We start from the raw sequence: 144,179 nt of genomic DNA, 5'->3' as shown, positions 1-144,179 counted from the left end.
ACCGACCCGTAGCACTGACGTCTGTAGCCATGAAGTGCTTTGAAAGGCTGGTCATGGCTCACATCAACAGCATTATCCCAGAAACCCTAGACCCACTCCAATTTGCATACCGCCCCAACAGATCCACAGATGATGCAATCTCTGTTGCACTCCACACTGCCCTTTCCCACCTGGACAAGAGGAACACCTACGTGAAAATGATATTCATTGACTACAGCTCAGCATTTAACACCATAGTGCCCTCAAAGCTCATCACTAAGCTAAGGATCCTGGGACTAAACACCTCCCTCTGCAACTGGATCCTGGACTTCCTGATGGGCCGCCCCCAGTTGGTAAGGGTAGGTAACAACACATCTGCCACACTGATCCTCAACACGGGGGCCCCTCAGGGGTGCGTGCTCAGTCCCCTCCTGTACTCCCTGTTCACCCATGACTGCATGGCCAGGCACGACTCCAACACCATCATTAAGTTTGCCGACGACACAAGAGTGGTAGGCCTGATCACAGACAACGATGAGACAGCCTATAGGGAGGAGGTCAGAGACCTGGCCGTGTGGTGCCAGGATAACAACCTCTCCCTCAACGTGACCAAGACAAAGGAGATGACTGTGGACTACAGGAAAAAAAAAAGATGACTGAGCACGCCCCCATTCTCATCGACGGGGCTGTAGTGGAACAGGTTGAGAGCTTCAAGTTCCTTGGTGTCCACATCACCAACAAACTATCATGGTCCAAAAACACCAAGACAGTCGTGAAGAGGGCACGACAAAGCCTATTCCCCCTCAGGAGACTGAAAAGATTTGGCATGGGTCCTCAGATCCTCAAAAAATTCTACAGCTGCACCATCGAGAGCATCCTGACTGGTTGCATCACCGCCTGGTATGGCAACTGCTTGGCCTCCGACCGCAAGGCACTACAGAGGGTAGTGCGTACGGCTCAGTACATCACTGGGGCCAAGCTTCCTGCCATCCAGGACCTCTATACCAGGCGGTGTCAGAGGAAGGCCCTCAAAATTGTCAAAGACTCCAGCCACCCTAGTCATAGACTGTTCTCTCTGCTACCGCACGGCAAGCGGTACCGGATTGCCAAGTCTAGGTCCAAAAGACTTCTCAACAGCTTCTACCCCCAAGCCATAAGACTTCTGAACAGCCAATCATGGCTACCCGGACTATTTGCACTGCCCCCCCACCCCATCCTTTTACGCTGCTGCTACTCTGTTAATTATTTATGCATAGTCACTTTGCCCCCGCACATTGACTCTGCACCGGTACCCCCCTGTATATATAGCCTCCCTACTGTTATTTTATTTTACTTCTGCTCTTTTTTTCTCAACAATTTTTTTGTTGTTGTTTTATTTTTACTTTTTTGTTAAAAATAAATGCACTGTTGGTTAAGGGCTGTAAGTAAGCATTTCACTATAATGTCTGCACCTGTTGTATTCGGCGCATGTGGCCAATAAAATTTGATTTTATTTGATTTTATTTGACTAAATACTTTTTTTCCCCACTGTATGTTGAAGGCTATAGGAGGGCCTGTTGCTCTATGTCAGGGTTGTCAAATTAATTTTGCCCCGGGGCCCGCACTCAGTCTTCAATAAGGTCCGGAGGGCCGCACTCGGTCTTCAACGAGGTCTGGAGGGATGCACTCGGTCTTTAACGAGGTCTGGAGGGCCGCACTGAAAATGTGTTACATTTCCTCGCCGTTGAAATGTTCAAAAGATAGTCCTCAATACATTATTTTGGGAATGTTTTATACTCCCTGACTGTCTAGCTTTAACACTGAGTGTACAAAACATTAAGAACAAGACATAGACTGACCAGGTAATTCCAGGTGAAAGCTATGATCCCTTATTGATATCACCCGTTAAATCCACTTCAGTCAGTGTAGATGTAAAGAAGGATTTTTAAGCCTTGAGACAATTGAGACATGGATTGTGTATGTGTGTCATTCAGAGGGTGAATGGGCAAGACAAAAGATTTAAGTGCCTTTGAACGGGGTGTGGTAGTAGGTGCCAGGCGCACCGGTTTGTATCAAGTACTGCAACGCTGCTGGGTATTTCACACTCAACAGTTTCCAGTGTGTATCAAGAATGGTCCACCACCCAAAGGACATCCAGCCAACTTGACAAAACTGTGGGAAGCATTGGAGTCAATGTGGGCCAGCATCCCTGTGGAATGCTTTTGACACCTTGTATAGGCCATGCCCCAACGAATTGAAGCTGTTCTAAGGGCAAAGGGGGTGGTGTAACTCAATATTATGAAGGTGTTCCTAATGTTTGGTATACTCAGTGTATATCTCCATACAATCTATTTTTATTTTGTCTTGAGACCCGAATCAAAATGTACATTCTCTGGTCATGAAGTCTTCAGTATTTCTGCATCATTAGAAAACAACATCTTGGAATCAATTATAGTCCAATCAGAGTCTGACTCAACAACTGTAAATCTGACCAGACTAATCACAACATTACCTATTGCCCCATGCTGCTCCTATTGCTCCATGCATAAAGAGTAATGGAGCTTCAGTCTTATTCTGTAGATGGCCATAAAAACCAGGAGCGAGAGCTGGAGATTCCTGAGCCATGACTGGATGGAAAGATCTATAAGATCTGAGCTGATATTGTCTAGGGTCTCCCCACACACACTGCCAGATGAAGGTGAGACAAGAGTGATGTCATGAGCAGTGGTAGGTCTACTACAGTACTAGAGTATCATTTAAAGTTGAATTATTTTAAATCCAGTCCTCTATTTTGATGAAAAATGTGTGTGTGTTTGTGTATGTTTGCGTGCATTTGTCTGTAGAATTCAAACAACGTTGTCCGGAGGTGCTCAACTATAGCTGTATGTCATGTTTGAGGTTCCCAAATCGTATTTCTGATGGACAAAGGCGTCAGGGCAGTAACGTTATGGGACTGTAGCGGTTTTGTGGGGGATTTGGACTGGAGGCTGTGAAAACGAAATATCAAGTGCAACAGGACTCAGGAGATACACTGTATGTGTGTGGTCTGGACTCCTAGCAACATTTTTGACGAGAGAGAGAGTAGTTCACCTGCATAGTATTCAGTTTCTGTTAACTTTTCCTCACCTCTCACTCACTGTCTTTCTGTGTGTGCACTGTGTGTATATGTGTTTGTCTGACCAACAGACATTTGGACCCCTGTATCGTTTTGCAAACATCATCTTAGCAGCGAGGTGTTGAGACAGTTTTTACAAGGTTGTCAACGTGAAGTTTCTGACCATAATGGAACACTGTTCAACTTTGAACCCAATATCCTCAATGAGACCTATATTCACTCAGAGGCCGATTCCAACCCGAGTTAAGCGTGTAAATGGAATGTAATTCCCTTTTTATGCACTGTTCTCTCTATGCGTATTCAGACCTGAACTTAATAGCATGCTATTCACCCGCTATTCGTTTGTGGTGGAGATCAAAGAAATGAAGGTGTGGTGGAGATGTGTCTGCAGCTGTATTCTGACCTTGACTTCCTTCATAATTCCACCACCTTTACGAGCGATGAAATGATGAATAAGGTCGAGCAACCTGTCGATTCCAAGTGGAACAACTTCTGCTTTCTTTTTCCTGATAGAAATAACACCATTCTCCATGCACTGTAATTTACTAATTGAAAAGAGCTATTGATAAGAGCTAAGTAAATGAGTAAGCCGTTTGGATAAGGGGATTGTAAATATAAATGACAATTGTTTTAGATCTATTTTAGGCCTTATGATCGCTGGAGACAAATGTGAAACCAGTCATATGGCAACTGAAGCATATCAACATAACACCTTTTCCACAGTGAAGTTTATTAAATGCTGGCCCATGCAGTGATGACATTTGGAGACCCAAGCTATAGGCTTCTGTAGCCATGCGCAAATGACAGTATAGTGCCAAACTAACCAAGTTGATTTATGATTTTTAGAAGGTTTTAATTATATGCCTGGATTTTTCACTATATTTAAATTTGTTTGTATTGGACCGTTGTCATCACAGTTCCATGATTAGTGAGGAATATTAGGGTAGATTTATAGAACTACTGTTCAACCCCTATTGTACACTTTTCTCACCTTCCAATATTTCATGGATTGAACAATTGAATATGGCAACTTTCAGGTTGAATCAAACCACTGTATTTTTGATTGACCAATATATTTTGTGTGTAAAGGCTATCCAAACCGTAAAAAAAAAAAGACATTCGTAAATACCTTCCTAACTTTAATTAATATCAGAGTATTTTCTTATCTACCAATTGGTGATTGAGGTGTCATTTAGCAGACGCTCTTATCCAGAGCGACTTACATGAGCAATTAGGGTTAAGTGCCTTGCTTAAGGGCACATCGACAGATTATTCACCTAGTCGGCTCGGGGATTAGAACCAGCGACCTTTCGGTTACTGGCACAACGCTCTTACCCACTAAGCTACCTGCCGCCCCGAAAAGGAGACGAATATGTGTGTGTTTACATAGCTTTCTTTCATTGATCCCGACCCTAATATTCTGTACCTTTAACTTGAGCAAATTAAAAGTACACCAAATTTAAAGGAATGGCTTTAGATAAATGTACTGAATACACTATTGAATGAAACTCCACGAGAAAATCCGTTGGCCAGCAAGTGGGAGGGTTTTCAGTGGTTGAATTAAATGTATTCAGCGCACGCAAGGGAACCACGCCTGCAAAGCCCATTATGCACCTGCATAAGGTAAGTCTGAATACCAACTACTGAGACGTGCGTAGAAAATACGTACATTTCCTAAGTCTGTGATACAACGACTTTTGATACAGGATTTCTTAATGTTTGTAAACAAATAAGCTGTATGTGAGTGACAGAGGACAAGGACACGCCATGTGTTATTGATGTCACGGGTGAGTGACAGAAGGTCTGCGTGCCAAGATAGATTGGGGGCCACTTGTGCTAATCTTAAAAGGGTACGTGATGGAATAGCCTGGCTAGGGTGCCACACGATACCAAGTATGTGGATCCTATTGTAGGAGATGAGTGACACTCAATAATGGTTGGCAACTGTTGGACAGAAGTAGCTCAGAGAGCATTATATAAACCGAGAGATTTTCTATGGAAGTCATTCAGATGACAAGGGGCTACGGCCGTACCACTTGTCATTGAATCTAGTACTGTAACCATTAAATAATGACTGAATCAACTCCCCATATAAGTGGTCGACTACTCTCTTGCATCCTGAACTTCTCGATACCAGAAACTCATCATAATATTATAAAATATATATAAAATAGATCAGAGGTTCGAGTCCTCAAAATGTCTAGATTATAAGGTGTGATACATAGGTTTAAGTCCTATGATGACAGAATAAACATTGTTCAGAGGTTCGAGTCCTCAAGGAATCATAATAAAGTCTTAGATGTGAAGAAGTTCAAGGCCTCAACCGTGTTATAAAAGCCCTATGAGAAAAGTAGTATTTTGTTGAAGGTTAGAGTCCTTGGTTAAAGGTTGAAGTCCTTGGTTAAAGGTTAAAGTCCTTGGTTAAAGGTTAGAGTACTTTGTAAAAGCCCTATAAGTTACATATAAGCCATAATTGATTAAGGGGGTGACAACACTATTTAGGAGAAATACAAATTAAGGAGGTTCAGTCCTCTGAGAGGTACATTGGTGAAGAGAGAATTAGTGCTATGTGAGTTACTCAAAATGGTCAGGAGAGAGAGAAAACAATAACTCATACTGCGTAAAGAATCAGAGCAGATACATTTGAGGATTTTGAATTATAGCACCAATGACAAAATAGGCAAACAAAATTTTAATTTTGATTTGATTCAAGTATTTGATTACTAATATTGCATGAACTAATAGAAGTAATGGATAGCCAGCTTAGTAGACCGGTATCTGGAAAAACAGTCACCATTAAGAGTAAATCAGAGCTTCATTTACTTAGAAGAGAGAGAAAGGGAATTACAAAATTATTACAGACAAATCCGCATTTAAAACAAGTATCTTTTAAAAGTAGTGAAAATCAGACAATGTGCGAATGGATGTAAAGTAAATTAAGATGTTTCTATGTGGAACCATATCTTAGTGGTTTATCAGCATGGACAGATAATGACTATACTCAAGAAGGTATTTTAAAAAGGGATAGGTTAAAGATAGAGTGAAAAGTCAGCTAATGAAGTTAAGTAATTGAAGGGCACAACAGGCTATTTAATGAACAAAGAGCATAAAGTAATTTCAATCTGAAAGGGTACATAATAAGTTATATGAATGTGTATGATAATTTGATATAAGTTTGGATAATAAGATTTTATATATCATTATATTGTGGTTCCATACATCAATGCCCATCATATAATATCAAGGAGTGGTATGGAGAACGTGGGTTATTTTAGAGTGCAGGGGAAAAGTAGATGTTTTAATGAGGATCCAATGACAGGAAGGTCAGTGTCCTTGAAACTACAGTCTGTTTTTTTTTGGGTTACGCTGGGAGTATGTTTGAAGAAGTTGATTTGTGTTGAGTGAGAATCGTTAAAAAAACACAATAAAAAATAAAAAAGGCGAAAGGATTGTTTGATGTGAGTACCTAGGAGTTTCTAACGTTCTATATGGATTACGTGAAGATGTGAAAATAGGATACATTTTATTTGTGTGTAATCGATTAATAGAGAGGTGATAAGGTAATAATTAGAATAATATGTATGTAGTAACTTGCTCACCCAAACGAAGACGTACGTCAGGGGTGGGAAATAATAAATAAAGGATTTAGTTTGTGTCACGCGCTGACTCAGGGGGCGCTTATTTGTTGAGTCAGGGTGTGTATATTCTATGTTTTCTATCTAGTATGTGTTTTCTATGTTGGCCGGTGTGGTTCCCAATCAGAGGCAGCTGTCGCTCGTTGTCTCTGATTGGGGATCATACTTAGGCAGCCTATTGGCACTGTGTAGTTGTGGGATCTTGTTCCGGTTAAGGTTTGTTGTATTTTTACCTTAGGACTTCACTTCACGTTTCGTTTCGTTTATTGTTTTGCCGTGTGTTTGTTAAGTTTAATAAACATGTACGCATATCACGCTGCGCCTTGGTCTGTCCCGTCTGTAAACGAACGTGACAGAAGATCCCACCAAACACGGACCAAGCAGCGTGCCCAGGAGCAGCAGACACGCTGGACACAGGTAGTGGAGCAGAGATCATGGACTTGGGGGGAGATAAGAGAGGATCTGGCCAAGCATATGGAAGCCCTGAAAGGGATGAGGGAGAAGGAGGAGAGATTAGCCGATAGCGGACCCTGGGCGAAGGAGGAAGCCCAGGTAGGAGAGGTCTGCAGGTTAGGAGAGGAGGCCACCATGTTACGGGGGCTATTGGTTCAGAGGGAGCAGGAGTTATTCGGTCAGAGGGAGGCGCTACAGGAGGCTAAAAGGGAGAAGGAAAGTGTAGAGGCACGGCGAGAGGAGCTGGTTAGGCAGCAGAAGGAGCGGGGGTTAATAAAGGAACCCAGTCCTGCTCCTCGCACCAAGCAAGTGGTGCGTGTCGCCAGTCCGGTCCGGCCCGTTCCTGCTCCCCGCACTAAGTCAGTGGTGCGTGTTTCCAGTACGGCCCAGGCCTGCTCCTCGCACCAAGCCAGTGGTGCGCGTCGCCAGCCCGGCCCGGCCTGTGCCTTCTCCTCGCACCAAGCTAGTGGTGCACGTCGCCAGTGCGGCCAGGCCTGTTCCTGCTCCTCGCACCAAGCCTGTGGTGCGCGTCGCCAGCCCGGCCCGGCCTGTTCCTGCTCCTCGCACCAAGCCAGTGGTGCGCGTCGCCAGTCCGGCCCGGCCTGTTCCTGCTCCTCGCACCAAGCCAGTGGTGCGTTTGTCCAGTCCGGCACGGCCTGTGCCCGTTCCACCGGTGCCTGGTCCGGCACCAGTCAGCTGCTCCACTCCGGAGCCAGAGCAGTCCGCTCCACCGGTGCCTGATCCAGTTCCGGTCAGCCGTTCCACTCCGAAGCCAGAACAGTCCGCTCCACCGGTGCCTGATCCAGCTCCGGTCAGCTGCTCCACTCCGGAGCCAGAGCAGTCCGCTCCACCGGTGCCTGATCCAGTTCCGGTCAGCCGTTCCACTCCGGAGCCAGAGCAGTCCGCTCCACCGGTGCCTGATCCAGTTCCGGTCAGCCGTTCCACTCCGGAAGCCAGAGCAGTCCGCTCCACCGGTGCCTGATCCAGTTCCGGTCAGCCGTTCCACTCCGGAGCCAGAGCAGTCCGCTCCACCGGTGCCTGATCCAGCTCCGGTCAGCGGCTCCACTCCGGAGCCAGAGCAGTCCGCTCCACCGGTGCCTAGTCCAGCTCCGGTCAGCGGCTCCAGTCCAGACCATGACGTCAGCCCCTCTCCAGGTTCGGGGTCTCCCCACCAGGGTCCAGACTGAGCCTGGCGTATCGTGGGAGGAAGGAGAGGGGAAGCAACGCGCCGAGGTCTAGACCAGACCAGGGGCACAACAGGGAGGCAGAGAGTGAGAGGTCGTCACGCCCCGAGCCGGATCCGCCTCCGAGGCGGAATGCCCACCCGGCCCCTACCCTGTTATGTTTATGTTGTGCGGTCGGAGTCCGCACCTTTGGGTGGGGGGTACTGTCACGCCCTGACTCAGGGGACGCTTATTTGTTGAGTCAGGGTGTGTATATTCTATGTTTTCTATCTAGTATGTGTTTTCTATGTTGGCCGGTGTGGTTCCCAATCAGAGGCAGCAGTCGCTCGTTGTCTCTGATTGGGGATCATACTTAGGCAGCCTATTGGCACTGTATAGTTGTGGGATCTTGTTCCGGTTAAGGTTTGTTGTATTTTTACCTTAGGACTTCACTTCACATTTCGTTTCGTTTATTGTTTTGCTGTGTGTTTGTTAAGTTTAATAAACATGTACGCATATCACACTGCACCTTGGTCTTGTCACGATCGTCGTAGTAATGAGTAGACCAAGGCGCAGCGTGAGAAACAAACATGACTTGAATTAGTTAAAGTTTCTAAACAAAACAAAACACGACTCGTGAAGTCCACGGTGACAATGACCGAACACGGAACAAAAACCCACAAACACAAAGTGAAACACAGACAGTGAAATATGGCTCCCAATCAGAGACAACCAGCACACAGCTGACACTCGTTGCCTCTGATTGGGAGTCACTCAGTCAAACATAGAAATAAACAACCTAGAACACCCAACATAGAAACAGAACACATAGAATGAACACACCCTGGCTCAACATAATGAGTCCCAGAACCAGGGTGTGACAGTACCCCCCCCCTAAAGGCGCGGACTGCGACCGCGCCTCAACTAAAGCAAAACAGGGGAGGGCTGGGCGGGCATACCTCCTCGGCGGCGGTTCTGCCTCCAGCCTTGACCACCACCCTCCAATAAACCCCCCATAGCGCCCCTGGTCCAGTCTGGCTCCGCTGGCTGGAGCTGACCTGGACGTAGCAGGAGCGGCTAGCTTCAGCTCCGTTGGGGAGCAATAAAGCGGTACCTGATCTGGCACCGATGACCCAGGCACGGGTTGTGCCGGACTGACGACGCGCACCCCAGGCTTGGTGCGTGAGGCAGGAAAGGACCGGACCTGGCTGTCGATGCGCACCCCTAGCTTGGTGCGTGGAGCAGCAACGGGCCGGACCGGGCTGACGAGGCGCACCCCTGGCTTGGTGCGTGGAGCAGCGACGGGCCTTGCCAGGCTGACGACTCGCACCCCTGGCTTGGTGCAAGTAGCAGGAACGGGCTGGACCAGGCTGACGACTCGCACCCCTGGCTTGGTGCGAGTAGCAGGAACGGGCTGGACCAGGCTGACGACTCGCACCCCTGGCTTGGTGCGAGTGGCAGGAACAGGCCGGGCCGGGCTGGCGACGCGCACCGTAGGCTTGGTGCGTGGAGCAGGGACAGGCCGGACTGGGCTGGCGACGCACACCGTAGGTTTGGTGCGTGGAGCAGGGACAGGCCGGGCTGGGCTGTCGACGCACACCGTAGGCTTGGTGCGTGGAGCAGGGACAGGCCGGACTGGGCTGGCGACGCACACCGTAGGCTTGGTGCGTGGAGCAGGAACAGGCCGGACTGGGCTGGCGACGCACACCGTAGGCTTGGTGCGTGGAGCAGGAACAGGCCGGGCTGGGCTGTCGACGCACACCGTAGGCTTGGTGCGTGGAGCAGGGACAGGCCGGGCTGGGCTGGCGACGCACACAGTAGGCTTGGTGCGTGGAGCAGGGACAGGCCGGACTGGGCTGGCGACGCACACCGTAGGCTTGGTGCGTGGAGCAGGAACAGGCCGGGCTGGGCTGTCGACGCACACCGTAGGCTTGGTGCGTGGAGCAGGGACAGGCCGGACTGGGCTGGCGACGCACACCGTAGGCTTGGTGCGTGGAGCAGGAACAGGCCGGACCGTACTGGGAACACACACCACTGGCCTTAAACGGGGATCAGGAACGGGCCGGACCGGACTGGCAATACACCTCAGTACCTCTCGCCGTGCCTCTACAACTTCCTTCCCTCCTCTCGCCAATGGCTCCCGTAACCCGGTGGCCTTCTCTCCTCGTCTCCCATTTCGCCCTGTGGCAGCCTCCTGCTGCCCAGTCGCCCATGCCGTGTGCCCCCCTAAAAAATTATTGGGGGGTGCCTCTCGTCCGTCCGACGATGGCACTGCTGACGCCGCTGCTCCTCTCTCGCCAGGGCCTTAATCCTACCCCAAGGTCCCTTGCCCCCGAGCATGTCCTCCCAGGACCACGATTTGCCCACCTGGGCCATCGCCAGCCTCTCCATCTCCTTTCCTGGCGCTTCCTCCCATGTCCAGTCTGCCTGCTCCTGGACACGCTGCTTGGTCCTTTTATGGTGGGTTTTTCTGTCACGATCGTCGTAGTAATGAGTAGACCAAGGCGCAGCGTGAGAAACAAACATGACTTTAATTAGTTAAAGTTTCTAAACAAAACAAAACACGACTCGTGAAGTCCACGGTGACAATGACCGAACACGGAACAAAAACCCACAAACACAAAGTGAAACACAGACAGTGAAATATGGCTCCCAATCAGAGACAACCAGCACACAGCTGACACTCGTTGCCTCTGATTGGGAGTCACTCAGTCAAACATAGAAATAAACAACCTAGAACACCCAACATAGAAACAGAACACATAGAATGAACACACCCTGGCTCAACATAATGAGTCCCAGAACCAGGGTGTGACAGGTCTGTCCCGTCTGTAAACGAACGTGACAGTTTGTGCCGTTGATGGATCATTTGATAGAGATAAGGTTTAAGAAATTAACTGCCCATAAGGAGTGGGATTTATAGAAGTAACTTATAACATAGTACAAAGCCAATTTAGGGTTTCCATTAAACTAATTATCATTGCGGAGCTAAGGTGATGAAGTGAAGGAATTTTATTTTGTATAAGATGGTAAGACGATTAAACCAGTGTAATTGGGCTATTTGTGGGATTTCTTTGTCATTTCAATGGCATAGAGTAAAATCTGGGTTTCTGGTGTAATTCAACTGTTGGTATGAATTGCTTAGACAGATACTACAAAGTATTTGGTTTGGTGATGTAGAATGGAAGATTTGGCAGCGTGATTGGCTCAAATTGAAAGACACCATTATTTAACAGGAATAGCGAGACGATTTCGTGGTAGTCATTTTTTTTGCATTGCCTAATGCTTTGCTACATTAAACGGTTGAGAATGGTGACGTAATGTCAATCAATAAATTGGATATTAATACTATGGATACAAATTTAATATATGCTTGTCAACTACAGCAAGTGTTTGGTTTGTTACTTGTAGCCTACTTAGAAAGGACAGTTACCCAGATCTGCTGTTTCTAGTAATGGCGGATTGGTATTATCTTAGTTGATAAAGGGGATAATAACAGTATTGGGACGACGCACAGGGAAGAGAAGGTCTTATCTTTATGGGAAGTGAAGCAAGGGAACTAAGAGAATCAAAAGAGTATTTAAAAAAAACACCAGGGATAATGAAGCAGTGTTGGAAGGAAGCAGAGTTTGAAATACAACATTTACGGAGGAATATATAAACTTTTAGCTGAGGTAACTACAGAAATATTACTGACACAATATTGTAACAGATAAACTGAACCAATCATGAAGCTACAACAGCAATCTAGGATTGTGAAAGTTGTCAAGGTAGTTTTTAAACCCTACGATAGAGGTAAAGGCAGAACGCTGTTTGAGAATGGTTTTTATGTGTTATTTGGAGCGTTTCTAGGTGTTGATCTGTGGGTGTTAGCAACTGGGGTTCGCTGAACGTGAGAGAGCTGTAAGTGTCATAATGGGTTAAGTTTGGTGTACCCGGTTCACTAGTTGCTGCGGAAAAGGAGGAGGTCAAAAGGTGGTGAGTGTTAACGGCGTAAAATGGGTAGCGTTTCGATTGGTGACGTTACTTGCTCTGAGCCCTTGAAGGAGTTGTTTGCCTTGCTCTGCAAGGTCGCGCCTTTTGTTGAATGACGAGTAATGGTGCTTCGAGGGTGACTGTTGTTAGTGTGTGCAGAGGGTCCCTGGTTCAAGCCCATGTAGGGAAGGAAGCAAAATAGTTACATTGATGTTGTTGACCTGAATCACTGGTTGAATTGATAAGATTATACGAAAGAGATGGCATACCAACCAATGGCGGATAGGATAACATAATAATTAAAGTGGCATCCCTGTGAATAGATGTTTTATTTGTTTTGACTTCACAATAATTTGTCACCTGCTAAAGTACGGTTAGATGGAAAGACAGCGGTAGAGGATAATAGAGATTGTAGAGGGTTTTCTGTGTTAAAAGGAAAGTAGGTTAATTGGGAGATGAGAAATGTCGAATTGGATTGTTTGAAAAGGAAAGTAGGTTAAATGGGAGATGAGAAATGTTGCATTGGATTGTTTGAGTAGACTGGTATTAAAATAATTATTTCTAGTATGGTCAATGAAAATATGTTAGTAAGTAGTAGTGGTTTGTGGATAGAATTTACTAATGCCATGATTTAGTAAGCGGGTGAAAGAGAGTCGTGCTTGATGTGCTATATCGGGATGTAAAGGACGCAGAGGGTAATGTGGAGCACATATCTGAATAGTTGAATATGGAACGTTCTTTGACAATTTTTAATTATTATTATTAAATTCTATAGTTTGTTTAACCACTAGTGAGTTATGCAGACAGTTAATTAATTCTAAAAACGATAATCTGTTTCTGGTACGTTGCATAATGGGAGGTAGTTTTACTATTATGCTGAGGGAGAAGTACACAATTTTTATAAGTTCTAAATTTATTAAACAATAGGTTTATATTTTAAAACATCTATACAACCAGTGGAGATGATTACATTAACGGAAAGGGGTTAGAGGTTTATATTAGAAGGTGGAGTCAAATTAGTGAAACGTGGTATTATCTGATGTGTTTGAGTATAATTATTTTTATAGGAATGGTGGAAGTACCCTACAGTAGGTATGTTAAAGAAGACGTAGGAGATCACATCTCAAACAACTTTTTAATAGACGCTTAGAATCAAATATCATTGATTATTTACGCGTAATAATTGATTATATTTGTGAATGTCTCAAATATTACATTCAGAGGGGTGACAGGAACAATCTAAGGGGAAAGTCATCCAGTAACTATACCATGATGATTTGATATGGAATAAAATGAAGCCGATTTTGGGGTTTGATAATCATTGTGAGAATTAAAAAGAATGAGGTATAAAGAGTAATCATTTAAAAAGAATCATTGTAAACTCTGAGAACCTTGAGAACCTTGAGTGGTTTTCATCTTTTGAGAGATTTTATGTAATCTTCTTCTGGAGTAGATATGAGGAATTAGATTGAAACAAACGATTATTGATGTGAGGCAGGACAGTGTATATCTGCATCATGTTTTGTGTGTATTTAATATTTTTGGATTGCTGATTATAATTGAATGTTAACGAAATGTATACTTTCTCTTCCAGGAAAATTGGGATTTCCTTATCTCATTGGGATGTTGCCAAAGTCTGTGAGCTAGGTGGAGCAGTTAGTAAAATTCGGCAGTCTTATAATTAGGTCATAATTGGGAGCTAACGGGTCAAAGATGATAAGTCTTAAAGTAACATACACATGGAACTTTCTGAAGTTTTTGTTTTATGAGTGGGTTTTGGGTAAACACATGATTTCTTTTGAGAAGATATGTAATGAGGACTTACTGTACACTGGGGATACAAAACATTTATGAAATGTTTTGACTGTTGTTAATGATTAGTTTATACTATAGAATGGAACACTTCTTTGAAGGGTTTGAATGACCTCTGAACTCTGTCCTGATTTTCTAGTGTGAATTGATCACCCACACTGGAAAGCCAAGAGGCATGGGATGAGGAATTTAAGGTAATTTATTATACCGAGTTGAGGGTAATTTATAATACTGATAATTATGAAGAAGTTTATAATTTGGCAATAGTTATATATATGATTTGGACCATAATAAGGTCAGAGTGAGAGAGCTAGTCTTGAATGAGGAACACCTCATTCAATGTTGATATTACTTGAATTACTTAATGGGATACAATTAAGTTAAGGTATTATCAAATGTTGTCATTTTAATTTCATGTATTATTTTGGTTTAACAGGCAATGTTGTTGTTTTGGTTTTTTGAACGCATGAATCACAATGTGAGTCATGTGTCCAAAGGGGGGAAGTACTGCTCGCATGAGGATTTTTGGTAAATATGCAAATTGTATTAAGAATATGAGCAGTAGTAATTAATCTGTTATTGGTTAGATTAAATGTTTTAGGTGAAAGTGTATTTGTGATAGGAGGCAGGGTGTAGAGGCGGCCTGTCTATGAAACTAGTGACCTATAACAAGCTGCAATAATGGGCACTTCTCAAGGCTTCTCCTGATTGATAAGAAGACAGGGTATAGCAGTATACGGTGTCGCACCTTACAATGTTGTTAAGACTTTCTTCCCATGGGTGAAGGCTTCTCTGCCAAACCTAACAGGAGAATCTGGGCATTGTAGGCGCCTTGGAGACTGGCAGTAAAGGATTAAAGAAGTCAGATATGGACAAAACCCAGGTGGGGGCGGGGTAAGTACTAGGTGTTGCTGGCTACCTCGATGGAGAGGAAAGTAGCAGAGAGAGATACCTGCATCTATGTGTCCCACTGTAGGAGTGTTCCAACCCAGAGGAGGAAGATGGAAACACCACTGCGGAGCATTGTTTTGTGTCTGTGTCTGTGTGTCTTTGCAGCAGGGACTCTCAACTTCCCTATTAGTAAGCTGCCAGAAGGACACAATGTTGATAAATGGAGAAGGACTCTGCATGATCCTAGACCCTAATGACGGAAGAAGCGTCAGAGCTAAAAGGAACATATATCGTCACCCAGTCTACACCAACGGATGTATGGATACAGGGGAGATCGACCTGGTATCATCTAAACCACTGCAACAGAGTACTACGAGGAAACTGACGATCTAGAGATGAGGGAGCTGAGGATACTGGAGCTGACAAGGATCAGGTGATGGGAGACGATGGCAAGGGGAATGCTACTGATGAGCTATGTGTTCTGGCTGTTTCCCTCGGTGGAGGGACAGACCTCCAAGAACTTCAAGATCTTCCAGAATTTCAAGAATCACCTGACTGTCACGCCATTCATTCCTCTGTCTGTGGAGGGTTTTCCTAACAGAAATTGGGGAGTATATTACAAATTGGTATTCAGAATAATTGGTAAAACATAATAATTTGTCATATAATCAATGCTTATATGGATTTCTTGGATTAGGAATGAAGTCAACTAAACTGTTATGTTCTGTCTTCTCTTGATGTAAATACAGATGGTGTCTTGATGCATAGCAGGGATAATTTGGCCTAGAAGGGTATGAACCTAAAAAAAAGGAAACAACCTCTGAACCGGCTGAAGATGAACATCAGAGGCGTTGAAGACGTTCCTGTACAGCACCACTTCTACCTGCAACCGGTCTACAACAGCCAATCGAAGCTATCAACAGATTTTCTCTCATGTTTTTATCTCGAGGGAGTGGGACAGGAGTCCACCATTGAGTGAGAATGGAAAAAGATCTGTTCAAATACAACATTTCTCATGTTGTTGGTATACTGGTTGGCAAATGGACAAGACACAATGGGGTGTAGAGATGATGGTGACTCGGATGAGACATTGAAGTTGGGACATTGTCATGGGCAAGTCATTTTGAACTATGAAGCTGTCTGTAGAACATAAGGAAGAGACGCCAGAAGATTTAAGTGCCGGGGAAGGAAGGGGTTGGTTATCTGTGTCGATAATACATTTGGATTTATCTAAATTTGCTAATTTGGGTAGGAGGTACAGTGGGGAGAACAAGTATTTGATACACTGCCGATTTTGCAGGTTTTCCTACTTACAAAGCATGTAGAGGTCTGTAATTTTAATCATAGGTACACTTCAACTGTGAGAGACGGAATCTAAAACAAAAATCCAGAAAATCACATTGTATGATTTTTAAGTAATTAATTTGCATTTTATTGCATGACATAAGTATTTGATACATCAGAAAAGCAGAACTTAATATATGGTACAGAAACCTTTGTTTGCAATTACAGAGATCATACGTTTCCTGTAGGTCTTGACCAGGTTTCCACACAATGCAGCAGGGATTTTGGCCCACTCCTCCATACAGACGTTCTCCAGATCCTTCAGGTTTCGGGGCTGTCGCTGGGCAATACAGACTTTCAGCTCCCTCCAAAGATTTTCTATTGGGTTCAGGTCTGGAGACTGGCTAGGCCACTCCAGGACATTGAGATGCTTCTTACGGAGCCACTCCTTAGTTGCCCTGGCTGTGTGTTTCGGGTCGTTGTCATGCTGGAAGACCCAGCCACGACCCATCTTCAATGCTCTTACTGAGGGAAGGAGGTTCTTGGCCAAGATCTCGCGATACATGGCCCCATCCATCCTCCCCTCAATACGGTGCAGTCGTCCTGTCCCCTTTGCAGAAAAGCATCCCCAAAGAATGATGTTTCCACCTCCATGCTTCACGGTTGGGATGGTGTTCTTGGGGTTGTACTCATCCTTCTTCTTCCTCCAAACACGGCGAGTGGAGTTTAGACCAAAAAGCTCTATTTTTGTCTCATCAGACCACATGACCTTCTCCCATTCCTCCTCTGGATCATCCAGATGGTCATTTGCAAACTTCAGACGGGCCTGGACATGCGCTGGCTTGAGCAGGGGGACCTTGCGTGCACTGCAGGATTTTAATCCATGACGGCGTAGTGTGTTACTAATGGTTTTCTTTGAGACTGTGGTCCCAGCTCTCTTCAGGTCATTGACAAGGTCCTGCCCTGTAGTTCTGGGCTGATCCCTCACCTTCCTCATGATCATTGATGCCCCACGAGGTGAAATCTTGCATGGAGCCCCAGACCGAGGGTGATTGACCGTCATCTTGAACTTCTTCCATTTTCTAATAATTGCGCCAACAGTTGTTGCCTTCTCACCAAGCTGCTTGCCTATTGTCCTGTAGCCCATCCCAGCCTTGTGCAGGTCTACAATTTTATCCCTGATGTCCTTACACAGCTCTCTGGTCTTGGCCATTGTGGAGAGGTTGGAGTCTGTTTGATTGAGTGTGTGGACAGGTGTCTTTTATACAGGTAACGAGTTCAAACAGGTGCAGTTAATACAGGTGATGAGTGGAGAACAGGAGTGCTTCTTAAAGAAAAACTAACAGGTCTGTGAGAGACGGAATTCTTACTGGTTGGTAGGTGATCAAATACTTATGTCATGCAATAAAATGCAAATTAATTACTTAAAAATCATACAATGTGATTTTCTGGATTTTTGTTTTAGATTCCGTCTCTCACAGTTGAAGTGTTCCTATGATAAAAATTACAGAACTCTACATGCTTTGTAAGTAGGAAAACCTGCTAAATCGGCAGTGTATCAAATACTTGTTCTCCCCACTGTATATACACTGCTAAATTAATAGTACTAACAATGCATTGAGATGATGATCTGTAGTTATTCTCAGAATGAGGAAGGTCATAAGAGAATTATGGATATTTATACTGTATGTTAATATAAGTGTACATTCTGACAGTTGTAATGGGTGCTAAAATTGAGGGTTTTAATTTAGAGTGAAATTACCAATGTGAATCACTAAGAATTGTCATTCTAAATTCGGTTGAGATAAGTAATTTGGTTTTGGTTATAATTTATAAGATGACTGAGTGATTTAAGTAAATCATTAGTATATATTAGTAACTAAAGATGTTGAAACTATGTTCAGCATGAAGGGTATTGCTTGTACAAATGCGAGATAACTGTCTGAAATAGATATTGTGGTTAAAACAGCGATACATTATTGTAATGTCTTAGGATACACTTATATGATTTATTTCGAGTAGAAATGTTTGAATCTTACTGTTTGAAACATGTAAGTTAATATAAGGATTGTAACTGATATCATGAACATGTTGATTATTAGGTTAAAATATGCACATATTAGTCACTATATACATTTGAAGTATTTGGAGGTATTGATATGGGACTATGTATTACCAGAGAGGGAGGTTTGATGTGGATGTTTAGAGTGGTACATATCTCTGTTGCTAGGGAAGAACTTAATTGGTTCCTATCATGGGGTTTTGTGACATAGGAATGTTTATGCTATTTTCATCTGATCTGACCTTAGAGTAATTCAACCAATCTTAACTAGTCCAAGGCTGTACTGATTTAACAGGGACTGAAACCAGATTGTTATTCTTTGTATCTCTCCTCAGGCATATAGAGGAACAGAGTCAGGGTTGAACATAGTTGAACATTTTACCTATTAACAGTCTTGGATTTTCAAGCAATTGGGTCTGAAATGTCACTCATTGGACACTATTTAATTGATAATCGCATAGCATTGGATGCTATTATAGTAGATAAAGGGGGAATGTATGCGATTATAGGGGGAGATGCATGTTGTACATACTTGCCATCAGAATAGGAAGGTTATGGGAAATTAACCTAAGCTATGGGAATATATTAGAGAAAGACAGGATTGAAAATGTGGAAACAAGACTACCTCACTTGATATTGTAGTCTACATGTAACTTAGAAAGTGTCATGATGTATCAATGTATTTTCTTGGATGATGTCATGATGTTAAGAATTTATTTCTGTGTATGTTTTTCTTGGTAGCATGTCTAAGAGGATGGGTATATTTGAAAATGATGTATACAAGGGTGTCATTTAAACAATAGGTAGGGTCTATGTGGGATCTTTTCCTTATATATCAGTAAGGTTTTGACTACATAGATATTTAGCATGAATATATATTAGCTAATCATGAAATGATATTTTACTCAAATCAATAGAGGTTTGAGATGTTTGATCGTGCATGATCCGGATGACTGAGAATGTATACCTTTGTTGATTAAATATATTGCGAATCTGCTTGGATTCAAATATAGAGAATGTAGAGGAGGGATGAATTCTCAGTTATGTGGAATAGATAGACTCTAAGAATATATACCACTATGGGAGAATATATTATTGTGTAAGTGGAGTGTGGTGTGAATTGTTTGATTTAAGTAATGTTATATTGGTGGAATTCTCCTTGCAACAACAAATAGAAAGAAAATGAGGGATTGATATAATGACTTTTGATACAGGATTTCTTAACGTTTGTAAACTCATAAACTGTATGTAAGTGACAGGGGACAAGGAAATGCCATGTGTTATTGATGTCACGGGTGAGTGACAGAAGGTCTGCGTGCCAAGATAGATTGGGGGCCACTTGTGCTAATCTTAGAAGGGTACATGATGGAATAGCCTGGCTAGGGTGCCACATGACACCAAATATGTGGATCCTATTGTAGGAGATGAGTGACACTCAATAATGGTTGGCAACTGTTGGACAGAAGTAGCTCGGAGAGCATTATATAAACTGAGAGATTTTCTATGGAAGTCATTCAGATGACAAGGGGCTATGCCCGTACCGCTTGTCATTGAATCCAGTACTGTAACCATTAAATAATGACTGAATCAACTCCCCATATAAGTAGTCGACTACTCTCTTGCATCCTGAACTTCTCGATACCAGAAACTCATCATAACAGTCTGAATCGGGCTCTCAGAGCTTTATTTACCCACATGAACATTAACAGTGCCTTGACTGATGTCCTGTCCAACCCTGTCTAGGTCCTAAATTCAATACCGGCTCGGTTTTAATGGTTTGTATGCTACTTCTGGTCCGAGGCTCTATCATATGTACTCTTTAAAGCACATATTCCCTTTTAAGCACAAGACTTCTGATATGTCATCTATATAAAAGTGCAGAAACATTACACCACATTATCTAATGTACCCTTGCCGTCCCACACAAACACACTCATCATGGCAGACTAGTGTGTACAGTAGTGAAGACAGTAGGAGTTAGTAGGCTACAACTGAGAGGAAAGCCTGATGTGTGTGTGACTCACTTGGCTCAGCCTCCGTTTCTAGCAGAGGCCAGGAAAGGACAGCCGGCGATGACAAAGCAGCGTGTCCCCCTGTCCTCCCCCAGGCTCACAGACTGAAAATGAGATCACCGTCTTCTATGGTCTGCACTCCACCACCTTTGCGCTCTGCATTCTAAATCATCATCCCTATTCACTGATGCCAACAGTTTCCATTCAGACTAAACAGTTAGGATAATGGATGCATTATTTTGTCTAGAACTCTGCTCTGACCCCGTCAAAAGGGATATACAGTTTGTAATGCACTTCAGACTCTGTTGAATGCGTTTACATGGAACTCCCCAATCAGTCATTCGAAGTTGATTACGGCAGAGCACTTACTGTAGTGACTGATGTCGATGTTTGTCAGCACTTCGGTTTTAAGGACACTTGATAGCCAACAAACCAGTGAAAGTGCCTTCGGTAAGTTGGGAGGCACTTGGATATAGGACACGTACTATATCTCACAGTAATCTTTGGAACGTGGTTGTTAAAGTTGTTAAATGTTGTGTGAAACATGATGCAACTTTCTTAGATTGTCTAGCTAAGCATCTAATGTGGACAGCATCTATATAATGCCCCAACAGTGAAACCATAGCCTCAGATAATACCTCTAATGCTCTTATTTACAAGAAGCAGCTTTGTGGTAGAATGCCGCATTTCCATATGGTAAATATCTGAGACAGACATTTTCAAAACCAATGTACACCTTTGAACCCTTGATTGCTATCACCAGCGTCTTGGACTATTTAATTGGCAGCCATAATGATAGACATTCATCATGGCCTATGCTCTAAGAGTTGCGAAAAAATGATTTACATTATGCGCTGGGTTGTGACCCACACAGTAGCAGCAGTAGTAGGTGTACTGTAGACTACCTGTCTCTTTACTGTTCCCCTAACAAGAGACGTCAACATGTTAATGGTCTCAGTGCTTGTTTTGACAGCTAGGAGCTGAATACTAACGATGATGTCAAGTTTTTCCAGGATTCCCGAGCTCTGTGTAATAGGACTTACTTTGACCAGGCAGGAGGATGGAGGGTTTGCCGGGTGTTTGAAAGATTGTGGCGGGTGAGGTCTTTAATGAAAATAAAATGGGGATTTGTCAGAATGACCCACAGCCTGTCTAGCTGGTAAGGAATGTTGATGAGCAAAACCTTTCCGATAAATAGACCTAAGGCGATGCAGTTGTTCATTCACAACCCTCCATGTCGATGTCTTACAATGGCAACGTCTTTGTTAACTGCTGCTCATATACAGTGCATTCGGAAAGTATTCAGACCCCTTGACTTTTTTCACATTTTGTTAAGTTACAGCCTTATTCTAAAATTTATTAAATGTACTTTTTCCCTCATCAGTCTACACACAATACTCCATAATGACAAAGCAAAAACTGGTTTTTATACATTTTTGAACATTTATATAAAATAACACATTACATAAGTATTCAGACCCTTTACTCAGTACTTTGAAGCACCTTTGGCAGCGATTACAACCTCCAGTCTTCTTGGGTATGATGCTACAAGCTTGGCACACCTGTATTTGAGGAGTTTCTCCCATTCTTCTCTGCAGATCCTCTCAAGCTCTGTCAGGTTGGATGGGGAGCGTCGCTGCACAGCTATTTTCAGGGTAAATAAGGTATTTATGTTTCTTATTTTTTATACATCTGATTTCTTTTCGCTTTGTCATTATGGGGCATTGATGAGGGTTTAAAAAAAATCATATTAAATAGTTGTTTTCCCAATAAGAACATAGTTTATGGCACACAGTAAACTGCAATCCATGGGGTTTCTACTCCAACAATGTTGAGTTGGCTTCTGTCAGCATTTATACAAATAAGTAATCATTCTTTCATATATTTACTTGAGCTGTCGTAGCAAGAATGCTCTGATTTTTAAACAGAGTAATTGAGGTGCGTGTATTGCTTGACTCTTGCCATGGTTTGTTGGTTTGTTGGTATCAATCATGTCACCGACTGGAATGAACACTCACGTAGACCCTGACTGCGGTCTGATTTCACACTCCTGCTGTTCAGTGGGAACTCTGATCCAGTAGCCATGCAGAACTGGGACAGGAAGTGGTGAGCATATTGAGGGGAATGCAGTTCATGGACATATCTCAAATCAATCAACCCATGTTGCTAAGATGTTGCTAAGTTGCTAAGAAATTGAGATGGGGAGATAGATTAGAGGGAAGACAGTGGGTTTGTAGCTAAAGTCGCTGGGTGAGATTCGTACCTTAGCTCAGAGTTGTCTGCCCTACCCAGGACCAGACTCCGGCTTATTGGCAGTTTCATAATATTGATTGTGTCACAACAGTCATTATCCATAATTTATTCACAGTCACACCAGCAGGATTTTAGAGCAGAAATTATCAATGTTTTGTCTTTTCTCTTTGGAGAGGAACATTGGGGTTTGGACAGTGCTTCTGGTGCTCCAGCCAAATTCCCATGCTCGATTTCAGAATATTATCGCTCACATCTAAGAGTTTCCAGGTCTTCTGCCCCCAATCGCCATAAAACACTGGCTTTCCTGTACGTAGGACATGTACACTAAGCATGACTAGCGGGGAAGCAGTATGTCACATTCAGGAGAAGTACACAGTTATAAAACTTCACTCAGGGGGGTAGGGATACGAGGTGACTTCATGGCAAAGGGGAAAAAGCAGTAAACAGCGTCACGCTTCCAATGTAGTGATGCTTCGACCCCATGGATTTTACAGGAGCTGTGATTTCCCAGGGCTGAATGAATGTAAAAGGCCCCTGGTTTGTTTCCAGCCTCGGGCCCCGGGGCCTTGCGAGCCCGTTTTACTGCCGTTGGAGCGGCCAAACAAGGGATTAGTTGCTAGGCATATTTTGAAAGATGTTATTGTTCTGATCAGGGCAGCGAAATGCCTGGACTGAGGTGATGCCAGTTTGAAAAGAAGGGTTCTATTCATCTTCTATCGTCTCTCAGGACCCCTGTCGAGTACAAGTTCAGGGATTACCAAATATTGTATATTATATACCTTTATGTCCTTATACCTGTTTGTTATTTCATAATGTGGTTTCTAAGCAATAGATACATTCCCCTAAGGGTATTATTCAATTTGATGTAGTGATACACCAAGAGAAAAACAATGGATTGAGTTCAGTTAATAATGAGGCAACATGACAGTTCCAAAGATGCAGCATCAGAGGAAATAGTATCTATTTTGTGATATCTAATATAAAACTGTACATATGAAACTCGCATCTTATTGTTCAATACAATATATTTGCCCAAATCAAATTGAAAATAGTTTATGACAGAAGTCCTCCAAAACCTTAATTCCTCATTACATTTCACAATAAATACTGCCATAGTTTATCCTGCCTTATTCCATTGTGTCTTTCTACAATGACACAGTGAAATGTCTGCAGTGGATTGTCAGGACATTTGCTACACAGCAGAATCAGGTCATTCCCTGAGGCCCTGTCAATACATGATTAAACAGACTGGACACAGATACACCCCTTGTTTGCCCTCTCCCTTCTGCTTCTTAATGGCCACAGTCCCTAAACAGTAAGCTACAGTGGTAACTGGTAACATTTTATTTTTTACACTGAACTAAAATATAAACGCAACATGTAAAGTGTTGGTCTCATGTTTCATGAGCTGAAATAAAAGATCCCAGAAATGTTCCATACACACAAAAAGCTTATTTCTCTCAAATTTTGTGCACAAATTTGTTTACATCCTTGTTAGTAAGCATTTCTCCTTCGACAAGATAATCCATCCACCTGACAGGTGTGGCATATCAAGAAGCTGATTAAATAGCATGATCATTACACAGGTGCACCTTGTGCTGGAGACAATAAAAGACCACTCTAAAATGTGCAGTTTTGTCACACAACACAATGCCACAGATGTCTCAAGTTCTGAGGGACCGTGCAATTGGTATGTTGACTGCAGGAATGTCCACCAGAGCTGTTACCAGAGAATGTAATGTTATTTTCTCTACCATAAGCCACCAACGTTGTTTTAGAGAATTTGGCAGTACGTCCAACCGACCTCACAACCGCAGACCACATGTAGCCACACCAGCCCAGGACGTCCACATCCGGCTTCTTCACCTGCGGGATCGTCTGAGACCAGCCACCCAGACAGCTGATGAAACTGTGGGTTTGCACAACCGAATAATTTCTGCACAAACTGTCAGAAACCGTCTCAGGGAAGCTCATCTACATGCTTGTCGTCTTCACCAGGGTCTTGACTTGACTGCAGTTTGGCTTCGTAACTGACTTTAGTGGGTTAGGGGTGCAACTTAATATTAGGAAGGTGTTCCTAATCTTTTGTACACTCAGTGTAGATAAAATGTTTTCTGTAATTCATCTGGCAGGTATAGTTTATGACAGATCAGCAGTGTTTTCACTGCCAAGATGACCCTGTCCTTATAAGGCTTAGTGACCTTTATGAGTATGCTGCTTCCGGGAGAGCGTAGTGTGTTTTATGGGGGACCTTGGACCAGGGAGCCGTGTTCAACAACTTCCTGACAGGAAATGGGAACATCCAGGGTCCCCTTGGAAGACCTCACTTCCTCCCGAAGTTGTTCTTGGAATAAGAACAGAGATAGAGGAATGTTTTTACTCAGAGGTTTTATATCAGTTGAGCTATTAGTGAGATTACCATCTGATATCAGGAGTGGGAGACGGTTTAGGCATGATATAAGAGCGTCTGCTAAATGACTAAAATGTAAATGTAAGAGGATGTAAGTTCAGAATAACTATTATCTTTAATTGAGAATGGGGATCAATTGAATCCTAACTTGACAGTAAGTCAAATATCCATGCAAACCACCCATTGGCTTCAAGATTCACGCAAAAGTCGGAATGTATATACATTAAACTGAAGTTAGGATTCAACCTGCAAAGCTCAATGTACAAAATAAACAAACTAACAACTGTGTGTGTTCCACGATTCTACCATCATCCCAGCCAGCTGAAGTCACAGACATACTAAAGATGCAACATTTACACTGATCTGTGACCATGGGATCATATTTAGACATATGTTGGGCAGCTGGTTTGAAGGCTGTGGTATTTTGTGATAACTGTAGATAGAGGGTTCCATCAGATCATGCATGGCTGATGATCGCTTTAATCTCAGCAATCACTGTTTACATCAAGATGAAGCAAAGAGGAATTCCCAAACCATGTCTACAAATGTGGTAATACATGTAATAACACCATTTGTTATGTTGATCCTATATCATTAAAATGCTTACATTTTACATTTTTACATTTTAGTCATTTAGCAGACACTCTTATCCAGAGCGACTTACAGTTAGTGAGTGCATACATTTACATGTAGGCTATTGCAAATGTAAGTACTATCATCTTCATATACTTTGTATTATTTTTCATACACATATTTATTTTCCTGTCAGTGTTTCACCCCACAAATACATTTAGATGCTTTGTACTCCCTCTGGACAGTCTATGACCACTGCTGTGACACATGGACTTTCCTACCAGACTGGACAGAGCTCCACAACATGACACCCTGACCCCTACTCCCTGTTCTCTTGCCTATCCATCATGGTTGTCCCCCAGTTGGCCCAGACCAATGTCAATGAGCCCATTTCAGCTCCTTCTTGGTAGCTAGCGATGATCTCATAGCTTCCTGATTGGTGTGCTGATTCATTAACATGAGACGGAGGTTTGTTTTGGTCTAGTTCCACCGGGCTGATTTCACAATGGTCTGGCCTAGTCTGCGGTTGTCCCTCTGGGGTCCTTTGGGTTCACAATGGACAGAACATGTCCTCTCTGTGGCCTGACATTATGCCTCATTCCCAATCAAACACCTACAGTACCCTCTCAGTTTGTGTCTTTTGGATAAAGGTCAAAGGTCAGTGAGTTTGTGAGATCATGTTGCGCCCTTATCCATACTGACACATCTAAGAAGTCTGGGGAGATATAATAGTATCTATTTTGTGATATCTAATATAAAACTGTACATATGAAACTCGCATCTTATTGTTCAATACAATATATTTGCCCAAATCAAATTGAAAATAGTTTATGACAGAAGTCCTCCAAAACCTTAATTCCTCATTACATTTCACAATAAATACTGCCATAGTTTATCCTGCCTTATTCCATTGTGTCTTTCTACAATGACACAGTGAAATGTCTGCAGTGGATTGTCAGGACATTTGCTACACAGCAGAATCAGGTCATTCCCTGAGGCCCTGTCAATACATGATTAAACAGACTGGACACAGATACACCCCTTGTTTGCCCTCTCCCTTCTGCTTCTTAATGGCCACAGTCCCTAAACAGTAAGCTACAGTGGTAACTGGTAACATTTTATTTTTTACACTGAACAAAAATATAAACGCAACATGTAAAGTGTTGGTCTCATGTTTCATGATCTGAAATAAAAGATCCCAGAAATGTTCCATACACACAAAAAGCTTATTTCTCTCAAATTTTGTGCACAAATTTGTTTACATCCTTGTTAGTAAGCATTTCTCCTTCGACAAGATAATCCATCCACCTGACAGGTGTGGCATATCAAGAAGCTGATTAAATAGCATGATCATTACACAGGTGCACCTTGTGCTGGAGACAATAATAGACCACTCTAAAATGTGCAGTTTTGTCACACAACACAATGCCACAGATGTCTCAAGTTCTGAGGGACCGTGCAATTGGTATGCTGACTGCAGGAATGTCCACCAGAGCTGTTACCAGAGAATTTAATGTTATTTTCTCTACCATAAGCCACCAACGTTGTTTTAGAGAATTTGGCAGTACGTCCAACCGACCTCACAACCGCAGACCACATGTAGCCACACCAGCCCAGGACGTCCACATCCGGCTTCTTCACCTGCGGGATCGTCTGAGACCAGCCACCCGGACAGCTGATGAAACTGTGGGTTTGCACAACCGAATAATTTCTGCACAAACTGTCAGAAACCGTCTCAGGGAAGCTCATCTACATGCTTGTCGTCTTCACCAGGGTCTTGACCTGACTGCAGTTCGGCTTCGTAACTGACTTTAGTGGGCAAATGCTCACCTTTGATGGCCATTGGCACGCTGGAGAAGTGAGCTCTTCATGGATGAATCCCGGTTTCAACTGTACCGGGCAAATGGCAGACAGTGTGTATGGCTTTGTGTGGGTGAGCGGATTGCTTATGTCAATGTTGTGAACAGAGTGCCCAATGGTGGCGGTGGGGTTATGGTATGGGTATGCATAAGCTACGTACAATGAATACAATTGCGTTTTATCAATGGCAATTTGAATGCACAGAGACACCGTGACAAGATCCTGAGGCCCATTGTCATGCAATTCATCCACCACCATCACCTCATGTTTAAGCATGATAATGAACGGTCCCATGTCGCAAGGATTTGTACACAATTCCTGGAAGCTGAAAATGTCACAGTTCTTCCATGGCCTGCATACTCACCAGACATGTCACCCATTGAGCATGTTTGGGATAGAGACCTTTTCCATAATCCAAGGACTGACAACATGGTACATCAAAACGGATCAATCTGATTATTCTAACGATATCCTGCTCTTGTGAGCTTGTCATCACAACGATACCGCTCTAGAAGCACATTCTAGACTTGCCTGAAAAATGTTTGGATTCTTTGTATGACCCTTGTGTATATTTCAAACACATCCAACAGATTTCAATGGAAACGTCTTCTGGGATCAGATTAAGATTATCCCTTCTGTTCAGAGAGTCAAAACAGATACACTCAATGATCCAGAACATTCCTAGTAATCCCGTACCACTAATCCACTTTTTACCCAGGATTAATGGACACATTCAAGATGGTAATCCTTCAATTTAAAAGATCCTTCAAATCTTTAGAATTACATCTCAGTATTGCACAATAGAGAGCAATCCTTTGGTGCACACTTTGAGAGGTACAGTACTGCACAAAACTGCTGAGGCTTCAACAGGTATGTCATTAACTGATACCTAAAACAGGATACCCGATGAGAAGCTATGATCTGTTACCTTGGCTGTTGTAAATTGACTTTAAAATCAAACCTGTAGCCATCTTACCAGACTTAATGCTTCACCACTATTAGAGACATATGGCTGAATATGTAACTCCTACCTGGCCTCATATGAGGAGTAACAAGACGATACATGTCCAGAAATATCTCTCTTTCCCATGTGTTCAATCTGATCCGTTTCCATGTATCCAAACATGGTCCCACTTCATTGATATACACTGAGTGTACAAAACATTAAAGACACCTACTCTTTCTGTAGTGGTCTTTATATGTACCACAGAAGAACCAAGAAATGAAGAGCGACACCACGGCTGTCTTTTTGGTCTTTTATGTAGATAATATTATGAAAAGACAGGACAGGAATACATCAGTTTCCAATGCACCATCTGACAAGTTGTTCTTTCTCTCTCAGTGTTTTCTCGGACTGACACAATCATATTCATACATAAAGCCATAATGTATAGAAGAAAATAATAAACAATCTTCAAAACAAAAACTGTATAATAGTAATTCTTAGACAATAGAACCATACCTGCAATAATATTATGAAAAGACAGGACAGGAATACATCAGTCTCCAATGCACCATCTGACAAGTTGTTCTATAGAGGAGCATGAAGAAAAGTAAAACACATATCCTGTCTCACATCTCCAATACATTGCTAGGTGCTTTCAGTGTTGACAGTATTAAAATACAACAACTCATGTACAAAAACACTGTAATACAAACAAGCTATAACGTGAAATCGAATTTATTCCAATCAGACCTTAGAGTGCTAAAACTACATCTCCCATAATGCAATGCTAGCATACGTCGGCAGCTCAGCTAACCATCTGCATCACAGAAAGACATGCTAGCTAGCAACAACAATACGTTTTAGCACTCTGTAAAACTATATCAATAACAACGATAAAACTCTGAAAGTTAAATTTTTCAATAGTCTCACACTCCCTTATAACAATACCTATAGCATGGACTTCTACACAGGAGTAATCTGCGACACATACCTTTCTCTCTCAGGGTTTTCTCGGACTGAGGAGAACGGGAGCAACTGGTAGTACCAGGGTGTTAGTAGGTGACGTAAGCACCCAGATGAAATCAAAAACATTTAACGAAATAAAAACCGAAGATGTTAATATCATCCAGCTACTGTAGCTGCCTCCTTAACATCAACTGGCAGTACTAGTAGCGCAACAAATGAAAATAGTAACCAAAAGTAAAGTTCCTGGCGATCATAGCGATCTGACTCCCCCTTCTGTCTGAACTTGGAACATTCCTGTTCGCGGGTTTGGGCCACTGACCCTTAACCTGGATGTTCTGTTTTGTGTCGTGTACTATTCTATTAATTTGAAGTTTGATGGAATAACCATTTTACCTCTGTTGGTGTATTCAGCCACTGGTAAGACTCTCATAATATACAACCATCAGTATTCAGCCACTGGTAAGACTCTCATAATATACAACCATCAGTATTCAGCCACTGGTAAGACTCTCATAATATACAACCATCAGTATTCAGCCACTGGTAAGACTCTCATAATATACAACCATCAGTATTCAGCCACTGGTAAGACTCTCATAATATACAACCATCAGTATTCAGCCACTGGTAAGACTCTCATAATATACAACCATCAGTATTCAGCCACTGGTAAGACTCTCATAATATACAACCATCAGTATTCAGCCACTGGTAAGACTCTCATAATATAATCACAGTTCTCAGTGTTCACAGTACCAGATATCTCATTTATGCCTTAATTCATTTAGGATGGAAATTATTTAACAAGTATTCATACTCACACTCAGTACTACTGATCAAAATTTGGTATTGGTCTATAATACAATATGCAAGATTTCGTTTTAACAGGCTCTGCATACCTTTTTAGAAGAGCGCGCTCTGATCAGGTTCCTGAGGCAAGACGAATAGTTGATGTCTCCTGGATTTCAGGTCACTCTTCCGTCTGTTTTTAGATCGATGATTTGCCTTTTCCTCTCGCACCAACTTTTTAGATCGAAATAGAAACCATCCTCTGCTACCAATTTGTTGGTGAACACATAATAAGGAGAGGGAGTACAAACCATCGACGCTAGACAGAGAGGAATTTGCTTAAGCAAAAGGCAGTTTATTAAAACAGAGATAGCTGGTACTGCTCAAGCTACATGCATGGACCCAACCAATTGCCTCTTAAGGAGACAGTTGAGAAGGGCGATTAAAAAGAGTTTACAGCATTACTTTATACAATATAACATAAAGGAAGGGGTCCTTCTTCTAGTCCCTTGATTGGTTCCCGAGGCGTAGGAGGCGGGTCTGCTCTGTCCAGAGCAGATGCCCCATTGGTGCACGGCAGAGTCCTCTGCCCTTGGCACCCGACCAGTAGACAGGGGAGTGAGTTTGAGTGTGCGTGCAGTGAAATGTCTGTGTGTGTCCAGGGAACTCGTGAGGAGTAGAGAATGAGTGTGCGTGAAAGTGAAATATTGGTGTGTGTCAAGGGAACTCGTGAGGAGTATCTGTTGGTTTATGGCCGGAGGTGGGGGTGTTGTCCTATTATCGCATTCCTGCAAGACTAGGCCATCTGGTGAGAAGATATGGTGTTCTCCTCTGTCCTTTGTTCTCTGACCTGGAACAGTATTTATTGAAAACAAGCCTAACACAAATGGGTCTTTGCACAACATTTTAGTCAGACCAATCTATAACATTTTATATTTACTACGACAAATTATATTTACTACGACACCTCTCTTACATTTCCATGACATAGACTGACCAGGTGAATCCAGGTGAAAGCTATGATCCCTTATTGATGTTACTTGTTAAATCCATTTCAATCAGTGTAGATGAAGTGGAGCAGACAGGTTAAAGTAAAGATTTTTAAGCCTTGAGACAATTGAGACATGTATTGTGTATGTGTGCCATTCAGAGGGTGAATGGGGGGGTTAGGGGTGCAACTTAATATTAGGAAGGTGTTCCTAATCTTTTGTACACTCAGTGTAGATAAAATGTTTTCTGTAATCCATCTGGCAGGTATAGTTTATGACAGATCAGCAGTGTTTTCACTGCCAAGATGACCCTGTCCTTATAAGGCTTACTGACCTTTATGAGTATGCTGCTTCTGGGAGAGCGTAGTGTGTTTTATGGGGGACCTTGGACCAGGGAGCCGTGTTCAACAACTTCCTGACAGGAAATGGGAACATCCAGGGTCCCCTTGGAAGACCTCACTTCCTCCCGAAGTTGTTCTTGGAATAAGAACAGAGATAGAGGAATGTTTTTACTCAGAGGTTTTATATCAGTTGAGCTATTAGTGAGATTACCATCTGATATCAGGAGTGGGAGACGGTTTAGGCATGATATAAGAGCGTCTGCTAAATGACTAAAATGTAAATGTAAATGTAAGAGGATGTAAGTTCAGAATAACTATTATCTTTAATTGAGAATGGGGATCAATTGAATCCTAACTTGACAGTAAGTCAAATATCCATGCAAACCACCCATTGGCTTCAAGATTTACGCAAAAGTCGGAATGTATATACATTAAACTAAAGTTAGGATTCAACCTGCAAAGCTCAATGTACAAAATAAACAAACTAACAACTGTGTGTGTTCCACGATTCTACCATCATCCCAGCCAGTTGAAGTCACAGACATACATGCAACATTTACACTGATCTGTGACCATGGGATCATATTTAGACATATGTTGGGCAGCTGGTTTGAAGGCTGTGGTATTTTGTGATAACTGTAGATAGAGGGTTCCATCAGATCATGCATGGCTGATGATCGCTTTAATCTCAGCAATCACTGTTTACATCAAGATGAAGCAAAGAGGAATTCCCAAACCATGTCTACAAATGTGGTAATACATGTAATAACACCATTTGTTATGTTGATCCTATATCATTAAAATGCTTACATTTTACATTTTTACATTTTAGTCATTTAGCAGACACTCTTATCCAGAGCGACTTACAGTTAGTGAGTGCATACATTTACATGTAGGCTATTGCAAATGTAAGTACTATCATCTTCATATACTTTGTATTATTTTTCATACACATATTTATTTTCCTGTCAGTGTTTCACCCCACAAATACATTTAGATGCTTTGTACTCCCTCTGGACAGTCTATGACCACTGCTGTGACACATGGACTTTCCTACCAGACTGGACAGAGCTCCACAACATGACACCCTGACCCCTACTCCCTGTTCTCTTGCCTATCCATCATGGTTGTCCCCCAGTTGGCCCAGACCAATGTCAATGAGCCCATTTCAGCTCCTTCTTGGTAGCTAGCGATGATCTCATAGCTTCCTGATTGGTGTGCTGATTCATTAACATGAGACGGAGGTTTGTTTTGGTCTAGTTCCACCGGGCTGATTTCACAATGGTCTGGCCTAGTCTGGGGTTGTCCCTCTGGGGTCCTTTGGGTTCACAATGGACAGAACATGTCCTCTCTGTGGCCTGACATTATGCCTCATTCCCAATCAAACACCTACAGTACCCTCTCAGTTTGTGTCTTTTGGATAAAGGTCAAAGGTCAGTGAGTTTGTGAGATCATGTTGCGCCCTTATCCATACTGACACATCTAAGAAGTCTGGGGAGATATTAGCAACAATGGGCTATGCCAGGTGGACTTTTGCAATATTGGTAACAACATCCAAATGCTGGGCACAATGTTATCTCCTCCCAACGTTTTAACAACGTCTTAATCTCCTGTGCGTCTTATCCTAACGTCTTCAACTCCTCTGCTGAGGGTTGAAGTAGTTTTGCAATTCGCCAAGGAATGCTGTTATGGAGAACTCCTGGAGAACTTTGTCTGCCTCTCCAGTGACCTCCCGACCTCGGAGAACGGATGCCGTGTGGACGGGTTCCCCTGGTAACCAAATATTTAAATCAGCAGTGCTGAAACATGGAAATGTCCCAAGGAGCCATCCTTCATGGGTTTAGGATGGACAAAGTCAAACAATGTCTATTGACCAGTGGTGTGTCTCAACAAGGAAGGCGGAGAAATAACTTCTGATAGGATTTGCGGAATCAGGGAATAAACTTCATCTAGGTATCAGTAATTTGAATATTGGGATTCCGGTCAAAATACCAATGGCACTGGTTCCTTTACGGGGATATGGTCTGTCAGATGTTGATGTTCCGCATGGTGTGAAACAGGAAGCATGTGAGCCAGTCTGTACAGGATAGATGAGACCCAAAAGTTGTGAATGAAGTACCTCTTCTACAGTTTACGTCAATGGTAGAGGGAGCAGTTGATGACAAGCCCTAATATATATTTTATTGCAATCATCCCCTACAGACCTATTCGTTATCAAAAGCCCTGAGGAGAAGCTAAGTCTCACACATGAAACAGTTTTATATATAGAGAGGGAAATCCTATTTTTCAGTTCAGGTTTGGATACGTGTTAGTATTGGCACTAGTTGAGGATTGCCCAATAGCTTCCCTCTTTCATGCAGTCGTAAATCAGTGAGCCAATGATTAGCGTTCCCTAGATGCCTCCGAGGCAGCCCTATTAGAAACAGGATCAAATAACCCCAAGAAGCTGTCCCTTTCAGCTCCATTTCAGCCTCTGACCTGGGAACCATTTAGAAAACCACCAATATTTACGACAAGTTTTACACAGGCCGTTATTTACATATATTTCAAACTCTCTCCTTCCTATCATAAAGATGAAAATCTTTCTTCATTTTGGGTTGTATTAGGGTTTTGGTTGGACTGTTGTGCAGCCTTGAAGTAACCTTGGGGGCTGGACAATATAAAAACTCTAAATCATTTTGAGATGAGTGGTCTGTGTTTGAGGGGGAGTACAACTCCCACACTGTGATAATCGCTTTAGAGGCATTTTAATACATTAAAGGATTCATGGTGGCAATGTGGGAGAAGAGGTTAAAAATTATTTTGTATGGTTATTCAAACTCTAAAACTGCCTTCCTGCAAATAGAAATTAGTAGTAGTTAGCCAAAACGATCCAATGTGTCTTTCTCTGGACAGGTCAAGGAGAATTTGTGTGACTACTGGTTATATGGTTCCAGGCCTTTGAGGATATGCTCTACTGTCCTCAATTGACCCTTCGCTAAGCCCCGCCCCATAATTCTGGGAAACCAATCGCAGCACTCCAATGGATAGAAACAGGGTCGTCACTAGTTACCACAACCACAAAGTCATAAACTCTGCCTATTTCTACAATTTCTCTTCTTAAAATCAGATTTTAAACCTAACCCTACCCTTAAATTAAGAACAGAAAGCACATTTTTGTTTTCGTGAATTTTTACGCTATAGCTAAGTTTGACTTTGTGGCTGTGATAACTAGTGGAAGCCTGGCAACAGAGTGATGAGTTAGATCGTTTCCGGAAATAATTTAGCCATTCATTATAGTGATTGCGCTCTATAGAGTTGCTATTTTCTCAAGTTTTCTCATGTTAATTAACTTGTGACATTCCTGGATTACTCATTATATTAATAAAGTCCGATTTAATCAACAAATACGATAGCTAGTTTAAAAAAAGTTAAGGGTAGTATATACTGTATCCATATCTGGCTGAGTTGGCAAAATCACTACATATCCCAACGAGTCAAGCGGGAAGAGGCTGCCCGTTGTCACAGTTCCAAGACCAGTCAGAAATGTCCAGCTAACCCTATGTCAATGAAGCCAGTGGATCTCAAAACTGAACTTGAATCCGCGTTAAGTAGCAATGATATCTTACGACAGATATCTCGAACCAGTCATGACTATTCAACAAAACAATAAATAATTGTCTAGTTTCTTTCCAGCTAATTTCTTAGTTACATGATAGTATAACTAGCAAAGGCGTTTTGAAGTTGAGGGTGCAGTATTTATGAAGTTTGGCAATGAGGACGAAAACTAGCATAGTTCAACTAGCCAGCTAGTTTAGCCGGGGAAAACGAGCTCAGGCCTAGTGGGCATGTGCTGGGTGCACATGCGCACTTGGCTAATTCAGGAGGCAGATTGTAGTTTTTATGCCCTGATATTAGGAGCTGGCAGCGAAAAGTTTCTAATTAAACAATTCAGAGACTGAAACAAATAAATCAGATGACTTGCATTTAAGGAGAGTGAATCAATATACAATCCCCAAATCAGCTGTAACTGTCAATAGTAAAACAAAGCTTGAAACAATAATTGAGTGTCCCCTGAATACAGAAAATGAATGGTGAAGTCGTTTCTGGACACGGTAGACTCCTCCTCACCACTCTACTGACTCAACAAGCTCACGTTTCAAATGCATGACCAGAGAGGTCAAGGACCTAAAGAACAGTTTGCAGTTCTCCCAGGGTCAGCTCGATGAGTTGAAACAGGAGAGCGGCAAGATGACAGCAATCTGTAAGTCATTGAGAGAGGACATCAGTTCTGTGTGTGAATCCATGATAACAATGACGGATAAATCAGACTATCTCGATGGACAATCAAGGTGGGACAAATCAAATCAAATCAAATCACATTTTATTTGTCACATACACGTGTTTAGCAGATGTTATTGCAGGTGTAGCGAAATGCTTGTGCTTCTAGCTCCGACAGTGCAGTAATATCTAACAAGTAATATCTAACAATTTCACAACATATACCCAATACACACAAATCTAAGTAAGGAATGGAATTTAAGAATACATATATGGACAAGCAATGACAGAGCGGCATGGACTAAGATACAGTAGAATATTATAGAATACAGTATATACATATGAGATGAGTAATGCAAGATATGTAAACACTATTAAAGTGACTAGTGTTCCAGTGGCCAGTGATTTCAGTTGTGGACGGAATTGCAGAATCTCCACATGAGACCTGGACGGAGTCTGAGGACAAAGTGAGGGAAATGATCTCTGTGAAATTGAAGATGGACCACAGGAAGGTTGAGGTGGAGCGCGCCCACAGGACTGGAAAACCCACCACCGGCCCAGGTGACAGGCCCATGCCGATAGTGGTCAAGTTCCTGAGGTTCAAGGACAAGGTAGCTGTTCTGGAAAGAGCCAAGAACTTGAGAGGAACATATATCTTCCTCAACGAGGACTATCCTGAAGCTGTGCGCCAAAAGAGGAAAGAACTTATCCCAGCCATGAAAGCTGCCAGAGCGCGTGGGGACATTGCTTACATCCGCTATGACAGGCTCATTGTCCAACCTCCCTCCCAGAAGCCTGGAAGGGATGACAGAACCAAGCCTATGGGTTCGTAGCTTCAGCCCCGCAGCACACACACACACACAGACACACACACACACACACCAATTGATTAATGGACTGCTGAATGTATATATTTTTTCTCTTGCTTTGTTTGATTTTTTCAGTATTATGTCTATCTCTGATAAGCTACCCAGGAAAGGGCTGAAAATAGCCCATATTAATATATGTAGCCTTAGAAACAAGGTTCATGAAATCAATAACTTACTAACATCAGATAACACTCATATATTAGCCATTTCTGAGACTCACTTAGATAATGAATTTGATGATACAGCAGTAGCAATACAAGAATATAACATCTATAGAAGAGACAGAAATGCTTATGGGGAGGTGTTGCTGTATATATTCAGAGCCATATCCCTGTAATGCTTAGAAAATATCTTATGTCAAGTGTTATTGAAGTGTTGTGGTTGCAGGTTCACTTGCCACATATAAAGCCTTTTCTTTTGGGGTGTTGCTATAGGCCACCAAGTGCGAACAGTCAGTATCAAAATAATATGTGTGAAATGCTTGATAGTGTATGTGATGTAAACAGAGTGGTCTACTTTCTTGGGGACCTGAATATTGACTGGTTTTCATCAAGCTGTCCGCTCAAGAGGAAGCTTCTTACTGTAACCAGTGCCTGTAATTTGGTTCAGGTTATTAATCAACCTACCAGCTCAGTTGTTAGAGCATGGCGCTTGCAAGGGTTGTGGGTTCGATTCCCACGGGGGGCCAGTATGAAAAATGTATGCACTCACTAACTGTAAGTCGCTCTGGATAAGAGCATCTGCTAAATGACTAACATGTAAATGTTTACAAACACTACAGGAACAAGATCATCCACATGTATCGATCACATTTTTACTAATACTGTGAAACTTTGTTCTAAAGCTGGATGCAGTGATCAAAATATAGTGGCTATATCCAGGAAAGCCAAAGTTCCAACAGCTGGGCCTAAAATAGTGTATAAGAGATCATACAAAAGATTTTGCTGTGACTCATATTTTTTGCTGTGATGCTTCTTCCAATTATTGATAAACATGCACCTGTTAGGAAACTGACTGTTAGAACTGTTAAGGCTCCATGGATTGATGAGGAATTGAAAAACTGTATGGTTGAAAGAGATGGGGCAAAAGGAGTGGCTATTAAGTCTGGCTGACTTACTGCAAAATGAGAAATTATGTGACTAAACTCAACAAAAAGAAGAAGAAACTGTATAATGAAGCCAAGATCAATGATATAAAGAATGATAGAAAAAAACTTTAAATGAAATTATGGGCAGAAAGACAAATTCAACTCCGTCTTTCATCGAATCAGATGGCTTATTCATCACAAAACCATTTGATGTTGCCAATTATTTTAATGATCACTTAATTGGCAAAGTGGGCAAACTTAGACAGAAAATGCCAACATTGAACAGTGAGCCATCGTATTCATACATAAAAAAACAAATAATTGTCACGACTTCCTCCGAAGCTGCCTCCTCTCCTGGTTCGGGCAGGCTTCGGCGTTCGTCGTCACCAGCCTTCTAGCCACTGCCGCTCCTCATCTCATCATTCCATTTGTTTTGCCTTGTTTTTACACACACCTGGTTCATATCCCCTCATTAGTACGTGTATAAGTGTTCCCTCTGCCCCCTTGTCCTTGTGGGGGATTGTTTATTGTGAGGAGAGTTTAGCTCAATTGAGCTCTGTGTATTTTGTATTTTGCCGGGGTATATTTTCCCTGTGTGCCTGTTTGGTTCCAGTGTGCCTGTTTTGCGCACTGGACTGTTTGCCGCATTTCTGCGTAACTCTGAATTCCGGAATAAACTCTGTATTCTGTGATTTACCCTCCTGCGCCTGACTCCTTCAAATCACCCATCACAATAATGAAAGAAAAGTATTGCAAGTTTGAATTTTGTAAAGTTAGGTGGAAAAATTATTGTTATCGATCAATAATGACAAACCTCCTGGCATTGACAACTTAGATGGAAAGCTACTGAGGATGGTAGCTGACTCTATAGCCATCCTATCTGTCATATCTTTAATCTTTAAACTATTTGTCCTCAGGCCTGGAGGGAAGCCAAAGTAATTCCGCTACCGAAGAATGGTAATGCGGCCTTTACTGGTTCTAACAGCAGACCTATAAACTTGCTGCCAGCTCTTAGCAAACTGTTGGAAAAAATTGTGTTTGACCAAATACAATGCTATTTCTCTGTGAATAAATTAACAACAGACTTTTAGCATGCTTATAGGGAAGGGCACTCAACATGTACTGTACTGACACAAATGACTGATGATTGGTTGAAATAAATTGATAATAAGAAGATTGTGGGTGCTGTACTGTTAGATTTCAGTGCAGCCTTTGATATTATTGACCATAACCTGTTGTTGAAAAAAATGTATGTGTTATGGCTTTTCAACCTCTGCCATATCGTGGATTCAGAGCTATCTATCTAATAGAACTCGAAGGGTTTTCTTTAATGGAAGCTTCTCTAATGTCAAACATGTAAAGTTTGATGTACCACAGGGCAGCTCTCTAGGCCCTCTACTCTTTTCTATTTTTACCAATGACCTGCCACTGGCATTAAACAAAGCATGTGTGTCCATGTATGCTGATGATTCAACCATATACACATCAGCAACCACAGCTAATTAAGTCACTGAAACTCTTAACAAAGAGTTGCAGTCTGTTTTGGAATGGGTGGCCAGTAATAAACTGGTCCTGAACATCTATAAAACTAAGAGCATTGTATTTGGTATAAATCATTCCCTAAGTTCTAGACCTCAGCTGAATCTGGGAGTGAATGGTGTGGCTGTTGAACAAGTTGAGGAGACTAAATTACTTGCCGTTACTTTAGATTGTAAACTATCATGGTCAAAACATATAGATTCAATGGTTGTAAAGATGGGGAGAGGTCTGTCCATAATAAAGAGATGCTCTGCTTTTTTGACACCACACTCCAAAAAGCAAGATATGCAGGCTCTAGTTCTGTCTAATCTTAATTATTGTCCAGTCATGTGGTCCAGTGCTGCAAGGAAATACCTAGTTAAGCTGCAGCTGGCCCAAAACAGAGCGGCACGTCTTGCTCTTCATTGTAATCAGAGGGCTGATATAAATGCTATGCATGCCAGTCTCTCTTGACTAAGAGTTGAGGAAAGACTGACTGCATCACTTCTTCTTTTTATAAGAAACATTCATATGTGGGTTTGGATTTTGTTTTCCCTTAATAATAACAACGTTCATTTCAAAACTGCATTTTGTGTTTACTTGTGTTATCTTTGACTAATATTTAAATGTGTTTGATGATCTGAAACATTTAAGTGTGACAAACATGCAAACAAATAAGAAATCAGGAAGGGGGTAAACACTTTTTCACACCACTGTATGAAGTTCTGTCCTTGAGCTGTTCTTGTCTATTAATGTTCTGTATTATGTCATGTTTTGTGTGGACCCCAGGAAGAGTAGCTGCCTCATTTGCAACAGCTACTGGGGATCCTAATAAAATACCAAAAAAGCCAGTGGGAAAAAAGGAGAGTTTTCTTTAAAAAATGAATTGTTTAAATGGATAAATAATTTAACAGTGCACCAGCAATATTTGCTACTGTGGTTCCTGAAATCCGAAATCATACTTTTGTTGCATTGTTTGCTAGCTCAGCTGGTTAGTTAGCTTGCTCTCAGTCTCATTGAACCCCAAATGTTGCTAAAGCTAGCTAGCTAGCCACTTAATATAACTTGTTTTCTCGAAATGTATGTTATCTAGCTAAGTTAGCCATGTTATGAACACAACTCTCATCTGCTGTCAACATCAGTAAACTATTTGAGAGCACTAGTTAGTTAGCTCCAAAAGTGGTTAGTAGCTTTGACTGTATGCTGACAATGAATTCAGAGCCAGTGGTTAGCCATAATACAACCAAAGATTTGTATAACCAAGATAGACCACAGCCTGTTGTTTCCAACTGGAGCAAATTAATCATAGTGGGCAGAAAAAGCAAGGAGGTGGGCAGAACCAAGCACGAGCTAGCGAGAGCCTATTGGCACGTTCTACCATGTATTTGCATATTTCCGTTAGGGAACGCCTACTCTGTGAAATGCGCTTGTACAATAACTCAATTCACACCTGCACTCCTTCTAAACAATGCAATTTTAAAAAACTTTGGCAAAGGATGAATTCTACAAACTTTGTCCACTCTGTTCGTTACAGATTCTAATTTTAGAAACATAAAACTGTATTGAGATCAAATGTTTAATCGATGAGAAAATTAGCAGAATGTTGGCCAAAATCCATCTGTCTCCATCTTCTCCCACTGCCGGCCACCGGGCTTCCTCTCACCACCATATTTGGTAGTGAGTAGAAACGCAAATGGATGCTTCACATTTATACATCCGGTGAAATATCTGTCTCATTATTCTATCTGCGCTACAACCTTAATTTTCCCCGGTACCCGTGAAGCAATTGTAATGACAGTCCAACACAACATAATCGAGAGTCTCCTGATCAGCAAGGGGTAGTCTGTGTTTAATTTAATTGTGTATTAAAAACACAGTTTGAGATCATTGTGAGGGGATTTCCCCAGTGGTTAAAAGGGGAATTGGGCTTCCCGGGAAAATGTTGTCCGAGGATGCAACAGTAACGAAGGGGGCAGGGCTTAGCGAAGGGTCAATTGTACAGACATCTATTGTAGCAAATGAACTGTACAGGTGCTGTATTTTCCTTTGACATTATATATATATTTTTTTCACTGTTCAGGTTAGAACACAACTCTTTCCGAGGACATAGGGGAGAAGTTGAGGTCATTCTACATTACCCAAGTTACAAGAACAAGCTCCTCTTTATAACAGTATAACCTATTTGTTACTGTCCACAGTTCATATCCTTATCGTATTCCCCAGAGAGGGTGCCTTCACCATGTTGTCAGTCAGTCCTCTTCAATTGTCTGGAAACTCTGAGAGAGAGAGCTAGAGAGAGACAGAGAGAGAGAGACTCTGATCCTGGCAGAGATTTCCCCTTACACTTCACACCCAGGCTTTTGTCTCTGTGATGGACGCAGGCCTGAGGGGGATTAGTCACTGTCTGGCTGGCTGTAGTGGGGTTAGGCAGGGCTGCACTCGGCGCGCACAGGCCCTGCTAACCAAACACTGCCATAACCAAGATAGAAGAGATGGAGACACATGGTGATGGAAGGAAACCGGGAGGCAGTGTGCCAAAATAGAGGAGTCACCATGACAATTATAAATAGTGATGTTTTGGTTCCTAAATAGAGATAGGCTGTTTGGCAAGGATTGGTTTGAATTACAAATTACTGCACTCATGAGTACTGTAATGCTGAAATCACACTGATGTAGTTATAAATGGCTTAGTCAAGGATTTCCCTCTTTATCTGCCCCATCCCTATTACCAGGCCTTTGTTAGATTTTAGTCCATAGCCAATGGATTGGTTCCTATAATGTTCAGAGAGATAAGGAAATGCACCTATTATCCAATCAGAAATGTTACTTTTGTTCTACAACTTGACAATACACATGACTATTTTGCACTACTGTTCAGACAGAAGGGTAGCTTTTCAACTCTGATATCTATATAGTATGTCGGAGGCACTGACCTCTTTCGTGCCACTGATTCGTGCGACCGACAGCTGATTGTTAGTATTGATTTTGGCTTCTTCATTAGGGGACTCCCTATAGAGAGACATGTTGCCATTGAAATAAGCCATTGAAATCATCCATTGCCGAATTGCATTGTCTGTAGAGAGATGAGTATTAGCAATGCTGTCTGCAGTAGTCAGATCTGTGGGTTTGAGCGAACTTGTAGACCCAACCGATCGTCAAAGCCTTTAAGAGTGTAGGACTACAAACTTAGTACACTCTCGTCTATGCCTGACAGTGTTATGGTTTACAACATGGCTCTTGGATGCTTCATGAAGTGACACCAGAACATGGGAGAATATTTGGACCGGAGGACCTACTTGTGACATGAGAGGGGCATCCCCTGCATCCCTCTGGTTGGTTTTGGAGAGTGGATGGACGGTGGTGACCCGCTGATTTTGAGAAGGAAGAAGCATGCAGTGACCTCAAGAGGCCTGTAGTGTCTGTCTGGTCACACTGGGGCCCTGCAGTGTAGACAGCTGTAGTGGCTCACTGGATAGAGCAGAGGGAGTTGAAGAGGTGAAACTGCTTAGAGGTTTGTGCCAACATTTTTCATTACTGTACATATTGGTGGATGTAGGGTGTAGGTTAATAGCTATGTGAACTATCAATGCAATAAAAGGCTTCTTTATTTTAAAGTACCATACTGTAAGCCAGATTCTAGACACAAATTGTAACAAAGTACAAATCCGGTTCAAGTTAATAAAGTACAAATCCGGTTCATGTTAATGATAAGAAGTAATCACCCTATATTTAATTTATGATGGGGGGGTTCATTATAATTATAATGAAAAGGTGCCTCTCTGTCCCAAAACACACGTTTTCTGGAGACTTTTGGGAGGAGTGCTGATAACGTCACCCACTGTATGCGCTTTTGGTAGCCTAATTACATCCAGATGGAGGAGACATCCGTACACAATGCATCCCTGACCACCTTCTGAAGTGGTCAGCCAGATCTGAACACAATCAGACCACAAAGCGACTTTTGTGCATCTAGAGCCGTCTTTTCAATGGCTTCATACAGTGGGGAAAAAAAGTATTTAGTCAGCCACCAATTGTGCAAGTTCTCCCACTTAAAAAGATGAGAGAGGCCTGTAATTTTCATCATAGGTACACGTCAACTATGACAGACAAATTGAGAATTTTTTTCCAGAAAATCACATTGTAGGATTTTTTATGAATTTATTTGCAAATTATGGTGGAAAATAAGTATTTGGTCACCTACAAACAAGCAAGATTTCTGGCTCTCACAGACCTGTAACTTCTTCTTTAAGAGGCTCCTCTGTCCTCCACTCGTTACCTGTATTAATGGCACCTGTTTGAACTTGTTATCAGTATAAAAGACACCTGTCCACAACCTCAAACAGTCACACTCCAAACTCCACTATGGCCAAGACCAAAGAGCTGTCAAAGCACACCAGAAACAAAATTGTAGACCTGCACCAGGCTGGGAAGACTGAATCTGCAATAGGTAAGCAGCTTGGTTTGAAGAAATCAACTGTGGGAGCAATTATTAGAAATGGAAGACATACAAGACCACTGATAATCTCCCTCGATCTGGGGCTCCACGCAAGATCTCACCCGTGGGGTCAAAATGATCACAAGAACGGTGAGCAAAAATCCCAGAACCACACGGGGGGACCTAGTGAATGACCTGCAGAGAGCTGGGACCAAAGTAACAAAGCCTACCATCAGTAACACACTACGCGCCAGGGACTCAAATCCTGCAGTACCAGACGTGTCCCCGCTTCTGCTTACGCCAGTACATGTCCAGGCCCATCTGAAGTTTGCTAGAGTGCATTTGGATGATCCAGAAGAGGATTGGGAGAATGTCATATGGTCAGATGAAACCAAAATAGAACTTTTTGGTAAAAACTCAACTCGTCGTGTTTGGAGGACAACGAATGCTGAGTTCATCCAAAGAACACCATACCTACTGTGAAGCATGGGGGTGGAAACATCATGCTTTGGGGCTGTTTTTCTGCAAAGGGACCAGGACGACTGATCCGTGTAAAGGAAAGAATGAATGGGGCCATGTATCGTGAGATTTTGAGTGAAAACCTCCTTCCATCAGCAAGGGCATTGAAGATGAAACGTGGCTGGGTCTTTCAGCATGACAATGATCCCAAACACACCGCCCGGCAACGAAGGAGTGGCTTCGTAAGAAGCATTTCAAGGTCCTGGAGTGGCCTAGCCAGTCTCCAGATCTCAACCCCATAGAAAATCTTTGGAGGGAGTTGAAAGTCCGTGTTGCCCAGCGACAGCCCCAAAACATCACTGCTCTAGAGGAGATCTGCATGGAGGAATGGGCCAAAATACCAGCAACAGTGTGTGAAAACCTTATGAAGGCTTACAGAAAACGTTTGACCTGTGTCATTGCCAACAAAGGGTATATAACAAAGTATTCAGAAACTTTTGTTATTGACCAAATACTTATTTTCCACTATTATAATTTGCAAATAAATTCATAAAAAATCCTACAATGTGATTTTCTGGATTTTTTCCCCTCATTTTGTCTGTCATAGTTGACGTGTACCTATGATGAAAATTACAGGCCTCTCTCATCTTTTTAAGTGGGAGAACTTGCACAATTGGTGGCTGACTAAATACTTTTTTCCCCCACTGTATTCTGATAGCAGAAGTCGCATGTACTGTAAGTGTCAAGTGTAGAAACAACCTTAGACTGTTATTTGTAAACTATATTTAGTCTCCAAATGATTTATGCAAACATACATAAAGTACAAGTCAAAAGTTTGGACACACCTACTCATTCAAGGGTTTTTCTTTATTTGTACTATTTTCTACAATGCAGAATAATAGTGAAGACATCAAAACTATGAAATAACACATGCAAAATCATGTAGTAACCAAAAAAGTGTTAAACAAATCAAAATATATTTTATATTTGAGATTCTTCAAATAGCCACCCTTTGCCTTGATGACAGCTTTGCACACTCTTGACATTCTCTCAACCAGCTTCACCTGGAATGCTTTTCCAACAGTCTTGAAGGAGTTCCCACATATGCTGAGCACTTGTTGAATGCTTTTCCTTCACTCTGCCGTCCGACTCATCCCAAACCATCTCAATTGGGTTGAGGTCGGGGGATTGTGGAGGCCAGGTCATCTGATGCAGCACTCCATCACTCTCCTTCTTGGTCAAATAGCGCTTACACAGCCTGGAGGTGTGTTGGGTCATTGTCATTGTCATTGGTCCTCTGTAGCTCAATTGGTAGAGCATGGCGCTTGTAATGCCAGGGTAGTGGGTTCGATCCCCGGGACCATCCATACGTAAAAATATATGCACACATGACTGTAAGTCGCTTTGGATGCTAAATGGAATATTATTATTATATTATATTATTGTCCTGTTGAAAAACAGCCCAAAATAGTCCAAACCAGATGGGATGGCGTATCGCTGCAGATTGCTGTGGTAGCCATGCTGGTTTGGTGTGCCTTGAATTCTAAATAAATCACAGACAGTGTCACCAGCAAAGCACCCCTACACCATAACACCTCCTCCTCCATGCTTTATGGTGGGAACTACACATACGGAGATCATCCGTTCACCCACACCGCATCTCACAAAGACACGGCGGTTGGAAGCAAAAATCTTCAATTTGGACTCCAGACCAAAGGACAAATTTCCACCGGTCTAATGTCCATTGCTCGTGTTTCTTGGCCCAAGCAGGTCTCTTCTTCTTATTGGTGTCCTTTAGTAGTGATTTCTTTGCAGCAATTCGACCATGAAGGCCTGATTCACACAGTCCCCGCTGAACAGTTGATGTTGAGATGTGTCTGTAACTTGAACTCTGTGAAGCATTTATTTGGGCTGCAATTTCTGAGGCTGGTAACTCTAATGAACTTATCCTCTGCAGCAGAGGTCACTCTGGGTCTTCCATTCCTGTGGCGGTCCTCATGAGAGCCAGTTTCATCATAGTGCTTGATGGTTTTTGCGACTGCACTTGAAGAAACTTTCAAAGTTCTTGAAATGTTTCTGTATTTTCTGACCTTCATGTCTTAAAGTAATGATGGACTGTTGTTTCTCTTTGCTTATTTGAGCGGTTCTTGCCATAATATGGACTTGGTCTTTTACCAAATAGGGCTATCCTCTGTATACCCCCCCTACCTTGTCACAACACAACTGATTGGCTCAAACACATTAAGAAGGAAAGAAATTCCATAAATTAACTTTTAAGAAGGCACACCTGTTAATTGAAATGCATTCCAGTTGACTACCTCATGAAGCTGTTTGAGAGAATGCCAAGAGTGTGCAAAGCTGTCATGAAGGCAAAGGGTGGCTATTTGAAGAATCTCCTAGGGGAAAAATAATGAGACAGGAGTCACTTGCTCCTGTGCTGGAGATGGATGGCAGTGAGAGACAGACAAAGATGGACGTCAATTACCACCAGAGAAGTGTGTCTGGGACAAAGATTCATATGGGCTAGAGGTCACTGGACTGTTGCTAACAGACCTCTCAACAGTCTAGACTAACCCACATTTTTTAACCTAGTGATGGATAAACAGACAATTAGGTTGGGATTTCGTAACATGTTACGTCACATTTAGCTACCATCTATAAAGGATTTATAACCAGGTTTAAGTCTTCTTCTGGAAAGCACTTTCAATAGATTAGACCTGATATAGCCTACTAGATTTGACGTATGCCTCTGCAAGAGAGGGTGTCGATTTAGAGATTGTGGAACTCACCAATATTCTCTCCACATTTGCTGTGTGTGTGTCCACAGCCGAGGGCATGTACATGAGGAGGATAAACCATGAGCAAGATCTTCAGAAATGTTCCACCTCCCACGGGTGTCCACATTTAACGGCGATGGTGCAGTTGCCATAGGGAAGCCAGATTGTTTTGGTTGGTGTTGGTTAGACTTCCTTCTTTACAAGCGATGCCTTTTCTGCTTCGTCATCAGATTTCTCCTAAAGCAACAGGAGGACCCATTTCTATTGTGCATTCAGAGACTTGGTTCTATCATGGAAATACTTTCATTGTAATAAAGCCGTACTTAGACCCATTGGCATAATTGCCTGTAATCAAGTCCATTATGTTCAACTGCCTCAATAACCATAGTAAGACAGTGAATAGGTAAGTTCAGAAAATGGGTTAAGTTTATTGGTTTGAAACCCTGTGGATTCCAATGATTCTGGCTGAAATCACCAAGTTTAATTGTCCATTTAGTTGGATGTAGTGGAGAATGTCTCATCTTGAAACAATGTGCGGAAATACTGAGAGAGATGTGTCACTTGATGAACTGAAGATAGTTTCCTCTTATCCAATCAAATCCTTGTTTTGGCATGATGTCACACTGCATGGTGTAATAACACAAGGATCTGTTCAAGATGTCTTTCCTTAGAAAGACCTACAGCATAGCAGCTATATCTGTCTTGATCTTCAATATGATAAAGCAAGTGGATTCCATCTTATACTCAAACATTCACGTTCCTCTTGCATTGATGTCAGTTTGAGTTCTCAAGTTAGGATTCAGCGTAATCTTTTGTAAGTCAATCCCATCTTCGGACTATATTGCGACCATTGTCTCCTGCCCTGATGTGTATGTTTAAGAGCTTTCCAATATGGTGGCGAGATTTCAATGAAACGTACAGAGGACAATGGGACCCCTGTGTCTATTCTTTTAAACTTATAATTCCTGCTTTTAACTTCTCTGGGATCACTGAAAAGTAAATGTTAGGAAAATTGAAATTCTATATTGTAACAATGGCGACCATTAATGGTCCATACACTCAATGTAATACTTTTTTAATAAACACGGATCATTGGTATGTGTGTCCTTCCGTTTGACATTAACTTGATCTTGGTTTGGTGAACGAAAAAAGTAAATATGGGGGAATGTCCTGTGGGAATTTGAGTGTAAAATATTAAGTGACTGAACAGCAGCAGAATCAGTTTACCACAACCAATCAGTCTAATGCATGTCTGCTTCGCTTGTTAAACAATTTAATCAAACCAGGAACGCATGAAAATATTATTTGCTGGGGTAAAAGGGTTGTTTGTTATAGAGGCCTAATTCTCTACTATAGTGTTCCCCCCTCCTTGTGATTAAGTGGCTGTCTGATTGACATAATGATGTATTCAGCTCAGTCTCAGAGATACAGGTGAATAGCAAGTCACTTTGTCCCTATACTGCAATGGCTTCCCTCAGAAATGCAAGACTAATGCAACCAGGAGCTTGTAAGGTCAAAAGTGTAACACGTCAAAAAAACACCAGAGAGATGGCCAGCCGTTCCATGCATAACACCACTCCATGCAGTGTTGGGAGAAAAAAAAATCATATTGAACAAGGGGATGTCACTGGTTAGGAGTCAAAGGTTACAGTGACGTAGGAAGCTAAAAGCGATTGGCTCCTATGTATGTCAAACAGGACTCGGGGTCAAGACATCTCCATCTCCCACAATAGGATCTGATCTAGGATTTGAGGGCAGAGCAAAGGTCAAGTATTTTATGGCATCTTTCAAATATGTGTTACTGATAGAAAGGGCCAGAGGGAGAGGCTATAAGATCTTCTGACAGAGGCTGGATGGAAAGGAAGAGAGTCTTCTCTACCTCACTATATCTGTCTCAAGGATATACAGTACAGATACATAAAAAGCAATATATCAGATCTTTGAATTTAACATTTACAATATATCAATGTAGATATGTAGATATGCATAGTCATTTTAACTATACCTACATGTAAATATTACCTCAATTACCTTGACTAACCGGTGCCCCCGCACATTGACTCTGTACCGGTACCCCCTGTATATAGCCTCGCTACTGTTATATTTACCGTTCTTTTACTGCTTTAATTTTTTTACTTATCTATTGTTTACTTAACACTTATTTTTCTTAAAACTGCATTGTTGGTTAAGTCTTGTAAGTAAGCATTTCACTGTAAGGTCTACACCTGTTGTATTCGGCGCATGTGATGAATAACATTTGATTTGATTTGATAGTGGGCTACCTCATGGAAAGAAATTCATGGTCATGGTTTTCTATTGCATGGTAAAGGTTCCATGACCCTACTCCATTGGCTTGTTTTGCGGAGTCGCCATCCACATCCACTCTGCTGACTCCACAGATAACCCTCCACCTCCCAGGCTGCTTGGCTTTGTACAGACCACCTCAGGTTTACCTCTCATGACCTGTGGCCTGTTCAGAAGACTGAGCAGATAGAAGTATATTATGTAGAACAGATATGATTGTCTGTCAGGTATCACGTTTTCTCTATTCATTACATTTCTATGTGCAAAGTGTGTTTTCCACTGCGATGACTGGTGCCTGTACCTACATCTCTCTCCTCACCAGCCTGCTCTGCTCTCAGTCTCTCTGAGCACTCAGTGAGGAGGGCATACTGCCATGGGCACCCTCTGGCAGCAGGAGAGTGTGTGGTGGGTGCCAGCTGCTTTTAGTTCCACAAGACAGTGCTTTCACTCTTCACTGTTGACGCTGGCTGGCCGTGGTGAAGCTGAGGCACAGACCCCCACCACCACGAGGCCTGCAGGGCTGGCTACTCAGCAGGCTGACATCATCTCTGGAGGAGCCTCACTCATGTGAGAGATGGGAAATGTGGAAAATTGGGTTTGGTTCTCGCCGCAACGCATGGCATGCAGTATCCTGGTTCAGCGGCATTTCCTTCCTTTCAAAGCGGCATGTTTAGGCTCAGAGAAGTATTAGCATTGAAAATTGTGAAGGATTATTTAGCTTTTTTTTTAGGTATTTTAGGGTTAGCCTCCCTGGTCTGATGTTAAGTTACAGAATGAATGATACCCTTTCGTCAGTTATGGAAAAAGTAGCATGTTCTTTCACTGTCTTTGTTTAAATCTATTTTCAGATTTATTTAAGCCTGCACATCTGCAGACTAAAATAAAATCTCAAGATTACAAATGCTTGTTTTGTGTTATGACATCTTCTGAAGCTTTGCCTGCGTATTTCCAATTTCTCCTTTTCCCTTTGCCAAGACTGACAGTTACTTCAGGCCTGTGGTATTGTGTCAGTACAACAGTTGATGTGTGATATGTATTTATTGGCTTTTAATTTAAATTACTGTCTGGCCTGTCATGATTCAAGGACTGAATGTAATGGAGCTAGCCTATTTCTATTTAGTACAGATGTAGCTAATTCACTGCATTCTTCATTTATCTAGGCAAATGTCAGATCATTGAATACTTGGTGCAAAGACGCACTAAGCTAAAGATAATTAGTACAAATTAAAGCTGAAAAAATTTAACTTTTTGGGCGACCCGACCAAATTCACATAGACTGAGAGCAGAGCAGGCTGGTGAGGAGAGAGATGTAGGTACAAGCACCAGTCATCGCAGTGGAAAACACACTTTGCACATAGAAATGTAATGAATAGAGAAAACGTGATACCTGACAGACAATCATATCTGTTCTACATAATATACTTCTATCTGCTCAGTCTTCTGAACAGGCCACAGGTCATGAGAGGTAAACCTGAGGTGGAAGAGAAAATATATTTCACAGCGGTTTAGATGGTACAATGATTCTCTACACTATACTTGCTTGTTTTGTCACATAAACTGAAATTAGGCGAACTATTCCAATTTTAGCAACCAGGAAATGGCTTTCTGCATAGTGCATCTTTAATAGATACATGGAACATTGAAATAGATACTGGTATGAACACAGGTGTCTATCTCATTCTGATTCTGACCCTCTGACCCAACCTCTGACATCCAGTAGCTTAACAAGGATGACATCACCGTCCTCCTCGATGTTTCGAGTGGTGCTGTTTAGACGACGAAGCAGCTGTGGAGCGTGCGTCTTTGACAGGCCTTTGGCTTTGGGACATCTCTGTCTGAGGGAGCCCACTTTCCCGGTCTCTCTGAAACAAAAGCCTAGTCTGTACATCCGCAATGAGCTGCTATCCCACTGCTGATGAACACTGGCAGTGGCTAGATGTGATCTCTATGTCAGGTTAGCTCAGGTGACCTAGGGGGATTTAGTATTAAAGAATTTGTAACATTACTGACCCTGCTGCTCTCTTGGCCCCGGTTTATAGGTTACTATCTTGGACCAGATCTACAATCTCCGGTCATGTCTCTCTTCCAAAATATATGTTATCTCAAAGAGATTAACCTGGATAAATAAAAGTTAATGCACAGTGCTTTCGGAAAGTATTCAGACCCCTTTACTTTTTCCACATTTTGTTAGGTTACAGTCTTATTCTAAAATTGATTAAATTGTTTTTTTCCCTCATCAATCTACACACAATACCCCATACTGACAAAGCAAAAATAGGTTTCTATACATTTTTAAATAGGTTTTAAAAAAACAGAAATATCACATTTACATAAGTATTCAGACCCTTTACTCAGTACTTTGTTGAAGCACCTTTGGCACCAATTACAGCCTTGAGTCTTCTTGGGTATAATGCTACAAGCTTGGCACACCTGTATTTGGGGAGTTTCTCCCATTCATCTCGGCAGATCTCCTCAAGCTCTGTCAGGGTCGTTGTCTTGTTGGAAGGTGAACCTTCGCCCCAGTCTGAGGTCCTGAGCGCTCTGGAGCAGGTTTTCATCAAAGATCTCTCTGTACTTTGCTCCATGAATCTTTACCTCGATCCTGACTAGTCTCCCACTCCCTGCCGCTGAAAAACATCCCCACAGCATGATGCTGCCACCACCATGCTTCACCGTAGGGATGTTGCCAGGTTTCCTCCAGATGTGACGCCTGGCATTCAGGCCAAAGAGTTCAATCTTGGTTGCATCAGACCAGAGAATCTTGTTTTGTTACGTCTGGAATTGTGACATGTATAGTTAAAAAGTGTCTATTGTTGATAAGTTTAGCTGCCAGTGCCAATAATACATATTTGAAAACAATAACTTTATGCCTAACTTTGTTGATTTCGAGCACAGGAACTCTGTTCAAGAGAGAATACTGTTATGTATAAAGAACGAGACTCGCTAAATTCTTTATAAACTGCTAGGGTGTATTAGCTACAACTCTCCTCACATTCGTGAGCCAATATAACAGGAGGCAGGTACGATGGCTGCTGTAGGACATATAAGGAACACACAACAATCATTCACAAGGGCTACATAGTGAACATAACAAATACAACTGTTTATTATGGATTCTCATGACAATTAAGTTGGCATACGCTATGCAGTGTATGTGAATTTACGCTCTCTACTCTCGCACAGAAATGTTTATGTTGTTGACAGCGCCACTCTTCCACCAAGGCACCTGCAAGTTCCCAGACATTTCTGTGGGGAATGGCCCTAGCCCTCACCCTCCGATCCAACAGGTCCCAGATGTGCTCAATGGGATTGAGATCCGGGCTCTTCGCTGGCTATGGCAGAACACTCCTGTCTTGCAGGAAATCACGCACAGAACGAGCAGTATTGCTGGTGGCATTGTCATGCTGGAGGGTCATGTCAGGATGAGCCTGCAGGAAGGGTACCACATGAGGGAAGAGGATGTCTTCCCTGTAAAGCACAGCGTTGAGATTGCCTGCAATGACAACAAGGTCAGTCCGATGATGCTGTGACACACCGCCCCAGACCATGACGGACCCTCCACCTCCAAATCGATCCCGCTCCAGAGTACTGGCCTCGGTGTAACGCTCATTCCTTCGACGATAAACGCGAATCCGACCATCACCCTTGGTGAGACAAAACTGTGAGTCATCAGTGAAGAGCACTTTTTGCCAGTCCTGTCTGGTCCAGCGACGGTGGGTTTGTGCCCATAGGCAATGTTGTTGCCGGTGATGTCTGGTGAGGACCTGCCTTACAACAGGCCTACAAGCCCTCAGTCCAGCCTCTCTCAGCCTATTGCGAACAGTCTGAGCACTGATGGAGGGATTGTGCATTCCTGGTGTAACTTGGGCAGTTGTTGTTGCCATCCTGTACCTGTCCCGCAGGTGGGATGTTTGGATCTACCGATCCTGTGCAGGTGTTGTTACACATGGTCTGCCACTGCGAGGACGATCAGCTGTCCGTCCTGTCACCCTGTAGTGCTGTCTTAGGCGTCTCACAGTACGGACATTGCAATTTATTGCCCTGGCCACATCTGCAGTCATCATGCCTCCTTGCAGCATGCCTAAGGCATGTTCACGCAGATGAGCAGGGACCCTGGGCTGTTTTTCAGTAGAAAGGCCTAAGTTTTCATAACTCTGACCTTAATTGCTTACCATCTGTAAGCTGTTAGTGTCTTAACGACCGTTCCACAGGTGCATGTTCATTAATTGTTTATGGTTCATTGATCAAGCATGGGAAACAGTGTTTAAACCCTTTACAATAAAGATCTGTGAAATTATTTGGATTTTTACTAATTATCTTTGAAAGACAGTGTCCTGAAAAAGGGATGTTTCTTTTTTTGCTGAATTTATATAATGCCAAAGATTATCTTGTGCTAAATAGTCTAGCAGAAATTCTATATTCAAAAATATGCTTTATGTTTTATCTAATGCTAGCTAGTTAGCTAACGTTTCCTAGCTAGCAAGGTTGGACAGAGCTGCTAGCAAACATTAGCTAGCTAGCTAGCTACTTAGCTAGCTGAGCAGTGTGCCTAATTATCCAGCAGAATGTATGTATCCACATTTTTATCTGTTGAACAATGTTTATTTTGCAAAATCTCTTCTGTCTGGCCTTTGCACACTTCTCATAGCCACATCCATCCATCCTGATTCTTCACAGTGTCAACAGAAGCGCATTTCACAGATGGGCAGATCTCACAAAGTGGGGAGAATTTCTTCAAAGCCAGCGAACCAAACCAATAATATGGCTTGAGATCTTCAGAAGAAGGCCTTCATTCCTGGAATAAATAAGTGTCTCAATACATCATCACGGTTTCAAACGTGGGGCAAGAAGACACCTCATGGGAGTTGACCATTGGTCTGAAAACCAACCATTTCTGTTCCTGGGACAGAGCAACAATGCATCACACCCAAAAGTGAGAAAATAACAATTGTTTAACTGTGCAACCATTAAAAATAAGGTTGCATGGTGATACATACGGGTTCAATATTTATAAATGGTTAATAGCTGGAGGTAAATAGTGGCTCACTATGTGGCAAGCACTGACTGGCTATCGCACCATTTTGAGCCATTTGTTATAACCCATTTATTAATGGCTTATAATGCATTTACAAATGATTAAATAACCGTTAATACCGTAATTACAAACCCTTTATAAACTCTTTACAAATTGAACCTTATTGTAAAGCGTTACCCACTGATCTATGGTCAGTTTCTGATTGTCTGCATAATGGTCACATTCAGATTTTGGCAGGTTATGCCGATCCCAAATCTGTGCCTAAGAACAACTCAGGACAACCGTAGCCAACAAATCAAACGTGCCACTAATTAAAATCCATCCCAAGGGGCAATATTTAATTACAAACCAAAAGTGGAGCAGAGATAAATTAGCCTTTAAATGGTCTCTCAGACCAGTTAAGCTCATAATAGGGCCAGGCAGGCAGACAGACCGACAGACAGACATGTTTGTGGGTTGGGAACATGGGTTTTTAGTCTTTTCTTTTTGTTTTGCTGTAGGCTATACCTACAGTATCATTGCCATTTGGGATGTTTTAAACATCAACTTTTCTCAGTCTAAGGAGTTTAAGATGACAGATTTGTCTAAATGTATGTCTACTCTGGATGGATGTAGAAACATCATTGATTTATTCGTAACATTGCTGAGAATCTATGCCGGCAGCAGGTAGCCTAGCGATTAGAGCGTTGGGCCAGTTACCGAAAGGTCGCTGGTTTGAATACCCGAGCCGAGAAGGTGAAAAATCTGTCGATGTGCTCTTGATCAAGGCACAACCCTAATTTGCTCCAGAGGCGCTGTACTACTATGGCTGACCCTGTAAAACAACACATTTCACTGCACCTATCCGGTGTATGTAAAAATAAAACATATACAGTACCAGTCAAAAGTTTGGACACACCTACTAATTTCAGGGTTTTTCTTTATTTTTACAATTTTCTACACTGTAGAATAATAGTGAAGACATCAAAACTATGTAGTAACCAAAAAAGTGTTAAACAAATCAAAATATATTTTAAATTTGAGATTCTTCAAAGTAGCCACCCTTTCCCTTTATAACAGCTTTGCACACTCTTGACATTCTCTCAACCAGCTTCATGAGGTAGACACCTGGAATGCATTTCAATTAACAGGTGTGCCTTCTTAAAAGTTAATATGTGGAATTTCTTTCCTTCTTAATGTGTTTGAGCCAATCAGTTGTGTTGTGATAAGGTAGGTGTGGTATACAGAAGATAGCCCTATTTGGTAAAAGACCAAGTCCATATTATGGCAAGAACAGCTCAAATAAGCAAAGAGAAATGACAGTCCATCATTACTTTAAGACATGAAGGTCAGTCAATCTGGAAAATTTCAAGAACTTTGAAAGTTTCTTCAATTGCAGTCGTAAAAACTATCAAGCGCTATGATAAAACTGGCTCTCATGAGGACCGCCACAGGAAAGGAAGACCCAGAGTTACCTCTGCTGCAGAGGATAAGTTCATTAGAGTTAACTGCACCTCAGATTGCAGCCCAAATAAATGCTTCACAGAGTTCAAGTAACAGACACATCTCAACATCAACTGTTCAGAGGGGAGACTGCATCGAATTGCTGCAAAGAAACCACTACTAAAGGACACCAATAATAAGAAGAGACTTGCTTGGGCCAAGAAACCTGAGCAATGGACATTAGACTGGTGGAAATCTGTCCTTTGGTCTGATGAGTCCAAATTTGAGACTTTTGGTTCAAACTGCCGTGTCTTTGTGAGACACGGTGTGGGTGAACAGATGATCTCCGCATGTGTACTTCCCACTGTAAAGCATGGAATGAGGAGGTGTGATGGTGTGGGGGTGCTTTGCTGGTGACACTGTCAGTGATTTATTTCGAATTCAAGGCACACTTAACCAGCATGGCTACCACAGAATTCTGCAGCCATACGCCATCCCATCTGGTTTGCGCTTAGTGGGACTATCATTTGTTTTTCAACAGGACCATGACCCAACACACCTCCAGGCTGTGTAAGGGCTATTTGACCAAGAAGGAGAGTGATGGAGTGCTGCATCAGATGACCTGGCCTCCACAATCACCCGACCTCAACCCAATTGAGATGGTTTGGGATGAGTTGGATCGCAGAGTGAAGGAAAAGCAGCCAACAAGTGTTCAGCATATGTGAAAAGCATTCCAGGTGAAGCTGGTTGAGAGAATGCCAAGAGTGTGCAAAGCTGTCATCAAGGCAAAGGGTGGCTACTTTGAAGAATCTAAAATATATTTTGATTTGTTTAACACTTTTTGGGTTACTACATGATTCCATATGTGTTATTTCATAGTTTTGATGTCTTCACTATTATTCTACAATGTAGAAAATAGTAAAGATAAAGAAAAACCCTTGAATGAGTAGGTGTGTCCAAACTTTTGACTGGTACTGTATATCCTTTTTTGCCTCTGCCATTCCCAACTGAGTTATATTCCAGATAATTCCAGTCAGGGTTACAGTGATTTCAAATACTCCTCCTATCATAAAGTGGGCATTGCTTTCCAAATACTAATGCCCTGAAGGCAAAGAAGGAATAACATTTATTCAACACGGTCACAGTCAAGTGTGATCTTGATTAAAATGTCCAGTCTCTTTACCATTGTTATGGATTCCCTTTTGATGCCTCATTGCTGACAAGTATAATCCAAGCTTAGCCCAAAGCACAGAGACAACTTGGTCAAAATAACATTGCATTTATTTCATGTCATACCAAGGAGGCAGGACGATTACTGTAGACTAGTGGGGGTTCTCCTCTGAGGAATCTTTGAGCTTTGGGCTCTGAACAAGACACATGATGGGTATTGTCCCCTTGGATGAGTTGGACCGCCCCGTCCACATGGTTATATCCCACTAACTTCCCCAAGAAAGGAAACCATCACCATGATCATAAGAAGAATGTGTCAACATGGTTGTAATGTGGTAGGCTTTCATGCCTATGTTTTTAAATCGCTGCATGGGACCATAAACAATTCATGGGTGTTGATGACATTCATGCCCACTTGAATCCTACTGTGACTTTGTCTTTAATCTTTGTGGTATGATCTGCCACAATGCAGTTTCCCACATTTAAAAGCATCAATAGTGTCTTTGTGGGTGACCTCTCATGTGACCTCGCTGTGTCCACATCTGCTTGTAAGAAGACGCATCTGGTATGAATGGTACAACACTGGTGGTACATTGCCGAACAGTGGTACATTGACTAAATTTGAATGAACTTAAAACAAAACATATTGTATTGATCCATGTTGGCCAGAACATGCGTGCATCAGCTTTTTTATTGGGTATTGTGCATTGACTCCCATCTGATCTACACGTGAAGCTATACTGTGATTTTGGGCTTGGAAAAATGTACGATTCTGGTGCTTCCTTTAACAATGTTAATTTAAAACTCCATTCAGCTTTTGAAGTATGGAAATGGTGCAGTAATTTGTCCAGGTGTCATATTAATGATTGTCTTTTCAGTTATAAACTAAATAATAGTCTTCATCACGAATGTACCAATATTTTAGATAAAAGTCTGAATTATGTGTGGATTGTGGTCTACAGCAGTGCTTCTCAAACACTGGGTTCGGACCCGGTCTTGGCTGATTCATTTGGCCTGGAGACTTTAAACCATTCTAAACTGTGTCCTGGCTAGAAACATTGATTGTGCTTGTTTTGTAACAAACAATTCAACAGCTAGTCAAATCATCTCAAATTGAATTTGTCACATGCTTCGTAAACAACAGGTGTAGACAAATAATGAAACACTTACGGTTACTTTTCCAACAATACAGAGTTAAAGATAAAGAAAAATAAATAAGTAATAGTGACATGAGGACTAAATACACAGTGAATAACAAATAACAATAACAAGTAAAAATAACATGGTTTTATGTAGGGAGTACCAGTACCGAGTCAATGTGCAGGGGTACGAGATCATTGAGGTATCTACACTACCAGTCAAAAGTTTGGACACACCTACTCATTCAAGGGTTTTTCTTTATTTTTAAATTTTTTTACAATGTAGAATAATAGTGAAGACATCAAAACTATGAAATAACACATATGGAATCATGTAGTAACCAAAAAAGTGTTAAACAAATCAAAATATATTTTATATTTGAGATTCTTCAAATAGCCACCCTTTGCCTTGATGACAGCTTTGCACACTCTTGGTATTCTCTCAACCAGCTTCATGAGGTAGTCACCTGGAATGCATTTCAATTAACAGGTGTGCCTTCTTAAAAGTTAATTTGTGGAATTTCTTTCCTTCTTAATGTGTTTGAGACAATCAGTTGTGTTGTGACAAGGTAGGGGACTATACAGAAGATAGCCCTATTTGGTAAAAGACCAAGTCCATATTATGGCAAGAACCGCTCAAATAAGCAAAGAGAAACAACAGTCCATCATTACTTTAAGACATGAAGGTCAGTCAATACAGAACATTTCAAGAACTTTGAAAGTTTCTTCAAGTGCAGTCGCAAAAACCATCAAGCGCTATGATGAAACTTGCTCTCATGAGGACCGCCACAGGAATGGAAGACCCAGAGTTACCTCTGCTGCAGAGGATAAGTTCATTAGAGTTACCAGCCTCAGAAATTGCAGCCCAAATAAATGCTTCAGAGTAACAGACACATCTCAACATCAACTGTTCAGCGGGGACTGTGTGAATCAGGCCTTCATGGTCGAATTGCTACAAAGAAACTTACTTTACTAAAGGACACCAATAAGAAGAAGAGACCTGCTTGGGCCAAGAAACACGAGCAATGGACATTAGACCGGTGGAAATTTGTCCTTTGGTCTGGAGTCCAAATTGGAGACTTTTGGTTCAAACTGCCGTGTCTTTGTGAGACACGGTGTGGGTGAACAGATGATCTCCGCATGTGTACTTCCCACCGTAAAGCATGGAATGAGGAGGTGTTATGGTGTGGGGGTGCTTTGCTGGTGACACTGTCTGTGATTTATTTAGAATTCAAGGCACACTCAACCAGCATGGCTACCACAGCATTCTGCAGCGATATGCCATCCCATCTGGTTTGGGCTTATTGGGACTATCATTTGTTTTTCAAAAGGACCATGACCCAACACACCTCCAGGCTGTGTAAGGGCTATTTGACCAAGAATGAGAGTGATGGAGTGCTGCATCAGATGACCTGGCCTCCACAATCCCCCGACCTCAATCCAATTGAGATGGTTTGGGATGAGTCGGACGGAAGAGTGAAGGAAAAGCAGCCAACAAGTGCTCAGCATATGTGGGAACTCCTTCAAGACTGTTGGAAAAGCATTCCAGGTGAAGCTGGTTGAGAGAATGTCAAGAGTGTGCAAAGCTGTCATCAAGGCAAAGGGTGGCTATTTGAAGAATCTCAAATATAAAATATATTTGAACACTTTTGGTGTTACTACATGATTCCATATGTGTTATTTCATAGTTTTCATGTCTTCACTATTATTCTACAATGTAAAAAAAGTAAAACAATTAAGAAAAACCCTTGAATGAGTAGGTGTGTCCAAATTTTTGACTGGTACTGTATGTACATATATGTAGAGGTAAAGTGACTAGGCAACAGGAAAGATAGATAGTAGCAGCAGCGTATGTGGTGAGTGTGAAAGTGTGTGTGTGTGTGTGGTATCATTATGCATGTGTGTGCGTATAATGTGTGTGTGGACGTATGTAGAGTGTATGTGTGTGTGTGTGTTGGGATGTGTATGTGTGTGTTGGGGTGTCAGTATAAGTATGTGTGAATGTGTGGGTAGAGTCACGTGTGTATGCATAGAGTCAGTGCAAGACCGGGGTAGCCATTTGATTAGCTATTTAGTATTCTTGTTTAGCCGTCTTATGACTTGGGGTTAGAAGCTGTTCAGGGTCCTGTTGGTTCCAGACTTGGTGCACTGGTACCGCTTGCCGTGCGGTAGCAGAGAGAACAATCTATGGCTTGGGGGTAGAAACTGTTCAGGGTCCTGTTGGTTCCAGACTTGGTGCACTGGTACCGCTTGCCATGCGATAGCAGAGAGAACAGTCTATGGCTTGGGGGTAGAAGCTGTTCAGAGTCCTGTTGGTTCCAGACTTGGTGCACTGGTACCGCTTGCCGTGCGATAGCAGAGAGAACAGTCTATGGCTTGGGGGTAGAAGCTGTTCAGAGTCCTGTTGGTTCCAGACTTGGTTCCAGGCTTGCCGTGCGGTAGCATCGAGAACAGTCTATGGCTTGGGTGGCTTCCCTCTTCACAACTGTGTGGGTGTGTGTGGACCATGGTAACTCCTTAGTGATGTGGACACTGAGGAACTTGATGCTCTCGTCTATGCAGCTCTCTACTGTGCTCTGTTGTATAGGCAGGCCTCCTTGTATTCCGGCCCAGGTTGCTCCAGGCTTGCTTAGTTCATACCATACATCTGACATTTCCCCACACTGAGAGATGACCGACCTTCAGGGAAGGTTCCACAACCTGGCTCTGGTTAGCAGCTACTCAGCGCTTTTACGCTCACAGCTGCAGAAACACTGTGGTCTCTTGACCTGGACGTATGGATGGAAAATGTGTGGGAGTGAGAGACGGGACCTTTCTCACTGGAGCAGGTCTTTTGCCTGAGTTCCAAAACTTGCAGAGTGCTGTACCACAGCAGCTAGGAGAAAACTGTTGAGGTTTGCTGAAATATTATTGAACACTTTTGGAGGTCTCATGGCATGAGACTTGTGCATAATGTGTAGAATTATGGTGCACATAGACTTAGGGCTATACTCGTGCCCTGGGCCTACGACATTTGTCTCTTCTTATATTTAAGCTCACAATGGAACGAAGAGGAACATTACTACTGTACTGTGACGCACACAAATATGTATGTTTTATTTAGTTAGTTATTTTACGGAGCCATCCCGTATATAATTTTCTAGGCCTCCCAGCTATTTGCATTGAATGTACTGTATATGGTTATTGCCGCTAGGGGGAGCTGTGACGTCAATGGGGAGCGTTAGTGGGATCGTGAGGTCTTGGATGTTTCTTCAATCTTGGAGAACGCCTGATACTGAACACTACTACCTTTTCTCCGTCTCATCATTCCACCCTGATAATTCAGGTATGTAATTTGCAAAAGTACAGTCGTGGTCAAAAGTTTTGAGAATGACACAAATACTAATTATCACAAAGTCTGCTGCCTCAGTTTTGATGATGGCAATTTGTATATACTCTAGAATGTCATGAAGAGTGATCAGATGAATTGCAATTAATTGCAAAGTCCCTCTTTGCCATGAAAATGATCTTAATCCCCTGCATTTCAGCCCTGCCACAAAACAACCAGCTGCCATCATGTCAGTGATTCTCTCGTTAACACAGGTGAGAGTGTTGACGAGGACAAGGCTGAAGATCACTCTGTAATGCTGATTGAGTTAGAATAACAGACTGGAAGCTTTAAAAGGAGGGTGATGCTTTCAATCATTGTGCTTCCTCTGTTAACCATGGTTACCTGCAAGGAAACACGTACTGTCATCATTGCTTTGCACAAAAAGGGCTTCACAGGCAAGGATATTGCTGCTAGTAAGATTGCACCTAAATCAACAATTTATCGGATCATCAAGAACTTCAAGGAGAGAGGTTCAATTGTTGTGAAGAAGGCGTCAGGGTGCCCAAAAAATCCAGCAAGCGCCATGACCGTCTCCTAAAGTTGATTCAGCTGCGGGATCGGGGCACCACCAGTGCAGAGCTTGCTCAGGAATGGCAGCAGGCAGGTGTGAGCGCATCTGCACACACAGTTAGGCGAAGACTTTTGGAGGATGGCCTGGTGTCAAGAAGGGCAGCAAAGAAGCCACTTCTCTCCAGGAAAAACATCAGGGACAGACTGATATTCTGCAAAAGGTACAGGGATTGCACTGCTGAGGACTGGGGTAAAATCATTTTCTCTGATGAATCCCTTTTGCGATTGTTTGGGTCATCCGGAAAACACCTTGTCCGGAGAAGACAAGGTGAGCGCTACCATCAGTCCTGTGTCATGCCAACAGTAAAGCATCCTGAGACCATTCATGTGTGGGGTTGCTTCTCAGCCAAGGGAGTGGACACACTCACAATTTTGCCTAAGAACACAGCCATGAATAAAGAATGGTACCAACACATCCTCCGAGAGCAACTTCTCCCAACCATCCAAGAACAGTTTGGTGACGACCAATGCCTTTTCCAGCATGATGGAGCACCTTGCCATAAGGCAAAAGTGATAACTAAGTGGCTCAGGGAACAAAACATCTACATTTTGGGTCCATGGCCAGGAAACTCCCCAGACCTTAATCCCATTGAGAACTTGTGGTCGATCCTCAAGAGGCGGGTGGACAAACAAAAACTATAAGCATTGATTATGCAAGAATGGGCTGCCATCAGTCAAGATGTGGCCCAGAAGTTAATTGACAGCATGCCAGGGCGGATTGCAGAGGTCTTGAAAAAGAAAGGTCAACACTGCAAATATTGACTCTTTGCATAAACTTAATGTAATTGTCAATAAAAGCCTTTGACACTTATGGAATGCTTGTAATTATACTTCAGTATACCATAGTAACATCTGACAAAAATATCTCATAACACTGAAGCAGCGAACTTTGTGAAGACCAATACTTGTGTCATTCTCAAAACTTTTGACCACGACTGTAGAATATGACTCACAAAATATTGAGATAACATGATTAACTACATAGTCAATGAGTTTGGTGATGTTTGATGGTCATTGAAGGGAGTTTTAATCAAGTTGGTATTTTCCCCATTATAAGTAATGGAGCTTCGCTAGGTTGCTAATAATTTACATGTAAACAAAGGGAACAAGATGGCGTCCAAACTTTTTGTACTTTTTCAACAATGTTTTTAGCTCCTATTTGGTTTACTTTCTATGAACGAAGGCACATTTTACCTCAGGTAATATATGTACATATGCAATGTGACGATGGAATGTGTTGAAAGTGTTTATATTTGTAATACAATTGCATTTAACAGTTTGTTAGCTTTATGCTAACTGGGAATTAGCTTTGCTAAGTGCTAGCTACATCTAGGCTATTGGGTTTTAGCTGTTGTTAGCTCACGTGTTGATGGCTTAGAATGTACTGTTTGTAGCATTGTTTAGCACAGGCCCCCAGTCATTTGTAGTTTATGGAAATTGCCACTGCTAGTACAGTGAGCTCTATACAATGTAATGTAACCTTTTATGGTACAATTGGATGGTTTTACATCCAAATAGCTTTTGGTTGGTATACAGTGAGGGAAAAAAGTATTTGATCCCCTGCTGATTTTGTACGTTTGCCCACTGACAAAGACATGATCAGTCTATAATTGTAATGGTAGGTTTATTTGAACAGTGAGAGACGGAATAACAACAAAAAAATCCAGAAAAACAACAAACAAATCCAGAAAAACGCATGGCAAAAATGTTATAAATTGATTTGCATTTTAATGAGGGAAATAAGTATTTGACCCTCTGCAAAACATGAATTAGTACTTGGTGGCAAAACCCTTGTTGGCAATCACAGAGGTCAGACATTTCTTGTAGTTGGCCACTAGGTTTGCACACATCTCAGGAGGGATTTTGTCCCACTCCTCTTTGCAGATCTTCTCCAAGTCATTAAGGTTTCGAGCCTGATGTTTGGCAACTCAAACCTTCAGCTCCCTCCACAGATTTTCTATGGGATTAAGATCTGGAGACTGGCTAGGCCACTCCAGGACCTTAATGTGCTTCTTCTTGAGCCACTCCTTTGTTGTCTTGGCCGTGTGTTTTGGGTCATTGTCATGCTGGAATACCCATCCACGACCCATTTTCAATGCCCTGGCTGAGGGAAGGAGGTTCTCACCCAAGATTTGACGGTACATGGCCCCGTCCATCGTCCCTTTGATGCAGTGAAGTTGTCCTGTCCCCTTAGCAGAAAAACACCCCCAAAGCATAATGTTTCCACCTCCATGTTTGACGGTGGGGATGGTATTGTTGGGGTCATAAGCAGCATTCCTCCTCCTCCAAACACGGCGAGTTGAGTTGATGCCAAAGAGCTCGATTTTGGTCTCATCTGACCACAACACTTTCACCCAGTTCTCCTCTGAATCATTCAGATGTTCATTGGCAAACTTCAGATGGGCCTGTATATGTGTTTTCTTGAGCACGGGGAAGCAGTGGGCGCTGCAGGATTTCAGTCCTTCACGGCGTAATGTGTTACCAATTGTTTTCTTGGTGACTATGGTCCCAGCTGCCTTGAGATCAGACAAGATCCTCCTGTGTAGTTCTGGGCTGATTCCTTACCGTTCTCATGATCATTGCAACTCCACGAGGTGAGATCTTGCATGGAGCCCCAGGCCGAGGGAGATTGACAATTATTTTGTGTTTCTTCCATTTGCGAATAATCGCACCAACTGTTGTCACCTTCTCACCAAGTTGCTTGGCGATGGTCTTGTAGCCCATTCCAGCCTTGTGTAGGTCTACAATCTTGTCCCTGACATCCTTGGAGAGCTCTTTGGTCTTGGCCATGGTGGAGAGTTTGGAATCTGATTGATTGATTGCTTCTGTGGACAGGTGTATTTTATACAGGTAACAAGCTGAGATCAGGAGCACTCCCTTTAAGAGTGTGCTCCTAATCTCAGCTCGTTACCTGTATAAAAGAAACCTGGGAGCCAGAAATCTTTCTGATTGAGAGGGGGTCAAATATTTATTTCCCTCATTAAAATGCAAATCAATTTATAACATTTTTGACATGCGTTTTTCTGGATTTTTTGTTGTTGTTATTCTGTCTCTCACTGTTCAAATAAACCTACCATTAAAATTATAAACGGATAATTTCTTTGTCAGTGGGCAAACGTACAAAATCAGCAGGGGATCAAATACTTTTTCCCCCTCACTGTATGTGTTTATATCGCCTCTTTTTATTATTCTCTGTACTGTACAGTCATGCACTTCCTTCCTGTGTCAAACATGAGAGGAGCCAGACAAGAAGATGATGATGATTCGCAGGCATCTACTGTCCATCCTTCCATTTAGTCCATCCTGCCGTTTACGGAAAGAATGTTCCCTCGCCATCTTTTGACAGCTAGAAATATATCTGCACTCTGTGTTGATCTTAACTCAATACATTTGCTGTCACCTTGTGATAGGATATGGTGGATGTATTTATATACATATTTTGCATTCAAGCAGGGCTTTTCCGTGTAAAAATCAGCTAACACCATATTGTTTGGGATAATATGATTTACCAGTAGCCTTTCCCACAGATACAAGTGACCTTTACCCATGCTTTATGTACAGTACATACAGCGTGTCTACAATCTCCCCCATTGTGAGTATTACATCTCAAAGGAGATTAAATTCACCTAAATCAATCTTTCATGCAACATAAATATCTCTTACCATAACACGAAATGCCCTGTTTCACACAGCTCAGCCCTTTCACAACCTCTACGTGTTAACATATGCTCCTCTAGATGTTAGACCTGAATTAACAGGGTGGAATGATGAGACAGAGAAAAGTTAGCAGTGTTCAGTATCAGAAAACAATTGGTAACACACTACGCTGTGAAGGACTGAAATCCTGCAGCGCCCGCAAGGTCCCCCTGCTCAAGAACGCACATATACAGGGCCGTCTGAAGTTTGCCAATGAAAATCTGAATGATTCAGAGGAGAACTGGGTGAAAGTGTTGTGGCCAAAGAGCTCCATTTTGGTCTCATCTGACATCAACTCAACTCGCCGTGTTTGGAGGAGGAGGAATGCTGCCTATGACCCCAAGAACACCATCCCCACCGTCAAACATGGAGGTGGAAACATTATGCTTTGGGGGTGTTTTTCTGCTAAGGGGCCAGGACAACTTCACCACATCAAAGGGACGATGGACGGGGCCATGTACCGTCAAATCTTGGGTGAGAACCTCCTTCCCTCAGCCAGGGCATTGAAAATGGGTCGTGGATGGGTATTCCAGCATGACAATGACCCAAAACACACGGCCAAGGCAACAAAGGAGTGGCTCAAGAAGAAGAACATTAAGGTCCTGGAGTGGCCTAGCCAGTCTCCAGACCTTAATCCCATAGAAAATCTGTGGAGGGAGCTGAAGGTTCGAGTTGCCAAACGTCAGCCTCGAAACCTTAATGACTTGGAGAAGATCTGCAAAGAGGAGTGGGACAAAATCCCTCCTGAGATGTGTGCAAACCTGGTGGCTAACTACAAGAAATGTCTGACCTCTGTGATTGCCAACAAGGGTTTTGCCACAAAGTACTAAGTCATGTTTTGCAGAGGGGTCAAATACTTATTTCCCTCATTAAAATGCAAATCAATTAATAACATTTTTGACATGCATTTTTCAGGATTTTTTTGTTGTTATTCTGTCTCTCACTGTTCAAATAAACCTACCATTAAAATTATAGACTGATCATGTCTTTGTCAGTGGGCAAACGTACAAAATCAGCAGGGGATCAAATACTTTTTTCCCTCACTGTATACACTACATGACCAATAGTATGTGGACATCTGCTCGTCGAACATCTCATTTCAAAATCATGGGCATTAATATGAAATTGGTCCCCCCTTTGTTGCCTCCACTCTTCTGGGAAGGCTTTCCACTAGATATTGGAACATTGCTGCAGGGACTTGCTTCCATTCAGCCACAAGAGCATTAGTGAGGTCGGGTACTGATGTTGGGCGATTAGGCCTGACTCGCAGTCAGAGTTCCAATTCATCCCAAAGGTGTTCATTGGGGTTGAGGTTAGGGCTCTGAGCAGGCCAGTCAAGTTCTTCCACACCGATCTCAACAAACCATTTCTGTATGGACCTCGCTTTGTGCATTGGGGCATTGTCATGCTGAAACAGGAAAGGGCCTTCCTCAAACTGTTGCCACAAAGTTGGAAGCACAGAATTGTCTAGAATGTCATAGTATGCTGTAGCATTAAGAATTCCCTTCACTGGAACTAAGGGGCCTATCCCGAACCATGAAAAACAGCCCCAGACCATTATTACTCCTCCACCAAAATGTACAGTTGGCGCTATGCATTGGGGCAGGTAGCTTTCTCCTGGCATCGGACTGCCAGATGGTGAAGCGTGATTCATCACTCCAGAGAACGCGTTTCCACTACTCCAGAGTCCAATGACGGCAAGCTTTACACCACTCCAGCCGACGCTTGGCATTACGCATGGTGATCTTAGGCTTGTGTGCGGCTGCTCGGCCATGGAAACCCATTTCATGAAGCTGACGTTGCTTCCAGAGACAGTTTGGAACTTGGTAGTGAGTGTTGCAAACGAGGACAGACGATTTTTACGCACTACACAATGTTTGTCTATGGAGATTGCATGGCTGTGTGCTCGATTTTATACACCTGTCAGCAACGGGTGTGGCTGAAATAGCCGAATCCACATACTTTTGTATATATAGTGTATTTTAAGTCTTTGTTCACCAGGGCGCTTGATTAGCAAACTCGGAGAGGAAAAGTAAATGTGGTAAACATTAAGTGGTAGGAAACAGCACAGCTTGTGTGCTAGTAGGGGATCAAGGGAGGCTGTGCAGACTTTCCAGATGTAATAAAGGCATCACTCAACACAATCTATCACCTGCAAGAGGTCCAACACTCAAAATTGCATGCAAAGCACTACCTAAAAATTTGAGCATTCTAAGGCCATATTTCTTTCTCTCTTGTTAATGGTCCCACACTCCCAAACATGATGCATTGTAACCATGACTACAGCCGACTACTTCTACTAATACCTTAAAAAACACATTGTCACGGCGATGCCACACCACATGTCACTGCAGCAGACAATCCAATTATATAAATTTGTCACACATGACACCGACAGTTCTTTACATTTACATTTTAGTCAATTAGCAGACGCTCTTATCCAGAGCGACTTACAGTTAGTGAGTGTATACATTATTTAATTTATTTTTTTATTTATTTTTTCATACGGGCCCCCTGTGGGAAACGAACCCACAACCCTGGCGTTGCAAACGCCATGCTCTACCAACTGAGCTACATCCCTTTACATCCCTTTACTTTGCCCCAAGTAAGCCTCTGCCCTCTGGCCATGTCTTAACACACCATACTTTAACTAAGTTAATAGAACTCATCCATGCAATTCTGCACATCATTGGTCAAATTGAATCCAAGTTGTAACAGTTTCCTCACATAACTTTTCTTGTCAAATAACAAAGATATTTTGAGAAACAGTGAATACATTCAAAATAGTTACCTTTCTTCAGTTATACCCTCTCTGATTATGGCAATAAAATAAAATACTGTTGTCGAGTTTCATGGTTATTGTGTTGGTACTGTAAAATACTGGTGAATGGTCCTGTTTTCAGATATAGAGATACATGTGCATACTTTGCCCATGATTTACTTTGCATATCGCAGTGTGATGAGGACAAACTGACTGGAAAATTCAGTGGGTTCTACATATTTACCCTTGTGGTGCTCTGTCATCTGCCATGTGTTCTTGGAGACAAACAGCACAAATTTAGTTGTTAGACATTTTGCTAATCAACAGCATAGCTGGAATGCAGCTACTGTAATGTTATGTGCATGATGGAAAATATGTCTCAATATTTAACATTTTGTTCTTTATTGCAATGATGTCTAGTGAAGAGTCCAAATGGAAGATTTCCTTTGGATCAATGTTATTGCGTTGAGAGTCATTCTTCACAAAGTCTCCTAAATGAATGGTACTGCTGCTGTTCCTGAATGCAAGGGTGTTAAAGCAAAGACCCCTTTGACAAGTGTCGTTACTGCTGCTCCAGTGTGTTATATCCCTGGTGACCAATGGAAACTCCAAGAGTTGATGTCCCAACCATCTATTCGGGGGATGATGTTGAATATGTGCAGTAATTACTATGGAAAATGGAAATGGTTTTTACAGAAAGACTAGGCCATCCAAAGTACTGAGGAACAGATGCAGACATTAAATACACCGCATTTCAGAGATTACTTTGCCAGTCATTCACAATGTCACTGATGTGGTGTTTCAGGAAACACTTGGCAGGGAGTTTGTAATAGTAATAGTACATTTGTAATAGTCTTAGAACTAATTAAGAGTAGTCTTGGAAGGCACTGTGATCACGCAGAACTCACTTTGGGAACACACTGTACTACAACTATAACATACTATCAGACCTGGGCAGAAAATAGTTGTATTTTGTAGTTTTATACAAACTTTTCAAATACTTGAGGTAGTTGAATATAGTTTATATAGAGTTTCAACTAAAAGGCAAATATTTTCTTTGACATTAAAATACAGGTTTCAGAAAAACATATAATATTTGAAAGTTTTTGAATACCTCTCAGAAAACCCAAAAATATTTGAAGGTATTTGAATGTTTTATTTATTTGATGGCTGTAAAAATATTTGATGAAGAACCAACAACTACAACAGTTAGTTGAATTAATCTAAATATACAGTTGAAGTCGGAAGTTTACATACACTTAGGGTGGAGTCATAAAAACATGTTTTTCAACCACTCCACAAATTTCTTGTTAACAAAGTATAGTTTTGGCAAGTCGGTTAGGACATCTACTTTGTGCATGACACAAGTAATTTTTTGAACAATTGTTTACAGACAGATTATTTCACTTATAATTCACTGTGTCACAATTCCAGTTGGTCAGAAGTTTACATTCACTAAGTTGACTGTGCCTTTAAACAGCTTGGAAAATTCCAGAAAATGATGTCATGGCGTTAGAAGCTTCTGATAGGCTAATTGACATCATTTGAGTCAATTGGAGGTGTACCTGTGGATGTATTTCAAGGTCTACCTTCAAACTCAGTGCCTCTTTGCTTGACATCATGGGAAAATCAAAAGAAATCACCCAAGACATCAGAACATTTTTTGTTGATCTCCACAAGTCTGGTTCATCCTTGGGAGCAATTTCCAAACGCCTGAAGGTACCACGTTCATCTGTACAAACAATAGTATGCAAGTATAAACACCATGGGACCAGGCAGCCGTCATACCGCTCAGGAAGGAGACGCGTTCTGTCTCCTAGAGATGAACGTACATTAGTGCGAAAAGTGCAAATCAATTCCAGAACAACAGCAAAGGACCTTGTGAAGATGCTGGAGGAAACAGGTACAAAAGTATCTATATCAACAGTAAAACGAGTCCTATTTCGACATAACCTGAAAGGCCGCTCAGCATGGAAGAAGCCACTGCTCCAAAACCGCCATAAAAAAGCCAGACTACGGTTTGTAACTGCACATGGGGACAAAGATCTTACTTTTTGGAGAAATGTCCTCTGGTCTGATTTGGCCATAATGGGCATCGTTATGTTTGGAGGAAAAAGGGGATGACTTGCAAGCCGAAGAACACCATCCCAACCGTGAAGCACGGGGGTGGCTGCATCATGCTGTGGGGGTGCATTGCTGCAGGAGGGTCTGGTGCACTTCACAAAATAGATGGCATCATGAGGAAGGAAAATTATGTGGATATATTGAAGCATCTCAAGACATCAGTCAGGAAGTTAAAGCTTGGTTGCAAATGGGTCTTCCCAATGGACAATGACCCCAAGCATACTTCCAAAGTTGTGGCAAAATGGCTTAAGGACAACAAAGTCAAGCTATTGGAGTGGCCATCACAAAGCCCTGACCTCAATCCTATAGAACATTTGTGGGCAGAACTGAAAAAGCGTGTGCGAGCAAGGAGGCCTACAAACCTGACTCAGTTACACCAGCTCTGTCAGGAGGAATGGGCCAAAATTCACCCAACTTATTGTGGGAAGCTTGTGGAAGGCTACCCAAAATGTTTTACCCAAGATAAACAATTTAAAGGCAATGTTACCAAATACTAATTGAGTGTATGTAAACTTCTGACCCACTGGGAATGTGATGAAAGAAATAAAAGCTTAAATAAATAATTCTCTCTACTATTATTCTGACATTTCACATTCTTAAAATAAAGTGGTGATCCTAACTGACCTAAGACAGGGAATTTTTACTAGGATTAAATGTCAGGAATTGTGAAAAACTGAGTTTAAATGTATTTGGCTAAGGTGTATGTAAACTTCCAACTTCAACTGTATGATCATAAGCACAGGGTTCGGAGGGCTCTTAGATATGAATCCTAATAGCCTAGAATTAAATACATGAAGGACATGGAATCACCTCAACATTAGAGTAGACCACTTTTGCAGCTTCAAAATGAATAATACAGTAAACCTTGACATTAAGTTCTTATACATGTGTAGTAACTTTGTGATTATTACAATAGCAACATTGTTGTTACATAGGACTTTAGAAATTTATGTTTTTTATTTTTTATTTTTTTATTTCACCTTTATTTAACCAGGTAAACCAGTTGAGAACAAGTTCTCATTTACAACTGTGACCTGGCCAAGATAAAGCAAAGCAGTGCGATAAAAACAACAACACAGAGTTACATATGGGGTAAAACAAAACAAAGTCAAAAATACAACAGAAATACATATATATACAGTGTGTGCAAATGTAGCAAGTTATGGAGGTAAGGCAATAAATAGGCTATAGTGCAAAATAATTACAATTAGTATTAACACTGGAATGATAGATGTGCAAGAGATGATGTGCAAATAGAGATACTGGGGTACAAATGAGCAAAATAAATAACAATATAGGGATGAGGTAGTTGGGCGGGCTAATTTCAGATGGGCTGTGTACAGGTGCAGTGATCGGTAAGGTGCTCTGACAACTGATGCTTAAAGTTAGTGAGGGAGATAAGTGTCTCCAGCTTCAGAGATTTTTGCAATTTGTTCCAGTCATTGGCAGCAGAGAACTGGAAGGAATTGCGGCCAAAGGAGGTGTTGGCTTTGGGGATGACCAGTGAGATATACCTGCTGGAGCGCAGACTACGGGTGGGTGTTGCTATGGTGACCAATGAGCTAAGATAAGGCGGGGATTTGCCTAGCAGTGATTTATAGATGGCCTGGATTCAGTGGGTTTGGCGACGAATATGTAGTGAGGACCAGCCAACAAGAGCGTACAGGTCACAGTGGTGGGTATTATATGGGGCTTTGGAGACAAAACGGATGGCACTGTGATAGACTACATCCAATTTGCTGAGTAGAGTGTTGGAGGCTATTTTGTAAATGACATCGCGAAGTCAAGGATCGGTAGGATAGTCAGTTTTACGAGGGCATGTTTGGCAGCATGAGTGAAGGAGGCTTTGTTGCGAAATAGGAAACCGATTCTAGATTTAACTTTGGATTGGAGATTCTTAATGTGAGTCTGGAAGGAGAGTTTACAGTCTAACCAGACACCTAGATATTTGTAGTTGTCCACATACTCTAGGTCAGACCCGTCGAGAGTAGTGATTCTAGTCGGGTGGGCGGGTGCAAGCAGCGTTCGGTTGAAGAGCATGCATTTAGTTTTACTAGTGTTTAAGAGCAGTTGGAGGCTACTGAAGGAGTGTTGTATGGCATTGAAGCTCGTTTGGAGGTTTGTTAACACAGTGTCCAATGAAGGGCCAGATGTATACAAAATGGTGTCGTCTGCGTAGAGGTGGATCTGAGAGTCACCAGCAGCAAGAGCGACGTCATTGATATACACAGAGAAAAGAGTCGGCCCAAGAATTGAACCCTGTGGCACCCCCATAGAGACTGCCATAGGTCCAGACAACAGGCCCTCCGATTTGACACATTGAACTATCTGAGAAGTAGTTGGTGAACCAGGCGAGGCAGTCATTTGAGAAACCAAGGCTATTTATAATTGAATAATAATGGTTATTACATAAGTGGAATAAGGAACAGTCACTATACCTCTTGTTTACAGTAGTTATTAAAACTCAGCTCATTGCTATGCAATTCAAATTGAATTACCAAAGTATTATGTAACAACATGCTAATAAAATGTTGCTCCAACAGTAATTACAGTGTTATTACACAAGCACAATAATAGTTTGTTAAGTGTTACTGACAGTAATAAACTATGACTAATAAGTGTCGAAAGGAAACTAAATATCCCAAAACTGCCTTCTTGAATAAACTACAGCCAAGGTAGGTGGAAAATCATGTTAGTTGGTATTCTGAGTAAACTATCCCTTTAAAGATGGTATAGTGTGTGTTTGAAATAAGAACACTTACCTGCAGATGGTTCGCATATGGTTCAAAGTTGTTTTTACCAAGCAACCAACTTGCTGTTTGCAATGTTTGCAAATGGCTTTGAATTTCTCTGCAGTATTTTCAGGTATCATAAAGTTAATTGCAGCTTTCGACCTTTTCAGTGGCATGTTGAAAGAGTCATACAGTAGTTGAGCGTCTCAACTTATTTATACTTATCTGTACAAAATAAAATAGGCTTTTGTTTGACTTGATTATGTACACCTGAGGCAATGGACATTCAGGAGAATGGACATTTACAGAATGTACAGATAGAAATGCATTGTGTAGATCAAATATGCCTGTCAGATTGAATTAGTATAGAAGATTGTGTTCTCTAGTCATTCTATTTCTATCTTCAACATGCAGTTCCAGATACAGCCCTGCCATTAGTTGAAGGCAGCCAATCCAATAGTTTCTGAAAAGTAGTCAATTCCTGAGATCTTTAGTCCCAAAAATGGTTTTAGTTGCTGCTTTCTCAGATCTGTATTCTAATCGTTTTAAAAACGAGTTACTTCCTGAGATCTGTATTAAAATAGTTGTAGTCACCTCCAAAGTAACTATTTGTTCCCCCCAAATAAAAAGTGACTTTCTACAAAGCATAGTTAAAACTATAGTTATCCCAGGTCTGCATACTATTAGTGATAATACTACTGTAATACCAACATGCCTTTAAGTGATGGTGGCAGGCTGATCCTCATCTTAGACAAAGTTTCAAAAAGTTAGACAAAGTTTCTTGATTTAGAAAATTACCACTAGCATTACATTTCTGTATATCGGAAATGTCTAAAGGTGTTTTTAATTCCCCTCTGAGCCCAGATGAGGAAATCCGTTGTACACACATGGACATCTGGTCAATGAGCAGGGTAATGTTAACAGACTGAGTTCGGTGGAGTATCCCAACATGTGTTTACTGCTGATCTAAATGATGACCACAATGAGGTCCTTCTGAGAACCTGGCAGTGTCTGCTGCCAGCCAGGAGGAGTGACTGTCAATGACAGTGGAAGGAATCACTCCAATGAATGTTCAAAGACTCGCCTCAAGGACGCATGTTTGAATTTGACGTCATCGCAAATGTTTCAATTTCCTGTTTCCTGTAAACTGCCAATCCTCTTATAATTGTATAAATATTTAGCCATAAACATTTTCCAACATGAGGTTCTCTATTTAATATACTGTACACTGAACAAAAATACAAAAACGCAACATGTGACTATTTCAAAGGTTTTACTGAGTTACAGTTCATATAAGGAAATCAGTCAATTGAAATAAATTCATTAGGCCCTAATCTATGGATTTCATTTGATTGGCAATACAGATATGCATCTGTTAGTCACAGATACCTTAAGGAAAAGGTAGGGGTGTGGATCAGAAAACCAGTCTGGTGTGGCCACCATTTGTCTCATGCAGCACGACACATCTCCTTCGCATAGAGTTGATCAGGCTGTTGATTGTGGCCTGTGGAATGTTGTTCCACTCCTCTTCAATGGCTGTGAGAAGTTGTTGGATATTGGCGGGAACAGGAACACGCTGTCGTACACGTCAATCCAGAGCATCCCAAACTTGCTCAATGGGTGACATGTCTGGTGAGTATGCAGGCCAATAGAGAACGGGGACATTTTCAGCATCCATGAATTGTGACATGCGATATCATGCTGAAACATGGCACGACAATGGGCCTCAGGATCTCGTCACTGTATCTCTATGCATTGAAATTGCCATCGATAAAATGCAGTTTGTTAGTTGTCCGTAGCACATGCCTACCCATACCATAACCCCACCGCCACCGTGGGGCACAACATTAACATCAGCAAACCGCTCACCCACATGACGATTGTGGATTGATCCGTGAAGAGCACACTTCTCCAGTGTGCCAGTGGCCATCGAAGGTGAGCATTTGCCCACTGAAGTCGGTTACGACGCCGAACTGCAGTCAGGTCAAGACCCTGGTGAGGACGAAGAGTAGTCAGATGAGCTTCCCTGAGACGGTCTGTCAGTTTGTGCAAACCCACAGTTTCATCAGCTTTCCGGGTGGCTGGTATTGGACGATCCCGGGTATGTGGTTGTGAGGCCGGTTGGACGTACTGCCAAATTCTCTAAAATGACGTTGGAGGCGGCTTATGGTAGAGAAATGAACAATCAATTCTCTAGCAGCAGCTCTGGTGGACATTCCTGCAGTCAGCATGCCAAATGCATGCTCCCTCGAAACTTGAGAAATCTTTGGCATTGTGCTGTATGACAAAACTGAACATTTTAGAGTGGCCTTTTATTGTCCTCAGCACAAGGTGCACCTGTGTAATGATCATGCTATTTAATCAGCTTCTTGATATGCCACACCTGTCTGGTGGATTGATTATTTTGGCAAAGGAGAAATGCTCACTAACAGGGATGTAAACAAATTTGTGCACAAAATTTGAGAGTATGGAACATTTCTGGGATCTTTTATTTCAGCTCATGAAACATGGGACCAACACTTTACATGTTGTGTTTATATTTTTGTTCAGTGTAAATTTTTATTGATGACACAATGGTTAATTAGGCCTTTGAACTGTGGTAACTATTTTGGAAGTGGGTGGTGAGTTGACTGGCTCACCTCTTCGGTGGGAGTGTGTTACGGTAGGTTAGTGCTGACATGAGCATGTCTTTCCTGTTAGTTCCATGTGTCAGGCTTCTGTTAATGCCAGCCCCTGGTTTGACCCTCACCCAGTCTGCGATGTCCAGACCAGGTTTGACTTTATTTACATTAGTGGTCACCAGCCTCTCTTGGAGAGATACTCTAAATGCAAGCTTTTAGTCCAGCGCAAACACAATGGCTACTCATCAAGATCTTGATTAGTTCAGTTATATGTGTTAGTGGTGGAATTAAAGCCTGCACATCGGATAGCTGTATAGGACCATGGTTAATGACCTTTGATTTATATGGTGAGATTTGGTGGACAGATGTGAGGGTGGAACTGTGTCTGAGTTGCAATCAGGAAAAGTGTTTGTCTCATTACTGAAATTGAAGCGATTGCATCTCTCAAGCCCTTAGCACTCAATAGCAAAATGCTACTAATGACATCTGGAAAGGACCACGAAAAGCAATTACCTCCAGACAAATAACATCAAAATATGAACAACACAATCCTTATTGGTGATAATGACAGGAATCCTGCATTTGGTAATCTCACTGATTGCTGCAGATGTTTGCAATAGAGCCAGTTCATGGAGCCAACCGTTAACAATTGTGGTTCAACGGGATTTTCAGAAGGTGTATAGGACACAGCTAAAATTGATTTAATATTTCGTCCAACGCTGCATGGATGATGAACTGCATCTTTGTAGAATTTAGCAAACAGTAGGCATTTTTATGGTATTTACTCATTTTATCTACCACCAATGTGTAGCATCAACTTGGGTGATACTAGGCAGACATTTTGTGTCATAACACTACATTAATTGATTGGATTTATATAGCACTTTTCTACCAACTGAGGTACTCAAAGGGCATTACATAGTAATGGGGAAACTCATCTCATCCACCACAAATGTGATGCACAGCAACCATTTTTTGCCAGAACGCTCACCACATATCAGCTGGAGAGGTGAGGAGTGATATATGCCAATTAGGAATGAGGGGGATGATTAGGTGGTCATGATGGTATGGGGCCAGGTTGGGATTTTAATGACCACAGAGAGTCAGGACACCTATTTAATGTCCCATCTGAAAGACAGCACCCAACGCAAGGCAATGTGCCCTTCACTGCCCTGGGATCTCCTTAGACCAGAGGGACGCGTGGCCCCTATTGGCCCTCCAACACCACTTCCAGCAGCATCTGGTCTCCCGTCCAGGGACCTACAGGACCAACCCTGCTTAGCTTCAGAGGCAAGCCAGCAGTGGTATGCAGTGTGGTATGCTGCTGGGGATCTCTCTCAGTAGAGAGGTAAGGAGGGAATTGTTGCCACCCAGAAGCAGATGACTTACATGGACCTGGGTGTCTTCTCATCACTTATTGACAGAGGAGGCTGGTGGGTGGAGATATAGGAAGACGGGCTCATCATAATGGTTGGAATGGAATGGATGGAAAGGTATCAAACACATGGATGTCATGTATTTGATACCGCTCCATTCCAGCCATTACAATGAGCCCATCCTCCTATATCTCTGTCCACCAGCCACCACTGCCTGTAGAGAATAACTGGAGTGATGAGTGACTATCAACTGATTCTGTGGCTTATACTGAGGGCAATCATCTAGCCTTGTGGCTGATGGAGATTGGAGATCCAACACAGTCTCAGCCAAACAGTGTGTTTCATAAAGCCCAGTTGCACGTCCTTCAACAACACCTGTGTAATCCTCCCAATGGGCCTGGATTCTCTGGATCAGTTCTTTATCATCTTGTAATGAGAATTCACCAGGCTCAGGGAAGTACTTCCCTGCCTTCCAGTCTAATACCAGAGCACACACGTAAAACATCAGAAAACAACACACCAAATGGCTGCTTTGCAGTTGTGCTCTCCAAAACCAATCTGATTTTGTTTTGGGACGTTGCCAGGATTGCCCTCTTTTCCCTGGAAGTGAACCTCTCAGTGGAATAGGGTAGCATATTGGCTAAGGATAAGTACATCATCATTTTCTTTTAAATATATACATGCATCATCATACCAAGCTCAGAGGAGCTCCCACCTCAGAGAAGACGTCAAATGGAGGCGTCAAAACAAAATGGCTGCTATGCAGATTTGTGCCCATTCCAAATTCCTTCAGTTTTTGTTTTGGTTGGTTGTCAGACAGTGTGCCAGTCTGGGGTACCAGAAGCCGTGGATAAAAAAAAGGGCAGTAAACATGTTGGTATGCTCTGGGTGTGAGCTGGGAGGGAGTTAGGTTGGATGCTTCAGACCCATATTTGTTAATGTTTATTCAGGTTCTGTCAGCACTGCTCTGCTCAGCGTCTGCAAATGAAGCACCTCCGGCTGAGTCAGTGTGTTGGGCTGTTGTAGTCGGAACGTCATAATGCAAGGATGCCTTGTCTCTCTTGCTTTCTTTTTGTCTCTTTCACTCTCTCCAACTTTCACTCTCTATTTCATTTTTGTTCTCTCTCCATTCCGTTCACTCTCTATTTCTTTCTCTGACTCCCACTACAGTATATTCATACACATATTGATTGAATGATAAGAAACAATTATTACCACCTAAATAGACATACCCAGATGTAATTATTTTTCATGAGATGGCCATAAACAACTGGTAAGGTTGCATAGTTTTAGAAAGGTCTGGACTTCACCTTTCTGGTAAAAATAGGACACAAGCTCAAGTACATAGTACAAATATTATGAAAATATGAAAAATCATATAGATTTATTTTCCTATTCAACAAAACTGGGGCAATAGGGCTTGAAATGACTGAAATGCTTTCTAAATATAGTAATAATTAAATTATAAACAACTTATTATAACATTTAACTTTTCTCATAACTAAAATAAATATGATCATACTTAGCGACAGTACAATATTGGCAATATTTCATATAACTGACGACAGAGAATTTTCTCCTAAACTGAGCGGCGCTGAGACACCATTCAAATGTGTTTAGACTCGTTACAACTTCAGCTTTAAGCACAAAGTGATTTTGTCTGTCTGTGACCAAGAGAAAGTGGTCTTGTTTTCCTGAAAATGTGACACGTCTCTCCCTATGCAAATGTGGGGTCTGAAACCTGACACTTCAAGTCAGCTCCGCTGAAAGAGTGGAAGCGGAGAGCAGACAGATGGGGCTTTATGGCAATATAAGGCAAGGGACCCTATGGCGTTCACAGAGTGCTTTGTACACCAAAATGTCAGTCGGAACCGGTCCAGAACCGCTCAAAGGCCCCCATATAGGGGACTTAACATCAAACGAGGGACATATTACCCCTTCCAGGAAGCCCTTTAATTTTGCGTGTTCACATGTTGAAGCTCCCCTCGCTCATCCTTTTCCCTCTATTTCGTACTACAGTTTTATGACCCACTTTAAATTAAGATAATGAGATGTACATATTGTGTTCTCTGTATGATGTCATAACATGTTCTGGGAATGTGTTTCATATTTTTTTGTCTTTACTCAATGGTATGAAGATGACACACTGAGGATTTTGGACCTCATCCGATAAGAATTTCAACTTACATTCAATTTGTCTTCGTTATGACTTTCTGAAACCCAAGGTTTTACACTAAACAAAAATATAAACGCAACATGTCAAGTGTTGGTCATGAGCTGAAATAAAAGATCCCAGAAATGTTCCATATGCACAAAAAGATTATTTCTCTCAAATTGTCGGCACAAATGTATTTACATTTCTGTTAGTGAGCATTTCTCCTTTGCCAAGATAATCCATCCACCTGACAGGTGAGGCATATCAAGAAGCTGATTAAATAGCACCTTGTGCTGGGGACAACAAAAGGCCATTCTAAAATGTGCAGATTTGTCACACAACACAATGCCACAGATGTCTCAAGTTTTGAGGGAGCGTGCAATTGGCATGCTGAATGCAGGAATGTCCACCAGAGCTGTTGCCAGATAATTGAATGTTAATTTCTCTACCATAAGCCACCTCCAATGTCATGTTAGAGAATTTGGCAGTACGTCCAACCGGCCTCACAACCGCAGACCACTTGTATGCCGTTGAATTGGCGAGCGATTTTCTGATGTCAACGTTGTGAACAGAGTGCCCCATGGTGGCGGTGGGGTTATGGTATGGGCAGGCATAAGCTACGGACAATGAACACAATTGCATTTTATCGATGGCAATTTGAATGCACAGAGATACCGTGACGAGATCCTGAGGCCCATTGTCGTGCCATTCATCCGCCGCCATCACATCATGTTTCAGCATGATAATGCACGGCCCCATGTCGCAAGGATCTGTAAACAATTCCTGTAAGCTGAAAATGTCCCAGTTCTTCCATGGCCTGCATTCTCACCAGACATGTCACCCATTGAGCATGTTTGGGATGCTCTGGATTGATGTGTACGACAGCGTGTTCCAGTTCCCGCCAATATCCAGAAACTTCGCACAGCCATTGAAGAGGAGTGGTACCACATTCCAAAGGCCACAATCAATAGCCTGATCAACTCAATGCGAAGGAGATGAGTCGCACTGCATGAGGCAAATGGTGGTCACACCAGACATTAACTGGTTTCCTGATCCATGCCCCTACTTTTTTTTAAGGTATCTGTGACCAACAGATGCATAACTCTATTTCCAGTCATGTGAAATCCATAGATTAGGGCCTAATGAATTTATTTCAATTGACTGATTTCCTTATATGAACTGTAACTCAGTAAAGTCGTTGAAATTGTTGCATGTTGCGTTTCTATTTTTGTTCGTTATAGATAATCAATCATGTCTCACATACAAAACAAATACCACGTTTGAGATTTGTTCCTTATGTTGTTGTGTGGCTCGCTGGTTGTCAAGGCGATTTCTCTCCATCTTACTCCCTGTATCACATTGTTTATGAATAACTGGTTATGTGTTGGTTATTTACTGTCAGTCCCCCTTCTGGACAATAAGTAATTGGCCAAGAGTCTGGCAAAACTCTGTGTTTGCATACTTCTCAATCGCCTGGCTCTCTTGCAGAGGAAGATTCAATAGGCTCACGATCGCCGACCTGACAGTTTGGTCAACACTATGTTTGGTCATGTCAACCTAAACTTTGACATTGTGTGCCTTTTTTGGTCAAAAGGCAAAATAACATGTAATGGCGTGAAATGCTCAAGCACTATTCTTAGTTACTCCAGAAATGGAGCAGAAGTTTAAGTGCTAAACAGATAAACAGCTAGCTACCTCATGGCCACTCCGCTCATACAGGAGTGATAAAGGCCTAGCACACAAATTTGGTGGGTGACAATTTTTTTACCCCCAATATATATTTTTAAGTATTAAGTATTTTTTTATTGTAATCAGCACCCCTACTTTCCGCGGCTATGAGCTACCTCCTAAAGTAGTCTAATCGGCACACTACTGGGTAACACTTTATTTGGATAGTCCATCTGTAGATACTCTACAGACTATCAGTAACATTTCAATTAACTATCTACTAACCCTAACCCTAACTTTAATCCTTATCCTAACCCTAAACTTAACCCTTAAGCTAACCCTAACCTTAACATTAACCCTTACCCTAACCCTCACTCTAAACCTAACCCTAACCATAACCTTAGCAAGCAGTTGCTTAACAACAGATAGTTTGTTGATATATGACCATCTGTAGAGCATCTACAGATGGAAAATCTGGACTATCCAAATAAAGTGTGACTCACTACTGTGCTAGCTTTCTTTCTCTTTTTGGTCTCTTCCATCAGATTGTCAGATTCTTTAGTCCTAGTCCTATCATACTACAGAAAGAGACCAATGTAAAGGATTTGATTTATCTACGGCGACGATGTAAGAAATAGATTCAATTAAGATATTAGTATACAGACATCACTGGCATATTGAATGGCATATTTTTATTATTATTATCACTGCCACTGTTTCAAACCTCTCTCAACCATTGTCTCATAGGTTGTATGGTTTGTTTAATGAATGTTTTATGATGTAGTGTTTTACCACAAGTCATACCGGTTACCACAAGTCATCTCCTTATTCGACCAATGACAGGAGAGGAAATACCCCTTATGACCCATGGTGCATGATAATGACAGCTTGGTACTGAGGTTGTGTCAGAGGCCTTTTGTTTTCACTGCTGATGATTGTAGTGTTTTGTTGATGAAAGACTAGAGCTGGAACTCCGTTGTCCAGACGTATTTCTGTTTTCACACTCTTTACATCAAACATCTGGATTTCTCTGGCTGCCTGCTGTCGGGTTAGCCCTTTGACCATGTCCTTTGAGGTCAATGAGAAATGCATTCTTTCATTACAAGTGTTTATGCGAAACATGAAGTCGCCAGAGCAATTTATCTGCCTGCTACTGTAGATACGGGACAAACATTTGTATTTGTTTTTCTGCGTTGAAAACAATATTGTTGAAAATGTGTTGAAAAATCTTGAATAAAGTTACTCTGTTATTACTTTGGTAATCTGACTGTAAATAATAACCTGTGCATTAACTGAGAATTGTCCATGACAAATTTCCAAATGAGTATCTAGTGTTGTTGTTACTGCGTAATTCCATGTAACAACACTCAGCATTTGATATCCCTTGAAAATACTTATATCTGTGGAACTTAATGTAAACCATAACCAAATACCTGAAGGTGTACATCCCTCTCCTAACTCCCCTGTCTTCTCTAATACTATGATCTACCCGCTAATCCAGCTCAAGCCTCCTTTTGACTGTGAAAGGTAGTTGTTAGGCCCCGCATCTTGAATGGACATCCATGTTTGACTTCAGCAGGATGTACTGTATCTGTAAGGTTTACTTAAGACTCAGACACAAGAACACCTGTGTTGTTTTAAAGAGACTATTGATTTTTTTATTACAGTCTTGCCATCTGTTTGGCAGATTTAGCTTGTGAATGTGTTCACTAGCCTGTTTCAACCTTTTGTCCTACAATAGTAGTAGTAGTATGTATCACCCCTTTACTTTACGTACATCATGTGTTTCTAAATCCATTATTGAGGGACCCCCACAGCGTGCACATTTTTGTTTTAGCCCAGCACTTACACATCCGATTCAAAAAAATCAAGTGCTTGGTGTTTAGTTGATAAGTTTAATCAGATGTTTCCATGGATAACTATCAACATTCAGTCAGCCTATGGTATTGGGTATGAGAGTTCATCTCTCTGGCACCAAGACATACTATGAGGGTCCAGACTGTTGTGAAGTCAACCTTGCCCGTTTTGTGTACATTACCTATAGTGATGACTTGCAAGTTGGAGGTGGCTTACATACAAACGAGACGCTACCTTTCAAAGAGGTCACGGCATACGTGTCAAACACATGTGAAGCCTTCACCTCCGTTCAGTAAAAAGAGACAACACGGTAACCCTCTCACCTCACCCCCAAATAAACTTCCCATGTCCACAGGGACTGTCCCCCTCTCTAGGGCGCTCCAACAGACTGTCTCCTCATTGTGCTCAGGCAGCCAAGGGAGATATAATTTGTGACTTTACTAGTGTTTGTTTATGATATGTAAATATTTATAATGGCCCAATGTCAAATGATCACCTCTTCTGGAACGCTAGCTACAGTAAGTCCAGCCAAATCCTGAACAGACTCAAAAGAAAAGAACATCCAGAGCCCCATGTCCCTGTGTTTTTCTACAGTTGGTATTGAGCAAAACTAAGATTAAATGTGTCCATGCCTCTGTGGTCTTGGGTTAAGCTTCCGTTTCCATTGTTGTGATTGTGTTTAGATACACGCATCCAATAACTCCACTTCCAGAGAAGAGGTTCGTTGGAGAGAGAAGCAATGTGTCTGATTTAACTCTGTTTGTGCTTACATAGTGACAGTGTGTTTATGGAAGATCCATTAAATGACTGAGGATGAAGTCATCCCCAAAGAGTTGAAATACTTTTATTGAGAGAGAAGGCTGAGTTAATGGTAGCACTTAAAAACGCTAATATTATAGTGTGTGTTTACAGTACATTCATGCCTAATGTATATGTTTTAGGGTTAAGATAAAAACAGTGAGCACCAGTATGTGTGTAAATGTTTACATTTGTCAACAGACTGCACTAACTAGGGTAACTGTTTGTGATGAGCAGGAAGTGACATGTTGGAAGTCTTGATTGCTACAACATGACTCCCATGACCTATTCCTTATGTGGATGGTAGGAGTTGGATAGGTATTAAAGATGATTGATGACCCCTCTCTACAGTGTGAAGGAAGTTGTGCAAAACATAGTGGTGCATTTGGGATCATTTGAATGGTACATCAATCATAAGCCCCTCAACGCATGTCTAGTTGATAAGGTTTTCTTTGTAACACCTCAATTTGAAATGAAACTCTATAGGTATGAGTTCACTGAGAACTGACTTATTTCAATGAGTGTATAGATCTCTCTTTCCATACCTCTCACCAAGACATGGTTATGAAAAATGTGTTAATGCCACCCAGGTGTAAATGACTCAGTTTTTTGATGAGGAACCAGACAGGGGTCTGTAGCTAGACTGGATGGAAGCTTCGGTCTGTGTCTATGGAAATAACGTCAACCTGTCTTCATATGGTCCTTTGTAGCTCAGTTGGTAGAGCATGGCACTTGCAATGCCAGCGTATTGCGTTCAATTCCTGGGACCACCCGTATGTAAAATGTATGCACGCATGACTAAGTTGCTTTGGATAAAAATGTCTGCTAAATGGCATATACTGTATATTATATATATATGAACATAATATCTAAATAGATATTCCAAGTTTATGACAACGGATATTAGAGACCTATGAATACATGCTTTTGTTTCTATCTCTGCCTCAGTCAGTTATCATTAGCAGGTTGAGGGGGCACATATTTTTTTGTCATATGTCATAATCAATTAAAACAGTATTTACGTCCTACAAGGTGTTCTTGATTAAATCATTGAACCGCAATTTTTTTTGATAAAACGATCATCAGATGAACCTGAGGGAAACTGAGGGAAAAATAAATCAGTTAGAAAAGATCTATTCGACAAGAAACAGAAAGGATATCGCCAGGGATGTGTTCCGCTCTCAGCTATGTTATATTAATGACGGAGAGGAAGTGTACAATATAAAACGAAGTGTGGAATTTGGCTCCTCTTGGAAATCAATGGGGCATTCGCTGAGTTTCCCTTGGCTTGGCTTCCACGCAGAGCACAGTTAGTCTGTTTAGGCGATAACCGCTCAGTTGAGCTGTAATTGAGACAAGAACAGGGGGTAGCATTTGTTTGGAGCCCTCTGTCAACAAGCATGTCAATTTGAGACAGCTGTTTTTAACTATATAAAAAAAGTTAATCATTCAGCATTACTGTACAAGTGCAGAAAATAGCCATAATTATAATGACACCATAGACCTACAGTGCCTTGCAAAAGTATTCATCCCCCTTGGTGTTTTTCCTATTTTGTTGCATTACAACCTGTAATTTAAATGGATTTTTATTTGGATTTCATGTAATGGACATACACAAAATAGTCCGAATTGGTGAAGTGAAATGAAAAAAAATAACAACAAAATAGGGGTTTGAAAAGGGGGTTGAATACTTTCGCAAGCCACTGCATAAGAGTGGATTATGATGAGAGGTGTCCACTCAATACAAGAGTACAAATATTTCATCCTCCTTTTTCCTATGCCTCCCTCCTGAGGGCTTCATAAACATATGGTATAAATGAACTAAGGGGACCCCCTAAAGCTAAGTCTACAGTTAAAATACTATACTGTTCTTATGGCATGTGATCTCACCAGCATTTACATGTCTACTAACTGTGTCCATCGGATGTGGACTTTTACAGTATATGGGGTTTGCGGGGTTGTATTTTACAGCTCAAATCACTGACACCAAACACCACTCATGTTCCCATAAACTCTGCTTTTGCCCCATTCCCTGATGCTTCGACACAACGACAAAAAATGTGTCTGTTTCCTGCCTTTTTCAGCCTCACAGCATCTGTTAAACAAATGAAAGTGTAACTCTGTCAGAGATAAAACACATCGGTCAGGACCAGAGTTGACGAGGGGAGAAAATCCCCCATAATTTTGTCCTCTGATAGAATTGGGTTGTTTTATAAGGGGCAGCTACTCACCATATGCTTTTGTCATTATGGAATGAGTCATATACACTTGTCTTGAATGAAAATGCGACTCAATACTCCCAAATACTGACCTGAAATGTGGTGGGGAATATAGCCAGAATCAGGTATCAGCCATTCTGCAGCATTTCTGCATTATTTCAAGTTTGAAGTTCATTAACTCTTATTTAGCAAGCTACACACAACCTTGACAAAAGTTCCTTCAGCTGACTGCAGCCACCCAGTACTTTACTGTGTAACAGAGATTGTGGAGGGAGAAGATGAGCTGTGGGTGTAGTTTCAGTGGGAGAATCAGCCTTGTCTGCCGCCTTGTGTGTGTGTGTGAATACACGTGCATGCATGTGTGTGTCTCTCCCTCTCTCGGTCTCTCTGTCCGTCTGTCTGTCTGTGTGTCTAAGGATTTGCCTGTGTAAGGAGAGTGATGGATGGCAGGGAGGCTGGCTGTCTCACCCCAAGTCTATTTTGTCTGGGGAACCTGGGTTAAGATGGCCAACAGATGACAGTAGGGACTTAGTTATCACAGGGACATAGTTGAGACCTGTGGTCAAAAGCGAATTGGCACCAGTTGCCATGGCGCCATTGAAAGCCCTGCTTTGTCAGAGGTCAAGGGGCAGTTGGTGTGTCATGTGTAGGGACTCTCTACGGGAGTCTCAACCTACTGAATAGAAGTCCATCATGCATTCATAGATGTGTTGCTTTGTGTCTTTGATATTAATCAGACACGTGAGAGCTGATTCTTTTAGCCCCTTATGTGTTTGCTACCAGGTTGAATTTTGACTAACTTGGCTCATACAGGAGTACCACTCTACCGCTTTACTGTGACTGTTCTCCCTATTTTTTGCCATCCTCTGTCTTGCTCCCTCTAATTTTCTCTCTCAGATACAGACTCTCTCCCTCTCTTTCACTCTTTGTAATGAGTTTCCAGTAAGAACAACGACATCCCACTTAATGCAGCAGCCCAGCTAACTCCAACAGTAAGAAAGAGGGAGGGAGTGAGGGAGGAGGGAGGGAGGGAGGGAGGGAGGGAGGGAGGGAGGGAGGGAAAGTGGCGGCTATTTAAGGGCTGTAGTTGAGGAATGGGGGTCTGACCAGAAGGCTTCTCTCTCAGTTTAAAAGGCATTTTATCCTCCTCTCTCTTTCTTTCCCACTCTCTTTCTAGCTCGGATCCTCTGTAGACTCTAGGTGAGGAGAGCAGGCACCTGAGCTATCAGTGGCAGAGGGGCTTTTCGGAACAGAAGTGTCATCAGGTTGGAACACAAGGAGAGAAGTTGCGGAACAGGCTTCAAGGTGGACATCCTTTCATCCCCCTTTATTGAATCTGCTGGGTTCCAACGAGGCAATTCGTGTGAGCTGGTGGAGTAGCTCTAAACGGTCTGGTCTGCTAAAGGTAAGAATGAGAGATTCATTTATTTACCTGGATGAAACTGATCTTGGATCTTTGAATTAGTTGTTGCATGCTATTTAGACAATCACTATAATGATTACTGTGTCCATATTTTGAAATTGGAAATGTTGAGATTTTGTCAGTCTTCTTGACAGTCAATTGTGATTATTGATGACGTGATCATACCTTGTGACACTTACATTTAATGGGGTTCATTGTTCCTGATAAATTTTTTTTTTAAACTTCTTTAGTTATTAAGGTCAAACCGTTCATATCATACTCAATTAAATTGTCTAATTCATTTTGACATCCAGGTAATTGAATAAAGTGTGCATGAACTATGAATAAACAGATGTGGAATAATGAGTTTATCATACCAAATGAATTAATGCATTCTATGAAGCCAATATACTTTCGAAATAAATGGGCAAGAAGCAGGAGAATGCAATGATAATACTTATCCAACAACTGCAGCTTCATCGCTCTCCCTCTGCCAGGCTTCATTCTTTATTTAGCGACAGATGGCTCTCATTGCTCAGCTTTGCTGAGTCGCTAAAGGGAACCAATTATGGTTTATAGGGAACGATATTAACATACTTCATGCATGCTGCAACTTCTGAGTTTACCAGTTTGACCCAAGGCTGGGTCTGTGTGATAGAGATGGAGGATTGGGAGACAGACAGAGCGAGGAGAGCATTAGGTGGGTTGAATGACTCATGAGTGATAGAACATGTGGAGGAGTCATCCACCTCTTTGGTCACCTGGGGCTAAAGGGCTTAGAGCCTAAGTATGATGTCTGAACGGCATGAAGCCAAAAAGATTTTTCCAATTTTGCCAGACTGTAGATTAGTGAACTGACTGGACAGTGTGCTTTTCAAAAGAGGAAGGTGTGTGTGTGTCTGTGTATATGTGTATTCTTATGTCTGTGAAAGGTGCAGCGATGTGTGTGTGTGTGTGTCTGTGTGTGAGACATGCAGAGATGTGTGTGTGTGGGTAATTGAGGAAGTGTCCCCCCCCCCAGGTTTCTGGAGGTTTTACTCGGTCTGGTGAATAAACGCAATTATGGTCTCGTTTTATATGAGTTTTCTATGAAGGATATTACACAGCAGGAACAGCAGCTGTTGATGCAGCCTTTTCCAGTGTGAGTAATGAGATAAAACAGGCACAGTGCTTGTCCATTTATTTCTGAATCCATTTGCTCTGCTTAATTGAAATCTCACCCCATGCTGTGTGAGTGGTTGATTTTCATAAGGTTTACACTCTGTGGTCACGATGGACAATACTTTAGGCCTGTGTGTAACTTACACAGTAGCCTCTTGGAGAACCAGGCTTCTCTAAATGGGAAGCCTGGGGAAGTCCATGGCACAAAATCAGCTAAAAAGGGGTGGGAACACAGTGTAAATCAGTGACGCCTCACAACACGTCAAACCAATCAAATGCCTTGCTTGGGCTGAGGTGCTCACTAGATTAGTGTCGTAGGTGCAATAGTGCGTGAAGATGACTGTGAAATCGCAGATTCAAAAAATTAAATAATAATAATATGTTGATGTCTGCCGTGTTTGTGGTGAACTGTACGACTGTAACAGGAACAAACATAACCTTTTGCAAGGTAAAAAGTATTTATTGTGACCGGACTACGCACTGGCTTTAAAAGAGATAACGGGACCTGTCACACTGAGGGATGGGTTTTCAAAAGCAATATGTGGCTCCTGTCGCAATCTTCTACTCAAAAATAAAATAAGTGCCAATGACGTGGAAAGAATCGGCTGTTTTGTGAGGTAAAGAGCAAATTCTAGAGTTAGAACGAAAAAATGTGCCGCGGCTGTCTCGACCCCCAGAATTACCAAAAGAGTGTCTGTTAGAAAAGCCACCAGATATAGGAATGCAACCGTTACAAGCACCCGTTTTTGGTGCATCATCAGCTGTAACTGACAACAACAAACGTGATCACTGCATAGTTAAAGTAAGTGATCTACCTTCGAACAACATAGCTATCTACAGCTAACCTTTGTCAATGCAATAGGCCATGCATCTACAGGTGAACTTTTGTTTGTTTGTTTATTATCCCAGTATCAATCATTACACTCTTCATAGACTTAACATATAGGTCAAAAACAGTGTTGCACATGTCCTACAGGCTCACATTTGTAATATCTTCAGTTGATCATAGTGACAATTGTAGCCTAGATAATTTATACATACACTCTTAGAAAAAAAAGTGTGCTATCTACAACTTAAAAGGGTTATTCGGCTGTCCCCATAGGAGAACCCTTTGAATAACCCTTTTTGGTTCCATGTAGAACCCTTTCCACATAGGGTTCTACATGGAACCCAAAAGGGTTCTACATGAAACCCAAAATGGTTCTACCTGGAACCAAAAAGGGTTCTCCTATGGGGACAGTTGAAGAACCCTTTTGGAACCCTTTTTTCTAAGAGTGTAGTTCGTTTTTTCCCTTGACAATGAAGTAACTGATGACGATCATTTTATGTGGCACATACAGTACACAAACTTTATCATTGCAAATGTGTTGCATAATGCATGACGTCAGTCTCAGATATTAAAACCGTATTTTGCTTTTATTTAAGATCACTGTTACAACTACTTCTGGTACAAAGTCACAGTGACTTAGACGTCCTTTGGAAATAATTGGTATATGTCTTCAAGGTAATTGGCCCAGAGCACTACCAAAGTATTTGATGCAAGAACCTCGAACACCATGTGCGTTTCACAAAAGACCTCATCCAACATCAAGAGGCCCATGTTCAGTTTGACTTTGCACAGAAAGTCACCAGGACCATTGGAGAGCAGACAGACCTCATGCAGCCATTTGCTGGCACTAAGACTGCACTCAATGAGCTGTATAAGGCCATAAGCAAACAGGAAAACGCTCATCCAGAGGTGGCGCTCCTAGTGGCCAGGGACTTTAATGCAGGGAAACTTAAATCCGTTTTACCTAATTTCTACAAGCATTTTAAATGTGCAACCAGAGGAAAAAAAACTCTAGACCACCTTTACTCCACACACAGAGCGGTACAAAGCTCTCCCTCACCCTCCATTTGGCAAATCTGACCATAACTCTATCCTCCTGATTCCTGATTACAAGCAAAAACTAAGGCAGGAAGCACCAGTGACTCGGTCAATAAAGAAGTGGTCAGATGACGCAGATGCTAAGCTACAGGACTGTTTTGCTAGCACAGACTGGAATATATTCCGGGATCCTTCTGATGGCATTAAGGAGTGCACCACATCAGTCACTTGCTTCATCAATAAGTGCATTGATCACGTCGTCGCCACAGTGACCATACGTACATACCTCAACCAGAAGCCATGGATTACAGGCAACTTCCGCACTGGGAAGGGTAGAGCTGCCGCTTTCAAGGAGTGTCTGCCATCTGCCACGCTGATCCTCCACACGGGGGCCCCTCAAGGGTGCGTGCTCAAATCAAATCAAATGTTATTGGCCACATGCGCCGAATACAACAGGTGCAGACATTACAGTGAAATGCTTACTTACAGCCCTTAACCAACAGTGCATTTATTTTTTAATAAAAAAGTAAAATAAAACAACAAGATGTGGTGCAGCTGTAGACTTTTTAGAGGATCTGAGGACCCATGCCAAATCTTTTCAGTCTCCTGAGGGGGAATAGGCTTTGTAGTGCCCTCTTCACGACTGTCTTGGTGTGTTTGGACCATGATAGTTCGTTGGTGATGTGGACACCAAGGAACTTGAAGCTCTCAACCTGTTCCACTACAGCCCCGTCGATGAGAATGGGGGCGTGCTCAGTCCTCTTTTTTTTCCTGTAGTCCACAATCATCTCCTTTGTCTTGGTCACGTTGAGGAAGAGGTTGTTATCCTGGCACTACACGGCCAGGTCTCTGACCTCCTCCCTATAGGCTGTCTCATCATTGTCGGTGATCAGGCCTACCACTGTTGTGTCGTCGGCAAACATACTGATGGTGTTGGAGTCGTGCCTGGCCATGCAGTCATGGGTGAACAGGGAGTACAGGAGGGGACTGAGCACGTACCCCTGAGGGGCCCCCGTGTTGAGGATCAGTGTGGCAGATGTGTTGTTACCTACCCTTACCACCTGGGGGTGGCCCGTCAGGAAGTCCAGGATCCAGTTGCAGAGGGAGGTGTTTAGTCCCAGTATCCTTAGCTTAGTGATGAGCTTTGAGGGCACTATGGTGTTGAATGCTGAGCTGCAGTCAATGAATAGCATTCTCACGTAGGTGTTCCTCTTGTCCAGGTGGGAAAGGGCAGTGTGGAGTGCAATAGAGATTGCATCATCTGTGGATCTGTTGGGGCGGTATGCAAATTGGAGTGGGTCTAGGGTTTCTGGGATAATGGTATTGATGTGAGCCATGACCAGCCTTTCAAAGCACTTCATGGCTACAGACGTCAGTGTTACGGGTCGGTAGTCGTTTAGGCAGGTTATCTTAGTGTCCTTGGGCACGGGGACTATGGTGGTCTGCTTGAAACATGTTGGTTTTACAGACTCAGTCAGGAACATGTTGAAAATGTCAGTGAAGACACTTGCCAGTTGGTCAGCACATGCTCGGAGTACACGTCCTGGTAATCGGTCTGGCCCTGAGGCCTTCTGTTGACTTGCTTAAAAGTCTTACTCACATCGGCTACGGAGAGCGTGATCACATAGTCATCCGGAACAGCTGGTGCTCTCATGCATGCTTCAGTGTTGCTTGCCTCAAAGCGAGCGTAGAAGTGGTTTAGCTCGTCTGGAAGTCTTGTGTCACTGGGCAGCTCGCGGCTGTGCTTCCCTTTTTAGTCTGTAATAGTTTTCAAGCCCTGCCACATCCGACGAGCGTCAGAGCCGGTGTAGTACGATTCAATCTTAGTCCTGTATTGACTCTTTGCCTGTTTGATGGTTTGTTGGAGGGCATAGCGGGATTTCTTATAAGCATCTGGGTTAGAGTCCCGCTCCTTGAAAGCGGCAGCTCTACCATTTAGCTCAGTGTGGATGTTGCCTGTAATCTATGGCTTCTGGTTGGGGTATGTACGTACGGTCACTGTGGGGACGACATCATCAATGCACTTATTGATGAAGCCAGTGACTGATGTGGTGTACTCCTCAATGCTATCTGAAGAATCCCGGAACATGTTCCAGTCTGTGCTAGCAAAACAGTCCTGTAGCTTAGCATCTGCGTCATCTGACCACTTCTTTATTGACCGAGTCACTGGTGCTTCCTGCCTTAGTTTTTGCTTGTAATCAGGAATCAGGAGGATAGAGTTATGGTCAGATTTGCCAAATGGAGGGCGAGGGAGAGCTTTGTATGCGTCTCTGTGTGTGGAGTAAAGGTGGTCTAGAGTTTTTTTCCTCTGGTTGCACATTTAACATGCTGGTAGAGATGAGGTAGAACGGATTTAAGTTTCCCTGCATTAAAGTCCCTGGCCACTAGGAGCGCTGCCTCTGGATGAGCGTTTTCCTGTTCACTTATGGCCTTATACAGCTCATTCAGTGCAATCTTAATGCCAGCATTGGTTTGTGGTGGTAAATAGACAGCTATGAAAAATATAGATTAAAACTCTCTTGGTAAATAGTGTGGTCTACAGCTTATCATAAGATACTCTACCTCAGGCGAGCAAAACCTCGAGACTTCCTTAGTATTTGATTTTGTGCACCAGCTGTTGTTTACAAATATACACAGACCCCTTGTCTTACCGGAGTCAGACGTTCTATCCTGCCGATGTAGTGTATAGCCCGCTAGCTGTATGTTGTCCATGTCGTCGTTCAGCCACGACTCGGTGAAACATATTACAGTTTTTAATGTCCCATTGGTAGGATAACCGTAATCTTCGTTGGTAGGACTAACCTGTATCCCTGCACATTGACTCTATAGCCTCGTTATTGTTATTTTATTGTTGCTCTTATATTTTTTACTTTACGTTTATTTAGTAAATATTTTTCTTAACTCTTATTTTCTTAAAACTGCATTGTTGGTAAGTATTTCACTGTAAAGTGCATGTAACAAATACAATTGATTTGATACTTGATGATTGACATCAGTGGAGAAACTACTTTTACCATCGATTACTCCACTTTAAATTTCAATAAATTGTCGGCCACACTTGATACACTAAACTTTTACCATAGCTTGTAGGTAGACTAGACACACCAAAACGTCTCTTTTCTTTAGTAGAGTGTTCAAGCAGAGGAGTTGTAAAGCCTTCATCGATTCGATTTTGTGTATAGAGCACACTTCTGGCAAAACATAATTACATTTTTCATCCATATGTTCTTCCATTTTCTACAATGTTGCAAACTAGCTAGCGTACGGAACAACTTTCTACAAAATGTGTCCTACCCGGTCGGAATACAGTGACGAACATAACACGTACCACCCCCTTCAATGGGTGTGTGGGGGGAGGGTTCTTGAAATGTAACATCCAATTAAAATATTGCTGCTGGGAGCCAGCAGACCATTCAAACCGCTTTTGCAATACAAATTTCTCCAGACCTCCAAAGGAAGCGTGACAACGACGTGATTTTGGAGGTACAGCAACGCGAGACTACTTACGCAGTAACTGTTGTCGGCAGTATTCTAAACTAATCTTACTTGTAATCAATCCACTTGTAATAAGTAAAATAAGTTAGCTACTTCGTAAATTTAAATCATCATTGCTGTCAACCTTTAACATGAAAATCCCAACTGCCATGTAACACGATCAAGCATTGAGAAAAACTGTTAACTGTGGAGTCACACTCCCCCCAAAACACAAAGATCCGAAAGAAGCGGTCATCTCTTGCACGTAGAGCGTTTTGCATGGGACATCTGTTAGTTACTACTTGGTCCCAGTCTGGGTCATGAGGTAGAGGGTGCAGATGCTTTATGGCTCCTCTGCTATGGGGCTGCTTAACAGAGAGAAGAGGACAGGCCTCTGTTGGGGTGGGATTGGTGTGGGGGATGTGTGGCTGGACAGGCCTCTGTCATGGGCATGTAAGTGTCCTCTCATTTTGACCTCCACTCAGTAGAGAGGAGAGAAGAGGTATAACGTGACACCTCAAATATGCAGTTTCTTTCTGGTTATCTTTACAGATCATATAAAAATGTACATCTCTCTGTTACATGACCCCCAAAAAATTTGGCAAGTGGTTATTTTCATTTTTGTTCAAGTGGAATCATGTCTAGTCCAACTGTATGTACCCTATCAAACTATTGTTCAACATTTAGTTTCAGGCGAACACAACTCAGGTGAAAATCGCCATTTGAATTAATCTGGCCCTTCTCTACTCTTTATCTGCTGTAGCTTTACCAGAGAACTAACCCAGAACCTTTGATCCACATCCTATTGAATAACAGAATGACATCACTGTATGGAAAAACATGATTGCAATACTCATGTGGATTGATCGACTGATGATGGACTTGATTTTATTTGAGGGGTTATTGCCTACATATGCAGGATCTGTGTCAGGGAGCGCATACAGACTTTGATATCAGGCTTTGCACTATAAATCTTCTGGGGCGTCTAGACGGGGTGTGTAACGAGTTGCGTGTGGGACTCGGGGTGCAGATGGCTCCATACGGCCTGTGAAAATGTCCAGCTTTTTTATTCACTGTTCTTACTTTCTTGGGGATCTGCCAATGAGGCAGTAGTAAATCTGCTGCGATATCCTGCCAAGTATAAAAACTCACACGCTACTCAAACAAAACGTATGAGGCAATGTGATTATTCAACGGCATCCTAATTATTGTCAATTACAGTCGAGCTTCTATATTATTTTGTCACTCGTTTGTAGTATTATCTTGTGGATCTTTGGTAATTGATACAATTCAGAGGTGGAGTGAAGGCTTTCTATCGCATTGTGCAGTAGGCGCTGTGAACGCAATGTGACAATACAGATCATATAGGAAACATATGACCCTGCAATGCATGCCATATCTCAAACTCAGGGCGAGGCAGAGTTTAAGTTTACTACTACTTATTGGCATCGCAATTATTTTTACAACAGAAAACCAGGCACAACCATTTAGTAATACCTACGTTTATCTGAATGCAGACGGAGGGATGCGGTCTAATGAAAATTATGGTGTTTGTGTATGTGTGTATGGGTTATGGTTCACATGAGGGAGAGATCTGTGTGTGTGCATGCAACTGCATGATAACGTGTCTGTGCATGTGTGAATTTGTGTATGTATGTGTGTGTGTGAACCAACAAGTCACCTCAGGACCTCAGGTATTGCACTCACTTCACTCTCACCCACTAAGTGGAAAGGTTCCCCAGCTGTTCCAGCAGCTTGGACAATCAGCCCTTCCCATTCCCATTAACGGAAAATAAAAAATCCCAAGGAAAAAACGAAATGAGCAAACAAGCAGATGTGCAGGATCGACGGCTGTGTCTGGCACAGACCGGGAAGTCCTGACATGCTGTTTACGCCTCCGAGACGGGAGTTTTGAGACTGTTTTCCATAAGAGGTACACCCTGCCGCGCTTCACTCCAACAGTTCCCATGGATATGGTGTTATGAATTATAGAGCGAGAACTGAAGACACTATAGACACCAAATCATACTGACTTCATTGTCTTTTGTCACTAGAGGGGATATTCGACATCAGTTTACTGTGTCTGTGTGTAGGTGGTAGTGATGAGTGATAGTGGCAGAGAGAACTTTCCCCTCTCAGCTTCCAATGGAATCAATGAATTGTAGAGTTAGAGATACAAAAGACTAACCATGGTTACAGTGTACAGTCATGGTCAAAAGTTTTGGTCTTCACAAAGTTTGCTGCTTCAGTGTTTTTAGATATTTTTGTCAGATGTTACTATCGTATACTGAAGTATAATTACAAGCATTCCATAAGTGTCAAAGGCTTTTATTGACAATTACATTAAGTGTATGCAAAGAGTCAATATTTGCAGTGTTGACCCTTCTTTTTCAAGACCTCTGCAATCCGCCCTGGCATGCTGTCAATTAACTTCTGGGCCACATCCTGACTGATGGCAGCCCATTCTTGCATAATCAATGCTTGGAGTTTGTCAGAATTTGTGGGTTTTTGTTTGTCTCTTGAGGATTGACCACAAGTTCTCAATTGGATTAAGGTCTGGGGAGTTTCCTGGCCATGGACCAAAAATGTCGATGTTTTGTTCCCAGAGCCACGTAGTTATCACTTTTGCCTTATGGCAAGGTGCTCCATCATGCTGGAAAAGGCATTGTTCGTCACCAAACTGTTCTTGGATGGTTGGGAGAAGTTGCTCTCGGAGGATGTGTTGGTACCATTCTTTATTCATGGCTGTGTTCTTAGGCAGAATTGTGAGTGAGCCCACTCCCTTGGCTGAGAAGCAACCCCACACATGAATGGTCTCAAGATGCTTTACTGTTGGCATGACACAGGACTGATGGTAGCGCTCACCTTGTCTTCTCCGGACAAGCTTTTTTCCGGATGCCCCAAACAATCGGAAAGGGGATTCATCAGAGAAAATGACTTTACCCCAGTCCTCAGCAGTCCAATCCCTGTACCTTTTGCAGAATATCAATCTGTCCCTGATGTTTTTCCTGGAGAGAAGTGACTTCCTCGCTGCCCTTCTTGACACCAGGCCATCCTCCAAAAGTCTTCGCCTCACTGTGCGTGCAGATGCACTCACACCTGCCTGCTGCCATTCCTGAGCAAGCTCTGCACTGGTGGTGCCCCGATCCCGCAGCTAAATCAACTTTATGAGACGGTCCTGGCGCTTGCTGGACTTTCTTGGGCGCCCTGAAGCCTTCTTCACAACAATTGAACCTCTCTCCTTGAAGTTCTTGATGAGCCGATAAATGGTTGATTTAGGTGCAATCTTACTAGCAGCAATATCCTTGCCTGTGAAGCCCTTTTTGTCTTGTGTTGTGTTGACCAACTGTTATTTTGGACAAGCTGACATTTTTTCTTGGCCTACAAAACTGCACATTTTGATTAATTTGCTCAACAAAATAATATTTACAGTCTGAGACATAAAGAAACTCAACAGCATATTAATGAATATGTATTTATTGCTGTGTGGGAAGAATTATGTATTTAATTAATAATATCCCCCTAGAGTCTAACACTGTATTTAACTCCTTATTTTTGGCACTAAACAGTCTCCATATATACTTCCATTCATTTTTTCATTATACTAATTACATTTCCGCGGGGGCGGGTCTTAAGCTTCAGCGGCAATTTAGCTAATTGCTAAAGTGTCTGAGCAAAGGCTGCCCCAGTCTGGACATACAGTATGACGCATGCAGTAATGCCTTGGTCTTGGACTAGGCAAAACAGATGTCTCGAATCTAGGGCCAACATTCCTCGTCCCCCTTTTCCATGTGGAAAAGTTCACAGTTCCACGCCAGGATGGGGAAAAAGTTATAAAGCTACAGTAATTCTGTATTTATGAAAACACTGATATTTCTTTTTTCTCTCTAACAAATGTCTCCCTAAGTCCCATGGTGAAAGGGGATGTCCTTGATCAACCCCATTCTGAATCTGAATTACGTGTCCCTGAAATCGCAGATGGGTGCCCAAAATATATAACTCAAACTAATCATTATCTTTTGTTCTGGATTTTTTAGTATCTGTGAATATCATCAATATTTCTGAACATCTCTTGCAGTTAACTTCAAACCTTCCACTTAGATTATTTCCTAGCAGGTAGAAATTGAATCTGTTACATCTTTATCTCTGCAGACACTTCCAACCCAAAACACACACAGTCTTGTACAGCTAATCTTGTGGGGACACACAATTCTGTCCCATTCAAAATGCTATTTTCCCTAACCCCTAACCCCTAACCCTAAACCTAACCCTAACCCTAACCCGTACTCTTACCCTAACCCTAACCCTAACCCGTACTCTTACCCTAACCCTAACCTTAACCCTAACCCTAACCCATACTCTTACCCTAACCCTAACCTTCACCCAAAAACCTAACCTTAACCCTAACCCTAACCCTAGCTCCTAATCCTAACCCTAAAACTAACCCTAGCTCTTAACCCTAACCCTTAACGTAATTCTAACCCTAACACTAATTCTAACCTTTACCCTAAACCCCCTAGAAATAGCATTTGACCTCGTGGGGACTAGCAAAATGTCCCCAGTTGGTCAAAATGTTGTTTGTTTACTATTCTTGTGGGGACTTCTGGTTAAATATTTAAACAAGTCCACACACACACACACACTTAAACGTTACTGCTTTTTTTTACTCATCCTCTCATAATCGCCAAGAGATTAGGACCAAAGACAGGGAAAACCTCCCAGCTGCTCTCGAATTTCATACACAAACACAGCAAAACCACACACTTCTGATACAACTTATGAATGAAATCCTATCATTTGGATTTCCCCATTTCATAATTACACAGCAAATTTGCGGATGTTAAAATCTCGGTGTTGAGGTAAAAAGTGTTGTGTTATGTCTGAGTGTTGATTCTAGTGGGGTTAACACCAGTGGGATTGAAATTGACACCACCTGCGGTGAATACATGAAGTGTTATTTGAATCACAGTGGAATCATCACCAGTTGGGGTTGTTGTTGCTCAACTGAATCGAGTTAATTACCGTTAATTTTGAGTAAAAATGACATGGGAGGGGTCTCAATACCAAATTTCCCAGCAGGTTTTGTTGCATGTTGCTTTTTAGATTAGTTTGTTTTAATATATATGTTTCTGCATGCACATTGATTGATTCATGTATCTTATACTACACAAAGATAAATAACAAATGTTTCTAAACTAATCCAATCTGTAAGTGGTTGGACTTATTTCACCCGTTATTGAGATGGTTGTTCCAGTTCAGATGGTTTAGGTAGTCTCATTTATCAGTCTTCCCTACCTTGACAGTCTTTCTATCTGCAGATTGAGGGTAATTAAAAGTTCCAATTGTTGGATATCCTAACACTGGCTCGATTCCAATAGGAATTATATAAATCAGATTTTATTTGTCACATGCTCCAAATACAAAGGGGGTAGATTTAATCATGAAATTCTTGCTTACAAGCCCTTCCCAACGATGCAGAGTTAAAAAATGATAGTAAGACACAAGGAATAAAACACACAAGAACGGAGCTATATACAGGGAGTTCCAGTACCAGATCAATGTGCAGGGGTAAATGCATATGAAGGCAGGATAAAGTGACTAGGCATCCGGATAGATTATAAGTGTAAAATAAAGAACAGAGTAGCAGCAGCAAATGATGAGTGTAAAAGTGTTTGTGTGTGAGTGTGTGTGCGCAGTGTACAGTTGAAGTCGGAAGTTTACATACACTTAGGTTAAATTAAAACTCGTTTTTCACCCACTCCACAAATTTCTTGTTCACAAAATATAATTTTGGCAAGTCGGTTAGAACATCTACTTTGTGCATGGCACAAGTAATTTTTCCAACAATTGTTTACAGACAGATTATTTCACTTATAATTCACTGTATCACAATTCCAGTGGCTCAGAAGTTTACATACACTAAGTTGACTGTGCCTTTAATCAGCTTGGAAAATTCCAGAAAATTATGTCATGGCTTTAGAAGCTTCTGATAGGCTAATTGACATCATTTGAGTCAATTGGAGGTGTACCTGTGGATGTATTTCAAGGCCTACCTTCAAATTCAGTGTCTCTTTGCTTGACATCATGGGAAAATCAAAAGAAATCAGCCAAGACCTCAGAAAAAGAATGTAGATCTCCACAAGTCTGGTTCATTCTTGGGAGCAATTTCCAAATGCCTGAAGGTACCACGTTCATCTGTACAAACAATAGTACGCAAGTATAAACACCATGGGACCACGCAGCCGTCATACCGCTCAGGAAGGAGACGCGTTCTGTCTCTTAGAGATGAACGTACTTTGGTGTAAAAAGTGCAAATCAATCCCAGAACAACAGCAAAGGACCTTGTGAAGATGCTGGAGGAAACAGGTACAAAAGTATCTATATCCACAGTAAAACGAGTCCTATATCGACATAACCTGAAAGGCCACTCAGCAAGGAAGAAGCCACTTCTCCAAAACCGCCATAAAAAAGCCAGACTACGGTTTGCAACTGCACATGGGGACAAAGATCGTACTTTTTGGAGAAATGTCCTCTGGTCTGATTAAACAAAAATATAACTGTTTGGCCATAATGACCATCGTTATGTTTGGAGGAAAAAGGGGGTAGCTTGCTAGCCAAAGAACACCATCCCAACCGTGAAGCACAGGGGTGGCAGCATCATGTTGTGGGGGTGCTTTACTGCAGGAGGGACTGGTGCACTTCACAAAATAGATGGCATCATGAGGAAGGAAAGTTATGTGGATATATTGAAGCAACATCTCAAGACATCAGTCAGGAAGTTAAAGCTTGGTCGCAAATGGGTCTTCCAAATGGACAATGACCCCAAGCATACTTCCAAAGTTGTGGCAAAATGGCTTAAGGACAACAAAGTCAAGCTATTGGAGTGGCCATCACAAAACCCTTTGTGGGCAGAACTGAAAAGGCGTGTGCGAGCAAGGAGGCCTACAAACCTGACTCAGTTACACCAGCTCTGTCAGGAGGAATGGGCCAAAATTCACCCAACTTATTGTGGGAAGCTTGTGGAAGGCTACCCGAAACGTTTGACCAAGATAAACAATTTAAAGGCAATGCTACCAAATACTAATTGAGTGTATGTAAACTTCTGACCCACTGGGAATGTAATTAAATATATTAAAGCTGAAATAAATCATTCTCTCTACTATTATTCTGACATTTCACATTCTTAAAATAAAGTGGTGATCCTAACTGACCTAAGACAGGGAATTTTTACTAGGATTAAATGTCAGGAATTGTGAAAAACAGAGTTTAAATGTATTTGACTAAGGTGTATGTAAACTTCCGACTTCAACTGTATGTATGTTTGTGTTGTGTCGGTATGCGTGTGTTTGTGTATGTGTTCTCGGCATGTGTGTGTGTGTTGTGTGTATGTAAAAAATTGTTACTGTAACACCACAGGTGTTGATTCCCTAACACTGAGAAAGTGTTACAGCATCAGCTCTAATAAAGTGTTAATTTAAGTCTGAATTTTCAACACCCATGGTGTTAGGGGCCCAACACTCTTGTGGTGTTAGTTTATCAACACTTTGAAAAATGATAGTTTAACACAATTTCGGTGCGTGACATACACACTATGGTGGTGTTACATTTGTTAAAAATCTCAAATTTGCTGTATACTACCCTTTCCACCCCTATTACCCTCACCAGGGAAGAGGTCAGCCAACACAAACTCCTAACCCTTTCAAGAAAAGCAACCAATTTAGATTACATCCCATCAAACAGTTAATCTAAAAGCTGTCAGTTGCTAAACTCTGGAATTTCTGGGTATTAAGGACATGCAAATTAGGAAAGTATGTACATGTGGTCCACTCATCATCCACAGAGGCCGTAAATCAAGAGTCTTAGATGAAAGAATACAGGTGTAGGATCTTAATTTGAGCCAGTTTGCTAAAACAGGAAATGTGAATTATTATGTGGATTATAATTAATAGACATTTTTGTAGGGGTTGATACATTTTTTGTAAGGGGAAATCATCACCCAAACAATGAGTCCTCCAATGACTGAGTGGGGAGAAATGGCTAACTCATGACATTGCAAGACAGTGGGAGGAAGACATTTGAGAGGCAGATAGGGTGGGAATGGAAAAGGAGCACTGGAATAGCCATCACAGGTGTTCTACCGACTGAGCCATGGGCCGGCTGTAACTTTATTTCCACTGAAACCAGAGAGTAGCAAAATAGATGCTCTGGAATGATCTTTCTGTAAAGAGGTGAGAGAGTGTATAGTGAGCTGACATGTGTTGGCTCATCTCTACAGGTCTGGCGTGCCACCTTTCCACTCCGCGTGAACCCTCGTTCCCTTGCCATTTGAGCTGTCAACTTTGCAGAGTCTTCTGTGATACGTATCACTGATGGGATATGCAGAAAATTGATGTTTTCTTTTCAATTATTTTAAAACCTGTAGGGAGTTGATATCCATTATAATATTGATTGATCAGTCAGGCTTCTTCTGCTTCATCTGGGGGCTTGTTATAGTACATACAAACTGTTTTAGGTCAGGCATGTTGTGAAAGCATGTGGGCTGTAACATAACCTGTAGTCAAGTAGTGTTTATTATGTTCAAGTGGAAATCAGTGAATTTGCAATCTATTGTGAACTAGGAAATAAGGCTGGGCATTATCAATCCTACCAGACCTGTGGTTTGGCATACCTTCAATGGATCAACCAGGGTCTTGCTACATTAGTGTCTCCCCTCACACCCACCCAACGTTTGGAAACCCTAAACTCAGAGTCATCCATCACTGTTTTCCACGCTGAGAGGGAAGAACAGTTTGACGTTTCTTCCAATCAGTCTCCCACAAATTACAGGGCTCCAGTGTCCAGCATATGAAGTCATCAGAGTGATCTGCAGTGGCCGGTGGGAATATCGACTATTGGCTGAATCCTAACATGGGATATGTACAAGTAACTCAAACTGCTGCTCCCATTGCACCACTCATACCAATCACAGCAGCTGGTGCGTAGACCAGCAACAAAGGATCAGAGGATCTCCACTTCTTGCAGTCTTTGGCCATCTTCCCAAGGCATGATTAATGCAAGTTCAGTTTACACATTCATTTCTCAAGCTAGGATCTGGCCCTATGTGTGTGGGTATGCATACTCGATTTAATGAAACAGCTGGTAAGACTAAATAAATCCTATGGAACACAATTTTCCATCCAAACTGCTTATTGACACTAGAATTATCGTGGTGTCAGAGGAACTTGGGTAAAATACCCAGGAAGATTCTTTACCGAGTGCTGTGACAGGTCACTCAAAGAGAAAAACAGGGAAGGGATTTATGATCCCACGTCTCTGACCCGCTCATCTTCAGTTCTGTCCTATCTTGTCTTATTAAAAACCAAGACCAGAGTGCCCTCGGAAAAGCCTCACAGCTGTGTCCATAGACATATTGACAGTGGATAGTGTCAAAAGTCCTCTGTCATTACCATTTGCTGTGAACATGCCTGGTACATACCAATAGGATCTTAATTTGAGCATTTTCTCACAGCAGGCAAATAATCCTGCAGCAACAGGAAATGTAAATTATTGTGTGGATTATAATTAATTGACATTTTTGTAGGGGTTGATGCATTTTTAGTTGGGGTAAATCAAGCCTGACATTTTAAAGTGGAAATTACTAACTTTAGAAGCCTTTGTAGACTTCGAATACACTACAAGTTTGCATTTCCTGCAACAACAGGGTGATACAATTAAGATCCTACATTTGTATTCATTTTTGATGGGTACAGAGGTGCAACACGAAACTAGAAATGGTCAGGATCTTTGGCTCAGAGGGTGAAGTTATTTCAGGTCTCAGGGTGCATATGTTCTGCTAAGCTAACATATGCAATTGTTTTAATATGGTCATACCATGGATCATTTTGCTATTTGATTTAGAATTGTAGGACCACTTTTGGTATCCAAAAAAGACAGTCAAAAAATAAATCATAAGGAATAAGGTTTTGAAGTGTCTGTCTTATATCAAGGAGATGTAAGAAAGCTCAGGAAATATTTTTGTTTTTTTGGACACATATTTAACCCCTTATTTTTGTTGGCACAAAACTACCTCCATACTTCCATTCATTTGTATGGGTTTGTTTGAGATGAGTCCCGTGACACTTGTGGGGGTCGTGGAGCAAAACGAAGAACACCATCGTGTTCGTGAGAGTCTCCCCTTTCCATAGAGCGGTCTGTAGGCCAAACCATTTGGACGCTACAGACGTTTTTGTGAGAAGACCAATTTTTTGGATGTCCCGGTCTGACAAACACTGCTGTAGCTCGGCCACCTTCCACCACAGATGCGGAAGGCCGACATAGGCAGATGCGGTGGACATGCAAAAATCTCTATCTTAAACTGACAGACTTTGATGTGGATTTTTTTATTATGTTACGGGTGCATCAATAAACTATTTTAAAACACATATCTTAAAAGGTCCAATGCAGCCGTTGTTACCCGTTCTGGGTAACAATTAAGTACCCTACTGAGATTGTTTTCAATTAAAATGGTCAAAATAAATTAAAATGGCAATTTCTCAAGCAAGAATTTTGCTAGGACTGTCTGGGGGTGGTCTGAGTGGGCAGGGGAAAACTGAAAACGAGCTCTTATTGAAAGAGAGGTTTGGACTCAATCTTATTGGTCTATTAACTAATTTACTGCCTGGTAGTGCTGAGCGATGAGTTCGGTTTGGATAGATTATTAAACATGAAATGCACTATGCATTATGTGGATTGAATGCTGTAACACAGAATAAAACAATTAATAAAAGTCCCATGATGGTAGTGACTGCCCATTACTGCTTATCACTTATGAATCATCATTTATTCACATTACTTTACTTTAATAAAATATGTCAGTTGTGTATATTACATTTGTTTTATGTAATGACTTTATTATTTCATTCTAAGTCATCTCATCTTTATAGAGCTGCTGCCCGTGCTGTCTGACAAAATCACTATTTTAGTAGTTCTTCAAAGTAAATAAGGCATACTTTTATGACTGCTGAATACCAACTATCAATCACTTAGATCATGTATTTTTGGGTAGAGATACCTCGCAAAGCAACTGCTCTCTATCCCTCTCGATTGCGTGTTATTCCATCTCTTCTCTCCGTCTCCCTTTTCGTGTCTGCCCCACACCAGAGAGGAAGAGGTGAAGCGAGAGGTTTCACTCTCGCCAAAATCTGTCCAAAATAAGCTATGGGCTTATTTTGGACCTAAACTTGTTGCCTGCCGTCCCGCCATTGTCAGGGCATCTTGTCATTATATACAGATCTCTGGCCACAGCAACTGGACAAGTACGTGGATTATGGTCATTGTAGTTAATTACCATGTTTTCTGCGCCAAACTATGTAGAATATTGGCCTGTTGGAAACTACAACTCCCTACTACATTGCACAGTTCGGGCATTGAGCTCACAGAAAATAAATTAACGAAATTCTAATAATTGACAGACATTTCAGTGAATCGTTCATCATTTTCACAAATTCACAGTATTATTCCAACCTCATAGTGTGGAAATTTAAAACAGGAAAATCACGTTTTTGTCAGCGCTGGGCCTTTAAACACGTCTTGAGCTGTTTTATGAGACAAAGCAGGTTCAAATCTCTATGGGGCATTGTGGCCATAACGGACTGCCCACAAAATGTATTTCACAGGAACACACATAGTAGGGGTTGTCAGCATGTTCAGAGAGAGACAAAAACATAGGCCAAGTGTTGACGTATATATAATTGTTGGACCAAGGAAATGGTGTGTCGTGAAAATTCTACACACGGGACACTCAAAGTCAATCTTAAATTAATCGTTGTTTATTAATAGCAAGCTGGAGAGGTCACAGTCAAACTTAGATGCATAAACTACCGGTCTGAAGTGAGCTCCACCAGGGCATTCCCGTTAGTTCTCTTGTATACTGCTTACACAGACAACTCATATTTGCATGATTTAGATTATTAATTATTCATACTTAATTCATCATTAACGTTTGGTTCATGCATGTGACCGACCAATCCCTCACGAGGCTTCTTCTCTCCAAGCTGAGAACTTGAAACTGAGATATCCCTTTCATTCTCAAAACAAGGTTCTGGGTGTACTGCCAAATTGCAGATACTGGTAGTGAGGATTCCTCCCAGGAACGTTCAATCAGTCACTTGCATGAACACAGAAATGGGTTATTAGAAAAGCACAAACATAACATTTTCCATCACTGGTGCTTGAAGGAAACACTCTTTCAAGGGCCAATGGGTTAACAAGCTACATGGGGCTCAGTTTGTGTTGTGAAGTCAATTACCAGCTAAAATTACTGTCAGTTCTGTGGTTAGCTTGATCACAGTCGTTTAACATCCAGCTGACACTTCACAAACCTTCATAGTTTCCAAAGATGTCCCGCAATGCAAAAGTAATCTGCGGATATTAGGGTTTAAATAGCGGGAGAAAAAGTAACCAACTATGGCTCACTGTGGCTCACAGTCAGTGGTGGCTTTCCTCAGCTGGAAAATACACTAAAGGGTTAGGTGTCAATCACTCACAACTTATACAGACAGTGTTCACCCTGTGAGAAATAGGTCAATAAAGAGAGGGAGAGAATACTTTAATCTTTCCACATTTACATTTGAGTGAAAGCCATTGATTAGAGGGGGTAATTACATACACACTGGACGCCTTTACAACTCAAACTTCATCCCTCTGGAATGTTGTGGCCTTGAGTGTCAGACTGTAGGATTGTCAGTTTTACAGGTGCTGTTATCTAGGATATAATAGACAGAATGCAATTGGACTGTGCAGGTGTTGAAGTGTAACAACCTCCATTAGCCTGCACACTTGAAGTAAAACCCTCCCCAGTGTTTGTTGATCTATTTTTACCGCCTTGTAATTCACGGAGTGCACAGGTTATTGTCTGCCTTTACAAGTTTTACAGTCATGGATGTCTCCCCAGAGTGACCCTGTGAAAATGTATTTATCCATGTGCATTATTGAGGTTATCTTTGACTTAATGTCTTTTGTTTACCTTCCAGGGCCCCTACACTGTTTTCCAGATTTGGCCAGACTTTGTCCCGATATTCCTAAAGCTGAGTCCAGTTAAGAGAGCCAAACATGGGTACTAAAAGCATTCTAGGCTGCCTCTTCCTGCCTCTCCTTCTCAGTCTCTGCCAAGCTGGGCTGGTGAGAAAAATACTTAGGCATAAACGGGCGACTCTGACAGCCCCGGGCGGAGACAACATAACCCTCCCCAGTGCTGACCAGCCAGTGGTCTTCAACCATGTCTACAACATCAACGTCCCCGCTAGCTCCTTGTGCTCAGTGGACCTGGATGCGCCAGGAAGTACCAGCCTTGAGCCCCAGGATGCAGTTCCGCCATCAGGCCTCCACACCACCGAACATACCCTGGATGGGCAGAACCAGATCGTTTTCACCCACCGCATTAACATTCCTCAGCAGGCGTGTGCATGCACCAAAGGGCTCCCGGATTTGAAGGACCTCCTGAGCAGGTTGGAGATGCTGGAGGGAGAGCTGTCCACACTGAGAGATCAGTGCACTACTGGAGACACTGGCTTCTGCAGCGCTCAGCCAGTCACAGGTACAGTATTGTATTCATGTCAACCTAATCACCCCCAGCTTCTGATTGGCTCATTCAACCCCTCTCCTCTCCCCTGGTTGTTGCTGTAAATGATAATGTGCTCTCACTCAACTTACCTGGTAAATAAAGGGTTAGAAAACACAACAAAACAGTTATGATACTGAAAATAGTATAATTGGGACAAGTTTAGGTGGTTTTGAAGGACAAAGGGTTGAGAAATCCTGGTATATTATAGCATGCTTAGGACGGCTGTCACCTCATCACGTCCCCTTCCTTCAGAGGCACATCTGTTTTACTCAACCTCTGGGAAGCTTCAATGGAATTGAATGTGGGGTTGGGCTTAGCAGTGCTTTCTCTTTTACAGGGAAAAATGCTCTTCAAAATTGAATGAAAATCGAAGCATAGACATACTCTGTGCTGATTAGAAGATTGTTATTCAGGACAGAATTGGGTTTTCAAACATGTCTCTGGTCTATGATGATAATACTTGATTACAACATTTCTAAATGGCATTTGTTAGAGAAGTAAATTGGGGGATGAGGGGCGGGGTTATGATTGAGAGGGTTGTAATCACTAAACTCTGCTCCTTTAGGTGAGGTGGAGACCAAGCCTTACTGCAATGGCCGTGGCAACTACAGCGCTGACACCTGTGGTTGCATTTGCAATCCTGGCTGGAAGGGACCCAATTGCACCGAGTCTGAATGCCCCAATGACTGCCAGGACCAAGGTCGATGCGTAGATGGGAAATGCATCTGCTTCGAGGGCTTTGGCGGGAACGACTGTTTGCTTGAGGTTTGCAAAGTGGACTGTGGTGAGAACGGACAATGCATTGGCGGGGTCTGCGTCTGTGCCGAGGGTTTCACTGGAGAGGACTGTTCTCAGACTGACTGCCTGAACAACTGCTTAGGCCGTGGAAAGTGCGTGGATGGGGAGTGTGTGTGTGAAGAGCCCTGGACGGGCTACGACTGCTCCGAACTCATCTGCCCCAACGACTGCTATGACCGTGGACGCTGCGTCAACGGAACCTGCTACTGCGAAGAAGGTTTCACCGGGAAGGACTGTGGGGAGACAACCTGCCCCAGCGACTGCATGAGTCATGGTTTCTGTGTGGATGGCCAGTGTGTCTGCAGCACTGGCTACACCGGAGAGGACTGCTCCAAGCTCACCTGCCCTGGTGACTGCAACGATAGAGGTACCTGCTTCAATGGCATGTGTATCTGCGATGCTGGCTACCAAGGAGAGGACTGTAGCCAGCTAGCTTGCCTCAACAACTGCCACAACAGGGGACTGTGCGTCAATGGGCAGTGCCACTGCGACGTAGGCTACCAGGGAGAGGACTGCTCTGAGCTCTCCTGCCCCAACAACTGCCTCAACCGGGGCCGCTGTGTCAACGGACAGTGTGTATGCGATGAAGGCTTTGGTGGAGAGGACTGCAGTATTATGACCTGCCCCTCGGACTGCTACGGCCGTGGAGACTGTGTGGACGGCCGGTGTGTCTGCTATGCTGGCTTCACTGGTGAGGACTGCGGCGAGCTGAGCTGCCCCAACAACTGCCTGAACCGCGGTCGCTGCGTTGACGGACAGTGCGTCTGCGATGAGGGCTTCACAGGGGAAGACTGCAGTGAGAAGCGCTGTCCCAATGACTGCCTGGGCCAGGGATACTGTGTGGATGGCAAATGTGTCTGCCAGGACAGCTATGCGGGTGACGACTGCTCTGACCTCACCTGCCCTGATAACTGCAACAACAGGGGGCGCTGTGTTAATGGGAAGTGCATTTGTGAGGAGGGATACATGGGAGACAACTGCGGAGAGCTGAGCTGCCTCAACAACTGCCAGGACAAGGGCCGCTGTGTGAATGGACAATGTCTCTGTGATGAGGGATACATTGGAGAAGACTGCTCAGAAGGTAAGAATGGTTTCATTCAACTGACCCACTCTTTGAGAGAAAAAAAAGGGATAATTGAGTTTAGTTCATTTGTTAACTTTGTATGCTTGATATTTCCATGTGCTGGTTGAATGCCACATTAAATCCAATTACTTATTTTTCCGTTATGTTTTATACTCTTAACGTAATAAAATCCCCAAATAAGAGAAACCATTTAAATTAATTTCAAAGGGGTTTTGCGAAAAGGATTAAAACTTCCATCTATGATTTCCTCTGATGCCAAAAGCTGTGCATTTCAGTTGTCTGTACTTCTGTCTCAAAGATCTTTGGCGGTCCAAACCACTACCAGATGTGATTCTGGGGAAAGCATTAGCTTTGTGTAGAGGATTGTTAGTGGCTGAGTGGCTTTGGATAAAAGTGCTAAATGGAATATATACAGTATATTATATATTATTATATTGAGGGCATGGGAAACTTAGTGTCTGAGACAATAAAAAGCTCAGACAAAAATATAACTATTTTCTGTCCCTCTATTTTCTTTCTTTCTCTTTCTCTTTAGTTTCCCCTCCAAAGGACCTGATTGTAACAGAGGTCACCACTGAGACAGTGGACCTGACCTGGAATAATGAGATGCTGGTGACAGAGTATCTGATCACCTATGTGCCAAATGGTCCTGGGGGTCTGTATCAGGAGTTCACAGTGGCCGGAGACAAGACTGCTGCCACTGTCAGCGAGCTGGAGCCTGGCATCGAGTACTTGATCAACGTCTATGCCATCCTCAGCAACAAAAAGAGCATCCCAATCAGCGCCAGGGTAGCCACACGTAGGTCATGCCCGTTTAACGAAGCTCGCGTAATAAGACATCTTGCCTAAGATCTGAAAACTTGAGTCCCTGAGCAGTCTGGGTTCATGGCAATATGATCCACTTTAGTATAAAAGTATAAAAACCTATTTGCACATATTAACTGTAATCAGAATGGTATTCAGTCCAGTGGAGAACATTTCACAGCACAATGTTTACACAAGGCTTTCCTTTTAAGAATAAGGGATTCCAACACAACCACTAGATTTGACTGATGCTTTTCAAGGTTTGAAACCACACACTGTCTCGATGCACAAGGTTTTGTCATCAGGCATAACATATTATTGTGTCTCTCTGTCCTGCCAGATCTGCCAGAACCAGAAGGCTTGAAGTTCAAATCAGTGAGGGAGACATCAGTAGAGGTGCTGTGGGATCAGCTGGACATTCCCTTTGATGCCTGGGAGCTCTACATCCGCAACATGGTCAGTCTGTCCATATCTCTTTGCAATCTATCCATCTCTCTGCAAGCGATCTCTGCTGGGTCTTGCCTAGAATTCCACTAAACAGCAGGGACAAGATGACAGATTTACACAAGCTGGCTTTGCTCTTGAAATGCTTGGCTATTTATCATGTCCAGTGAAGTAGCAGTAACTATCACGGTTGGGGTTGTTCATTTTTCAATTCAGACAACTCAAAATAACAAGGTTAAAAATGAAACATACACAATAAACCACAAATTGCTTTTACACTACCGAAGTGTGCTGTACTTTACACTGAAGAATGACGTTGATGTGAACTGGTACGTGGAAAATAACTGTGCATTGCCTCAGATCACAAATCTAAGGGCTTATTGTTACTTGCACACTTTCTGCTCAGCTGCTAATGGCAAAGGTCTGGGCAGCCATAACCCATGAAACTCTTCTTAATGTCCCCAAGTTCATTTTCACAAAGGGCTGTATCCTCGTTTAAACATTCCTCAAGGAGGTCTCTGGCAGCCAGGACATGTTCAGCAGTGTTTATTGCTTATCCCATTCTCCTCAGCACTTGGACTTTATTGCCCCATACATAACATTTAAGGACCTGTGATCCATGATCAGCACTTCATCCCTATCACTATGGGCCAAATGAGCTTTGTTTGCAGCATTCTTATGAGGCAATCAAAGACCTGCTAAAATAACCATGGAATAATGAAATATTGTAACAATTGTTATTGTTTAACTCAACATTAACTGTGTGAAATATTTATTTTGTTGATTGACACATTGATGTGGCTTACCTCAGTTAGCCTGTTGGATATGTAAGTAGGCTATGTCTTATGTATGAATCCAGAAATGGTATATTAAAAACAGTATGTATTTGTCCTTTCAGAAAGAGGAGAGTGGGAAAACCCTGACCACCCTTCCATCCTCCCAGACCTTGTATGAGCAGTCAGGGCTAGGTCCTGGTCAGGAGTACGAGGTCTCAGTGGGCATCATCAAGAACAATACTAGGGGACCACAGTCTACTAAAATCATCACTACCAGTAAGCTTACACCACATTTTAATGTGTGTAATGTTTCCCCCCTAGCCCGGTGCAGATATGTATGTGCATGTCATACATTAATTAATCTAAACCAGGCTTCTCCCATTCATCCTGGTGACTACCCACATCCCATGGGGTGGATAAGGAAAATGCTTACACCTCACAAATCACTCAAGCAGACAGAGGAACAACTGAACAGACCAATTTAACTGTCAGCCATGGCATGAGGATTAGATGGAAAAAGTGGCTAAACCCCCATTGTCGTTTCACACAGTTCAATTTAAATTTCTTAAGGATTGTACCCATTTTTTCAATTTTAGCCTAAAATGACATATCCAAATCTAACTGCCTGTAGCTCAGGACCTGAAGCAAGGATATGAATATTCTTGGTACCATTTGAAAGGAAACACTTTGAAGATTGTGGAAATGTGTTAATGTAGGAGAATGTAACACATTAGATCTGGTAAAAGATAATACAAACAAGAAAACATGTATTTTCTTGCCTCATCTTTGAAATACAGGAGAAAGGTCAGACAGTGATGTAGGAATATAGGTGTAATTTAGATTTTGTCCACAAGATGGCATCATTGTGTGTGCAAAGTTTCAGACTGATCCAGTGAAGAATTACATTACTACACAATATTTTGTATAAAGTCTGCCAGGAGTTTTCCCCAAAAGAATGCTACATTTTATCTCTGGGACCCTCGGGCTGACAAATCAGAGCAAGATTACTGAATGTAAGTACATTATTTACCTTCAGAGGTGAATGTATCAAACCAGTTGCCTTGACAAAAGTGTTTTGTTGTTGTGCATTATCCTCAAACAATAGCATGGTATTTTATTTCTGTAATAGCTAAAGTAAATTGGACACTGCAGTTAGATTAACAAGAATTTAAGCTTTCTGCCCATATAAGACATGTCCCGGAAAGTTGGCATTGTTTACAACTAGTCTAGTCACATATTGCATATTGAGCAGCTACCATCCCGGTATAGGGACACCGATCCCGTAGAGGTCAACAGTATTTTTTGCAAAAGTGAACAATGCTGAATTTCAGCCCAGCCTGCATATTACAATAGTCTTTTTTATCTTTCAAGGAGCCCTGCCATAAGCTCTTAACAAGGGTTTACCTTAGCTTTTACTGCCCACTGTTACTCCATACATTAAGGTCAAATGGGTTTCTAGTGTGAACCATGCTACCTCCTCGTCCATGGAAAAGCCATTTAATTTACAATTCCTCGTTGATGGAGCCTATAAATATCTTCTACTTCTGACTCATGCGTAATTTATTTATACAGGCTTAAGTTCAGCACAGCTTTCAGGAATGAGGAATGATAGAAGTAGGTGATTTATACAGTGTGAACCTATGGCCTATATCACCCAGTGAAGTCACCACAGCATGGAATTGAGAAACTTCTCCTGTGAAAATAAACACAGGAACTTACCAAAGGTCATGTCAGAACACAGATCAGTGACATCACATACCAAACAGTTAATGACATTGGTTATGCCATAATTATAGCAATGTTGTGCAGGTCATAAAATGTAGTTAAAATAAAACCAATACTCCTTGTGTCCTTGTGTCTCTAGCCCAAAGGTAGCACTTAAAACATTTATGTGATCATTGTCCATAACAAACAGCACATACTTTCACCCTTTTTATTTAATCCTTATTTTACCAGGTAAATTGACTGAGAACACATTCTTATTTACAGCAATGACCTGGGGAATAGTTACAGGGGAGAGGATGGGGGATGAATGAGCCAGCAATAGTCATCCTTAACATATTGTATTCCTTGTGTCCCTTTCTCCCAGGGATTGATGGGCCCAGGCAGGTAGAGGTGCGTGATGTGACAGACAGCTCAGGCTTGGTCACCTGGTTCCATCCCGTGGCTCAGGTGGACGGTGTCACCGTGTCCTACGGCCCCTACTCCGACCCCACAGAGAGGACCAGCGTGGACCTGTCCACCACAGACAAACAGTACAGCATTGACAGCCTCAGCCCAGACACTGAGTACCAGGTGTCCCTGGTCTCCAGGAGGGGAGACAGCACCAGCGATCCAGTCACTGAGATATTCACCACAGGTAGGGGCTTTATTTTATCCACTTTTGATAAGTGCACTCCTGATAAGTGCAAACTGTGTTTGAGTACACTACATTTTTACAGTCCCAATTCAATTCCATGTCCAGTCCCTTTTTTAAAGTGTACCTGATAACATCATGCGCGCTTGGATTTATCAAGAGTCGACTGTCAACAGTCTTCTTGCATTGTTACAGACCTGGACGCCCCCAAGGACCTGCAGCCCCTGGGCCAGACAGACGACAGCGTCACACTGGAGTGGAGAAACAGCCAGGCAGACGTTGACAGCTACAGGGTGAAGTACAGCCCTATCTCTGGGGGTTCCCATGGCGAAGAGGTGTTCCCCCGTGGATCAGGAGAAAACACTCAGGCCACTATCACTGGTGAGGGTCAACCATGACCAAATCCTAACATGCAATTATGTCAGTAGAATGACAAACACAACTTTGTTACCTTTGATGTCAATCAAATCAGGTACTCAAATCCATCTCTGTTCTGCTCGATTGCAGGACTGAAGCTAATCAGGTAATCAGGTACTCAAATTAATCTCTGTTCTTCTCCATTACAGGTTTGAAGCCGGGTACAGAGTACGGAATTGGTGTGACCGCTATGAAGAACGAGAGGGAGAGCCTGCCTGCCACTACAAACGCAGCAACCAGTGAGAGCATACGTTGACACATTTTCATAGGATAGCCACTGTTCAACAGGAGTCCAAATATCCACCACCATAACTGACCACAAACACTCTGCAGTTGTAGATATAACATTAGGCAACAATATGAGGCAAACATAGGTGATTTATGAGGTTCTGATGTTTCTAAGTGGTTTGGGAAACAAACTTGCAAAAAGAAAGTTTAAACCTCAGGACTATCCTACAACAAAATGCACTATACTATCCATTGTTGAAACAGAAAAATAATGTTTATACTTTCACTACCCTATGAATTTTACCAAAGGCTTGATCATCGCTGATTGAAAACTTTACCACTTTCCTCCACAGACCTTGATATGCCCAAGGACTTGGAAGTGAGCGAGTCCACAGAGACCAGCATGACCCTGGTGTGGAAGAGACCACGAGCCAAGAACACCATCTACAGGCTGGTGTACATCTCCAGGGATGGCCGGAGGGAGGAGGTGGAGGTCCCTGGAACAGCCACAACCTACAACCTCAACAACCTGACCCCCGACATGATGTACACCATCACCCTGGTTGCTGAGAGGGGCTCAAAGAAGAGCACACCTGCCACCCTGTCCACATCTACAGGTGAGGGTTGAAACAGGATCTTCACAATTGACTCCACCCTCATATTGCAAGGCACAAACATGTATGGGTGAGCCGTTAAGAAAGTAGTTTCAGTTCTGCTCTCTGCAAATAGCCATTTTCCAGTATACAATAATATTTTGCCAATTTGAAGTCATAGATTTGGTTTCAGGTCTGGGTAAAAAACATAGTCTCTGGTGGGAAACTTTCAGCAAGTGCTAAACGTATGGATCCTATTGCACTGCTAACAGTTTTGAATTGCATTTTATAATCCTAAAAGATAAAGACATCTGCAACAGCTTTACCAACCTAAACATATTTTCACAACACAAATTTCCTCAGATACATACCAATATTTGACAGAAGAATGTGGAATTACTAAGGGCAAGGATCCGGTAGTTGTAGGCTACAACTTACTTTAATAGTGGGACAAAAATAGACAACACTGAGGTCAACAGTAACAGTGCAGAAAGACACACAATCTCTAAATGTCTCCCTTATCTGAATTTGTGCCTTTGTGTTTCTCTTGTAGCCTCTTTCACGTTTTACATAGCCAACCCGGTCCCTGAGCTTACCACTCCCATAGGCTCGGAAGACAATATCATTAGCTTTGTGTCATTAGACCCCTCTGACCCAGACCTACAGATCTCAGGGGTGGGGCTTGAGCTCGAGGATGAGCTGGGAGAGCTGACTGTCTCAGTTGTAACGTCCGAAGGATTTGAACTTTCGTGGGAACCAAAGGCACATGTTGCCTATGATAGTTATATTTTAGAATGTAGAGACACTCTGGGATTATGGGATGTAAAAGAGGTCCATCTCCGTGGAGATGCCAAAGGTTCTAGAATTCAAGGCCTGAGGGAATCCACAGAATATCGAGTAAAGCTTTACGGAGTAAGCAATAGCCAAAGATCCTCCCCGCTTGAAGCAGTCACCGTTACAGGTATATGCTTTATTTTTGGGCTGCATGCCTTCAGTACAATAGATATCCCTTTGTTGTTGAACGTTGCTCATTTTAAGTCTACCTGGATAACAAAGTCAGGATTTGAACAAAAGAGTTGCGAAATTCAAAACCAAGCCTTTCATGTTCTGCATGAAGGTATTGCAATTTTAAACTGCAGTGGATCAGTACGCATGGCATGATATTAAGGGTTTGAGATAATACCATCTTTACAAAATGACCATTTGGCTTCATTCCATCCAGTCACTTCTTGCATGCTGAGGACGGCAATCCTAAAACGGAAAGTGTTGCTTTCAAACTATGAAGAGGAATCCATGCCTTCTCTATTCCAGAGAAATTCAGATGAAGGACAATACTAAAATTGGTTATAGCAAATATAGCAATGGATACTGTGACTGTAAATGCTGTCATTTGCAGGGCATAATTTGCAACTTTATGTCAGCAACAATGCTATCTATGGGTTGTTTAAAAACACCTTGTGGAACCCCCCCCCCCCCCCAAAAGAGGTTTGTTATCAGAAAAGTTGATACCTTCTAGCTGAAGAGATAAAGCATTAAGAAAATCTGTGTATTCCTCGGAATGGCTACTTCAGAGAGGTCACCATGTCTCCACTGTTTCCCTCCAGATCAGCATGACATCCAGAAAAGTCAATTAGACTACATTTGCACACCAATTTCTTCCTTCATTAGAGTTTTTAAAAGCAACCATTTTTTTCTCTGTATGTCTGTGCCAACAAACTCATCCACTTCACTGTCATTCCTTGCGATCCCATCCACATTGCATTTTCATCCTCAAATGTTTACAGTATTGCTTGCAAAGGACAATGTTAAAAGAACATATGCATCTTGAAATAACAAGACTTGAATCAAACTCTAAGGTGTTCGACCAGGGTTCTGTTCCAATATCCACACTTGCATGGTACACTAGTGGTAACCTAATATGGATATTGGAACATAGAGAAAGTTGTTGGATAACTTTGGCAGTGCATGGCTTCTTCATCCATTTGAAGTGTACTGGGTACTGTCACTACGGTGGACTATTCGGAACCTTCAAAAATTAATGGCCCTCGTTCAGGGGCCATTAATGCATGAGCTGCTCAGTGTAAATGTACGTCTCTGATGCATGTGGAAGTTTATGGTCCCTGACAACAAGAGAACCTGCACAGCACCATAGAGAGAAAATGTTGATGAATGATGAATGCAGAATTATCCCTTCCAAACCTCAATGGGAGAAAATGAGACAAAAGACAATGTACCTTTTGTTGCTGTAATCAATCATTATGCTTTTGTGGGTATTTATGATTAATATTTTACTCCACCAGTTATTTCTTCTAACCAGATCTTCTTCCCACAGGTTAACCACTCTTTTTGTTTTTATTCTGCCCCTTTAGAGGTTACAGGTTACACATTTAATCCTTTTGAATGTACTTTAATTTAGCACCCAAGTCTACCTCTACTGACGTAGTCGCACTGAGTGTCAAAAGCGCTCAGACAACACAGTCTCCTGACACAGGAGCTGTTCATCCAACAGTCCTTCCCCTGGCTCCTCTGATCACAGAGGGGCTTACGTCTACATCTCTGTACACCACGGGGGACCTCCCCTCTGGGGCTGAACCTGAACCAGAGGGATCCAGCCTGGAGACGCTAGGGGACCTCAATGTCACAGACGTGAGCCCCACTAGCGTGAGGCTAGCCTGGTCAGCCCCAGATGAAGCCTTTGATAGCTTTTTGGTGGAGGTGAATGCTCTGTCAGGGATGGCACAAGCTCATGTGACCATGGTACCAGGAAGTGCCAGGAAGACCCATATAGAAGGCTTGTCCCCTGGGACACGTTATGAGGTTTCGTTGTATGGGAAGGTGGAGGGGGAGCAGTCTCTGCCTCTTCATGCTTTTGCCAATACAGGTACATGGAGCAGTGTTTATTTGCCATAGACATCCATAACCATCAGTCATCTTTCTCTCTATCCCTCCCTCCATCCTATCCTGATTAATTTCATACATCCTCTGATTCTTCCATCTGTTTTTGTATTCATGTGTTCTGTGTCATCATAACTGACTAAGAAAGTGCTGCTGAAACACATCACTGTTTAATCCCTGCAATACATTGTATAGTTGATGTGAAATATATGCAATATATATGGCAGGGTTCCCTAACTTTCAGCCCTCGGTTGATTTTATTTGCCCCCAAGTTTTTTTGTTGTTGTATTTTAATTTTTTATTGTTGGACATAAAAGACTAAAAACTCCAGCAAGTCAGCTCCAAGTGATTTCAATTTTGGAAATCTATTCTATTCTAAGTATTTGCATGCATAATAGAGAGATACAGTATATGTGATCAAATATAAATGCAAGCAAGGTTTGAAATGATTGTTTTAGTCAAATAGTATATCTGTTTGGGCTTCTTGCAGTCAATTTGTGGTATACAAATGATTTGTAATTATGTTCTGGCCCCCTGACCATCCGCTCAAGAAAAAAATTGGCCTATGGCTGAATCTAGTTGATGATCCCTGATTATGGGATATAAAATATAATATGATGTGAAATATCGATTTATGATATATTTCATATACTGTATATTTTATTGACTGTACTATGATCTGTTTGTCTGCTAGAGGAGCTGAGGCCTGTGGTGGCCAACCTCACAGTCTCTGACGTGACATGGGACAGCTTCAATGTGTACTGGACTCCCGAGGACGGGGAGTTTGAGAGCTTTGTCATTGAGGTGACAAACTTAGAGGGAGGTCCAGAGAGTGAGAACCTCACCCTGTCGGCTGATGCCTTCAACCTGGGCATTTCTGGCCTGAGTCCTAACACTTTGTATAGGATTGGCCTGTACGGGCTCCGCCAGGGCTCCTTCCAGGAGCCGGTGTATACTGAAGTCACTACAGGTACCTGCGAATGGAGGTGTCCCCCAAGGTTCTGTCCTTATCCCTCTCTCTTTCTTACTTGTTATTTTTTTCTGCCTTTTGAGCAATTTCTCTCTATTTCGGTTAGGATCTGTGGTGAACAGTACACACACACACTTGCCTGTTTCCATTCACATTCAAGTATCCACAGCACTGCACGTAGCAAGCAAGCAAGATCACTGACGTAACCCTTCAATTGAGCCTTTTATGACCAATGACAGTGTTTCATTCTAACAACACCATGCTATATGTCATTCTTACCCTCCAGCCACTCTGTCAGTCTTTCACTACAGGGCAGGGTGCTGGGCATCACCCACACAAACCTTTACCCTATAACTGAAACAAGCAAGCTGTCCGCAAATGACCAACCTCACCCTGTCTCGCCCCCTCCTCACATTCAATCCCATGACCTGAGTGCATGATGCCCTCCCCTCCTCCCATTACATGCATCGTGGTGAGTTTTGATGTGCTGCAATGATTGAAAAAGAAAACCAACCAACACCTCCTCCCTCCCATCCACATTAAACAGTGTCCATTCATCATCATTCCATCAACCCCCCTTAACCTATAGCTTGTTTGCCTGTTGGAGTCATGCTTTAACTGAGTGGCCAGAACGGCTGAGTGACATTAGATGTCTATGAATTGGCTTCAGTACGAGAGAGACTGGAAATGTAGGCCTAATAGTATACAATGAACAGTGGCGGCTGCTGAGGGGAGAACAGCTGGCTGGAACGGAGCAAATGGAATGGCATCAAACACCTGGAAACCATTTGTTTGATGTATTTTATACCATTACACTGATTCTGCTCCAGTCATTACCACGAGCCCGTTTCTCCCCAATTAAGGTGCCACCAACCTCCTGTAACAATGAATACTATGTACTGTATGTGTGGGGTAAGAACATCAACTCCTCTTTTAGATATGATATTTGTGAAACATTGTTTATTCCAACTACAGTGCAACAAAAATAGCAAATTATTGTCCTACTCTTAACTTGTTTGTGAATGTCTCCCCTGCACATAAGTTTTCTCTTTCCCTTGTCAACAAACTCTTCCAAAGGCATGGAGTGTGTTCTAACATCATCACCCATCCATGTTATTAACATCATAAGTGAATGACTCTCCTGCTTGGGTTTGGCAATGTAGTATCTCACCAACAACATGTCCATTGTCTTCTAGCCCAGGGTTCTCCAACTCCCGTCCTGGAGAGCTACTGAGTATCCATGCTTTTGTTCCAGCCCAGCACTAACTACAGGTGAATCGTTTATTATTTGAAACAGGTGAGTTAGTGCTGGGCTGGAACAAAACCTTACATTACACTCCCAGTAGCTCTCCAGCACCGGAGTTGGAGACCCCTGCCTTAAGTTTTGACACTAAATTCAACCGTACACTTTCGTCAAAAAGCATACTTGTCAAGTCTAGCAAATCTGAAGCAGCCTTTTATTGTCATGGATACCCTGTCCTGTTGAGTTTATTTCTCTCTCCGGCACTTTGGCTCTGTGTCACTCTCCCTGTTTGTGTCTATGTCAGTGTCTTACTCTGTCTTGTCTGTGCACTGAACAAAAAATGCACATCTATTTTTAGAATAAGAGCTAGTCCTGACATGGCTTATGTTGGAATAATGATGACATCACTTACACTTTATATGGCACAAATGCTATTATTATTCATGACACAATATGATCAGTTCTGATGTGTTACACTGCAATATATTTTCACCTTTCTTTAGTCTTCACCACACCTCCATGGCTTGCCATTGTATTGTCAGAATGAAAACGTGCATGTCATTCATTTTTCATTATATTCAAAGACTATCGAGAATGGCAGGTGTGAGGTGAGTGCCATGTGAAATTGAACTTATTATTCTCCTATATCTTTGATAAACAAAACAAAATCATCTATTATCTATTATCACCCCCTTAGATAGCTAATATATGTAGCAGCCAAAATAGTGATTTCATAGACAATAGGCATATTGCATTTCACATTTTAGCTCCAATCCAATAACTGTTTCTTCCTTTAGTGAGCGAGCCAGTGGTTGGCAATCTGTATGTATCTAATTTAACGTCCGAGAGTTTCTCCATCTCCTGGAATGGCACTGAGGGAGAGTTTGACGGTTATGTCCTGGAGATTATTGATTCAGATTGGCTGAAGGAGCCAAAGGAATATAAAATATCCCAGAATGCAATGTCTCATGACATCACAGGGCTAAAGCCCAGCACTGACTATATAGCCTACCTCACTGGGATTGCCAAGGGATCGCGAACCCATGCTGTCAGTATTATTGCATCAACAGGTATTTCTATTTTATTTATTTCTAAAGCCAGAGTGAGCACATTATTACTTTGCTCCATATTGACGTTTACAATGCTTTTTTGATAATTTTTCTTGAGCACACTTAATTATTATATAAAATAATATTTTTTGGTGACTACCCATTGACTTCATTATAATCTGGATCACTTGAAGTGTTTGACACTGGATTCAATGGAAAATTGAGGGGAAAAAAAGGATAGTAACAGTGTGCCACCCTTAAAAAAATGAATGAATGCTGATTTTTCTCTCCTCTGTAGCTGCAGAGCCTGACTTGTCCAGGCTAGTTGTTTCTAACGTTACCTCAGACAGACTTTCACTGTCGTGGAGGACGGGGGAGAAGGCTTTTGATAACTTTATAGTAGAAGTCAGAGAGTCTGCTTTGCCCTCGCAGGCCATGGGCCGCACCCTGCCTGGAGTGGCACGCGACACAGTTATGACTGGCCTCAAGGGGAGTACAACCTACGACATCAAACTGTACGCCAGCTCCGCTGGACAGAATACGCAGCCCCTATTCGCTGTAGTCACCACAGGTATTGCATCGCATGTATTTTTTTTCTCCATATGTTTCATTATAACATATTACAATTCTGAATTCAAAAGCTATTACTCTTAACTAGCTCATGAGCAGTCAAACCCAGACTATGAAAATAATCATAACTTTATTGTTCCAACCATAGTCCTGTCAAAAAGATAACGTTGGATTTTTATATCATACTCCTCATCTCCCCTAATTCAAAATCACTATTCTCTTTTGTCCAGAGGCTGTCCCACAGTTGGGCGCAATAGCTGTGTCCGATTCTAGCCCCGATAACTTAACCCTGTCCTGGGGCACAGTGGCTGGTCACTTTGACGGCTTTGTTATCCGGGTCAGTGACCCTGAACAGTTGTTTGATACACTGGAGTTCACGCCATCTGGCGAGGTCCGTAACATTACCGTCACTGGCCTAGTGGACGCCACTGACTATGACATTGAGCTGTACGGTATTTCTCATGGCCGCCGCACCCCTTCCCTTTTAGCCCATGCCGTCACAGGTACTATGTCATTTACTCATATCTTAACACATATTTTAAAACACTGACAGGGCAGAAATGTGTGTCCCATTAGCCAAATAATTGCACATGACCTCTCCAGGGACCAACCCAGGTTTAAGCGGGACTAATTTGCAGGTTTTCAATAGTGTACAAGTGAACATTACAAAGAGGTGTTTTGGACACAATATTCTTGGATGAGAATCTTCACTTTAGTGTTTCAACACCCCCTTGTATCTACATGATATGTCCACAGTTTTTTATTAGGAGTTTGTCACCCATTTATGAACATGATATCAATCTATTTAGGCAATGTGCATGACTAGATTATCCTAATTGAATTGGGGTTCTACTGTGCCGAAGACTACAAGTACTTTTGCAATCATTGCACACATCAACTACCATATGTATTCTCACCACGTCTTATCCCTCCTCTACCCGACCCTAATCCCCCCTCACCCCAAAAAACTCCCGCTCCCTTCAGCATCATTACCCAAAGTGGAAAACTTGACCATTTCGGAGATCACCCCATTCGGCTTCCGCGTGTCCTGGGAGGCGCATCATCCTCAACAACAGGAAGGGGCTCCCTCTACTGGTGGCTTTGGCCACTTTCACATAGTGGTGTCAGACTCAGGCTGGCTACTGGAGCCTCAGGAGTTCACTGTCCCTGGCAACCAGAGCTTCCTGGACATCTGGGGCCTGATCACTGGCATAGGCTATGAGGTCAGGCTGACTGGGATATCCAGTACTGGGCTGGTCTCCCGCCCACTGACCACAGTGGCTGTGACAGGTACCACCCACAGAGGCGTCATCGCCGTTGAAAATGAGGGGGCATGAGCCCCCTACCAATTTGATCAATTTGTAGGATAAAAGGTATATACAAGATATAGATGATCTTTCTCTCAATTCATTCAAATACATTGAATTCGGTCATCAGTGCCCCCTCAAAAAATAAGGTGCATGATACCTCTGGCCACACTGCACACACTGTAGGTCGAAATCCTAAGATGCACACAAGTAACTTGGAGTTAGGATTTGGCCCTGTACAAAGAGGCTTCTCCATCACGGTGAGGTGTCAATTGGGAAAGCTTGTGGGATTGGTCACTATTCAGTCGAAGTGAAAACACAGGTATACTTTACTTACTCAATGGGGTGATGGATTCCCAACTTGTACTTATACTGTATCACAAAAACTAGTAGACCTTTCCACTGTAATCTTCTGAGAAAGGATGAGATATTAATGCCATCAATGCCTTGCTTTGGTGGGGAAGCCTCAACACACAACCCAACTACCTCCTCCAACATCTCCCTTCCTTTTCTAGAGCGATCTGATTACTCTTAATCTGTTCTTCATCCTCTTCCTGTTTGAAGCATCATGGAGGTCTTGCCTGTGTTTTCGGTTTGAAGCTTAATTGTTACAGCGAAGAAGTGGTGCTCTGCTTTTTCCGCTCTTCAAAATATGAAAATATGTTTTCATATTTTAAACTGTGTTTTCCCCTCAGATTTCTCGTAATGTGACACTGTGAACGTTACGGTGTAAAGGATGCCATTTTCAGTGGACACATTTCACTGTCACACCACTAAGAATTGTTTGAGGTAGGCTAATCAAGCCTTAGCTAAGTTTCACCTGTAAATATTAGACTGATAAGGCATTAAGTTGTTTCGAGTTGAAAATGTCTGAGGATGATTATGGACCATTGATTGGATAATAGGCCTAGCCTATAAGTAGGAAAACACAGACAAATCAACATGGCATTTTCAGCATGAAATGTCAGTTGACCTAACCACTCATTTTTTTCTTTACCTTTGAATGCACTGAATGCAGGGCTGGCATTGAGGACGCATGCAGGTGTGGATGGATTGTTATGGCCAAAATCCTTGGCTTGTTGCAACAATCATGGAGAATAGTGATTGCGGATGTCGATTTTGCTAATTGACGTCAATAAATGTCTCCACAACCATGAACGTGTCTATTTCACAATAAAATAACGAAGGAATGCAAAGCACCTTGACGATTTGAAAGCATGTCAGAGTGGTGGTAGCAAGTTCATGAGAATTTAACCAAAAACTAGGAGGCCTACTCTCTCACCTTTTCCATCTGGTCGCCGTCGTCAATTTAGTTTTCTAGTAATTGGGTGAATGTTTCTCAACAAATACGTCGAATTGAATTCCCTTTCCAACCAGAGGCTGAGCCAGAAGTGGAGCACATGTTCGTCTCGGACATCACTTCAGACAGTTTTCGCCTGGCCTGGACCGCGGATGAAGACATGTTTGATAGATTTGTGATCAAAATTAGGGACTCCACAAAGTTTGCGCATCCACAAGAAGTCAACGTCCTCGGTGACGAGCGAACCAAGGTTTTAACGGGACTCACCGGCGGCACCGAGTACGAAATCGAGCTGTACGGTGTCACTTTGGAACAGCGCTCCCAACCAATTACCGGTGTTGCTCGAACAGGTATTTTAATAGAGCGACTATTTTCTGACAGTCTGAACTATCAGTGAATGCCGAAGCACAATGTGGTCTGCATCTCACATCTCTCGTCTGGTTACTCTGGAAACAGGTGTCTTGATTACAAGATGCAATACTGATCTTTGTTTTGACTGGGTTTTGTAATAATACCTTTTGTTTTCACTGGTTTTCTTTTCCAAGGTGTATGCCTTCAGGGAAATATCTAAATTGCCACTGATCATTATTTGATGTGCTAATAGTCCTGTGAGCATCAAGGGACCTAACAATTGGTTTTGCATGTCTCTTTTTCACCATGAATATGGAGACATGTTTTTGCATTAGATTGTGCTGCTTCTTATGCCTGGCTTTAAATGCAGCTCAAAGTCCATGTGTTTTGATGCCCATTTATAGTCTCATTTTCATAGCCTTTACATTTTACTGACCACTAAATTGATTAGAGTTAAAGACGCAAACATTTTTGCTTTTTGTAGCATGTTTGGCAAAAGTGTCATGGGTTACTATTCATGCATTGAAATGTGCTCCCTAAAGAGCCCGCTTTTTAGCCTATAGGGATGTGTGATATGCACATCTGTTGATCTGTGGATTGCAGCAGGTTGCAGCACGTTTCAAGCCTACTCTGGCTGGGGTGATTGTGGTGGGCCTTTGTCTGTTTTCAGCAGCAGATGTAATTTTGTGTGTCTTTGTGTGCATTTCTGATTTGTCAGTGTGTATATTGACACACCATAGGGCAATAGGCCTATTCCGTTTAATAAACTGACCTCAGTAGAATCGATTCCTGATCAAAAAACAAACTCAAACAGATCAATCTAACTTTTCTCATTTTTGTGCTTGCCTTTTTAACCCTGACCTCATCGCTGTGCCAGGCCTGGGCGCTCCAAGGGGCATCCGCTTCTCTGAAGTTACTGAGTCCTCGGCCATAGTCCACTGGATCATGCCTCGTGCCAGAGTGGATAGCTACCGCATCATCTATGTGCCTCTCCAAGGAGGTGAGTGAATAGCCTCTTATATCTTATAGTGGCAGTAAAGTCTACCTATTATAATAAGGATATTGGATTGCATTTATATAGTATTTTAGGCCTCAAAACGGCTTCATGTAAATGGGGGGAGGAATTTTCTCTCCATTTTTTTTTTCAAATTGGACAAAGCACTCTCTCTAGTGGAATATAGAGTAATCACAAGGTTTCTTCACACAATCATTTACACTAGTGTAAAACTGTGAATATCCCCAGCTGCTACCAAGGGAGGGAAAGGAAATCAGTTCCTTAAAGTGGATTTAACAGTACAATTTAACATAAAGGAAATCAGTTCCTTAAAGTGGATTTAACTGTACAATTTAACATAAATGAAATCAGTTCCTTAAAGTGGATTTAACAGTACAATTTAACATAAATGAACATTTATTTACTTTTGAATAGAAGAATGTAAAGTAGCATATATGCAATATTTCCTCTCATCAACAGGTAGCCCAATGACAGTGCTAGCAGATGGGACTGAGACCCAGGCCTTGCTGCCTAACATGTTGCCAGGAGTGACCTACCAGGTGACCATCTTCGCTGTGAAGGGCCTGGAGGATAGTGACCCGGGGACAGAGAACATCACCACAGGTGTCTGACTACTCTTTAGCATACATTTACACAATTTACCTTTTACTAAATACATGAAATGATATAATACATTTACATTCAAGTCACAGTGCTATGAGGAGGATAGGCAGAAGTCTCTGTGTCATGCATAGACATTATGAGCATTTCATAAATCATTAGCTTAGTACATTCATACTCAACAGCACATATGGTACTCCTCTACTCTGTCCCACCCCAGTCAATTATTCCTGGAAAAAGTATGACATCATTGTATGGGGTTGTTTGCAGGTCATAATACTGTCAGTACCGGTGTTTGTTTGCTGAAGCTGTTGTGGCTGCAGGCCTGTGTCTGTAACAAAGCTGTGTATTTTCCTCCTCCTTAGCTCTGGACAGGCCTCAGGGTCTTTCTGCTGTCAACGTCACAGACACGACTGCCCTGCTGCTATGGAAACCAGCTCTGGCCACCGTCGATGGCTACGTCATCACCTACAGTGCAGATTCAGGTGTGTGTGTTTCACAAGAGGCCCAAGGCACAGATTGCCAGGAGCTGACATGTATTTGTGTACATGATGTATATTTATCAATGGTATCCCTCATCACTAGCCAAATAGACACAGCACAATAGGACTGTTGGTGGTGGTAACCTGGTGGTAATATTGCTCTCTTTCCTCTGATGTCTGCAGTGTCCCCTGTGATGGAGCATGTTTCTGGAAACACGGTGGAGTTTGAGATGGGCTCCCTGGTTCCTGCCACCCACTACACAGTTGAAGTGTACGCCATGACGGATGCACATAAGAGTGGCACCACCACCACTGAATTCACCACGGGTAGCTCTCCAATTAGAGGCTATATATATTTTTTATTTTTTTTTGGGGGGGGGTCATTTAGCAGACGCTCTTATCTAGAGCGACTTACAGTTAGTAAGTGCATACGATTTTTCATACTGGCCCCCTGTGGGAAACGAACCCACAACCCTGGTGTTGCAAGCGCCATGCTATACCAACTGAGCTACACGGGGCCGTGTAGGATATATATAGGAGCACTGGGTCTGATGTAGTATTGTATTGTCCATGTATTCGATATTAACACATCTGTGATATCATTATGTAGCACATGTTTAACATAGTGTTGTATGTGATCCTTCCACCTCCATGTTTGTGTCTGTAGATGTGGATTCTCCTCGTGACCTGGCGGCCAGTAACATCCAGACAGACAGTGCCACTCTCACTTGGAAGCCTCCGCGTGCCGCCATCACTGGATACATCCTCACCTTCACCTCATCCGACGGCACGGTCCGGGTACGGGTTTATTAGTCCGCATACTGGCCCCCACAATCGATCACCAATGGCTATTTTACAGCTACAGTGAGGGAAAAAAGTATTTGATCCCCTGCTGATTTTGTACGTTTGCCCACTGACAAAGACATGATCAGTCTATAATTTTAATGGTAAGTTTATTTGAAAAGTGAGAGACAGAATAACATCAAAAAAATCCAGAAAAACGCATGTCAAAAATGTTATAAATTGATTTGCATTTTAATGAGGAAAATAAGTATTTGACCCCTCTGCAAAACATGACTTAGTACTTGGTGGCAAAACCCTTGTTGGCAATCACAGATGTCAGACGTTTCTTGTAGTTGGCCACCAGGTTTGCACACATCTCAGGAGGGATTTTGTCCCACTCCTCTTTGCAGATCTTCTCCAAGTCATTAAGGTTTCGAGGCTGACGTTTGGCAACTCGAACCTTCAGCTCCCTCCACAGATTTTCTATGGGATTAAGGTCTGGAGACTGGCTAGACCACTCCAGAACCTTAATGTGCTTCTTCTTGAGCCACTCCTTTGTTGCCTTGGCCGTGTGTTTTGGGTCATTGTCATGCTGGAATACCCATCCACGACCCATTTTCAATGCCCTGGCTGAGGGAAAGAGGTTCTCACCCAAGATTTGACGGTACATGGCCCTGTCCATCGTCCCTTTGATGCAGTGAAGTTGTCCTGTCCCCTTAGCAGAAAAACACCCCCAAAGCATAATGTTTCCACCTCCATGTTTGACGGTGGGGATGGTGTTCTTGGGGTCATAGGCAGCATTCCTCCTCCTCCAAACACGGCGAGTTGAGTGGATGCCAAAGAGCTCGATTTTGGTCTCATCTGACCACAACACTTTAACCCAGTTCTCCTCTGAATCATTCAGATGTTCATTGGCAAAATTCAGATGGGCCTGTATATGTGCTTTCTTGAGCAGGGGGACCTTGCGGGCGCTGCAGGATTTCAGTCCTTCACGGCGTAGTATGTTACCAATTGTTTTCTTGGTGACTATGGTCCCAGCTGCCTTGAGATCATTGACAAGATCCTCCCGTGTAGTTCTGGGCTGATTCCTCACCGTTCTCATGATCATTGCAACTCCACGAGGTGAGATCTTGCATGGAGCCCCAGGCCAAGGGAGATTGACAGTTATTTTGTGTTTCTTCCATTTGCGAATAATCGCACCAACTGTTGTCACCTTCTCACCAAGCTGCTTGGCGATGGTCTTGTAGCCCATTCCAGCCTTGTGTAGGTCTACAATCTTGTCTCTGACATCTTTGGAGAGCTCTTTGGTCTTGGCCATGGTGGAGAGTTTGGAATCTGATTGATTGATTGCTTCTGTGGACAGGTGTCTTTTATACAGGTAACAAACTGAGATTAGGAGCACTCCCTTTAAGAGTGTGCTCCTAATCTCAGCTCGTTACCTGTATAAAAGACACCTGGGAGCCAGAAATCTTTCTGATTGAGAGGGGGTCAAATACTTATTTCCCTCATTAAAATGCAAATCAATTTATAAAATGTTTGACATGCGTTTTTCTGGATTTCTTTGTTGTTATTCTGTCTCTCACTGTTCAAATAAACCTACCATAAAAATTATAGACTGGTCATTTCTTTGTCAGTGGGCAAATGTACAAAATCAGCAGGGGATCAAATACTTTTTTCCCTCACTGTACATTTTCCAAAGTGCTTTACATTATGAATAAAGATTGATTTGATTTGATACAGGAAGTTGTCCTGAATCCTACAGCCACATCGTACAGCATGAGTGAGCTGGTTGGCTCTTCAGAATACAGTGTCAGGCTACAGGCCATCGCTGGAGCCCAGCGGAACCGTCACGTCACTACAGTCTTCACCACCAGTAAGTAGACTGCTACACACACCACCTCCTTACCATCACAGCTTTAAAATGGGCAGATCTCAAGTGATGCCCTATTTCCTATGTAGTGCACTGTTTTTGACGTGTGTGTGTGTATGTGTGTGTAGTTGGAGTTTTGTACAGATACCCTAAGGACTGCTCGCAGGCTATGCTGAATGGAGACACGATCTCTGGCACCTACAACATCTACCTGGGAGGGGACGAGAGCCAGCCCATCCAGGTCTACTGTGACATGACCACCGACGGAGGCGGATGGATGGTGAAGAACAAACACACACACACACACACACACACAGGTCTAAACACCAGGTTTGATTGGATTGACCTTTAGATGTTTGTGATAACACTGAAGCTAAACCAAAGACATCAGGGCTTGTATATGACAGGTTCTGTCAACTCTCTTTACAGGTGTTCCTGAGGCGTCAGAATGGAAAGCTGGAGTTCTTCAGGAACTGGAGGAACTACACCGTTGGCTTTGGGGACATGAATGATGAATTCTGGTTTGGTGAGTCCATATCTCTCCACCCCTCCTTTATTTTTATTTAATTTTCTCTCTTTATTCAGTATTTGTGGCCCATGCAGGAGTCAAACCACAATCCTGGGGTTGCATCACCATGCTCTAACCAATTGAGCCATAGGAAACAAGGAATGGCACTGTGATTTCATTTCCTGTTGTTTCAGGTCTGGCCAACCTCCACAAGATGACGGCAGCAGGCCAGTACGAGCTGCGTGTGGACCTGAGGGACAACGGGGAGTCGGCCTACGCTCAGTATGACAATTTCACCATTGCAGAGCAACGCAGCCGCTACAAGATGTACTTAGGAGGGTTCAGCGGCACAGCAGGTAAGGACAATTATGATAATAGATGTGTTTACTAGTGCTCCTGCATAGAAAATATAATCAAATCTAACTTCATTAAAATTCCATTGAAATATACCAATACACTTTACAGTAAAAGAAAGTCACAATAAAAGACAAACAATATAACTATGATTGAACTATCCATATTTCTTCACACCAGTCAATGTGCTTCTTTTGTTTCCTAGGTGACTCTCTGACCTATCACCATGGCCGGCCATTCTCCACGTACGACAATGACAACGACATTGCAGTAACCAACTGTGCCCTGTCCTATAAGGGTGCCTTCTGGTACAAGAACTGCCATCGTGTCAACCTCATGGGAAAATATGGTGACAATAGTCACAGCAAGGTACGGAAAGTGTGACCTACAAAGTATTGACTTCCTTTCTGCTATCTGTGTGTGTGTGTGTGTGTGTGTGTGTGTGTGTGTGTGTGTGTGTGTGCATATATTATATTCTGGTCAGAGTATGAAACAAGATTATTTCATTTATTACATATAATTTTGAAATACTGCTGTGTGTAAAATATATACATGTAAAAAAAAGTATACTTTTTTTCAGGGTATCAACTGGTTCCATTGGAAGGGACACGAACATTCAATCCAGTTCGTCGAGATGAAGATTAGACCCGTCAACTTCAGAAACTTTGAAAGCAGACGGAAAAGATCATAGACTTAATACCTGTACATGGTTTTATTGTTAAGAAATTTGGTGGAGGGTTTGGAATGGTCTGAATAAGCACTTTTGTGTGTTTGGTTTGTTTTATTGTTTGTGCTCATTGGAAAATGTTCAAGCCAAATATGGCTCCTTATATTATGTCCAAAGATATTTGAATATGCCAATTAAGAATAAGGCAGTTTGATTATGAAATGTGAAACAATGAAAGGAGATTTCAGTTACAGTTATTTTTATGGTAAGGGTAAAAAGAGTCCTACTGTAAGTTTCACTCTTGCTCTTATGTCCTATTCTCCCACACTGTCACATTCTCTTTCTGGCTGTTGATTAAAAAAACTGTATGAGCAGTTAGAACCCATTGTACATTACTGTAGACGACACCATTGAACTTTTCAGCTAGGCATATGGAAATAATAACGTGGCTTGATGCCACATCCCTCAGTCTCCCCAGACATTGAGGGACGGGGAAATAAAGGTATCGGGGTTAAAGGAAAACTCCACTCAAAAACTATATTTTCGTCCACTGTTGATACAGTCCTACAATGTTTTGCATGTCAGCAGATACGTTTTCAAGTCATTGGACTTACAGGAAGCAAAGTGTCACTTGCCACATCATCATGATGATGCAAAATGCCTCGTATGATGCAAAATGCATCGTATGAAGCAAAACGCATCATTATGTGACAAGTGACACTTTGCTTCTTGTAAGTCCAATGTCTTGAAAACTTGACTGCTGCTATGCAAAACATTTTGGGAATGTATCAAAGGGCGACAAATGAAAAAAATACTAAAAGATAGTTTAGGGCAGGACTGACTAAATTGGGTATCATTTGTTTAATGTTGAGTGATTGATATTTAAAATGACATTTTCTATTATTTCCAACCCATTGGAATTAATTAACAGTATGTCCACATATACAACAAAGCAGGAAAACTATTCTTGAGAAGATCATGGTAGTGATTTTAACCACTGACATCATTGAATACCGGTTTAAATTATGCTTGACATTTGTTTTCAACTGAATGAAAAATAGATGTCTATATGAAACCCTCAATACAATAAAATATACTTTGTTAAAAGGCGTCAGCACTTTTCTTGCTGCCTATGTCAAACATACCCATTTCCCTTTACTTAAACGTTTCTCTTCAACAGCAGATGGCAGTGTTGAGTGTTCATGTGTTCATGCCTTCATCATGAGAAAAGTACTCATCAGTATGCATCACACAGATTGAGAGCATATTAACTAATAGGACTAAAATTTAAATAGCAAATGTATTCAACAAACAATAACACACATCAACTTACTAGACTACTTCTGTAAAAGTGGCTCTTTAATGTTGTCTTTTTGTAATCTAGGGTAAACAAGAAAAAAAGAAGCTGAAATCAAAAGATGCCGTGGTGTCACGTACCTACAGAGTGATACCTCTGAATTCTCAGAAATAAAATATTGATATTGTGGCAAGGGGGACATGTCCTTTTCTCCTTCTTAGTCTGATAGCAGTGAGGAATGTGGAGCAGCAGATAGATAGCTAGGGGAGTCAGTCGGTGTCAAGGTTCAGACTAAGCAGCCTGGTCTGGGATCATGTGGTTCTACAGGTCGTCAGAAGAATCACTCATGTATCCCTATCTCCTCATGTTAAAGGCCCATGCCTTAATTTGAAAAACCACAAAACGGCAGCCCCGTCACTTTCATGTCGACCCATACAGAATAGAAAAAACACATCTGACGTAGGTATCAACTTATGACAGTAATGTAGGTGAAGAAAAAAATGGTGTGGAATAGTTGCGAAGACTGTAAGGCTGTGTTTACTGAAATGTCCCTGGTTGATATTGCGAGCATGCATCATATACCATGAAGCACACAAACTAACAACCAGCGCACAGGCAAATCTTCCCTAGATCTTCGGTAATGTGATGATTGGATGATAATATTGCTACACAGTAATACAGAACAATAATATTCCATAACTAGGGCTGGATGAAATCAGTTTTTTGATCAAGTTGGTCTGTCTGCCTTTTTAATCCATTAAATTAAATGTACTGTATTGCAGTATTTTGATTGATGATTTCAAATCCTACTTGAGGGGTTTAAGGAAATTCTTATTTAATCTGTCTGTATTCATAACATATGAACTTGGGTTGCAGGAGATTTCCACTGGGACCTCTTATAGAGACTTTACATGATTGCATGTACTGAATACATTATTGTCAATTTAATGTATTGGGCAATGCATAGTGACCTCTCACCCCATCAGCAAATACACAACATTAGAATAGAACAGAAATATTAATACACAACATAATGAACAGATATGTACAGTTAGTCACATAAATCATACTTTGTCACACACAGAATTAAATAGAACATCTCTATGGTTGCAGTTAAATAGGGTCAACAAGTTCAGTAGACAAAATACTGGCATGTTAGTTGACAAATTAATGGACATTTAATGGATAATGTACTGAATGTCAGTTACGCTACAGTTGGATTTGAGCCTTCCTCACATCCTATTTTTGGTTCAGATTCTGGGTACTGGTGGATGCCGTTCATGCCTCGGGAGGTCAGTTCTTTGCCAAGGACATTTCAATTCTCTCACACTTGACAAGTTCCAACGGCTTCCTTTATATCTGTGTTGAAATCTGACTGAGAGCAGCTGGGTTCATGTCGACAAGGGTTGAGTATATCATAATAATTTGGGGGGTGCTTATATATGTCCTGTTACACACAAGTGTGTAATGGAAATGTTTTTTTTTGAATATCCCTCCACCTGAGACACCTGCGGGGAGTGGGGTCATGGCCAGGGATGCCATTGTACTGCAAACGGCACAGCAACAGATATTTTCATCTTGTCGGCTCCAGTATTCAAATGAGCAACCTTTCGGTTACTGGCACAACGCTCTAACCTCGAGGCTACCTGAACTACAGCTCCTGTCTTGTGCCTTCTGGACAATCAATGTCAAGTCAGCCATTCTGTGAATCTGATAGTAGTCTATTACATTGGATAATTATATGGCATTAAGAATGGCTACGTTTCAAATGACACCCTATCCCCCATATAGTGCACCACTTATAATAGGGCTCTGGTCAGGTTTCAGTCAAGTTTCAGACCAGGTCATAGCACCATCTAGCTACTTCTTTGGTTTAAATGATGTTCTTAATTGTTTGGATAAGAAGAAACCAGTGGAGGCTGCTGAGGGGAGGGCGGTTCATAATAATGGCTGGAATGGAGTCAATGGAATCGTATGAAACACATCAAAGTTCAAGCGGTTTCCATGTGGTTGATACTATACAATCGACTCCATTCCAGCCATTATTATGAGCCGTCCTCCCCTCAGCAGCCTCCACTGGACGAAAGACTGTGGCTCACTCATTACTTATTCAGAGGCTTTCATCAATTGGCCTGGACCAGGCCGCGTTTAGCTGGTTTGAAAATTATTTGAAAGACAGAACGCAGTGTGTATTTACTGATGGTGTTAAATCAGGTTTTCTGGCCATAACAATGGGTATCCCACAGGGATCCATTCTTGGTCTGGCTCTTTTCACTATTTACAATAAGAATATTGTTATACCTGTAAAAAGTTGTAACTTTCACCTGTATGTACAGTGGGGAAAAAAAGTATTTAGTCAGCCACCAATTGTGCAAGTTCTCCCACTTAAAAATATGAGAGAGGCCTGTAATTTTCATCATAGGTACACGTCAACTATGACAGACAAAATGAGATTTTTTTTCTCCAGAAAATCACATTGTATGATTTTTAATGAATTTATTTGCAAATTATGGTGGAAAATAAGTATTTGGTCAATAACAAAAGTTTCTCAATACTTTGTTATATACCCTTTGTTGGCAATGACACAGGTCAAAGCGTTTTCTGTAAGTCTTCACAAGGTTTTCACACACTGTTGCTGGTATTTTGGCCCATTCCTCCATGCAGATCTCCTCTAGAGCAGTGATGTTTTGGGGCTGTCGCTGGGCAACACGGACTTTCAACTCCCTCCAAAGATTTTCTATGGGGTTGAGATCTGGAGACTGGCTAGGCCACTCCAGGACCTTGAAATGCTTCTTACGAAGCCACTCCTTCGTTGCCCGGGCGGTGTGTTTGGGATCATTGTCATGCTGAAAGACCCAGCCACGTTTCATCTTCAATGCCCTTGCTGATGGAAGGAGGTTTTCACTCAAAATCTCACGATACATGGCCCCATTCATTCTTTCCTTTACACGGATCAGTCGTCCTGGTCCCTTTGCAGAAAAACAGCCCCAAAGCATGATGTTTCCACCCCCATGCTACACACTAGGTATGGTGTTCTTTGGATGCAACTCAGCATTCTTTGTCCTCCAAACACGACGAGTTGAGTTTTTACCAAAAAGTTATATTTTGGTTTCATCTGACCATATGACATTCTCCCAATCCTCTTCTGGATCATCCAAATGCACTCTAGCAAACTTCAGACGGGCCTGGACATGTACTGGCTTAAGCAGGGGGACACGTCTGGCACTGCAGGATTTGAGTCCCTGGCGGCGTAGTGTGTTACTGATGGTAGGCTTTGTTACTTTGGTCCCAGCTCTCTGCAGGTCATTCCTTAGGTCCCCCTGTGTTGTTCTGGGATTTTTGCTCACCGTTCTTGTGATCATTTTGACCCCACGGGGTGAGATCTTGCGTGGAGCCCCAGATCAAGGGAGATTATCAGTGGTCTTGTATGTCTTCCATTTCCTAATAATTGCTCCCACCGTTGATTTCTTCAAACCAAGCTGCTTACCTATTGCAGATTCAGTCTTCCCAGCCTGGTGCAGGACTAAAATTTTGTTTCTGGTGTCCTTTGACAGCTCTTTGGTCTTGGCCATAGTGGAGTTTGGAGTGTGACTGTTTGAGTTTGTGGACAGGTGTCTTTTATACTGATAACAAGTTCAAACAGGTGCCATTAATACAGGTAACGAGTGGAGGACAGAGGAGCCTCTTAAAGAATAAGTTACAGGTCTGTGAGAGCCAGAAATCTTGCTTGTTTGTAGGTGACCAAAGACTTATTTTCCACCATAATTTGCAAATAAATTCATTAAAAATCCTACAATGTGATTTTCTGGAATTTTTTTTCTCAATTTGTCTGTCATAGTTGACGTGTACCTATGATGAAAATTACAGGCCTCTCTCATCTTTTTAAGTGGGAGAACTTGCACAATTGGTGGCTGACTAAATACTTTTTTCCCCCACTGTACATGACACAGTGATGTATGCTATTGCCCACACAGCTGACCACGCTCTGTCAGAGCTTCAATCTGCCTTTATTGCCCTGCAGATAAAACCAAGTATACACTGAGTGTACAAAACATTAGGAACACCTTCCTAATATTGAGTTGCACCCCCTTTTGCCCTCAGAACAGCCTCAATTCGTTGGGGCATCGACTCTACAAGGTGTTGAAAGCGTTCCACAAGGATGTTGGCCCATGTTGACTCCAATGCTTCCCACAGTTGTGTGAAGTTGGCTGGATGTCCTTTGGGTGGTGGACCATTCTTGATACACACGGGAAACTATTGAGCATGAAATACCCAGCAGCGTTGCAGTTCTTGACACACTCAAACCAATGCACCTGGCACCTACTACCATACCCCATTCAAAGGCACATAAATATTAACATTTCAATTAACAGGTGTGCCTTCTTAAAAGTTAATTTGTGGAATTTCTTTCATTCTTAATGCGTTTGAGCCAATCAGTTGTGTTGTGACAAGGTATACAGAAGATAGCCTTATTTGGTATTAGACCAAGTCCATATTATGGCAAGAACAGCTCAAATAAGCAAAGAGAAACGACAGTCTATCATTACTGTAAGACATGAAGGTCAGGCAATACGGAACATTTCAAGAACTTTGAAAGTTTTTCAAGTGCAGTCGCAAAAACCATCAAACACTATGATGAAACTGGCTCTCATGAGGACCGCCGCAGGATTGGAAGACCCAGAGTTACCTCTGCTGCAGAGGATAACTTCATTAGAGTTACCAGCCTCAGAAATTGCAGCCCAAATAAATGTTTCACAGAGTTCAAGTAACAGACACATCTCAACATCAACTGTTCAGAGGGGACTGTGTGAATCAGGCCTTCATGGTCGAATTGCTGCAAAGAAACCACTACTAAAGGACACCAATAAGAAGAAGAGACCTGCTTGGGCTAAGAAACACGAGCAATGGACATTAGACCAGTGGAAATGTGTCCAAATTGGAGATTTATGGTTCCAACCGCTGTGTCTTTGTGAGACACGGTGTGGGTGAACGGATGATCTCTGCATGTGTATTTCCCACCGTAGAGCATGGAGGAGGAGGTGTTATGGTGTGGGGGTGCTTTGCTGGTGACACTGTCTGTGATTTATTTAGAATTCTAGGCACACTTAGCCAGCATGGCTACCAGAGCATTCTACAGCGATATGCCATCCCATCTGGTTTGGGCTTAGTGGGACTATGATTAGTTTTTCAATAGGACAATGACCCAACACACCTCCAGGCTGTGTAAGGGCTATTTTACCGTGAAGGAGAGTGATGGAGTGCTGCATCAGATGACCTGGCCTCCACAATCCCCTGACCTCAACCCAATTGAGATGGTTTGGGATGAGTCGGACCGCAGAGTGAAGGAAAAGCAGCCAACACTTTTTTGTTTACTACATGATTCCATGTGTGTTATTTCATAGTTTTGATGTCTTCACTATTTTTCTACAATGTAAAAAATGGTGCCCTCATTGAACGTGTCCAGGCTTATAAATATCTGGATTGAAGAAAAGCTATCTTTGAAAAAGCATGTTGATGAGTTAAAGTAGGCTTCTTCTATAAGAACAGGTCCGGTCTTTCATTAAATAGCAGAAAACTAATTATTCAGTCAACAATTATTCTGGTTATTGACTATGGCAATATCGTCTATATGAATGCAGCTGCCACTGTATTAAAGCCATTGGATGCAGTTTATCATAGCGCATTCCCCTTTTTTACGGGCGTTAGGTTCAGTACACATCATTGCATTTTATATCAGAAAGTAGGCTGGCCCTCCTTGAAGTCTCGTAGATCGATGCATTGCACCCTTTTTGTTTATAAAGGCATAAACTTCCGCCGTACCTTACCTCATTGTTAACCTATAGACAAGCTGTTCCTAAGGATGTAATATAATTCATGACCTAACCAACCTAAGAGTGGTGCTTTTTCAGAAAGCCCAGTTTCCGCGTCTGGTAGTTTGTTCTGTTTTCCAATGTGATATGAGTCATGTAATAACTAATGTATTAGCATGTGTAAATATAATCCGTACTATAATTATGAAAAAATTCTTTTTCCGTACAGCATAAAAAACAAATTAGTGATGAAATTCTCATTGGTGGTGAACTACTCTGTTTGCAAATTCACCAACACTTTGTATTACCAGATACATATCCCTTTATTAGTCCTATTTCACTTTCGTTATTCAGGCCTACCCTCTTGAATCAAATGGACAATGAAGAAATAGTTTCACATTTCCACATGGTATTAGTCCACATTGTGCAAAGGTTAGCGTGCATCCGGAGGGAACCTGTTTACATTCACCACGCCATTTGGCCTCAGTGGAACCCATTGGATTGCTATTAATCCCGTTTTTCAAGGAAATCTTTTCCCAAGAGTTTGTTATAATGTCTGTGTTATATTTGAATTGGCTATACTCTCACAGTCCAGAGTCCCTGACACTGTGGCCCGACATATCTAAATCATCTGACACATACTTGTCACAGTGCTTCCACGCTTTCCACACTACTGTAAGAGAATTGTTATAGAAAAACAATCAACATAAATAAGACAGGGGATGCTCCATTTCATGCTTAATCTCATCGTTTTATGAACTGAATCGTTCATGTGAAGGCCCTAAAGGCTTAAAAAGGTGTGTTTGTATAGAACACTATCATGCCCCTTCAAGAAAGAGCTAGACATGCCAGGTTGAAATTGAATCCAAAGCTCAATCTCCCAATCTTAATAACAATATCCATTATGTCTGAAATTATATAGAATATGCAAAAAGATGACAGGGTTGGGCATACAGACTGGACAAGTCTGAGCCTGGGGATCCAGTTGCAAATTATTGTCTTCAAGGAACTCACTATTTGCCTTCTAGGAATTCCCTTGTTCACTCACTTTTCACATTTCTCTGCCAAGAATCTTCAGCCCAATTATTTGTTATTGGATGGAGCCCATGTTCAACCCAAAGATCCTGGTCCAACCAGAAACAAACACCAGATGAGAGGGAGGGGTATTTGGAGATGAAGAGGTCTCTGGGAGCTGTATGGTAAAGGTTATCTGTGATGGTTCAAGTGTTTTACAACCCATTAGTGTAGTAATAATACAGTCAATAGGCTGGCATAGGCTAAAGATGATCTGGCAACATGCTAGGATTTTACATTTTACATGAAAAATATGTGATGATCAGTATCTTTCTAATCATAGAGGCTTTTCTATTCCCATACTTAAGAATCAATAAGAGAGAACATGAGACAAATTGCCCTCAAGACACAAAGGGCTATGGGGAATATTTTGCAGGATTGTAATTGCACATTTACGCCCCCGGGGGAGCACCTCTGCTGACATCTTGAAGATTTAAGATGGAGGTATTTAACGAATGTGTGCTAGTAATTATGGGTAAGAAAATGAGAGTAGGCCTCGCCTGATCGGGGTGACTGAGAGTGTCAGTGACCCCCCACGTACACACACACAAACACACAAACACACACACACACACACACACACACACACACACACACACACACACACACCTACCTATCAACAGGGTGAATTATCCCCTCTAATGGTCCTAGGGGGTGTCATATGAGATAAACGATGCAGCTCATTTAGTTAATTGCTCAGGATTTGATCAAATGTATTGATTTCTGTTGCTATTGTTCCTTTAAGTGGAGCGGAGCAATTTGTGTCCAGGCACTATAGGGCCAGATGTTATAAGGTTTATATTTATTAGGGATCCCCATTAGCTGCTGCCAAGGTAGCACCTACTCTTCCTGGGGTCCAAACACATTAAGGCACTTACATTACATATAAAACAAAATGTAAAACAATACATCATACAACATTATTACACCACTACATATCTACAATACAAAATGTATAATACCACCATACAACAATATTACAATGTACGTGTGTGTAGAGTGCGTGTGTTAGCGCTTGTGTGCGTATGCGTGTGTCTGTACCTGTGTATGTGTCTCTTCACAGTCCCCGCTGTTCCATTAGGTGTATTTTTACCTGTTTCTTTAAATCTGATTCTACTGCTTGCATCAGTTACCTAATGTGGAATAGAGTTCCATGTAGTCATGGCTCTATGTAGTACTGTGCACCTCCCATAGTCTGTTCTGGATTTGGGGAGTGTGAAGAGACCTCTGGTGGCATGTCTTGTGGGGTATGCATGGGTGTCCGAGCTGTGTGCTAGTAGTTTAAACAGACAGCTCTGTTCATTCAGCTTGTCAACACTTCTTACAAAACAAGTAGTGATGAAATCAATCTCTCTTCCACTTTGAGCCATGAGAGATTGACATGCATATCATTAATGTTCTGAGCCAATTGTAATTTTCCTAAATCCCTCTTTGTGGCACTTGACCAAACGACTGAACAGTAGTCCAGGTGCGACAAAACTAGGGCTTGCAGGACCTGCCTTGTTGATAGTGCTGTTAATAAGGCAGAGGAGCTCTTTATTATGGACAGACTTCTCCCCATCTTAGCTACTGTTGTATCAATATGTTTTGACCATGAGAGGTTTACAATCCAGGGTTACTCCAAGATGTTGCTCAATTTCCACATTATTCATTACAAGATTTAGTTGAGGTTTAGGGTTTAGTGAATGATTTGTCCCAAATACAATGCTTTTAGTTTTTGAAATATTTAGAACGAAACGTATTCCTTGCCACCCATTCTGAAACTAACTGCAGCGCTTTGTTAAGTGTTTTAGTCATTTCATTTGCTGTAGTAGCTGACATGTATAGTGTTGAGTCATACGCATACATAGACACATTGGCTTTACTCAAGCCAGTGGCATGTCATTAGTAAAGATTGAAAAAAGTAAGGGGCCTAGACAGCTGCCCTGGGGAATTCCTGATTCTACCTAGATTATGTTGGAGAGGCTTCCATTAATGAACACCCTCTGCATTCTGTTAGACAGGTAACTCTTTATCCACAATAAAGCAGGGGGTGTAAAGCTATAACACATACGTTTTGCCAGCAGCAGACTATGATCAATAATGTCAAAAGCCGCACTGAAGTCTAACAAAACAGCCCCCACAATCTTTTTTACATACATTTCTCTCAGCCAATCATCAGCCATTTGTGTAAGTGCTGTGCTTGTTGAATGTCCTTCCCTATAAGCATGCTGAAAGTCTGCTGTCAATTCGTTTACTGTAAAATAGCATTGTATCTGGTCAAACACAATTTTTTCGACAAGTTTACTAAGGGTTGGTTACAGGCTGATTGGTCGGCTATTTGAGCCAGTAAAGGGGGCTTTACTATTCTTGGGTAGCAGGGATGGGAGCAGAATGAAATGGTAAATTAATCATTTTATTTAAGTTTTCTAAGTCATGACGGTCATTGTTTCTAAGACAACATTTGAAACCATTTTCAAAATAAGAACCCTTTTATGGTACTTTGGGTCATCATTGCTCTCTCCCTCTCCCTCTCCCTCTCCCTCTCCCTCTCTCCTATGGCTTTAGCTCTATAGCTTTAGCTGTGACATAACAGGCCCAGTCAGCCCCAAAGCTTCTGCATCATGGGCTCTAGGAGAGAGAGGCAGGCAAAGAGGAATGAAAGCTCATTCAGAGCAGCAGGTTTATTTTAGGGTCCTACTGGATAAAAGTAGATTAACATCACAATGAATCCCTGGGTACTCAGACCCAGGGGTCAGGTCCTCACAGGCCCTGCTGGAGCACAAATGTTTTAAAATCTCAATCTGTGTTATGACTGCTAAATGTAGATCTGATCAAATGTCATACCGGTGATGTGTCCGATTTTGACGAGTGCCATGGGGGGACTGGGACGTCAGGGGAGCATGCTTTAGTTAGGTGGAGAGTGTATTTGGTGAGTTAAACTGTGGTTGTAGTTGTCTTCAGACCTAGTACGTGTAGTGTTCAGTACAATATGAAAGAAAATGTGTATTCAGAAAATGTGCATTCAGAAAATGTGCATTCAGAGAATGTGCATTCAGAAAATGTTAATTATGTTTAACATGCATAGTATTTGTCAATATTTGGATTTGATTTGATTTGATTTGATTTTGATTTGATTTATTTGTTGGAACATACTTTTGTAAGTGGTGTGTCTTGAGGTTTCTCTTTACACGGTTGGTCCATTGCTGTGTGCCACCTCAGGGGTTGAGGTGGTGCAGAGACTGAACGCGTTATTTTGTCCCTGTGCAAAGTTAATCTCAGTGCAAAGATGCCTTTAGGCGGTCAATTTACACATGGATATTGTTGTTTGGACACATACCATTTACTGTTAAGCACAAACTAGCATTGAGGGAAAAATGTAGAACACATAAGTTATCCTAGTCTTTGTCAATAATCAGTTCATATTATCCTTAAGAGTCTATTGAGGCACCAGTGAGTCAATCTAAGTAACATATTAAAAAACTCCCCATCAAAAGCCGTCAGTTTAAGCTAGTATCTGGTTATTTGCATGGGCTGCGTCTCAATCCACTACATCCGCCTATGTCGGCCTTACGCATCTGCGGCGGAAGGTGGCCAAGCTACAGCGGTGTTTGACAGACCATGAGACATCCCAAAAATTGGTCTTCTCACTCTATGGAAAGATGAGATGGTGTTCTTCGTTTTGCTCTATGACCCCCACAAGAGCAAGTGTCACTGGACTCGTCCGAAGGTAACCCATTCAAATGAATGGAAGTATGGAGGTAGTTTTGTGTCCAAAAGAACCCTAAAATATTTCCTGAGCTTTCTTATATCCTAGATATAGGACAGACACTTGAAAACCTTATTCCTTAGGATGTATTTTTTTATTTCTTTTTTGACTGTCTTTTTTGCCATTTATGATTGTGTTATCTAATGCATTTCTATGGGCTATAGTAGTAAAGGACAAATTCAATATATATTTTATTTAACCTAAAGGAGTCCTAAAATTCAAAATGAAATAGCTAATGGTATGACCATCTTATTAAAACAATTCCATATGTTAGCTTAGTAGACCACACCTCCCCCCAACGGCTTAGACTTTTAGAGGTTAAAAATCACATCACCAAGTATAATATTCCTCCATGCACTCCATGCTCTTCTTAATCCTATTTCATGATTACACTTTGTGTTTTACCACAATTATTGAGTTTCCTGTTTCCTCCTCAGAGGCTGAGTGATTCTAAACACACACAGCTAACGACGGGTCAAGGCTTTGCAGCTATGAAGAAGATGTAATTTCATATTTCTGATTACACCTTTTACTGTTTTTTTATGGAACACTCTTAACCACAGCCTTTGTACCCAGGGTTAGTAATGGAGGGTAATGGTGTGAACGGATACGGAGACTGACCAGTGACCACTAGTTCCTTTTATCCAATCAACTCCATTCTGACCCTGGTCACCTTTCGGTGTATCTGATTCATCTTAATGGAGGATAAGAGCTTTTCACTTAAAGACCCCAAAAGATAGACTGTACAGCACTTAGTAAAGAGAAATGCATTTCAAATTGTGCTAATGTACCCTTTAAGAAATAATGATTAGAAACATACTAAGACAAACGGTGATGGTGCCATGTGTATGAATGCAGATGGATGTGTAGGGGTAAGAATTTTGGGTGTGAAGTAGAGGTATAATGTCTTCTTATGTAACAATTATAAAGGCTTTATGAATGCCTACATAAGGAGGGCTACTTGGGTAAAGAGGATCATGCCGTGTAATCTGTATACAGTGGGGGAAAAAAGTATTTAGTCAGCCACCAATTGTGCAAGTTCTCCCACTTAAAAAGATGAGAGAGGCCTGTAATTTTCATTATAGGTACCCGTCATCAACTATGACAGACAAATTGAGATTTTTTTTCTCCAGAAAATCACATTGTAGGATTTTTAATGAATTTATTTGCAAATTATAGTGGAAAATAAGTATTTGGTCACCTACAAACAAGCAAGATTTCTGGCTCTCACAGACCTGTAACTTCTTCTTTAAGAGGCTCCTCTGTCCTCCACTCGTTACCTGTATTAATGGCACCTGTTTGAACTTGTTATCAGTATAAAAGACACCTGTCCACAACCTCAAACAGTCACACTCCAAACTCCACTATGGCCA

General features: G+C 42.1%; 1 protein-coding gene across 3 annotated transcripts; it reads left to right on the top strand.

Moving 5' to 3' along the window:
• Window positions 1-42,488: 42,488 nt before the first annotated feature.
• Window positions 42,489-131,984, top strand: tnca (tenascin Ca). Of its 3 annotated transcripts, XM_041898553.2 has the most exons (30): window positions 42,489-42,732; window positions 87,087-87,314; window positions 106,824-107,386; window positions 107,979-109,292; window positions 109,831-110,094; window positions 110,440-110,555; window positions 111,442-111,595; window positions 113,409-113,678; window positions 113,871-114,056; window positions 114,242-114,331; window positions 114,674-114,937; window positions 115,467-115,874; window positions 117,330-117,794; window positions 118,503-118,778; window positions 120,819-121,091; window positions 121,369-121,641; window positions 121,871-122,143; window positions 122,625-122,930; window positions 124,325-124,597; window positions 125,476-125,598; window positions 126,073-126,216; window positions 126,579-126,698; window positions 126,879-127,022; window positions 127,363-127,493; window positions 129,219-129,351; window positions 129,477-129,628; window positions 129,778-129,874; window positions 130,051-130,212; window positions 130,416-130,579; window positions 130,791-131,984. In XM_041898553.2, exons 3-30 carry the CDS (start codon window positions 106,903-106,905, stop codon window positions 130,899-130,901), a joined length of 7,170 nt encoding a protein of 2,389 aa, XP_041754487.2. In that variant the 5' UTR covers window positions 42,489-42,732; window positions 87,087-87,314; window positions 106,824-106,902; the 3' UTR covers window positions 130,902-131,984. The 3 variants fall into 3 exon arrangements, with proteins under 3 accessions (XP_041754487.2, XP_041754488.2, XP_041754489.2); XM_041898554.2 differs by lacking the exons at window positions 42,489-42,732; window positions 115,467-115,874; window positions 117,330-117,794; ... (3 more) ...; window positions 121,871-122,143; window positions 122,625-122,930 and having other exon boundaries at window positions 87,028-87,314; XM_041898555.2 differs by lacking the exons at window positions 42,489-42,732; window positions 115,467-115,874; window positions 117,330-117,794; ... (4 more) ...; window positions 122,625-122,930; window positions 124,325-124,597 and having other exon boundaries at window positions 87,028-87,314.
• The last annotated feature ends 12,195 nt before the right edge of the window (window positions 131,985-144,179 follow it).

The sequence above is a fragment of the Coregonus clupeaformis genome, chromosome 15 (assembly GCF_020615455.1).
Source record: "Coregonus clupeaformis isolate EN_2021a chromosome 15, ASM2061545v1, whole genome shotgun sequence".
Classification (NCBI taxonomy): Eukaryota; Metazoa; Chordata; class Actinopteri; order Salmoniformes; family Salmonidae; genus Coregonus; species Coregonus clupeaformis.
Note: the sequence above shows the minus strand (reverse complement) of the source record. Positions and strands in the feature narration are given on the sequence as shown.

Excerpts from the sequence above, each read along its gene's own strand:
- tnca (XM_041898553.2), top strand. The coding sequence starts at position 106,903 with ATGGGTACTAAAAGCATTCTAGGCTGCCTCTTCCTGCCTCTCCTTCTC. Across the intron at positions 122,931-124,324 it reads GACCACAGTGGCTGTGACAG|AGGCTGAGCCAGAAGTGGAG; the intron begins GTACCACCCACA and ends CTTTCCAACCAG. Across the intron at positions 126,699-126,878 it reads CACCTACAGTGCAGATTCAG|TGTCCCCTGTGATGGAGCAT; the intron begins GTGTGTGTGTTT and ends TGATGTCTGCAG.